The sequence below is a fragment of the Rhea pennata genome, chromosome Z (assembly GCF_028389875.1).
Source record: "Rhea pennata isolate bPtePen1 chromosome Z, bPtePen1.pri, whole genome shotgun sequence".
Taxonomy (NCBI): Eukaryota; Metazoa; Chordata; class Aves; order Rheiformes; family Rheidae; genus Rhea; species Rhea pennata.
In genome coordinates, this window is record NC_084702.1 from 15,768,041 (window position 1) to 15,912,219 (window position 144,179).

At 40.0% G+C, this 144,179-nt stretch overlaps 1 protein-coding gene and 1 non-coding gene across 2 annotated transcripts; both read right to left on the bottom strand.

The window, feature by feature from the left end:
• Positions 1-15,232: 15,232 nt before the first annotated feature.
• Positions 15,233-97,449, bottom strand: LPAR1 (lysophosphatidic acid receptor 1). The gene is made up of 5 exons (XM_062599983.1): positions 97,376-97,449; positions 70,554-70,723; positions 56,096-56,843; positions 16,823-17,120; positions 15,233-16,649 (listed from the first exon to the last, which is right to left on the bottom strand). Exons 2-5 carry the CDS (start codon positions 70,611-70,613, stop codon positions 16,616-16,618), a joined length of 1,140 nt encoding a protein of 379 aa, XP_062455967.1. The 5' UTR covers positions 70,614-70,723; positions 97,376-97,449; the 3' UTR covers positions 15,233-16,615.
• Positions 97,450-122,901: 25,452 nt separating this feature from the next.
• Positions 122,902-122,972, bottom strand: TRNAG-GCC (transfer RNA glycine (anticodon GCC)). Its single transcript has one exon. It is a non-coding gene; the product is annotated as a tRNA-Gly (tRNA).
• Positions 122,973-144,179: the final 21,207 nt, after the last annotated feature.

Consider the following 144,179-nt stretch of genomic DNA (forward strand, 5'->3'; position numbering starts at 1 on the left):
TCTATTTTAGTATGCTTTAAAGCCCTTTACCTGTAACAACTGATTTGTCCAGAGTGTGGCATCTGCAAGTCTATGCAAAAAAGCTGATGATTTTATTATAGTAGTTCCCAGCTCTGCTGAGCACTATGTGGAACGTTGAAGCTCATATAAGACATTATAAAACAGGAATACTCACTTAGATAATACTCACTTAGAAGTTTTTTTTCTTATGGAGTAGGTGAAATTTCCAGTCATAGTAAGACAGGAATCCAAGGACCAGCCAATATGCAATCCCAGTATAAGACTATATGAGATACAATGCTTTTTGATTATACTTCCCTTATACTTCCAATGTGATAATCAACAGAAATTGTTTCTCTCCAACGAATGGTCATTGGCCTTTCTGTAGAGCATTTATTTGCATCAGCCCAGGCTCTTACAGACCAGAGCTGGGATTCTTACATTTCAGTTAAACCACTGGTGAAGCCCCTTCTTTTATGCCTTCTCTGGGATGGCCCAGACTTGAGTGGGAAAAGGCATCCCGAGCATCCTGAACCATCTTGTGCTGGCTTCAGACCCTGGGAACATTGGTGATATATGCACTTTCCACCAGATTAGGGAAGTTCCCACCCAAACCTCTCTGAAGTCACCAAGAATCTTTTCACAAACTTTAGGAATCTGGAAGAAGGCAAAAGATCCCTAAACTCAATAGTCACGGAAAAAAAAAAAAAATATGAGGGCTTGCACATGCACTGGGACTATTCATATTCCTTACATGTAATATTTCTAGAAGAAAATCCCTTCCAATGGTATTTACCTTCTCAATCTCAGATGCTGTAGCAACTCTAGTTTTGTATAAAGTTACACATGTACTTGCTGGGCAAAATCCTTGCTGCCCTTCCTTCTTTCTCTACAAAGACATGTATGTGCTGTAGTGAGGTTGATTTCAAGCATCTGTATTACCTTCCTGGTCTGCAGTACTTAATTGTTTCAACAAAATTCAGCAAGATTGTTTTAGATTGATTATCTCAGTAAAATGTGACCGTGGCTGTGGCCTTGGTTCTGGTTAGAGAAACAAGGAACACATTTCCAGCTGTCACAAAGGGGAGGAAAGAAATAAACCCAACCAACCTCAACATAACAGGAAGTACAGCGGCTGGCAGCCGGATGGCTTGGGCTCTGTCCTGCGCAAAGTCCAATAAAAAGTCAAACCCAGCAGACTGGCAGCTGGCCCACAGGGGTTCAGTCTGACATGGTTACCAGAGCCTTTGTCCTACCCAGGTTAAACCTTTCATCTCAGTATTTACAAAAGAAAAGTCTCAGTTGCCCTAGCAGAATTGCCATGCGTGAAAGGATCACAGGTCTGTTGGAGAAAGCCAGGGAACATCTCCGGTGATGTTTTTTCACAGAGTGGTGTGGATTTATGCTTCCATGCAACAGCCATGTGACCAGCTAGTGAATCTGATGCAGTAGATAGCAGCCAAAATCCTCAATAATGCAACTCTTGTTGTCAGGTCAATTTGCTCTAACAGAAGTCCCTCTGTGCTGCAGCAGTATTTTGGAGCTCTGTAGCTCTGCTCTTTGTTTATCTGGCAGAGCCCCTCCCTCCCTGCTCCGCTGAAGCACCACAGGCTCACCTGAAAGCAGTCCACAGCTCCATCTTCCCTAGAAACTTTCCACCTCCTTCCCCAGTGGATGTAAGGGAGCTGGGTTTGCCAAAATGATAAAGTTGCTAACACAAGTCATATAGGCTTTTCAGGGAATGCAGCCATTTCCTCTGGGACTCTATTTTAGCATCTTGCTTTTCAGCAGATCTCATTGATTTTGGTGCCTTCTTTATGCCCAGTCCTTCAGAAAATAAAACTTTCACAGAATGGTAAGGCTTAAGCATGCAGGCCAATTAGCTTTTGGGCTGTGGTCCAGCAAAGTTTGACTGAAAAGAAACTTTCAACTTTTTCTGTGAAGTTGAATTCATTACATTTACTTTTTTTATTTTTTTAATATATTTTTCTTGTTGATTTACCAACAATGAACAGCACATATGTTATTTCTTCTTCCTTTGTCATTAGTTTTTGGTGTCCAACACATTCTGATGTAATTCCTTCTGTCTGCTTTCCTATCCAAACTCTTCTCCAAAGAATGAGGTAAGTACATTACTTACCAGCTCACGCCTGAGCTGACAATGAGTCAACTGAGTGACTGAATTGCTCTACTGAGAGACTGTTGAGTCCTGCACCAGAAGCGGCCTCATTTCCTGGTGGAAATGTTCTTGTGTGGAAATGTTCATTCACTGTTTTGGGCTCTGTGTAAATATATTATAAAAAGGCATTCCCCATATTGCAGAATTCACAACGGAAATGCAATAGTGGCAGAGAACAGAACTATTACCCTTTACTGAAATGCAAAAGTTAGATACTGAATGAGAATTGCCTAGTCATATGCAGCCTGTAGCAGGACAAGCAATCATATTGGTATCTCCAGAGTCTTGGTCCAGTATTTTATTCAGCTGTCTGCATTTCCTTTCTCTGCCTTTATTAACTATGTGCAAACATAGTTCATGTTTAATGTCATAGTCTAACCCAGGTCTCTGGGTTAGAAGCAGGAACAGAAGCAACCTGTCCCAACTCACCAATCTAGTAAAATATTTTCTAAACTAGGTGCCATATATACTGCCTTGTTCCTGGTGTAATGTGGCTGAACCAAGTGTTTACAAGGGTATCATCTGTTCTGTGTATCTGAACTGGTGTCCAGGAAGGGCAGGTTATGAATTGGGGGATGAGCCCCAGGAACTCTCCAGAAGCACCATCTGGATGGCAGACCCCATGAGGTGCACCTCGGTGGGGAGTGCAGACTGGGGAGGTGAGAAGCATCCCCACTGTGACCTGCCCTCGTAATGCCCTGACTGCCATGTGAACCCATGGACAGCTCATAAATCAGCAGGCATGGTCAGGGAGCAGCGAGGGCTGCTCTGCAAAGGAGAGTAGCGAAGGAGGATAGTAGGGCAGGCTGGGCAGAATGAGGTCATCAGGGCAAGTCAGGGCAGAGTGACCAGGGTCAGCTGAGGGCCCAGTGCAGCAGCCGAGTCTACAGCTATCATCAGGGCTGAGGAAGTCAAGTCTGCAGGTTGAGGTTCCCAGCCAGGTGTGGGCACAGCTGCAGCAGAATGCAGACAGGGATTGATTGCAGCTTCCAAACAAGGGGAGAGTCCTCACAGTGGCTTCATGCAGAGATTTCTACCTGATGGCTGGTGGCAAGGTCAGACACCTGCATGGTATCAGAGTGCTTGCCTTAAGTGTGGGCACTGACCTGGGGAGGGCTGCGCCAGCCCGAGCAGGCACAGCTCATCTCTCCAGCTCCACAACTGGCTGTGGTGCAAATTGGATCAGTGATGAGTCAGGGCCAGTTAGGAAGCAACAAGGAGGCAAAATCCCACCTAGTTTGGGATTGTCATTACAAAGGCTCATGTTGCTTTATTGATGAGCACTCCTTTGATGAATGAATGGACTTGCTTTATTTTTCACTGTATGATTGTCTTGCACATAGTGTTAACTAATGAAATCATGCTTTTCTTTATTAAAATCACACGTATGTCACTATTAGTTCATAGCAAAAAACATGGATTCATAGCAAATTTATATACAGTATGATTTTTTTCCGCTCTTAATGAAAAACACACTGTTCGGTTTGGGCCATGTCCAAGCTTTTCAGTTACAGAGAGTTTCTCTCTGAGGTGGAAGCTTGTGGGAGGTTACTTTGAGCAACATTACTAGCACAGCCACTCACTGTGAATATTGGCATCTCTTTTACTTTATTTGGATGAAGAATAGTATTTTCAAAAGTGTCTAAGCTACTTAGGTGTCTATGGCCTACACCAAAAAATTTTCACTGGTGCATGTTGGTCTAGATGTGACGTTTTTTTCCTTCAATGGTTGCTCCATCACACAGCGATATATGGCACGGGTACAAAGGCGCCTTTCATTAGTACTGTGTCTTGATTGCTGAACTAGAATAACCTAGACTGGCACGAGCACTGCTAGAGATACTTTTACACAACTACAGTCTCCTCCACCAAACTCAGCAGAATGAAGTCAGCCACACTTCCGAGTGATTTAGGAACTTGGAAGGTATGTTCTTTTGACTTTTACCTGACATATTTTACCCAAACTTCTCAGGCCATGTAAATATTTTGGAGAAATGCTAGCCTTGTAAGTAATAGGGTAGGCTATTAGCATTTTAGAAGAAAACATGAAGGGCTGTTCTGTGCTACAAAGGCTTTGTTGATACCACTATGTACTGGAAAATGGATGGAAAAAGTAGGATTTTGATTTTTGTGCAGATGACTGTTAGGTGCTTTTCTTACATCACCAGCTCTGTGCTGGCTCACTAACACAATGTCTAGTTTAGTTATAATGTTGATACAAGAAACTTCCAAAATGCTATTCAACTGCTGAGTTAAAAAAGACACAAAAAAAACACTGCAAGGAAAGGCATGCACACATCCTGCTGGAGATACCTGTGGTGGCATGGGTTCTGCGACAACAGCTATACCTCCTGGCCGAGCAATATAAGTGAGCATGGCAGAAATACTCACTTGCAGGGAACCCCTGGAAAGGCAGAGGGGTCACCAGACTGTCAGTTTTTCCACTTCCTGGCAAGACAGAATATTGACAAAGTCAAAAGTAATCTTTGACACATCGCAGCTGGCTGAGTTATAGCGTTCTAGTACAAGTTAAAAGCCAGTGCTGTAGAGACCATACCAAGTTCATTACAGAGCACAGTAATTGACATCTCTTAACAACAAACCTTAGAGCCTCAGCCAAGACAAAATTCATTCACTTGCACTCCGGGCCAGGACTGCCATCGTGATAATCCTCATTATTGGTTCATCATAATAAATTATTTGTACTATCCAAATTCAGTGGCTACTCTGCTGTATCCCAGCCAAGTCTGTACCTCTTTACAAAATCCTAAAGGCAGAGAAGAGGGTAGTCCAGTTCAGCTCCCTTTCATGTTGCTTCTTGCACAAGCTACTTGCCTCCCTTTTTGTCCTGTCCTGACAATATGACAATGTTTTTAACCCATGGGCTGCTGCTCTTGTGATAAAGCTCCCTGGCACAACCTCTTTTGGGGGGTTTGTGCAGGCTGACTTCTCCCAGAAGAGAAATGGGGGTTCTTCCCTTGTCCCCCCTCAGCCTCTGCCTCTCTTCATGCTATTGCAGCTGCAGCGAGGCAGAAAGTAAAATGTGGGAACAAAGCCTCTCAGATTGCATTTTGTTCTCTGAACTCACTGCAAGGACAGTTCCCAAGGACTCGAGTCCTAGAACATCTAGGTGGACATTGTTTGTTTAAAAATTTAGCTGTCATCTACAGATGGCTATAAAAAAAATCTTATTTTTTATCTTTATAATTGTACTTTTTCTCCCCAGAATTTTGAAGCATATACTTGGCTTCAGTGTGTGGGGGTTTTTTAGAAAAAAAACAGTGCTGCCCCATTTCAGACAGTTTTCCACATAGAAAATTAAGATAATAATAACAATAATACCCTTTTAAGTGAAAGTCTTCTAATCTTACAAGTTTTCATGGAGACTGTCTAACTAAAAGAGTTGCTTGTGAGCACTTGCACTTTACTTGTGAACTTAGCATAAGTCCTTGAGCATGTCTCATGTTCCTGGACCAAAGCAGACATCGCAATACAGACACTCAGCATGTGAGCTGCTGACAAGAGCAAAGGTCAACCAAGATTCCCAGGCCCTGTTTTACCTGCCTTGGTACAAATCTTTCCTTTGCCTTGCCTTAGATAAATCAGATGTGGCTCGTTTTTGCTTTTAGCCAAGTGGACTGGCTGGCAGGATTGCTGCTTTACAGAAAATTCGTTTTTCAGGAATGAGAAACTGCATGGGAGCCTGGAATTTCTGAAACATTGAGACCTGTCATTGCCAATGTACAAAAAGCTCACAGGACCCTTCAAGTGACTCAATTAAACTGATGCTACTTAGCTAACTAAGCTGTCACTTAGCTAAGTGATACTTGAAGGTTCCTGGGGGCTTTATTTATTTGGAAATGACAGTGAGTCCCAGAGCAGCACTGCTGATCAGTGGCTAGCTGCCCAGGAGCTGCAGGCACCACAATTTGAGTAAAGAAATCACTAGGGTTCAGGGATGCTTTCCTTTTCCTATATCACCTTACTCCTGTAGGAGGACTTCACTGTGGGCTAACGCAAGCCTGATAGAGCAGTGCCAAATGTCCCAGTTCAGTTGCCTCTGCCCTGAGGCTCTTCTTCCTTGCTGGCTGGGCTCAGGGAGCTCATTTTAGAAGCTTTTATTCAGCTCTGTAGGTGTAACCAGGCCAGCACCCAATTTTCTTTCAGGTCTTGGGAGGACCTTCCCTTCCCCAAAAAGTAGAAATCGTAAATCTTACCTGGGAGAGAAGGAAAATGAGAACATTCACCAGGAGAGCTTTAGCTGAGGAGGATCTTTTGAACTAAAGAACATTGAATTTTAATCTTCTAAATAATCAAACATCCACCAGCATTGTTATTTTTATTATAAGCTAGACTGCACCTTGGCCAAGACAGCCTCAACATTAACTGCTACCTTTTGCAATCTTTTACCTTAAGAATGAAGGACAAAGCTATGATTTGTGGAGTCTGTTCTTCAAGCTCACTCAGGAAACTGTAATTTTATTTGTTTGTTTAAACATAAGGTCTCCAAGTAACAGAGATGAATATCACTTAATTCATGTAAACAGATCTAGCCACTTGATATGAATCACAGCTCTGATCACAAAATAAAAACAAGGGAGCATAAAATGCAGAGAACATCCATGTCATGTTTATCAACCCTGATGACCCTATGGTTTCAGCAATATTGACACACTGTACCCCAGAAGTACTTTATCTTAGCTTTTTAGTTAGTAATCTCTGCTTCATAACATGGTGAAACTTTCATTTGGCAAAGATTTTGGTACACTGCTTTGTCCTTCGTCTCCCCACCACGCATAGAAAGTCATGTACATGACTGTGCACTGTCAGTGTTTCTGGAACTGGTGCCTTCACCTTCCCTGCTTGTGAACATACAAGGTACAAGAAATGCAACCATAATTTCACAGTTTCCTACCACTGAACTCAAGTGTGCAAGGTCTTTCAAGTCCCCAGAACTCATTATCTGAACAGCTGAGATAAAATATGCAAATTACGAAGGGAAAAAAAGTCACGAGTAAGAGTAATATGTCAAGACCCAGACTTCTGCAGACATCCACAGGAGCAAGATTTCATCCTATGCATCCTGAGACAAGATCTGGGAACCTTCCTCCTCTCCAGTGCTTGAGCCAGCGCTTCTGAAACGAGCACTCAGCGTTGTCTAACTCAAGGGCCAGGAGCCAGTGGTGTGTTGGTAATACCAATGTACCAGTGTAAGTCCATGTTTATCAGCAGTAGCATGTCACTGAGCTGTCTGACTGTCCCTTTCTCACTTCTTTCCCAACTCCTTGCATAAGCTGAGCACTCCTCACCCCATCAGTGTTTCCACTGACATCACTGTGGTGAGCGGGGCCATGAAGAGAAGTGGGCACGTCTCAAAATAGTAGAAGAAAAAACAGACATTCTAAAGACTAAACAACAATTTATCCCTAAGCTTTTTCATGCAAGGATGTAAAAAATTGAATTTGAAAAATAAAAGAAAAGTCAGTTATTTTTAAAAAATCCTTAAACCACCCCAACTCACGTGCCTCTTTTAGAAATGTCCTAGGGGTAGCAGGCTTGCAGGTGGGATAGTCTGTTAGCTGTAAGGACACATATATGATATTGGCATCTCCCCTGACACAGGAATTTCTAAACAAAATAATTGTCACTTGCTAACATCTAGTTTTGGCTCAAGCTCCATCCTTACTGTCAGAAAATACAAGAGGGGTCTGGAAGGCAATAGCAGCTGGACTAGCTCAAACCAGGCACATTTTTGAGTAACTCCCTTGAACTAAGGAGTGTTTACGCATTTTGAAAAAGCAGGATTGTAAAGAGACACTTGAGGACAAGAAAAATGCACAAGTTTCAAAATCCATGGCAGAGTAAGCATTAAAATATCCTGATATCATGATCCTGGAAAAAAACAGAGAAGAAAAAAAAAAGCCCTACCCAGACTTCGAAGCATCCTTCAGTCTTTCAGAGGTGAAACATTATTTATATAAAAACAGTTCAATTTTGTGTTGAGTGTGGGTGGGAAATGGGAAGGCTTATCCTTTTTTCAGTTGGCCTTTTGAGCTCTTAATAATGAAATACACCTAAAATAACAAAGTCTCCAAGCTTCCATCAGAAGAAAACTCAAGCTATGGAAAGGGCATTATTCTTTCCAAGAGCAAAAAAAATTCCCTTTCCTGAATTTGTCAGAAAGCCCTTGAAAGGATCATAAACAAAATCCAGCACAGAAGGTAGTGGGGTCTCTACTTTGTTGTCCCTCTCCCTCTGCAATTTTTCACTTCTCTGTTCTTTATTTTTCTTTCAACCCATCCCCCAGTGAATTTCAAGGAAACCATAGCAGTGGTGGAAAGCACCTGGCTTTCATCTCACAGCTTGTTTTACAGATGATTTAGGCAACCTGGAAGAAGCTTAGAGAAAAAGAAACATAGAGGAGGAACTGGAAAGGTTCTTTAGAGGGACCACATGAAAGAGAAAGCTCAGCAATAGATTGGATGTGCAATGACTAGAGATGGGAACAGCACATCAATAAGTATGTGAAAGGCATACTAAGAAGCAGAAGATTCAGATAATAGTAGGTGTCAGAGCCACAGTCTACACTACAGACACCATGTAATCACTGTTTGCAACAAGAAGGCAAACATCAACCAGTTGCAGGGCTGCTGCACAGCTCATCTGCAGCTGCTCCTGCTGGGACCAGTTCATCTGCAGCAGTCTAGTGCTGGAGTGAATGCAGGTAAGCCAAGGCACTTCTCTGAAGTGTGCAGTGTGAAAATTCCCGGGCACATTACATGAAGGCACCTGGGAAGCCCAAAGGAGGGGATTTCCAGCAAAGCTGAGTCGCTGGCCATGACTCACATCTTCCAAATGCTAAGAACAAAAACTGGGCACAGCCTCCCACATCAGCTTTTATATCCTCATTATTTTTTGATTTTTTTTTCTTAGAGACTCTGCAGGAAATAGAAAGAGAAGTGTTTTTACTTTGTCTGGAGGAAATATGCTACCTACAGCAATGAAACTGTAGGGAATTTCATCTAAAAACACAGTTACTTGTCCATCTCAGGCCACTTTTTTCCTTTGCTTGTTTCCTGGTAAATAGGACTAGTTCTTCAAATTGTTCCATGTGGCAGAAGCCTTGAGTGTATGGGCACTAACCTGGCTTAAAATGAACAAATTCTGAAATTCTTCTATTTCCAAGATCCCCAACCCTACATACCTACATATAGCCTTGTCATCCCAGCCACACATGCCCAGCCACTTGGCATGAAGGGGCAGATCTCAAGATGCATAAAACAGGAAAACCAGGAAAAGTGAACAAAAATAAGGCATGTAAAACCAAACAGACAAAGGCAGTGATGCCTGGATAGCATGAGACAGACAAGTGGTGCAGTGAGGGGAAAACCAGGAAAAGTGAACAAAAAATAAGGCATGTAAAACCAAACAGACAAAGGCAGTGATGCCTGGATAGCATGAGACAGACAAGTGGTGCAGTGAGGGTGGGTGATTATACTCTACAGCAGTGCATAGCGGTTGTGCACATCTTGGTTTTTGCCTGTCAAGTTCAGCTTTATAGTTTCAAAAAGTACTGACAGACTTAGCCCTCTCTGTGCTCCAGGCTTGGGCCTATTATACTACCCCTACATGGGTGGCTTGTGCCCCATGATCCCAGAGAACGTGCTGCAGACTCTGGGCCTCGTCATCCCAAATATACTCCAAGTCTCTGCTTGCTGCCCACTGCGTGCTAAGGCTGTGTCCTGCATCACTGCACATGTTGTATATTTAATGGTAACAGACTGCCATATAAATAGTCTAACTTTGCCAACAAATGGTGATCCAGGTCTTAAAATAAGAAATCCCAGAGGTACTGCACTGCATTTTCATGAGGTATGATTTACTTAGCAATTGTGTATTTTGGCTTTCTGCTTGTTATGTCCAGCAATCAAGCTCTATGAAACTGCTTTATATTACACATGCCATGTCATGAAGAGTCCATCATTAGGGCATTAGCTGTGAATCACCAGGGTCTAGGGAGAGGAAAAAATCTGACTTTTCCCTTTTTACATTCTTGTAGGGTACTTAATTATGCCCCAAATGACTAGTATTTTAATTTTATCTTAGGAGTGTCAACATCATTTTTCTTTATTTTGCTGAAGCAAAAAAGTAAAAACCCAGGGCACAAGATTTCTTTCTATATATAAATGCTTAGCTTCTTTAACAAAAGGCTGAGGGTTAATCGACCCCTTAACAAAGACTTTTTTTTCTTGAAATTGGGAGTGAAGTAGAAATTAGCATAAAAATAAACCAGACTTGTAAACCAGCTGTGCTGTATCAAAATTGAAATAACACTTTTCTTTTCAGTTCCTCCTACTTACTATTGCTCTGCCAATCAGTGCACTAGAGAGGCTCGTTTCCAATATATGTGATCCTCCCTAGTTAAATCAAAACTGCAGACCTATTTTGGGAGAAGCATGTTCATGCATAGGCACTGGGAAGTGGAAGAGGAAGGAAAAGGGGAAGGGTAGTGAAGGGAAAAGGGGAAGGGGGAAGATGAATAGAAGAGGGAAGGGGAAGAAAACAGGTTTGTTTTCTGTTAACTATTTAGTAACTAAAGAGTGCCTGAAGTTAAAAGATGCAAATATGGACTCATCCAGCTCAGAAGAAAGAAAGGTGGGTACCTAGGAGCTAGGAACAAAAGACTCAGAAGAAGGATCTCCATTCCCCTCTTTTATTATGTGATTTACTAGAAATAAGCTACCCCTTCCTTGTCCCTGTGATTTACCCCTATGGTAGCTCCTGGAGCTGACAACCTTGTGCCTACGCACGCACGCACACACACACACACACACACACACACTTTTTAAAGAATTCTCCTCCATACCCAAAATGCCAGCTTTCCTGATGAAGGATTTATCATGCACACTCTGTATTATACATACTAAATGCTTTATTGTGCTAGATACAAGTTGTAAACATTTAGAGTAACTGCACTTACTAGCAAAACTATTTTGCAAACCTCACTGGCTCTCTTCATGCTTAAGAGTTATAAACATATATATCTTTTTTCAAACAGGAAAACAAATGAACAGATTCCTGAGGCTCCCACATACACTTCTCATTATCAGAAGTTTATCACAGGCAAGAGGGAATATTTCAAGGAGGCCCTTGCTAAAATGCTAGCAACTTATCAGTAGGCTGAATTTCCCTGTGCTGTAGAAGACAACAGCTCAGTTTAATAACTTTGTATCTTTTCCTATCAGTCTCTTCTTTCCCCTCACCATATTTAGAAAAAATGAATTGAGGGAAGAAATGCTTGGAAAATCTTCTAAGAGAAGAAAATGGGAGGAAGGAATAGTGTATTTATTCTTGAGGAGACACGGCTGGACAGGCGTGAGAGTTACAAAGCTTTAAACTTGCTGTCTTTTGAAAATGATGTGTAAAAGGAGCTGTAAAACCTGGGTGATTTCACTGAAAAACTAAAATCACAGTTGTAATCACCCTCCATAAAGTTTAATATGTGTATGGCACAGGCTGATCACTAACTGGAAGAACTGATCAGAAGATACACTACAAATAAGCTTCTACTATGCTTGTAAAGGAGCAGCAAAGCTTGCCATGACCTTATCTGTTCTCCAAAGAAGAATTCAATATCTCTTCCACTTGGAGATTGAGGATTAAACCAATCCTCACTACACTAACCTCTTAGTACTGGTTATGTTTAACCCAAAGAAACACTCTTTTTTAGCACTTCTACTAAAAGTTGATGCATGTCTTTTGGGATGGCAAACCTTAAACACACAAATGTAGAATTCCAGATTCAGAGCTTTTCTATGCTAGCATCTTTCATCCTAGTTTAGCAATGTTAACTACAGCAACTGTAAATTTTAGTGCAGACAAGCCCCTAAGATCACAAAGGAAAAGCACATATTTAAGTTTTATGATGTTATTTCTGCAGCACATAGAAGAAGAACCAGTCCATTAAGCCTGATCTCTGCCAAATTCATCCTATTTCACAATTAGAATGACCCCAAGGAAATTATAGGTACAACAGGAAGAGAGTCAGGCCTCAGTGTGGGTTAGAGCAGATGTCCTAGAGAAATGTGTTTGTCAGCAATGTTTTGCATCAATATCTGATTCATTTTGATTTAAAGACAAGTTATATGTGCTTGTATCAAAGCCTCCCAGTCGGTGGCATCCTCTTTAATCTCACTTGGGAAAACGATCTGTTTGGTATGATTTTATTTCTTTAACAGGAAAAAACAGTATGGGTTTAAGCTATACTCATCTGTTGTAGTGAGAATGGCCAATGCTAATGGTAGCAGTGTCAAAGAGAGAAACTCCAGCTGGCTTTATACCAGTTAAACTTGGTATCCAGAAGTATACTTCTGGGGCAGCATCGAGCTCAGAACAAGCCACAGAACCTGCCTCAAAGCAGGGGCCAGCTGGAGCTTCCTGCTCCAGACTGCAACTGGGGACTAGGATACCCAGGCCATCCCTTCTCCAGGCCGTACCTACTTCAGACACCTGCACATCTAAGTGCAATGGCAACTCAAGAGAAATTTACATTGATATTCCTAAGTTGGAAGAGAAGCACAACTAAAACATTGGTCATAAAATATGCTCTTTCTTCTTCTATACACAAATTATCCAGGCTCAGTTTGCACTGTAAACATCACATGACTGCCCTTTCTTGAGCTATGCCAAGCCTTTGCTGACAGCTTTTTTAAAGCAATGCCATAGCAGTGACTAGATGGGAAGGATACAGTTAAAACAATGGTTGATCTTTGGGCAACTACTTTAAAATCCTAGTTACTGATACATTATGGGTAGGTGTGCTTTCATTTTAAGAAGCAATGAAAAAGCTTTTAGCTGGCCAGTTGTTTCTTCTTGTGCTACCTATATGCCCAGCTCTGAGCAGGCCGGTTAGCAGCCAGCTACCAGGAGATCTCAAAGACCATGGAGCAAGCAATAGGGTTGACAACAAATGCAACGAGTGCCAAATGGAATGTATTTTCAATTTTTCATGCAACTGCTGTGATTAACAGCTCTGTGGATCAACAGCTCATCCAGCTTCTCTAAAGTCAAATACGCTAGAAAAAAGGGAGTTAAAAGTTTAGTAACTAATACCTCATCCAAGGGCAATTTTTTCAATTTGTTTCCAGACTTGTGCAGCCACGAAATAAATGAAGTAGTAAAAAACCATTTTCTTTGACCTGCAAATGACTTAATCAACCATTTAGCTTTTACTACACAATACCCCACCACTACAGTTGCTGAAACAAACACCATTACATTTGAACTTCAAGAGGATTTACTTGGGCCAGCGGCAGCCAGCTACAGAAGAATTTTAATGGCTGTGGGAGGATCGTTGGTATTTTAAGAAGTCTTCTAAAACCTTTTGTAGGATTTGAGATAAGTAAAAATAAGTGGAGTAATTCTTTTTCCTAAGTACTTTGCCTACGTTTTCACACAGCAGAAGCAAGTTCTACAGCTGCATTGTGAAGCTGAAAAATCTGAATAGATAAGTAAAAGCTAAAAAAAACTACAATGAACAAGTGGCATGAGAACCACTCTAAAAGAAGAGCAAAAGAATCACTCTGAGCCCTTGTTTTAATTTCTTTTACTCACAGCCACTTTAATTTCATTAGCTTGCAAAAAAACAGTCAGTCCACAGATCATATTTCTAAGGATATAGGGAGATCATTTTGTTAAAACAAAGCACTAATTTCATTTTTAAACAGCAGCTACATGCTCAGTTAGTTCCTCTAGTGGAGTCTTACAGGCGGTTTTTGCATCCTGATGCCTTTGATCTAAAGCATTGTGCTTCACCTTTTAGAAGCAAAAACCCTGCTGTCAGAAGTGCTCCTAATCTGCCTGATGAATGAAATCCAGCTGCTGTTAAAAATGCCAAAGTTCCAGCTTCTTGTCTAGTGCCTCCCTGAAGAAGGATATGATCAGCGTACATGGGTAGCAACTGCTAACTATTGTAATTATAATGAGAGAGAGAAAAAAAAAAAAAAAAAAACACCTAACCGCTCTTGGGCATCGATCTTCACATGGGGTCTCTGGATCCAGCAGTGTGTCAAAGATGATCACGCTCCTGGTTAATTCCTTCACCCACTGCTTTTCCAAAACCACCACACAACTCCAGCATAGTAAAGTAAGGTGAATGATATGCTACTATATCTTAATGTCACCCTCCTACCATGTATATCCTGGATAGACTCTGTAAAGAACATGCTAACAGCAGTTAAAAGCATACCAGGAAAAGGGAAACTCCACAAAAAAATAAAGGTTCTATAAGGCCTTTCTATTGAGGAAAATGGGAACAGGAGAAAGTATCCTGGTTACTTTCCAGCATCTGCTTTTCTCCCCAAAGCAATCGAGAGGAAAGAAAGCAACTCTGGGCATTTCCAGGAAATGAACGCTTTTTCCTTTGGTCAGATGTCCCCCTTCTCTGGAGGCACTTCTACTTCCCAATCCCCTTTCTTCTGAATGCTCACCCGCATGGAGCCCAAATACCATGCAAGCACTAAAAGAAAATTACGAATGCTTTAGCAAGTAGATATGTAAAAAATATATACCATACAGACGGGTCTCTTTCTCAATGTAGTTACATGAATGAAAAACAAGTAACTCTTTGGATACACTTACTTTCAAACATAGTCAGAAAACTCTCCGAAACAAGCATAACACTCAATACCTTGGTCAACCGCCAAAAGATATTTGGATCATCTTTTACCCTTTTGCCTATTCCCCCTTATTAGAGTTGGCCCCAATAATTTGGCTGAACAGCACAGGTGAACATCCTAGCTTTACTGAAATTAGTGGCAGAACTCCCACTTCATTCATTCCAGACAGGTTTTGTTCACTTGTTCTTCCCTTCCTTAGCAAAAAGATTCTTTTTCAGAGCATGTTTTTCCCACAGTTTTAAAAGAGATCCTACAAAATCTGCCTTTTGCTAGAGTGACACTCTCCCCCCCCCCCCCCAGTTTCCTTCTTGCCCAAATGGGAGAGTATTGTCCCTTATGTTACACTGCAACACAATACAGAGACTGATACACCTCAAACACCTCAAAAATTTTTTATTAAAGAAGCATATAACAATATGGAAAACGGTCTTAGGATTTTACTGTTGATACATTTTACATTGTTAGGAAAACACTTTACATGCATGCAGTTTCCCAGAGAAAGGTCCCAAGTTCTTTATTTGCAAGATCCCATCTTTGCTCACATTTATTCCTATCAAGGAATTGTAATTAACATCACTGATTCTTGGGAGTTGAGATTCAAATGAGTGGCATTTCTCTTCAAAGTAGCTACATACGAAAAAACCCGTATGTTAGCACAGCTTGCCATAATGATGTGTATGTCTGTGCATTACATCTAGAATTGTTCAGTCATTGGCAATGGACTATTACATATTTGGTCTTGACTTTATAAAATAAAATTGTACCTTGGTTCCAAGTAGTCCACTGCTTTTGACGTGAAGGGTAAATAATTTAAAAGATACCCTACAAATATCTCTCAGTGCAAAAATCCATAGAAGTTGGGTTTTTTTAATTACAAAAAAGTTCCATAAAAAAGTAAACATTTTTCACCTAAAAAATCCCCTTGCACTCCATCATGAATAAAAATCCCCTTGCACTCCATTATGAAAAAGAATAGCATTCCAACACCATAAATACATTTTTTAACATACCAACATGACTGTAGCCCTTTAAGAGCCTTAGAGATGTATCTTACTTTAAGAACTTGTCCAAGAAAAACCTGGGACCCCTACACATTACATATTTCATACCACACTTCAAAGAAGAACGTTAAATATCTTGTGACTAGAGTATTGTTTATTTCATAATCTAAACAAACACTGGAATACAGTCTATGTTTTTCTACTTTCCTGCAGACTCTACAATGAGCTTTTTTTTATATATATATAATTAAAACATTCTGCATACACACAGAACATGCATGCTCTCTAACACCAGTAATGAAGTTAAGAAGTGTGTCAGAATTTCCATCATCTTCCTGTTGCTTGCATTACGAAAAATAATTTTTTTTTTACTGTAGTTACGGCAGTGTGGCTAAGAGTATGAAGACTAGAGCACAGTTTTACTCCCTGCACAGAAAATGTTCACCATGAGCATGCTGATGGTGATAAATATTACATATCTATTAAATGAAAAGCTTACTTTTATCCCCTTTTTCATTTTCCCTTTGTTTTTTTTTTAAAGACTAAGTGGCTACATGTAAATGCAGTGAAGCAGGTATAAGCTTAATTAATCAGAGCTGATTCCAACTGGCACCAGGATGCAGCATAATCTGGCAAAGTCTAGTTAGCGTAGTCTAAACAAGGCTTTCCAAGGGCTACCTATGAACTCCATTGCAAGGCATCTGCTTTCTACTTTTTGAAAGTAGAAATCAAAGAGCTTATAGCAAGGCCTGTTCTGCCTACAAGGCGGATCTTGTAGGAGGGGAGGGCTTCCTGGAAAAAAAAAAAAAAAGTAAAAGGCACTGTAGTCCATTAGTGTTTAAGAAAACCTTGTGAGTTTGTTACCTTCCCTTGGCCCCCGCACCCAGCCCTCTCCGTAGGCAGCGCTGCCGCCCGCCCGCCCGCCCGCAAGGTGGTCCGCGGTGACGGGCTCGCTGTGGTCTTACACCACGGAGTGATCGTTGCTGTGCACGCCAGCCAGGATGGTGTGGTTGAGGGAGGAGGCGGAGCGGTCAGAGCCTTCGGTGGGGCCGTTGGCGCTCTCGCTGCGCTGGCAGCACAGGATTTGCTTGAAGGTAGCACTCATCTCCTTGTCCCGGTAGGAGTAGATGATGGGATTCATGGCAGAGTTGAATTCAGCCAGGAGCAGGAAGAATTTTTCATAGGCAAGGACGTTACACTGGGGACAGCAAACATCAAGGAGCAGCAAGACTAATCCTGGGGTCCAGCAGATGATAAAAGCACCTAGAAAGAGACAGAGAAAACAAAACAAGACAAAGTCCACAAACATAGTAATACACTGTCACTCACAAAAACACACTAAAAACCATCCAACTGGAAGCAGCAAAGTTTTATGTTCTTTTACAAAGTATCTTTCCCACACTATTTCTTCACTGACCTGATGAGACGGTTGCCTTTTAAAAATCCATAAATGGTTATGGGCAGCACATCAAAAGAAAAAGACATTCTCCTCCCACATTCACTACTTGCAAAGTTCCCTGCTTGGCAAATGAATTTGCATTTGAAGTTGGTAATGAGGAACACTTTTTCCCTTCAGCTAGAGACCTCTGACAAATCAATTTCTTGATCAGGAGAAGCAATTCTGCAACTTACTTCTCAAACTAATAAAAACAAAGAAAATCTTTTTGTTAGTGCTGTGACAGAAACACCAGCAATAGAAAAAAAGTGATGCAGGCAGCAGTTCTCAAGAAAAAGAAAGCCTGGGTCCTGTTAATCCATTTCAGTCCCATTATGTAATGGAAAGTCCTAAACACACATCCTTCTTGCACTGAAATGTCGTCCTTCAACTGATCTATTTCTTTTCTGAGAGCTCTATTCAATAGAAACTCAGAGGCCCCTCAGACTTCAATAGCGTAAATGCCACAGAGTCTTAGTCTGATTAAAATGCTTTCCCCTCCTTCCTCTACTTTATAAAACTTTGAGGGGATAAAGCTGGAAAGAAAAACCTGTGTTTAATGTGGAGATGAAATCAGAGGTGCTTCATTTTATTAGGACTGCTGAGTTAAAAGAAGATGCTCACTTCTTGCAGGGTTAAAGAGGTTTTAAATACAAGCATTACACAGAAAACTCTTACACACGAATTATGGTAGAAGGAGCATGGTGCTCCTGAGATTTTCCAGACTGACATGCTCGGCTGATGTAAAAATCAAGGTCTTATCATTAGCTATGAGGCTTAGTGCAGGCAGCAGCACTAAGAGCCTCCCAGTACTATCCAGTTAAATCTCTTTCAAACAGGTTGTGGTATCACTGTGGCATGTGCTGAAATATTACCTCCCCTCCCCTTTTATTTTCTTGCAGCAAAGTGCTCTGCAAGTTTAATTTATGATATTCAATCAGTTCAATGTGCAACCTCTTAGTTGTGCCTGCCAATAGGCAGCCAGCAATTTCCAACTTGGGCATTAACAGCACTGTGGACTCCTTTCCATTAGAATACCCAAATCACATTGCATAGGCCGCCCCCAGAGTCACATCTGAATGGCTGAGCAAACACCAAGGGTGTGCTGTGCTACGAACTGGTTTGCCTACGGACACACCCTGCATACAAATGCTACAGGGAAAGCTGTGGTTCTCCCTCTCTTTTTTAATTGGGTGAGTAAACAAGAGGCTGGACACCGACAAAGAGTCCTTTGATCATCTGAAGGATCACTCTCCCAAGTTCACACATAGTCTCTCTCATCTGGCCTTTGCCAGTCCATAAAGACTGAGCACCCAAGTCTACGAAGGCAGAAGCTAACAAAACTGAAAGGGTGGCAGAACTGCAGAGCTCACAAACCACCCTTCCCAGAAGCATGCTGCAGCACCAAACCGCAGCATCCTTAGAGGGGAGATGTGGCCTGTAAGGAAGCCAGAGCTAGACCACATGCATTTGCCTCTTTATCCTTGCACTAGAGATGCCATGACAGGTTTTTCCAATGCAAAGTCCAGCAGCTTGCTCTCTTTGGCAGTAGTGGACCAGACTCTGCACAGGAGAGAGTCCAAAGAGGTATCAATAGGTGCTTCAAAACCTGCAAGACATCAAAGGTAACTGAGATAGACAATCAAAAATCAGTACAGCCATCCACACTTTTCATATCACCAACTAAGCAACCATACGTAGACTTCCCATACACCAAAAAATGTTGCTAGACTGAGCTTGTTTGCCACTAACTGTGTCACAGTGCCATTTGATGTATATCACTTTGCTGATGAACTAAGCTTATAAAGGGAAAGAAGCTGAGAGGCAAACTGCCAGTTGCTAGTACAAAGCATTTATCTGGCCAAATGACTTGTTTTAGAGGCTGGAAGTAAATTTACAAAATAGGGCTGAAATTCTCCCACACTGAGGTGCCATCAAATTGTGAATCCACTTCATAGTTTTTGTCTGCTGCTCTTTCATATTTCAATGGTCCTAGAAAGGAGTACCTGAAACCCAGGCCAAGAACTATAGTCTTTTGTCCCTTACTGTACCTGTTCCCACAGAAGTAGAAAATTGCATCTCTTCTTTGCAGAATTGCCTAAATTAATTCCAAAACTGTCCTCCACACTGAATGCATCTGCTGAACTGGTTTCTGCAGAAACCAAGAGAATGTTTTAAATTCAACCGCTCATCTGCAGAAACTGTGTACTGTGTTCAACCTCCTAACTACTGAGGCAAGGGAGGACTTTGTCCCAGTTTTTCTGTATATTTTCTTCATTAAAGGTGGCCTCTGGAAAATAACATCAGAGATGGGAACACTACAAGTCAGGGGATCCGCAGTTAAGCACAGAAGATGATGTCAGTATCCTCACCTGGCCTGTAGCAGAAGAGTCCAATGTGGGAACAGTGAAGCTGACAGTAAAGCTCTCCTAGGGTTAGTAAGAGTTGCAATTGGGAGCTTCCAAATTCCAAACATTTTCTTTGTTTTATTTCAAGTCTTTTGCTGAGAAACTAAGTAAGTCAAACAGAAAGTTCCACTGCTATCATTTTTCAATATGTTAGCAGCAGCAACAACACGAACTGATACAATGAGGGAGAAAGGTATTTTGCACTGAAAAATCCCTTGAGTTTCTGGTAAGAAGCAACATGCAGCCCACTGCACTGAACACCATTGTCATAAAGAGTTTCTGAGCCTCAGTAAGAACTTCAGTATTTCAGGTAGGTCCAATAAACTGTAAGATGAGCCTCGATGCACTGTGATCAAGAAAGACAGGACTGCAACAGTCCTGCAATCAACTACATGATCTGTGCAGCTGATTCCACACTGAAAAAAATGTTAAGGATCAGTTTCCCACCTGGCTCCAACAGCAGATGGAAGTCATCACTCTGCCACTTGTTACCCTGCTGCTGTGCCAGCCCCTGGAGCAGGGTGAACGATGCACCAGCGATAAGGATGTTGGGAGAAGAAGAAACATGTGCCACCCTGCTCCAGACCTGCGGAGACAACGGCGGCTTCCTACTATCAGGCTCTGGAGCCATGAGACCGCGGTGTCTTTCCCACATGCCTGTTTGTTCCATGCAGCAGCGGTGGCAGCATATGAATACACAACATCCAGCACTGACCCTTGTGCAAACAGGGCTAATTTCAAGCTTCTGAACAGGCAGCTCATTATCACTGGGAAGCAAAGCTATTGAAGACAGCCCCATTCAGTCCGGTGGGTTTTGTTTCTCTTTAGCCCCTAGGATTTTCCTAGCAAAACTTTTCACCATGCAAATGACTCCTGTGGCTTATTAGATCGAGAGCTTGTAAATGGTGACACAAACAATGCTTTAGGTTTTCTCATTTGTTATTTAACTTTCAATACCCTGAAAAATACTGGAAAACATCGCTCATGGTAAGGGCTTGTTTGAATTAGGAACAATGCAAGGAACTTAAAAATGTCAAACTGCTGTTACTTCAGATTTAGGAAATAAAATTTGTATAAACCTGGAGTTCTTTCTCTAGAACGAAAATAAGCCTGAGATTCATTTTTTCTACCTCTAGCTCGGAGTATTTGTCAAGGTAAAGTGATACTAAGCTAAATGCGAGGTTAAATTCTTCCCTTTTCTGGAATCTCTTGTGCATTGATTTTGCCAAGGATCAAGATCTAAAAATATCACATCTAATGAAACAATGAGATCCAAAAGTTTCTTGTTGCCATATACTGAAAAGCCTTAAGAATACATGAAATTCTTCATGTATTAGGATCTGCAGAAAGCAGCCCAAGGTACATCACGAGCAGCTTCCAGACACATCTGTTAACATTTTGTAAATTCACTGAAATCCATGTTGTAACGAATATATGGAACAAATCTATTGCATTTAAGGCATCAGATCTCATTTTCTATATGGATATATTATCATCATGCACTGGAAGAAGGATAGCCCAATTATGTGCGAGCAAAGTTACAGATAGTATATCCTTGGGAGGGTAAAAAGCACTGTTGCCTGTACAGACAGCACCCTGGAAGTAAGACCTCCAGTCCCAGCAGTCCTTAGAGTTGCTGGCACCAGGAGAGATACAAGGCTGGCATGACTGTTTATCTGCAGCATGAGGAGCATCACCAACATCTGTCCCATCTGGCCTGGGAAGAGGAGGCTTGGCAAGGATGAAATGCTTGTCAGGCCAAGGGGTGAACAGCTTGCTATGAAATGGGAAAGCTTGGGGGAACCATAGCAGATGTCACTGAATCTCTTAAAGTATTTAAGGATACAAGAGGGGAAGCATTCATGTAGAATGAGAAGCACATTTTACAGCAGGAAATCTGAGTAACAACGAAATAGTCATGACATTGATTTCTCATCTTCTGGACCCTGCCACGTGATACCTCTCATCCAGGGCTGAAATTCCAACTCCTTGTGCATACTCTGTCCTGTTACATGGTAAAAGCCCACTGAGGTCTTTCCAATAACCACAACATAATTACAGCTTGTCTGTCATGAACTCCCATCCGATTCATCAGTCTGGTCTGTATTTGCGTGCTTGGAAACTCCTGAGTGAGTGTGGCATGGCCTCACAGAAGGATCTGATTGCAAGAGAGTAAAAACTGTAATGGGCAATAGATGTATGAAACCAAGCATGATAAATCACAGAAAAATGAGTGACTTTAGAAACAGAAGAGAAAACATCTCCAAAAAAAAAACCAGCAACAGAAAAGAAACAATCTACAAAAGAATAAACACTGACAAACTAGTCACTCATTACTAGCTCTTTGGTTCTCTCAGGAATGTTTGTAAAATCAACAAGACAAACTACAGACAGCACGGAAAGATAAAGTAGGAGAAAAGCATATGGAGAAACAGTCTCCTAAAACACAGCAATGTTAATTTAAGACTTCACTTGAATGTCAGATCATCTCTGTGCTACTGCAGCCAACCAAGACTGCTGGTTTGGTTTATCATCAAGAACTAGCTGTTCAGAATGGCTTTTTTTTTTTTTTTTTTTTTTTTCTAGTGCAGATCGTCTTAAGTTGGCCTGCATTTATACAAACTTTGTAAGAGCCAAAGAAAGACTCTCTCTTCTAAGCAGCCGACATAACTGGAGGATCCAACATGTTTAGTAGAAAAAAGGTTGAAGAGTGGGGGAAAACATTTTCAGTTTTTGTTATGGAGCTTTGCTTTACTTTCTGAAAAGCCAAAAGGCAGATGCTGCACAGATCAAAAACCAAACTGGATAAGTGAATTTCAGGTTATTGTCATTCTATATGCACAGCAAGAGCATTTGGTCCATTTTTGTTCTAAGGCTGTGGATTAGATCTTTCTATTGTTGTTACAGATGAAAATAGAGCCTTGTTTTAGCTGGAAACCAATCAACTCTGATATATTTTTGTATTAGTGTTCATTCTGAGGAGGATGTTAGAAGTTCACAAACAACATACTTCCTGAAGGGCTGCTGGCACTCAGCCCTTCTCAGGGATCGCTGCAGGCCAGCCCTCGTGGTGGCCCTGCCCTTCCCAGCCGGGGTGGCACAGAGGAGCAGCATGAGGTGTGCTCAAGGACCCACATGTGGTCATTTCTTACTTACCAGACCGAATGACTACTCTTAAAAATTCACAGGTTAGCAGACAAAGCATTTCCAATATGCCACTTTTTTTTCCCCCTCCTTTTTGCTTTGGATAGCATAAGATTACATTTATTCCATGAACATTTATTTTCCTCTAACTCACAATGGCAAAATAAAAGAAGCACTACAGATCCTGCCAAGTCACACACCACTGTTATTCTACTACTTCTAGCTGTCCAACCTCCCATTCTTCCCTTACAGCCTGTCAAACCCCTGAACAAACTGGGAGGGGAGTATCAAGTGCTTCTCAGAAATAAAAAGTCCAACTGAACTGGAAAGCAATGAGACAAAGCTAGGAGTAGTAAAAGAGAAGACCAAAAACATGAGAAGCAGTGAGTGAGGGAGGTTATTCTAAGGCTCCGGTAAGATGTGATTCTTGTGAACACATCTCTGTTCTGCAGAACTCCTTTTTCTCTGGCTTTACCATATAGTGTCCCCTTGTGTGTTTTCTTCCACCTACCTTGAATGTTGATACTAACTTTTCCATTTTAGCAAGGCCTCAGACTCACCCTGCAGATTTCTTATACGGAGGAATCCGTAAGAAGGAAAAAAATATGGAGAGAGTCCATTTCAGGGAGCGAGAGGAGAGGTGAGGGGAAAAAAAGATCTAGTTTATGTTTGCAATTTTCTTAAAATTACAGAGACATTGCAAGGCACTACCACAACCCAGACAAAAAAAAACCCACTCCAGGTGAAATGCACAGACATTTATTCCCACTCCCCATATTAGGCAGAAAAAGAATGAGGAGGCCTACAGTATGCCAAGTATGCCAAGACAATAACAAAAGTGAGGGGTATCCATGCTAGATCCTTCAAACCATGGCAATTGTTCCTTTAGGCTCCAGTTTCTTCTCTCAGCTGTTATGCGTTTTTTCCCTACTGCTGTGCCCACCTTTCCCCCTCCATGGCACTTTCAGCATGGCACTTCAGATGGGCAGCTACATTGCCTCTTCTACTTGTCAAGGAAAATTGAGAATGAAAAGCTGTCACACCAGGGAAAGGTGTTTTGCAGCACCTTTTGTAGGCTAGAAACAGTGCCAGTGGGAGACAATCTTCAGATGAGCAGAGCAGAGCAGGCTCCATTTGGTGGTGGATGAGAGAGAAAGCTGAAAGACAGTGCGACTAAAATCCCCAAGGAAAGAAAGATGACAGAAAATAAAGACTGCTGCATGAAAACTAGCTGCAGGCAAGTGGTAACCTGCCCGCTACACAGCATCTGCCATCACGTGTAGGTGTGTCGGAAACTCTTCCTCTGACAAGCTACCTGACCTGCACTGCTGATTAAAAAAAGGGAAAAGAATTAAAAGATCCAAGAAACAAAGCTCCCTAGTTCTACTTAAAAAAAAAATGGCCGAAGAGGGGTTACAGAAATGCCTGTCTTTCTCCACATCCCAGTACAATCATATCCTCACCAGGGAAAGCCACTTGCTATGCTAGCTGAGGAATAAGCTCACCAGCTGCAAAACAACTGCACTTTTTCATGCCCTAGCCATCTGTAAGCTGCATCAATAAGCCTCCTTATAGCAGTGCATACTGTCTTGTTCATAGCACGAATGGAGATAAGTACCACATGAAATAGTGCTTATTTATAGCTAAGTATTGTTTTCTTCTGATATGGTATTAGAGAATGAAATTTAAAATGAATGCTAAATTTTCATATATGTAAAGTAACTGTGGACATAGTTTATTACTCTGTAAACGTACACAGCTTAGAAGTAATTCTTCTAATTCTTGTCTGACATAATTTTTCCCATTTTTCCCCAAATTGCTACAGTATAGCTCATAATTCTCAGTGGATGAAAACACAGTTGTTGCCATGCTATTACAGTCTCTCTCTACTGGAAACAGTCAATTTTTGAGTCAGGTTGCCTTCCACCCATGGGATTTTTTATGTGAAAATATCAAATGTGATTACCACAAACAGTCCAATTTAACTAAAATAAAATAAGCCCCTGTTAAATTACCCAAATTCTATAGAACTTGAGCGACCGGATGGAGAGATTTGACTCTCCATCTACTGACTCCAAAATGTCTGGGGAGGATGACACTGGAAGATAGTACTTGCAAAGTATCTCAGGCTGGAGAGAAAGCACTATGCAGATATGTCAGCAAGGAGAGCCGTTTTTAAGGGTGGGTTAAAGAAGCTTTGTTCAGCAGTCTCTGCTACCAAAAATCCTTTAATATTTGAAATTTTTTTAAGGGGACAATTCCCCCAGATGAATTTTGAATGTGAGAGAGATTTGCAGCATGTTCCTTTTGCAGTGCTTTGTGTTTCTGATTCAGAGCAAGACTGGCTGAGAAACTTAGCTGAAACTGCCCCTTTGTGTTTCAAGTGAAATATTTCCATGATGGGAATGTGTGCGAAGGGCAGGGGAATACCTCCAGCAGTGCAAAATGGTAACTGGAAAAAAAAGTAAAGTTAGTGAAAATCTACCCATATTCATGAAATGGTGCCCTATATCTACTTAACCATAAGATGATTTGAATAACAGAACCAAAGTAGAGAAGAGAAAATACACAACTGGAGAGCATATAAAAGAAAGGACTATTAAAGTGCAGTATATCCAGTACAAGGAGCCTGGTGGTATGAGCCTGTTGTTCACAACAGTATCCTCCCCCATCCATGTTCTACTCTTACAAGCAACTCCGAGTGTGTAATTATAGAAAAAATCCTGAGCTCTCCATGGACAGCAGCAGATCACCAACACCATTTCTAAGTATCTAAATTTCACCCAGAAGTTGCTAGGTTTGCCATATTCTTCAATCTGTTTTGCTGATGGCTTGCAAAGGGATTTTTCAATAAATTATCTATTCTCTCATTTCCTATCTCCTCCACAGTTATGCGCACACCTGCACTACAATCTCCTCCTGAACTCTCCTTCAGGACTCTGAGTTGCTGAATTTGGTCAGACTTGACACCAAATAATGACTGGATCATATATAAACACAAAAATAATTTCTTGCTCCACGGGCAGTCCCAGGAGAAATACAGTGCGTACCTGCTTCAAACATCTGTCTTCATCTTTGAACTGATGCACACAGAATTTATTCAGAGTTTAAAGTATGGCTATCTGCGTCAACAAATCATCCCATCTCTGAGGAACCTGGCTATTTCCCTCCTGAAACATCTGTGCAGTTTAAAACATGGTAATGACTTAACAAGAAAACTTCCTAGGGGTTCTGCTTTTGCTCTAGCTAGGCTGGGAGCAGCACCCCTTGCCTGTAAAGAGTGAAGTTTAAGCATGTATCAACTTCACTTCAGTCTGGATCTTAATGCTTAGTATTTCATCTGTGATTGTTCATCCCTTTTATCATCATCTTCTTCCTTTAAAAACAAAACAAAACAAAACCCAACTAATGAAACAAAATCTGTTCCTAAATCCACACACAGTGGATTGACCACAGTTTGACCACAATGTATACAGACTGTTTTGATACATGGTTGACCTTTGCTCTCCCTGTTCTCTTCCAATGATCACATCATCACAGTCTGGACAATTTATTATTAAAATACTTAAACTTATTTATTATTTTTTTTAATTCCTCAATGAAACCTTCAGGTGGAACCTCTAATTTTAAAGCAGGCACATGTTCTCACCTTAGAAACAACGTTCCCCACGTGTAGGAACCCCATGTGTACACCTGCCCTGCTCAGAAAGGGCTTTCTGCAGGGCAGCCTCCATAGGGCTTGGCACCCATTTCCCGCAGCCATCTTCACCATCAACATGCACTGCAGACACAGTCCTTGAGTTGAGTCCTTGAGGGCATAGCAAAAAGCTACCACAGTGCACTGCTACTTTACATGGGGATGGAAACACAGCTGAAAATGATGCACAGCAAAATTTCACAAGCTGCCCACAATAACTATTAGCCAACATGTGTATTAGTGTCTCTGTGTGCATGACAGTGGTCTCTGAGCATGCCACAGGAAACTCTGCATCTACCACCATCACCACGCTTCCCCATTTTTCACAGTGGATGACTTTTTAATCTTCTCTTCCTATTTTTGGAGCAAAGGTTCCCTTTACCTCCCACAGACTGCCAGGCTGGCTTGTATAGCACAGTGTTCATGGGAGGATCTCTTCAGTTTATAAGCCTAAACCAAAAGGTACGAGGTTTCTCTCTGTGGGACTAAAAAATGGTAGGCTGGATAGTCAGGGGAGCCCTTAAACAAGTCATTGCTGAGAAGGAAAGGGAAAGGAATGATAGCTCTCTCTTTGCACAGTTTATGGTACACCTTTCCCAAGGAATTGTTATCAAGCAATGCCGAAGACAGGATATTTTGATACTCAGCCTCCCGGCTTTCCTTCCAAAGGTCTAATTTGCTGAGAATCTTTCCACTGGGATCCCAGGGTAGCTTCTCCACAGGGTGTTTACACTGCCTGTGAATGTTTTAAATATCATGCAAGTCTCCAAGCTTTACAGCCTTTATAGTTTTCTTCAGCACTTGGACCCTCTGAAGCTTGAAACTTCAACAGTTACAAAAGCCTTGCAAATACTGAAAACAAAGCAAAACAAACTGAAAAAAAAACCCAAAATGTAGGTAGAAGCAAGTCATTAGAACTTCATGGGTATGGGTTAAAGTTTAGTCTAGGTTAATACTTGTTGGTGTCATGCTCTGCCTGCTTTTAGTAGTCCTGTGAAAAGAGTTTCTTGGTCTCTGGTCAGTTGATCCAGCCACCACCAAATATTTCTCTGAGTAACATCTCTAAAAGAGAAATCAAGTACTAATGCAAATGAAGACTTCAGGACAGCTTTTCAACTGAACTGTGCAAACCAACGTTGTTTGACTATCCCTCATTTCATATACATGTCTTTTTTTGTTTTAAAGAACAACCTGCAAGGATGGAATGTGAAATCTGCTGCTTTTGCTAAAATAAATGTTTGAGCCTAAGCCAGTTTATCCATATCCATTTAAAATTCTCAAATCAAAAAGTTGTTAAGGAAAAATGGAAATCATCACCAATGTAATGACTGGATGAGAAAGACAGTGTTTTGTTTTTGGTTTTGGTTTTGTTTTTTTTTTCCTCCCTTCACAAGAAGGAAGTAAGCCATTTATCTACGAAAAGCATTTTGGACAAAAACAGGAAGTCATTAAATGTCAATGGTCAGGATTCCAACTGATCTCTAAATTCATAAAGATATGTGAAGCTAATCTCTGAATAAAAATCTGGCAGTCGCCAAAGCAATTTGAACATTTACCACTGTATAAAGACAATCAACAGGCCCCATGACATTTCACTGCTGCCAAAAACCTCACACAGAGAAGATATTTTGGTGCCTTCAACTTCCAAGGGTTCTACAACCTTTACACTCCATTATGGAACCAAATGCTCACACTGTCTTGGATTAATAGTGATACCTTGGCTGGACTAGGAGCATAAAAATTCTGCTGGTAAGAGGCTCCTGCAGTGACTGAAGCTCCTGGCACTAGTGTCATTGGCTCATGGTGACCAAACACCTACTCGCATGTTATGCTGAATAAAGAAATGCAAGTAACAGAAGTCTAGGGAAAATTAGAAATGAGAAACTATCTTTCAGTCTCTACCTGGCACCCTAGCTAAGTCACCTGGTCCAAACTCAGACTGCTCTTTACGGGCACTCATTGCTTATGGAACAACTTAGTGTGCTGGGTGGGAAACAGACCTGTCCGAGGAAGGTGAAAAGACTCTGTCCCAAATGCCTGCTAAGCATCTTAGGTGACCAGCTGGCTGCCCAGGATGTTTTCCCATCCCTGAACGAGCACAGAAAGGGCTGCTTCTCAGGAAGTGGTGGCCCTTATGAAAATCTGGACTCTCAGGCTGGACATCCACAAATGGAGGCAACCAAAGAGCAGCAGGGAGGACTGAAGCTCTCATGCATCAGAAGTGAGAAACCCTTCATTTACATCGTAGGTCTTTTTACTGAGTTGTCAGGCTCCACACGGGACACTTCAAAAGTCATATCACTGTTGTGAAATTTTGCAGCATGACTGCCCGGTCCTGTAGGAGTGAGCTACCTGGACCTTTCAGGGTAGCCATGCAAACATGTTTATGCAAACGTGAAGGCTCACCACAAGAGGTCATCTCAGGCACCGAATGGGACAGCTGGCACGCTGCAGGCAGCAGCTCATAAACCAGACTCTGTTTCTGTCTGTGTCTGCAAGGTATATTTAACATTTAAATCTGTGTGTTTCAACTCTTCTGTAGTACCTGCAGTTTTTCATCACAGAAAAATCTTTCATGTTGAGGCTGAAACAAAATCTGTGTTCTCCGCTTTTCCTTTGGAAATCTCAAACCCTGCTGCATATTCTGGTACTTTCCCAGGGACAGTCACAATGCCATATTTAAACAATGCAGTTTGTTTAGCAAATTTCAAACACTTTGTACAAGAGAGCGTTTAATTGTATTTTCTTTTGTTGTTAAGATATTAAGCATTACTGGTATTATGTTTGGATGAGCTCCAGTTGCAACACAAGTTTCCAAATGAAGCATGAAGGGACGCTGTTTAATACGTAAGGGTCTGCCTTCATTCTTACATAAGATGAAACCAACAATATTAAAATAAATAACTATTAGACACTATCTACTTCCTTAATATGAATAAAATTTTTCTCCTATGTTAGTACCAGGCTGTGAATAGGAGAAAGTGTTAAGACAGGCAGAGATACTTGAAATGACTGCATTATAGTCCAACTCTAGCTCAACTACAAGAAACTCAACTGCAAAAAACCTATGTTTGTTTTCCTTTATACAGTTATAATAGAATTTTATATGATTACAGCTAGCTAGCTAAGGTGTAGTAGACATCTTCAGGGGCAATTGTATTAAGCCCATTTATACTAAACACAGTTTTTAGAAGCAGATTCCACTGTTACAGCTGTGTTCCTCTGGAAAAACACTGAGCACAAGCTTCAGGGCGAAACGGATAATAGGAACACAGCTTTCTTGGCTAAGGGGATTTCACTCCAGAATAAATCTTCCTAGAAGTCAGCTGGTCTTCTGGATGTGTTAGTGTAGCTTCCTTTTCAAAAAGATCTATTAGGCTCACTTTGAAAGCTAACAAGCAAACAAGAACCCTTAAAGCAAAAGCAGTCTTGAATACAATGTAACTGAGCAACTGCAGCATAATCAGTCGCCTGTAAATCCACCACCCAAGCCGTTCTTGCACTGGAGAGAGGGGAGTGTCAAGGCTGTAAGGACCTATCACCAGAGATGCCTACACAGAGCAATGATAAAACAGAGGGAGGATAAAGCTTTATGACAGTAGATAGACATGATATTGCATTTCACAAGAGACCCAGTAAGAGAAGAACTACGCATATTTTGCTTGTGATAAGTACCTATAGCTTATCAGAAAGGTAAATTCCAGACTTTAGCACACTTCATTCTAAGTGTGTTCATTCAAGATTGCCTAGATGAGGCTGATAACAAGGGCAGAAAATGTAACTTTTGGCCTGTACTTCTACACAGAAGATAAGGCATAATTTACCATGATGCAACTAGGTCTCAGTTCTCATAGATACCTCAGATTTCCCTTGGAACAACTGATTTTCACTGTCTGGACAAGATCCCATTGTACTGTAACTAATGTCTTAGGTGGCAGGGAGAATTAAAGATTAATCTTGTCCAAACTTCAATGAAGCCAGTCTCTGGATTCATTAAAAATATTACCACACAAAGAGTATTACAACAGTGTAGTGGTGGACTTCTAGAAACAAAATGCAACATTCTTTCATTGTACAGTAGGTATTTTTCCCCTTTCAGAGAGGTGTTCACTGTCCAATAGCATATAATTTTAGTGTGGCAGCAGCAGTATTTCCCATACTTAAATGGGAAATGCAATGAATAAGTTTGGAAACGTTTCATTGCTGGTGGTAAATATCTGAATTCCAGTGGCAGCTCCTCTGTAATTTCCTTTGTGTGTGGTATCACAGAATCTACATCAAATGAAAGTCTTGAGGCAAATACAGAATTGTTACATTGATAATATTTAGCCTTTTTTCTTCAAATCATAGCTTTAAAAATCACACTGCCAAACCATGTATTATACTGAAAACAAGCTGCATCTGCTAGTCCTTTCTCCCATTGGTACTTACCTGTTGAAAATCCTGGGAAGATAGCTACTTGCAAGGAGGGTTATGTTTTGCACAGCTTTGTTTTATGTCATTGGACCATCTCAAGCAGACAAAAATCAAAGCAAGGAAAAAATTCAGAATGTGTTAGTTACCACCTTTCACTACCAGTAAGGGAACCCCAATTCCATCCATTTACATGGCTAACTATTAAAACTGCTTCTGGGTTAAATGCAGAATGAGCCCACCGAATATAATCAAGTTTTTCCACATTTATGCATATATCAGAGATGTGAGTTTGACTCCCACGTTCTAGCTACTTTTTGTGAACAGCCTGCCCTACCTTTGTGGTATACTCTCCTATTCTAAATTTAACCCCAGGAAGCTAAGCACAGTACCTGAAAGTGCCCAGGAATAGTGCTCGTCTTTCAGCTCTGTGTTAGCACCACATTCTGCGTCACTGTGGTTTAAAGATTTTTAAATAAATAGCCTTTGAAACCACAAAAAAGAGCACTATCATACTATTTTGAAGGTTGCTCAATCTTCATGTTTCTAAGGATGTAACTTCTTCAACCTCTGGCTACTTTGCTCCAGTGTCTCCTCAAAAGACATTGGATTCTGATTATGATAAAGAAGAATTTAAAAAGTGCTAAATCTTCTTTTTCAGTATGTTCACTCCTACCAAAACTGTATAGCACTAGGATACTTAAGTACTACAAACAGTAAAACCAGGTTAATTTCCAGCCACCTTCATCTCCTTAAAGCACGTTCACGAGAAGTGGCAAATAAAGATCTTTTAAATCGAGTCCCTATCTACCAGGCAAGGAAGGAAGAAGTGTTAACATCACTGCTTTCTCAGTGGCCTGTCTTGACTATAACACAGCTTTGTTCTGGGTGTTCTGCTGCAGTTCCCACTGAACTCTTGGCCTCTTTAACGAGACTGACGAAGTTGACAGTAATTATTTTCCACTGTCACCTGTCTTCACACTAAGGATGAAGCCAACTCATTTCTCATAGCAGCTCAAGAATTCTGCGAAGGCAAGCTGCAATGACAGCCAAGTTCATGGCTGTATTCACACAAGCACCCTCTACACATACTAGCAGATCCGTTTGGGAGGGCATTGCTTCTGCATTGCAAAAACTTTAAAATTCTTCCTTTTTAACACACTCTGCTTGCCAGAGATTTTAATCCTTGAAGGATAAAACATTTAAATGAGTTTGAACATAGCATTTTTGGCAATTAAATACCAAACCATCTAGAAATTTTGAAAATACAAAAGACATTTTAACAATTCTTGGAGACGTGGACTGAGTTGATCAGGCCATAATTCACATCTCTATTAAGTATGGTAGGTAGTGCTTTACTTTGCAAATAACCACTAGTAATAGTATTCAATCAGATGTTGCAGATCTGCAAAGTACAGGCCACCAAAAGGTGCCAAAGATACAAGACACAAGTGAAAGCATTTGTTACACACGCTTGGAAAGCCTGAGACCGCATGTACAGAATAACAGAACAGTGGCATTCACAAACCTTTTATCCTCCTAATCCACCCCTATCGATGCTGCAAGCCATGCCTCCCAGACACATCTGCATGGCGCGTGGTTCCAACCACTTAGTGAGAACAAATTCTAGATATAGAATTCAGATATCGGCTCAAAGAAAGATGGGAGCACAGAAATAGAGAGACATCTGTCGAAGAAAGCGAATCCTCCCCGAGCTTCAGAAGCAGCTGCAGAAATGAACAGTCACAAAAGGTGTAACTGCATTGAAAACACTCTGCCATATGGAAAACAAAAGGCTCTTTCATACCCTATCCAAATCAAAACATAAGAAATTTCTGCAGGTTATCAGTCCTCAGAAGGTCTCAGGATGTTTAGGCCATCTAACATATCACACCTTTCCACAACACAGAATTGTAATCATGGATATAGGTTACAAATTGGAAAGCTTAACTAACATAGAAGACCAGTTAGTACCTGAAGGACCAAGATTGCTACCAAGCTATAAATGCATTTTCCAGCTGGATCACATTCGGCAGTTGCACATGTCGGCTGCTACAGAATTATTTTCTTGCAATTAGGTTGAGGATATAGAAAATACAAGGGGTAGAAAAAAGCATGAAACAGAGCCATGATGAGAGTAAAAGACACTTCTTTAAACTCCCAAAGGCAGATTCTGGATTGCTTTATGTTAAAAAAACCAACCATCAGGCAGAAAGGCTCTGCTCACCATCACTGCTAAAGAATAACAACATCTGTCCAGAAGATGGAACTCAGGGACACAAGAATTAAGTGTAATTGCAGTAACAGCTAATTAAAGCACCTACACAATGTACTCATCCTCTTCTACCTGCCCAGAACAGTGCCTGCAGGTTTGTTCAGAAGTTTTACTTAAGCTGTGCTCACAGGACAGTTATTTTAAGTCATGATTAATCTGAGATAGACTCACTGATGCACAAACTAACAAAATCTCTGCAGTTGTTTTCTAAAAGGTATATGTGGGATTCCACCTAAAGCAAGAGGGAAGAAGCATAAAGTAAATTGTCAGACATTTAATTCTACAGGAAATCCCCTCAGGAATTTTTGAAAAGAGCAATTAGTACTTTATAGGCAAATTATTTGCAAAATCCTCCTACTCTGTAACGTAATTGCTTCTAAGAAGTACTGATGCTGCTCTAAATGAGACACCTGGCCTTTTTTCTACTTCAGGTAGGAATCAAAACAGCTAACAATTACACAAGGCATTAAAACAAGCCATAAACCACTTATCTAATTTTATTTTAAAATGTTTTTATTAAAGAAATCTTGAGGAAATGCAAGCCTGTGTGCTACATTGTCTCCCATCAGTACATTCCAATACAGAAGGACAACAATAATGTGTAGGAGAGATGTATAAATAAAGGCAAATCCATGACAACCTTCACTGCACTTCATTTAAAGCTCCTGGTGATGCTTGCTGGCTTCTCATCATTTTTCTGCATGGCTTAGAGCAGCAGGCATAGCAGAGCCAGGGTAGCAAAATTTGGGATGAATGCAACAAGGAAAAGAAGCCATTTCAGAGCTGTAGCAAAAGTCCATGCTTCCAGCTGTTTGTCTTTAAAAGACAGGCTTTGTAGTCTGGAGATTGATCACAGCTGTATCTCTAAGTCCCAAATCAAACAGTACAACAAGCTTCAGAACTGCTGAATTCTCACTTGTTGCTCTGCAAACTATGTGGTGAAGAGAATAACAAGACTTTCTGTGTCCATTATCTTCTCAAAGATGCAAGCAAGGAGGTACACATCTGCTTGTCCCTCCTCCAATGTTAACTAGCATTCAGTTTCTCTAGTAACCTGGCTACATCACAAATATTTTTACTAACACAGTAGTGCTCATTCTGCAGTAATGATGTCTGAACCTCAATACTATATCTGTATATGCTACCGCTCAGTTTACTCGCATGTGAACGGGAGACTGGGAACAGAGTAATAACCAGACAAGATTTTAAGACCGACCTACTGCTCGTTTGAAGATGGACAATCCACAGTATTTGCAGCATGTACTTTTCCAAAAATGCTCATTGCTTGTATTCATTATCACTGGCTACGCTCGATCCTCAAACAGCATTTATCATGGAGGGTGCATGCAACTCTCACAAGTTCCATCTCCAGTGTTTCTAAAGACGCAGTATTGGCACATGAAATAAGGATGAACTTAGGCTAGGGGTGCAGAGCAGATAACATGATCTGAACAGAGTCTTCACTCCCCACTGATTTCATAGACATTTAACAGATCTCTACTATGAAGCCGGCTGAGAGCTTTGCAAAGCCCTCAGTATTGGGATCTTACTAGAGGAAGTTCGGTTGATGAATTCAGTGGCTCAGTGCATGCAATCCCTGTTCTGGTTGTGATTTTGTTGCCCCACAGAAAGGGGGTAGCCAGCCATCCCTGTATCTTACTAACGCAGCTTACATGCACAGCTTGTTCTTCTCCCTCCCAGTGCAAAGCTGGGCAAGCTTACATCAGTGCCTGTACCACAAGGGTTTTGAAAAAAATGCGTGCCTAGGAAAGGGAATGAGTGAGAAAGGAGAGGCGGCAGGATTGCCATTGGATGTCATTCTCCTCTAACCCACCCCATAAACTCTGAGTTTAGCCCAAGCAGTTACTATCCCCAGCAGCTCATAAACAATATCACAAGATTTATTTTTTTTTTCTTCAAATTGGCTGAGGAAGTTCCCTGGAGATTAAAGCCTGCTACTGTTGCCCATGGACTGTACACTGGTGGTCAATGCTTTGAACATTACAACAGTTACCTATAGGTCAAACTCACTGCAAACAAACAAAACAAATAAACAAACAAAGAAGGGGAAAAAAAGAAAAAGAAGAAAAAAGAAACAGTTTCCAATTGATTCATAGTCTGGATGTTCCTCAGTTGCAGCTAGGAGAGTGTTAGACTGAAGATCCGAAGGTCCCTGATTCAACCCTGGGTTTCAGCAAGGGGGTCCTTGTTACTCCTTCTCTGGAGATATTCAAAGCCCACCTGGATGCAACCCTGTCTAACATGCTCTAGGTGACCTTGCTTGAGCAAAGGGGTTGGACTAGATGATCTCCAGAGGTCCCTTCCAATCTTACCAATTCTGTGATTCTATGAGTCTGCATTACAGATAACACCTGTACTCATCAGGGTCGCTTTGTGTACGAGTTCAGGGTTAATGGAAGAGGATTTAGACAGAGATCTCCTAGAATTCAGCCACATCTGTCAGATTGCTCCTAGCAACTTGTCTGAGGTTGAATGTTGCTATGATCCAAGCATTTTGAGTGGAAAACTCAGTAGTTCACTGTAGATGGAGCAAGGTACAGGCAAAAAATGAAAACATCACAAAGCAAGAAAATGAGTTTACCTGAGGCATGCAGCATGGACTAATAGCATGCTTTGAGATAAGCAGTGAAATGATCACATATAGTACTCAATGTACTCAGTGATCACGCAGGTAAAGACAGAGGTGGCTATACTAACAACTGAAAGAGCTTTGTGCGTCATCATAACGGATGCATGTTAAGTATTCACAGATGCAATTTAAACTTAAATCTTTTTGCCAGAAAAGTTTTATGGAGAAATGTGTAAAATGCATTTAAGAAAGAAATAGAAAACTATATAGAAAAGGCACACTGGTGTCCTCTTACCTCTCTAACCTTCTCCCTAGCTGGGCTTTCTGAATTTTTTGATAAGTACTATTATGAAAAGTCATCTCATAAAGCCAGAATCACATGAGAATGAGCTATTTCCTTCCTGTGCTAAATAATCAGAAGGACAAACTTGCTGACAAAACCATTCCTTGCTACAATTTTTAGATAATTCTTCTAGGAACATTCAGATTTCAAGGATCAGCAGCATGCTAACTGTGGAGAAGGGAAGAAGCTTAAATTGAGGAATTTTATATTGATACTAATGTCTCTCTGTTGCTTATTTAGCACAGGGCTGCTTCACAAAAGCATGTTTTTATCGCAGAACTAGAAAATATTTAATGATACTGTTGCATTGCATTCGTGTTGCTTGGATTAAAGGACAACCATCTGTTTTCTCTTTTCATTCTGAGGAATGGTGAAAGCAAAAATATCCAAGTCCCTCCTAAGAGAAGTTCTGGCAATCTTTGGGTACCATAGTAAGAGTCTGTTACTGGAAGAAAATATGACCTGGAGGGAGTGGGAGTAAGAGAAGGAGCCAGAGCAGCAGAGGAAAACGACCACGTAGGGCACAGCAGTCCCACAGGCCTTGGGGACAGCTCACAGACACCTCTCTGTAATGTTTCCTGGCATCACAGAGCTCTTCTTCAGCCAAAAAACCTTTCCCATACCAGGCAGAGCCAAGCTGAAACTTGAACTCTCTAACCCAGCAATTTGTTTTGGTTCACAGGTAACTATTATAACCAGAACCTGAAGACTCATTTTCCTAATAAAGATCCCAGTCTCTACAGAGAAAGCACTACATATGACCAAATGAAAATGTATTAAAAGTGTTTTTTCAAACATTTGTAATAACTCCAGTACATGACAAAACTGGATGTAGTTCCTATTAATACACTACATGCAGACCAAGGACATAGTTATCATCAACTTTTGAGGATTCATGAACTCTAAGCAAGTCTTAGAGCCAGAGCTGATACTGCCTCAAATACGGTAACTGTGCAACATTGCTTATAATTATTAGGGATTTCCTGGAATAACCTCACACAAAGAATGCAAACTTCAATACACACACATACACACTTTAATCTCAAATGATGAAAACAATCTACTATAAATCTCCTATTCTAAATTTGAAAACAAATCATACATGAAGTGAGTTACCAAGTAACTAAATATTTTCGGATGTTTCTGTTATGGATATCTATCATATTTTTTCAGGAAGTTGCTGAAACTATTGCTAGCCTCGAAACTCTTCTCTAACAGCTCTTCAAAATGTTGGCAACATGCCTGTCTTTTCCAAGCATTTTGCATTTTTTTTTCCTGGAGCATTAGAGGTGTTTAAGCAATTGAAAAAAATTCTTCCAAGTATGCAGACTTTTCTTTTTTTCTTTCTTTCTTTTCTTTTCTTTTTTTTTTTTTTTTTTTTTTTTTTGGCAGAAGTAGTCAGCCTGTGTCACAGAAGTGGAGGAGATGGCTTCAAGATGTGGCAATATACATCTCTTATTACCACAGATCTACAAAGCACAGGAAGAACTCCACCGTATCATTCTGTTGCAAAGAGCTGCCTGAATAATTGCACACTGTCAGCTTTACAGACAAGCATTTGAGGATCCTAAACTCCAAATATTGCCTTGTGTGGGAACCTCTCCAGCCCTGCCTGGTGCTAAGGGAGTGAGTTCAACCCATGGCCATCTCCCCTGGACCCAGAGAGGAGGAAAATCTGGGCTATGAGCTTACCAAGACAAGGTGTCCCAAGAAAAGGACTAGTATCAGCAGTGGCTACACAACAGTCAGGGCTGACAAATGGTGGGTTCAGAAAGGCTAATTAGTTCAGTCTCACCCCACCAGTGCGGTCCGCACAGATGCCCTCAGGTTCTGCTCAAGCAGTGGTGCTTGGCCAGAGAAGCTACTCACATCTGCCATGCCAGCTTAGTGTCAACTGGCTAGGCCACCAGTGATGTTTGTAAACACTATTCATGACCACCAGCATTTTCAATTAGGTAGGATTATTTTTTTTTAGCCCCAAAGAAGCAGAGATTCAAGGAAGTTGGCACCCTGCACAACTTAAGAGAACTTGTTAAATATACTATAATGCAACAAATCACACAAATCAACAGTGAAAAAAACTATAATAGGTAAAACCAAGCCCATTAGAGTTGTGAGTATATTCACCAGTGAAAGAACTACGAGTGATGTGTAATAATTAGTTGTGACGGTCCACAAACACCAGTGGGCCACTATCAAAAATATCTGAATACACATGTTCAAAAGAAATGTTTACCTGCTCAGAGTTGCAGGCAAGATACTCAATATTCCTCCCATATACACACTTCTCTCCTACAGTTGGAGAGAAAAATCATCAAGGGGGCTTACAAGGAATATTTAAGGCTACCACTTTTAACCCTTCCAAGTGAAAAATTTTAAAGTCACATTTTCAAAAGTAATGGCAGAACTGAACTGTGTAACAACTCTGAAAGAGTCTTGGGTATTCAAAACTTCTTTGAAAGTGAAAAACTTGCAAACAGACTGTAGGTTACAAAGTCCGTGTTTTCAGTAAAAATGAAAAAAACAATTCAAAAATTTCAAGCATTAAAACAATTCAGCAAAAACCTATTCAATTATGAGTTTCCTTCTGATAAACAAATTTGCTTGTGAAAGCAGAATCCACATCTTTAAAAGTACAAGGGGCTAAATCCTGAATGTATATTGCTGATAACTTAACAATTCAATTAGACCTATTCCTATGTTCAAATAAATCTATTTCTAATGCACACTGAATAAAACACAGAATTGGATGCCATTGGCAACTAATGCTTCCTTATATTTCACAAACTAGCTCCAAAAACCAGTGAAACAAAATCTTGCTTTTCTTCCAGGATTAAAGCTCTATATAATGCACATTTTTGCCTATTACGAAGGTTTGCAACAAGACAGCTACATTTCATTTCAAGATAGGCGGACTGGAAACATTTTTCATTGCTATGTTACACACTCAGGTCCAGCTCAAAGCTGCCCCAGATTGGGCCTATCGGCATTGCAGAGTACCAGCCTTCACTGGAAGGTGCAACTCCAGCCCTTTTGCAACACCATCCAATAGTTAACGCATCTGGGCTGGCTCTGAGAAATGTAGCTCCTGCCCACTATCTGAATGGGAGCAAGGCCACAAAGGTACACTAAAAAAAATAAAGAAAGGGGAGAGATAGGGACAGAAGAAGGGGAGAGGGAGGATGGCTGAACAACTAAAAATGAAAATGAGAGAAAAGAAATGAATTGGCAGTTAATTCATTTACTCTATTTGTTTATTTAAATGGACCCCTCTCACCCTAGACTGAATCAAGTCCTGGATAGTAAGAACTTTTCTACTCTTGAAGACAAAAACCAGAACAACTCATTCTGTGCTGAACACTGGCTAAAACAGCCAAGGATTAAATGTTGGTTATCCTTAATGAAAGACCATTTTTCAATCCACGTGGCGGACAGAAGCCATGCAGCCCATCGAGGAGTGTGCATTCCTTGCTTTTTCAAACAAGTAAAAGCAATAGAAATGACTCTGTTACAAGATAATCTCAGATTAGTCTCTCTGCCTGTTACGGCACTGTAAATTCACAACGCAGCGGGGAAGCAGAGCCAGCCCACGAGGCTGAGCATCAAGCCAGCACACAAGGACCAAGGGATCCCTCAGTGCTCTGCACCTCACGGTCACTGCCAGAACATAGCTTCTGCTTGGGTCTTTCTGGGAAAGGTGTTCACAAGAACCAGCCCCGCACACAGCTACGGTATGTGCTGTCTGCCAGATTAATGTGTTTTTCAGGCTGTCTGTATCTTTTTAACTTAGGCTTTCAAGTTTTCTCAACAAAAGTTTTGTTAAGACCATAGCATGCCTAGAAAAGAAAAATGAACCCCCCACCCCTGCATCTGCCCATCTTCACAAAGGGTTAAACCCTGCAGGATGCCTTATATATGGCACTAGCACAAAAGCATAGCAAGTGAAAAGCTAATTTGCCTCACCTCCTTTTCCCCAACATTATGTAACCAGCACATTTATTAACATAAAGAAAAAGATCTCATTAAGGAACAAAGAATATACTCCACTTTTATATTCCACAAGAGATACTTCCAAAAGGCTTTTTTTGTTGACATAAAGGCATAATTCTTTACGGATAATCACACAAGTTCCAGAAATGACACCAAATATGATAAGAAATGCAGCTCTTTCATGTATTTCACAATGCATGCAATATACCAGTTTCAGTGACCAAGGAACTTCATTTCTTCCGTTCTCACTTAACTAATTATTTCCTTGTCAGCTTCAGAGTAAGAATTTTAGTCAGCGTATTTACTGGGAAATTATTTTTATGCTTTCTAAATGCAGCTTGGTATGTACTGGTATAGAAGAAAAAAGGTAAACACTTAGCAACATGTTTCAAATTGAACTTAATGGTAGTCAACTTCTTAAACACAATATTGCATGAATTAAGGATGAAGCAATTTACCTCTTTATCTTACTTGTATAAAGTCTTTTCTTCATGCTCTGGTCAGCCTTACAGAGTTTTTAGTCTTTAAGCCTTGAGCACTGACTCCCTCATCCAACCCGCGCATTAAGACTGGAAATCCTTTCAGCAGTCCACTGGCACCTGTGTGACCTTTCATTGCCTTCCAACAGCACAACTTACATTTTAGGAGATCAGTGTGAAGACCTTCTTTGAAAAGCATCTTCCATGAAAAGCATCTTGTCATGACATGTGCATCCCTCTCAATGCAAGCGTTTTCTTTTTTTGATTTCAATATATTTCACACCTGCAACTGAGGTAACTTAAAGGTTTGATGTGCTGATAATGTGGTTACCAGTCAGAGATTTTGGTTTATTTAGGGCACACACTCCAGAGTCTACAGCAGAAGCGTAGCTGACCAAGTAAGCCTTTCGCTATTCTGAAATGATGTACAAAACACAAAGTATAAATAGACCTAGCCTAGAAATCATACATTGAAGTATGAATAAGCATGAGAGCTAAGCTGTAGGTAAAAAACAGAGGCTTAATTCTGAACTAGCTAAAATGTCCTCACCATTACCTCTCTTTCTCTTTCATAGATAAAAAAGAAGAAAATTTCTCATTCTCACGTGGAGGAGGAAAGACTAAAATACCTGAGAACAGCAGCAGGATCACTTCATTACATTCGCTCCTCATCTCAAAGTAGAAGAAAAGCTTGCTCTCTCCTCAGATGCACTCCTCCACTCCTCCAAGGAGCAGGAATGGCAAATTTCTGAAGTTGCAAACAGTTAAGCAGTATTTGGAAAGCTCAAAAGAAGAAGTCCAAGAAATACAGGGCAGTTTCTTTCATGTGCAGCAAAATATAAACAAAAGAGCTGCTGGGGATGGGAGACTGGATTCAGGTTTTCACTGTAACCATTATTAGGAAATCCATACCATGTAGAAGTTTTTGATTAGCAAGTTAAAGGGTCAAATATCTCTCTGCATTAGCATTACTTCACAAATCAACTGCTGGAAACTAGTAGTATGCTAGGCTTTTTGTATAGGATGAGAGGGCAAAAGTGCAAGACTTAATATTCTTTGGCTTTCTTTCACGCAATCCTTTCATTTTTTTGCCTGAGCTTATATCTTCTTCTATGTAGATCAGGACTTACAATCTCTTTCCTATTTTTGATCTGCATGACAAAGGCATGGGAACTTCTTCTGAAAAATGAATCAGTTAGTGTTGAACTTGTGTGCCTGAGACAGTTTTACTTCTGTAATTGATTAACATGCTTATGTTCACAACACCAAAGCTTGCAGATGAGCAAGCCCGAAATATAGTTAAGAATGGGATGCAGGGATTTACTTCTGTGCTCCAATTGTCACAAAACAACCTATAGAAAGAAGAACTAAGGCAAACCCTACAAATTAAAGAGTACAGTAAACCCCACAAAAACTAACATCTGTAATCACATAAATACTTTAAAAAAATCAGTATGTCTTAAAAGTGCAAAGAAAAACCTTGCTTTACAGGTCTACCAGCTCAAGATAGTTTTTGTAACAGAAATTTTAAATTTCCATTCTGACCTAAACAAACACAAGCTAGAAACACCACAACAGTAATACTCATCCTGCCTTATACAGGGTGGTAGCAGCAGAAGCAAATTTCTATGCCTTTCTGTCACCAGAAATAACATGAAATAACTCCTTCAGCCCGTATACTGCTTCCCTACCAATGAGGCTTTCTTGAGACTAGAGTTAAGCTACGTCTTTGTATCCCTTTTGTAAATCAAATGCGAGCAAGGGTTTGAATCCCACATCACCTAAAGATAATGGTTTCTTACTATGTTTTGAAATAAATATATTTCTCCATGAAACTGCCATATCTTGAAGGTAGACATCTCATTATCTGAAGGACTTACCGCAATCTGTGGCTATGATAGTAAACTTTTAAATGTAATCTGTCTTATCACAAGTAGAACCTGCAGCATCAACTGCTGATTAGGAGGAACAACATGATTGACTTTGTAATACAGTTATCAGTCAGGTGACATTTTTCGCACTGCATGTCAGCTGAAGAAATAAATTAGAAAACAGCCTGTTCCTTCTCAGTTCACTTTAAATTTTGAAATGAAACTTTTATTTTGGTAAATATGTAGAAGTCTTTCCTCAAAATCCTTCAGGGCTAACTGAAACAGATGTGGAAAAGTATCAACACTGGCACTGTGCAGGCTCTGCTGTACAGCCTGTCACTTAGAGGACTGGCAGACGACACGGGGTTCCCAGCTCTGTACCCTGGCATGTTTTGGAGTCTTAATGCAACTGCTCAAGTTCAGATGAGTGAGCAAAGTTTGCACTGTGCTCTTTCCTTCTTGTTATGTAAGTAGGTTATATTTATGGTAGATAATTTCTCATTAAATGTCATTGAATATCCGTCATTTTTGTAATTGACAAAGGTAACCAACTTAAAAAACAAACAAACAAAACATGTTAGCCAACTAATCTAGTTATGTATCTGGAGCCACATAATATTTTGTTAAAATTTCTTTCAGTTTTCCTTTTACTAAGTTAAGTTTTAAATTCTAGTTTATTTAATGGAAGAAAATAGCTTTTGTTTATACTAATATGCAATAGATTATACAGTTTCTCTCTCTAAATAGCGTTTCTCCTGAGGAAATTCCTCTGTACATTATTCATTGTACTTTTAGACAAATAGAAAGGCAGCACTTGAGAACAACTTCAAATGATGGGAGAAGAGTTCGTATCAATATCATATCATATCAATGCCATATACAAGAACAAGTTCTTGCTGAGGTTACATCAATATCAGAAGATGAAAACCAGCTCCCAAAGCTGCTTTTAGGAGAACAAGGAAGGTACTGAGTCCAGGAAAGGATTTTCATCAAGAGGAGGTAAATGCAGGAGCTGGACAGCTTTTCCTGCCTGTAATAGCTAGATTACCTCTCTCTTCATTAGGAGATGACTTCTGCCTTGAAGAAGGAAGATCCCTCTGAAATCTTAACAGTCTTTGCATATCTATGATTATATTAGCAAATTCATACTAAGGTAACAAGTCCTTTATTAAAGTCTAAAGAACTAAGAACTGTCTAAAGACAGTTCTAACTGAAACACAAGAAAACAAGAGTTCTTTTTTTCCACTTTCTTCGTTTATTTGCAGTCTTTTCTTCATATAACCTCACACACTTTTAGCACTAATTCCAAGGAATTATTGTTTCAACCTACTGCAAGACACACTGTTCTCGTAACAACAGCCTGCAACAACAGCCAGCCATTTGGCAGGTTTGTGGGGGACAGCTTTACAGACTTCTCCAGCTGCAGAATTTAAGGTCATTGTGTTCACGTATTTCAAAGCACTTACCCCTGGTTGTCTATCTCCTGTTCACTGGTAGGCTTACATAGCAGAACCTGAGATTTTAACTTATCATAGCTCACCTAGTGTAAGTGCTTCATTAACAAGCAGAAATTCCCATGATTGAGAATGCCCGAGCAGGGAAAAGAAATGCTTCAAACTTAACAAAGGATGTCACAGTGCTTGAAGTCTTGTGATCTTCTATACGAACTCAGATTCCTTTTATTTGCTTTCCAGGTTTTTCTTTGAGCTCTTTTGGATCATGTTTTTTGATCTTTCTCACTAGACAGGATAATAAAATAACATATTTTTAAAAAGCTGAGTTACTGATGAGTCCAGGCCTTTAGAAACAATAGTTGTGGGAACCAGGAAGGAAAGAGAGAGACATAAATGCATATGCACAAGCAACCACCATAAGCCTTGCAAACGGCCAAGCTACGATGCAGCAGTCCTTATGTAATGGTAGCAAAAACAGGCAGGATTTGTTTTTCTGCAAAGATCTAATTTTTGCAGCAGCATATCCCTGTAGACGTGTAGTTATATACCCTCTTCAAAAACACTAAGATGTTTATTAGTTTCTTTAGCACAAAATTTTAGGAGCTGGCAGTGTCCACTGTAGCTGAGATGAAAAGAGAGCTTAATTCTAGTCATGCTCATTAATGTCACAGTCTTGAAAGCAACCTTGGATGACTACATGGAGATCTTTGGATGAAGAATTCCTTACAGTGTTATGACAGAGTGAGTATGAAGGAACATGATGGAAGTAAACCTTGTAATGATCTGTCATATATATGAAACACAACACCTGAACATAATCTCAGTGTCTCCTTGTTTGGCTACAAGGAAAATGAACTTTAGAGACTGGAAGGCTAACAAACACCTTAAGCAAAGCCACATCTAAGCTCAGAAACTCATGCTTCAAGCCTGGCAAAAAGATTTCTATCAATGAAAAATAAAGATCACTCTGAGTTTAACAATATTGTTCTTTCTTACTGCATTTTTTGGACTTTCTCACCTGCACTGTAGTTTCCCATTCCTCCTAAAGGAAAACAGAGCCATCCTTCAACCAGGAGTAACCCTCTTGCTTCCTTGCCTTGTTGTTTTGTGGTGAAAGAGAAGCTATTAAAAATCTAACAGTTGCTCTCAAGCTCGAAGGACAAGCATTATGGAAAGCATACTTGGCGCTCTTGTTCACCAGCAAATAAAATCAGAGGAAGTGTTCCTGAGATCACAGGGTAGCACAGTGCCAACTCTTCCTCTGACTGTTTTCTTCATCAGCTCATACATCATTCTGGGAATTGCTCCTCTTGGCACCATATCCTAGCGTGGGGCGCAGCCCCACAAACCTGAGCCAGCAGTCCTGTGTTTTGGGAGTTCCCTTTTCTTTTCTAGGACTGAGCAAAGAGGAATGGGTATGAGGCCTCAAACTGCACAAAAGGTGAGGATTTTTGCTGTTGCTCTCCCCTTAAGCATCTAAGTAGTACATCAAATCTGTAAGTGTGTGATGGAAACTTACTTGTGGTAGGGCTGAAAAAAAAAAAGACATTTGGAAGAAGACAGTCTGTGAGTTCGACAACAGCATGCCCGGCTGCATGAAACAGGAAGCTGTTCTAATAAAACTAGAGCCAGAAATGCTCATTTTTTGTTTATATTCAGGGTCAAAAAGAGACGCTAAGTAAAAGAAAATAAGCTGTTTCTTAACAGTTTTTCATATTAAGACTAAAATGATGGAGACGCAAAGGCTACTGTTTGAAGACTAATAGTCATTGCTAGCTATTTCCTAGTGTACTAACCAGCAGAAAGCCAGACACTGTATTTCAGATATCTCAGAAAGCATTTCTAAGAATTTTTGTATTTTGATGCCAAGAGCCATAATTTCACTGAAACTACAATGAGAGAGAGAATTTTGGATTTAATGTTTTATTTTCCTATATTCATGGAATACCCTAGATAAATAGATAACCCAGAATACTTACCCATACTGTTCATGTGAAATGAAACAACACATGAGAAGTAACACCACTTCTCCTCTCCCACAAAGTAGTCTCTTGTTCTAGATGTTTTTCGCTGTTGGGAACAAATGATTGTTCAATGCCTCACTGAATACAGTTGTGCAATGTGACAAGTTAACAGTTGACATTTTTGTTCACATTGCTACTCAAGCTGAGATCTAGCTGTAAATTTGGCCTTGCTGTACTAGCTCAGTATTTGAAAGGAGCTGCCCGATATACAAGAAGGAAAAATGGTATCTCAAGGATCAGAAAATGGGCCAGTGCCGGGATAAGGACGTTACCCCAGATTGCAACCTTTTGCTTTAAATTACTACTGCCTTAAAACTACATGCCTACTACATGCTCTACTCCTGTAGAATAAAAATGTTATCTTGCAAGAAGCCATTTTGTGAAAGCATTATTGGTGCCCCTTCTGAAGTATGGATTCCCATTGTCTGTTCAAAAAAAATCAGTTTAAGAGTCTAAGAACACTGGATTTTAGCCATGTATGGAGACTTCACAGACAGATCTTCTTGTACACACTGAATTTCGAATTTTTTATTGGCAACAATTCCTATCCTGTGTCATCAGCTTTTCTTAATATATATATAGTGATTCTAGGTTATGGAAAATCTCCCACAAACAGGTCTCTATCTCAGCTAATTCAGAGAAGTCCAGGCTCACAAATAAAACCCTGGCTGTGGCACCTTTAGATTGCAGGAACTGAGATACAGTACAAATTCACTTTGGTTTAGCGCAGATTTTCACTAAGTGAATTTCACTCCTTAGCAAGCAGTTTGTTATTTCACCTGGATCCAAGAGAGAAGGCTGTCTTCTATTGCTTGGGGGCAAGGATGTGTTTTCCACATCCTATTATTCATAAAGAAAGGTAAAAATTAATTCCTTTGACTGAGAAGAAGCTTCAGTTCTGCTATTTAAAGAAATTCATTTTTTAGAAGTTTTTGGAAACAGACAACCTATGCAAGCAATTCCAAGAATCTTTATCAAAAGCTGGACACAAAGTACAAAGCAAGAATTACTCAAGGTTTATCCCTAACGTGTTATTCCTGGAAGAATCCAGAGAGCTTTCATTTGCCCTTTGAATTTATTCCCTCCCTGAAAAGGTAATATATTATACTGAAGTTGGGAGAAAGAATTTTATTAAACAAAGCATCATTTCCATCACATGTGAAGGAATGGACTTACTAGAGGGATTTTCCACCTTCCAAAAAAAAAAAAAAAAAAAAAAAAAAAAAAAAACCAAAACCACATTTCTGCCTTGGAAAATGATGGACATCCCTCAAAGTACAGTTTCAAAGGATCCTAAATGAAAATAAATAACACTTATTCTCAACCGAAGGGGGAAAAGAGGGGCAAACTTCCAAATGGTTTCCCCAGGGAGGAGTAATGAATTACACAGGGATGCTTGGCATACTTTAAAGAGAAGATCTTACCAAGGACATAGCAGTTTTTTCTGAAGATGCTATCGATTTCATTGGTGGGGCAGTGAAGAAATTAAGCAAAACACTTAGCATCAAACTCTCAGCACTCCCAACCAGATGTAGAGTACAGAGGAAGAACTATCTGAATCCAAAGCACCATGAGAGCTTGCATGGAGTTTTTTTCGAAAAACAAAGCTGCTTATGAAGCTCATGGCACAAACTGACCACTGCATAATTTCTAGATGCCCTGCTTTCCTATTCTTTTCCCTTTCAATAGTGTTGTCAGCAAAGAATTACTGAGAAGAGATTTGGTTTGGGGCTACTATTTAAAAATTCAAAAGATAAATTGGATTTATTTAGAGGAGTATAAATGTCAGAAAAAAATGACTAGTGAGAATTACACAGACTAGTTAAATGGCACACAGTACATACAGAATTGTTTTTAATAGCAGCATAAAACAAGAAAAATACCACACCCCACCCAAGTCTTAAATTTAGGACACACTTTCAATCATCTCATAATTAAGTACAGACTCCAGCTTAAATCTTTAGCAAGTTTTCAAACCTCTACTCTTTCAACTGAAAGTATAAACCTCATTTTGCAGATAAGAGTGTGTTGCTTTTCAGTATTTCTTTACAAAAATTACCATCTTCCTTTCATAAAACAACAGTCCATCTAGTTAATATAGTAAACAAAATATATTTATCAGAAAAATAAAAATAGGCATTTATATGTGTGAATATAAAATGTTCTAGTCCATTCTTGTTATGAGTGATAGACATGAAAACTCATTCTCGTTATTTAATCAAAATGATTTCATATTAAAATCTGCTAACAAATACAAGCAATAGTCTGAAGACCTCCATTTCCCTTGACCTACTTGCAAGCTGAATATGCACTGACTTTTTATTTTTTAAAAATCAATACCAAAACGTCATACAACACATGGAAATAAAAGAAAAAGGTGTACTTTGTAAGTAGTAACAGTGTAACCTGGAACTCCATCCCTCCTCCAAACTGTAGGTGTTCTCTATTTTTCTCAATGGGAGCTTTAGATAATTTCTTATCTAGAGGTTCTTTAAAGACCTCCAAGAAGAAAAGATAAAGAAACCTAAGTCATTGTTTTTCAAGCACAGAAGAAATCTTACAAGATTATAAATGAGGACTTCCCTCCTTCATTCAAATATCTGATGACAGATCTTTAAAGTTTTGCAGATATACTACAGCCTTTAAAGCACTTACTATGAACCATTTCTTCCACACACTGTGGTAATAAGAATTAATCTTACAAACTATATGACATGTGTTCCATTTAATTACCGTCATCAGCTGCAATTTCCCAGTTTACCTGACTGTGAGTTAAATTCACAATTTATGCACTTTTAAAATACATTTATCTAAAAACACTGCGACTGCACATACTACACCCTGTGTTGTAGAACAGAAAGTCATTGATGGTCAGACTTCTATTGCCAGTGCCAGTTCCAGAGTTTATTGCTGTTTTTCCGTTACGACTAAGTCAATACACAAGCAACATTACTGTGACGCAGGGCTCAGGCAGGGTTGGTGGCTCTGAACAAGCCCCTCATGCTGGCCACAAGGTAACTCTATTTTTACGGCTTCTCATGCCCCCACTGCTAGAGGAGAAGCTGTAAAACACGCCTCATCTAGTACCAGCCTGTTCTCACCCCTCACCTAAAATCTCTAGGAGAATACAATAACTGTAGGGAAAAAACAAGCTTCTGCTTTCCTGTCTGGGCCACCACTACTGCATGGAACAACATCTTCAAGGTAAGGTGACATGCTCATTGTCAGTGATATCAGGAAAAATGCTGCTGAGGACCTAAGAGGTCACTGTACCAGCCAGATTCTTCAGGGATAGGATGAATAGGTAAAGTGGTCACTTTCCTGTTGGAGGGCAGAGTTAAACCCTTGCCTCTCTGAAATACCCTGCTATTGACACACTGTGCGACCAACACCGATGTTTGCTTTGGACTATCAGAATAACTTTCTACGGACAGGGAAGATCTGCCAAAGTTTAAGTACAGCCATAACCAAACTGTCTAGACAATATCATCTTCACCTCAGTTCAGGACCACTTATTTGGTAACTGGCAAAACACAATTACTAAAGCTTATGTATCTCAATGCGTCTAAGATGCGGGGCCCAACGAAAACAGCTCATGTTGGGTAACCATCTGATGCTGTTTGAGTGGTATGTGAACATGCCCCATCTGAAGCTATATTCAGATTATAGCAGTAATTCATATTCTTTTTACTTACTAAAGAAAATCTAATATTCTTGATATATAAGGGGAGGAAGACGGGAAAAGATGCAGACTGCATGTCATTTACAAAAGAGACAGTGTAAATATTGAAAACACCTTTTAAAAAATGTGCCCCCAAAACTCTTCCTGATTTTCACCCTTGAAACAAATGCTATATGTCAGCCAATCACCCAGAAAGGTCACAAGTTATTGATAATGTATTTATTTGCTTTAACTATCTTGCTAAAACATATATTGAAACTCAGTGCACTACTTCAGTTCTTTTTTGCTTCTTTCTATCCCTCTTTGCTACCTAGTTGTAAAATAAAAGCTACAAAGGTACAAAAACACATCTCTCCTGCAATTCATAACTGTGTCAAAAAGAGAGGGGGAAGAAAAAAGCTGTTACTGAGCACTTCCACCCTTCCAGATGTTTATAATGAACTTCCAGATGTTTTCCTTACATTTATTGCTTCATTATAATGAGCAAGAGGCTGTCTTCAAACAAAGGAGACTTCTTTAAACCAAAACAGTTTATACAAAAAGAACCTTCCCTTTCTTTTAATCTGTGCCCATATTTGTTTCCAAATCTTACAGATTAAACCACACTCCTACAAACAAAGCAGATTACAGGTAGGAAAGGCCTAAGGATCTAACCCTTTGAAAAGGTAAAGGACCTGGAAAAGTAGTAAAGAATTCTCTGTTTGCTCTCCCTACATCCTGCAATCGTGCTCAACTCAATAGGCATGCCTCATTTTGGCCAAATACTATTGAGAATTTACCCTACACAGAAGGCAGATAAAAGGGATTAAGAAAAGAAGAAAAGTTCATCTTGAATTAGACATTATTTTAGTATCATCACTGTACTATATGTATGAAGACTTCTGGGCATTATTATTTCAAATTTAGATATAAAACCTCAATATCATAATCTCAGGGTAGTATTTTTCTGCTCTGCCACAAGAAAAGCTATTGACTAATTCTTATGAAAGATGACAAGCAATACCATTTCAAACTTCTATATATTCTGAAGGCAGACCACACACCATATGAAGTTTTCTTTTTTTATGATTTCCTTTGTAGCATATGAACAACAAAAGACAGGATTTCAGACCAAATCTAAATGCCAAATGACACACATACAAAAATGGGAAAGAGTTCTCCTCATTTTAAAAATGAGAGCTGACGAATTACAGACCAGTGCTTAATTGCCATTTAGGCAGGAGAATATATAGGCCAACTTTCCAAAACCTGTAATCCAATCAGATACTTACCCACATATGCATGCATAGTAGAACCCCTAAAAATCTAGCCCTTCATGACTTATATCAGGTCTTGGAAGCTTAGAGCACAGCTAGTATTTCAGCCTAGAGCTCTGAAAATCCTTTTCAGAGCTTTGACCATGATTTCCTCAAATAGTAGTTAGATACTGCCAGGCCAGTTTTTGGACCAAATCTACATTTGTCCCAGTCAAATGCATTCAGAGTTTAACTGTAGCCTCCACTAGGAACAACAGCTTAGCTTTACCCTTAAATATAAGTAACAAAGATTACAAAAAAAGGAGAGGATGAGAGGGAAGACACCAACTTTAAGCCTGCTGTATCTGCTAGGTTTCTGCCTGCTTCCCTCACTGCTCATTTAAATGTAACAAATAGTAGTGGTGAAATGCAAAGTGTCATTGAATTTCAAGCCAACCTAGGCAAATTTTATGGCCACTTGTGGTATACAGATCAATTCTGCTTAAGTCTCAGTGCAAAAAAAAAAAAAAAAAAAAAAAAAAACATGTTCTAGAGAAAGAGCTTTATGTTCTTTGTTACATTCAAAAGATTTCAAAAGGAGCCTTGTTATAGGAAAAAGAGCTCAACCATGAAATCACTTCCTTCTGTTTAAAATATTTTACTCAAGAAGAAAAAAACAAAAGGGCATGAAAAGAAAAGAAAAAAAAATCCGTTCTCTGCTTTTCACTTGGTCGCAGGATTCAATATCCTACTAGCTCTGTGGGATGACGCAGTGTGCCAGATCCCGACTGCCCCAGCCGGAGTGTCAAGCCGCCTTAGTCATTAGCCAAACAATGAGCCCTCTTATGAGACACGATTGGCGTCCACCTCACACATGCTGACAGCATCGCCATCAGGACGGGGCTTTTCCTCCCCCTTCTGGGGTGGCTCTTGTGCTCTCGGAACAAGGCAGCAAGGCACAGGGAAGGCAGGCAGTGTTAGGCAGCTAACAAACAAGAAGCTCTTGTGTTACTCTCTTCCCCCTGCATGCAAAGTATAGCATGGATAAAGATAGGGGAAAAGATGATGATCTACACGCACAAGTGAAGATCTGCTTCTGAGTACAATCAATAAGGTGACAATTTCACAAAGACCAGTTAACGTACGTTTAAAAGTTAAACGAATGGTTCATGGCTGTCCAAACTGGAGTTGTTGTTACTCATGGGTGAGAAGCATTTTAATACAGATGCTAAAAAGAGGACTACTTTGCCCTTCTCTATGCGTGATATAGGTTTACTCAGCCTCCAGTTTAGAGCTGTCTTCAGTTCCCAGGGTACTCTCCTCTTTTAAATCAAAATGCCTCCTTCTGGCTAAGGGGGCTGACACACATCAGCCCCATTCCTGATTCAGTTGCTGGCCATCACAGACAGGAGAAGAGGTCTTAAGAATAAACTGAAACATTTCTTTTCCCTTCTCCTTTCAGCAAAAAGTTGAGTTCTGCCTCAAATAGTTATGTATTATCCTGCTTTGGATCACTAAATAAGGCAGGGTTCTTTTACTCTGTGTCACCGAAGTTTACTGATGCAAAAAAGAAAATAAGCCAGATAGTATCCGATAAACATTCACCAGGCTCCTCCATGCAGCTTAAGAGAACCACCTTTTCTGCCTTTCCCCACTACCTTTGCAAAAAGGCATTCAGGAAGTACTATGCTTGAAATGAAATCTTTCTCTCACGAAAATTTTAAAACAGACTTGCAAGTAGACTTTGAGCAGTCTAAGAGCACCATGTTACACATCGATCAACAGGCTGACTGTACTGCACTGTCTACTTCATCCAGTGATATCTCCTAAACAGAGCATCTAAGTGACTTTTGTTTGTTTTTTAAACCAGAAAATAATCCCCCAAATTCAGCCATTCAGAAGAGTACTTATCTTGCTGATGGCAACCACTGAGATCATCCCATGGATCAGCTAGGAGTCAGCATAATACCCTGACATATGAAACTTTGCATCACAAGATACTGCAGATGCCCCCGCTTCTGCTTCCTGGCTCCACGTTATTTTTTTAAAGCTGTTTGTCTGTCCTCTTTATCTTGCAGTTGAGTCTCAGAGGTGGCATGGAGATGAAAGTATTACTACTTCTTTACTGTGCAATACCAAATGAAACAGTGTGTGTTCTGAAATGCCTTACAGCAGAAAAAGGCCTTGCAAAATTGCTAAATGAAAATAATTTAAAAAAAAATCATTTCTCTCTATGGCTCTGTAACTTAACTGTTCCAACCCAAAAAACTCCTTGAAAAAACTCCTTTCCAAAATAATACTGAAGTAGAGGGCTAGCTGACTTGAAAAGAACTAGATCTGTTCAGATAAAAAAAAAAAAAAAAGAAAAAAGAAAAAGACTCCCACCAATCTCAAAGGCCTCATGCCCAATAAGCTCAGAGGTTTATTCATTGCCATTTTGCAGATCTAGATCCAAATAAAGAATGAAGAAAGTGGCTGCCTGGCAGATCCTCTGTTTTCTTCCAACTATAGTCAACAGATTTAATAAAATAACACATTCCCTCTCCCTATAAATCACCTTATGTAGATCAGAAGAGATGCTAAGGCAGAATGTGTGCAAAACCCATGAATAAATTTAACTGCATCAATAACAAAAAGATGAGAAAGTCTTGTTGATTTTCTTGAATTTTGCAGAAAATTTTAACATGTGCTACTTGCAATCCTGACAAATCTTAAATCAATCTAAATGAAGAATCCGAGCTGTTACTGAACTACATCGCAATTAAATTTGAATCTCCATCAGTCTGACTAATGCTATCTAACCTCCAGAGTTGTTCTGTTGTTTCCAGACCAATATCAGGGAAAAAGAAAGTAACATACTTCATATTCTACATATACCTCAAGTGTTGAGGCCACACTGGGTCCAACACATCTTCAGAGTGACCTCTGTTCATACCAACAGGAGAAAGGAGTGCAGTGACTAGACACACACAGCTCTAGTCCCATGCATGCTTGGTAATGACTACCAAGTGCAATTTATTAATTGACTTTTATTTATGTACTCTTACAACTCCGCATAGCAGTAGTAAAAATGCCTACTATTTCTTGTTATTTTTTTTTGTCTTTAAAGTCCAAATCAGTCTTACTCTTCATAATATATATTACACTGCTGTATGAACAGCAAGTCATATAGAAGGGAAAGCTGTAACTTCAATTTACTAGAAGTCTGCAAAATTTGAGTTTTCTTTGTTTTCAGACCCCTTCATCTTGACTTTGCTCAAAGAATCATGGAGGTAGGAAAGGGCAGATTACCAAAAAAACAGGCAGTGAGAAGAAGCTTTGCCCACCACTCCACACTCCCTCACAAAACTCAAAGAGGTATTCTTTCCCTGAAGAGACATATAAGAACACAAGTAATCAATGATTGAACAGGTTAGTCTATACAGTTCATATTCTGGTTAAAAGTCAAGTTACTATGTCAGATAGTAAAAAATTCCTTCTCGAACTAAGGTAAGAGTTGTTTTACTACATCAGAGCTTTGTAACTATCCTGCTTTGTTTGTGCAGACAGTAACTGCTAGAAGGCACAAGTCACAGTGCCAAGCCATGAAAATCGGGACAGTGATGCAAGAAAGAAGGCAAAGTTTTGCTCTTGGCAGACTGGATATAGTTGCATCTATAGAAAATAATACAAAGGCAACATCACCATGCAGCCAGGGCTGGGATCCCAAGAGACTTGGGTACCGCCCTGCCGTATCCCACAGCTGGGAACACTGCTTCGGACAAAGGGATGATCAGCATCATCCCTGGATTCCTGCTGCTCACTGTTTGCAATGACAAAGAGCAGATCAAACTGTATGGAAAATCACAAAGGCATAGTGCCCAAAATCCAGTCTGTGCTTTTGCACAAGAAAACTGAGAGTTCCAGACCAAAAGCAAGTGCAGTGAGCCACAAGAGAGGAAGCCTCCGACTTCAAAATGTGTCATGACATTTGCCTCATGTTTCCCTATCTTCCATACATCCTCTGAAGCTTAGGGACCTCCTCGGCATTATGCTAAAGCACACTGATTCCTCCCATGTTATCTTTTGGGATTAACAAATTAACAGATATTCAGATTTGCAACTTATTATTGCAGAGACCAGTGCTAAATTCACAGGCAGTTCTATTTAACATATGAAATCTTTTTATCAATTGTCTGTAGCCCTTAATTACTTTCCATACATGCGAGTATTGTCTGAATATGCACACCATGTTTTGCCTGGCAAAAGGAGGACAATATGGACTTAAATGATAGATGGAGCCCCCCCCCACTAAGGTTGCAGCCATTTGGCTTCTTTAAAGGCAAAAGGCTGAGTACCACACAGCATAGGCTGCTGCAATGGAGTTTAAGCCTGCACTGCAGCAGAAGACTCTTACATCTTGAGTGTCTTGTTCTTCACTGCTTTCTGAAGTACTTATCATGGAATCACAGAATGACAGAACGGTTGAGGTTGGAAGGGACCTCTGGAGATCATCCAGTAACCTCCGTGCTCAAGCAGAGTCACCTAGAGCACATTAAACAGGATAACATCCAGGTGGGTTTTGAATATCTCCAGAGAAGGAGACTCTACTGCCTCTCTGGGCAACCTGTTCCAGTGCTCCGTCACTCTCACAGGGAAGAAATTCCTCCTCATATTCAGGCAGCTGTGGTTCAGTTTGTGCCCACTGCCTCTTTCCCATCACTGGGCACCACTGAAAAGAGTTTGTCCCCATCCCTTTGGCACCCTCCCTTCAGGTACTTACACAAACTGATCATATCCCCCCTCAGGCTTCTCTTCCCCAGGCTGAACAGGCCCAGCTCTCGCAGCCGTTCCTCATAGGGCAGGTGCTCCAGCCCTATGATCATCTCCGTAGCCCTACGCTGGACTCTCTCCAGTAGCTCCATGTCTCTCTTGTCCTGGGGAGCCCAGAACTGGACTCAGTACTCAAGATGAGGCCTCATCAGGGCTGAGTAGAGCAACCTTGTATGTTACAGGGCTCAGTGACCAAATTTCTTAATAGTCAATTCCATAAACTAACTTAACTGCAGGACTGTAATGAACACTGGCAGTTCTTATAGTTCCTTTCCCCTGCTAATATCTTGAAGTGTTGCTGATCTGTCCGAAATTGATGTACATTACTGAGATCATCTGATAAGAAACAGAACGGGAAAAACATGGAGGATGAAATAAACACTTACCAAGTACAATGACCACAGTCTTCAGGAGACTCATCATGGTGTCCCGGTTCCTGCGGGGTCCAGAACTGTGCCTGGACATTCTCATAGTCCTTTGGCGGACATACCCAAAGATATGAGCATACAGGACTACCATGACCACGAAAGTGACCAGGTTGAAAATAGCCCAGAAGACCAGGTAGGAGTCACTATAGAGCGGTGCCATGTTGGAGCAGTGAGTGATATCACAAATACAGTTCCAGCCGACACTTGGTATGGCACCCATTACAATGGCCATCGTCCAGATAACAACAATTACGACCACCACTCGCCGGTTGCTCATCCGAGTATGTAGCTGCATACGGAAGACTGTAATGTGCCGCTCGATAGCAATGGCCAACAAGTTGGCTACAGAGGCTGTCAGGCTAGTGTCAATGAGACCCTGACGGAGAAGCCAGGTGCTTACAGTCAATCTTCTAGTGTTGGGTCCTGTGTTAAACATTAAGTAAAAGTAGGCCAGACCTGCAAAAAAGTCTGCAGCAGCTAAGTTGGCCATTAAGTAATAAATAGGAAAGTGGAATCGGCGGTTGACATAAATAGCCACCATAACTAAGAGGTTGGCCAGCATTATGAAGATGCAGACGGTAATCCCCAGGCCCATTACAAGCTTGCTGACAGTGTTCCATTCAGTGGCTAGATATTTTCCACTCCGGTTATAAAAGAAGGCAATGGTTTCATTGTAGTAGCACTGTGGTTCACTCATGGCTGTGGACTGAAAGAAGAGGGAAAAAAAAAAGACATCAGAACTGAAAACATTCCACTGACCATACAATTGCCTCCATGGATAAAGCATGCCCAGAAAGCAAGGAGAGGCACTGAAGGCAGGAAGACAACACACTTCAGAATAAATTTATTTTTTCAGAACAAATAGCATTCCACAACTTGCAAACAATTGTTCTTATGAAGCTAGTAACAGCAACCAGATCAGAAACTACTAGAAATGCCTCCATCTGCTCTGGGATATAGAATGATTTCTGATGTAGTTGTGAACTATACAGTAAATGTAAGAACTTCTGGCCAAGCAGACAAACTGAAAAATTCACTTAGATAATAAGGCATGCGATTCATAATAAAAAAAAAATAACTGTTACACAGCATCTTATTTATGTTACTAGTGCGTAATACTATTGTTTGGCTGTAACTGTGTGAGAAAAGAGCTCCTCAAAGAAGAGGAAGTTGATTATTTTCCCAGTAAGTTTTTGACACGTTCAGGTCCAACCACAGACACTTCTTGTTCTCCTGCTGTGTTAGAAACAGGGAAGAGCACCCTAAATTAAGATTATCCATATAGTCTAAAACTGTAAATTAGCAGGGTCAGTGGTTGTGCCTGCTCCAAAGTCTACACAGCATCAAGTTCTCTGATGACCAATAAAAAGAGCATGCTACTGTCTCTTTAGGAGTGTTCTTCATTTTCCCTCAGGCACATTTCTAAAACAAGGTTACTTTCCTTTAGCCCTGTGCCTTTAAGTGTAACTTATCTGACCTGACTTATTCCAATTTGGAGTAGGAGGAATGAGGCAAGGAAAGAGGAATGCAATTTGTGCCTTAACAGTATTAAAAGCATCAAACTTTATTTTTTGTATTAAGTATTGTTATTGCTATATCAGGAAATACAAGAATAATTTTCCTTTCAGAGTAGTCTGCTTAGTACTGTTATGGGTGTAACAAACCAGTTTTATATTCCATTAGAATATTCCATTAGAAGTTTTAGTTTTTTCCTTAAAACCCTTGGCTGACAAGAAAATGCTTAACAAGTTTCCTTCCTAATTTATAATCAATTATTAAAGGTACAATTCCCAAAAGGCAAACCTTGTGGCAGATAGGAAAAAGAAACCCCCACAAACCTCCGAAAAATATGCTGGTTGCTTAACAAAGCTTAATATGGCTTAACAAAGAAGACTTGAAATAAAACTCCCCAAAATTATGTCAGAAAAATCTCTGGCTAAAGAGACTCTGGAGACCTGGCTTTCAAGGCCAACACACCAGTTTTATAGCTGTGGAACACTGCTGACTGAACTCAAATTCTTATAAAAAGAAGACTAGTTTTAGAACCCAAGCTGGTAATAAGCCTAACAAAAGAATGGATCAACAACATTAAAAGATAAGAATCTCTTCCCGTTAAAGCAAGCAACCTCCTCCACCCTCTCACTCCCATCTTTTGGACAGCTCCAGCCACTCCATAGAAAACCATATGGCTAACCTAACTCAGATGTTGAAGCTAAAAGGTATGCAACAGGGAGACAGAATTTGCCATTGGACCCAAGAGAAAATGGTATCCGATAAAGAACTCCTTGAAATTACCAAAATCTACTTCTGTTTGTATTGATTTGCATCTCTTTGGCAACACAATTAAGCCAATTCGAAAAGAGCAACATACAAAACTTTCCACATCTATCCTAAATGTGTTACATGGCAGGTAGATCTGTGTTAAAGAAGAAAAGGTCTTTTTGGAATGATTTAAACTCCAACTTAAACATGGATCAGAAACATTTGCAGAGCCAGGATAATAAAAAGCTAGAGCAAATACTGTTTCTCAGCACACTGACTATAAATTTTTTATTGTTCCTCCAGGATACCTTAACCCTTAAGTCAGAAACCTTTCAGTCTTAATTATTTATGAATTTTAAAAGTTCTCTTGTGAAGTCTCCGCTCCATAGAAAAACTGATTTACAAGGGATACTAAACAAAAGGAGACCTAGCTATAAGACATCTGGCTTTAATTTGTTGCTTAAAGACTGTGTGGTAATAACAGGTCAAGTAAAAGAACCCTTAAGGGAGAGAGGAAGTCATAAGAATGAATTAGTGGCCCTTACAGGGTCTGCCAATATTTGTATTAATAATGTGACTGCACTGATTTTTTTGCTCTCTATAAGAATATCTGGATACAGTCTGATAGTCTGCATTATACAGCAGGTTGGGATTCCAAAATCTAGTGGACTTCCATGATCCTGAATAAATTCTATCTTTGTCTCTGTATTTGCTGATATAAATTTTCCTTTCAGATGGCTGCTGCTCGTATTTAACAATTCCTCCTCCACTGTTGCCTCTGCTAGGAGGCTAGTTACACATGGAAAAATACATCTTAAGTTATTTCAGAAATTTAAAATATGGTACAGATTTTTTCTGTTTTTGGCTTTGTTTTGCACATAGGCTTAGAGTGTGAAATATCCTCTTGACTTCATAATATCCTCACCACCTTTTTCATATGAGCTCTGAAACAAGATATGATAAAACAAACCTTTCTCTAATATGAAATGATAAGTGCAGTGCATTTGTCTTATTCACAAAATGCCATGACAGTGCTGAGCACGTGATGTACAGAATAAAACACAGAGTTAGATTGGTAATTTCAAAACACAACCACAGCTGTGTAATGCAAGAGGTATAGCTCACGGGCTACTTCTGTAGTTTTTGGAGACACTAGAACACATCACTCTGCTTGTGGAAGGGGTTTTGAAAGAAGTTTTGTTTCTAAGCATCCTATTCTGAGACCTGGACTCTCCATTAAGAGCAATCTCATAAATCCCAAGGGAAAGATGAGCATTTCAGTGCCTTGGCTACACAGGTGTTTGCTCTTGAGAATTAAATTGGAAATTGATTCATGTTTACTACTGCAATTGCAAGACTGCAGTATGCTTATGTCTTGATAATGGCAAGCATGATAAACAAGCCTAGCTGTGACTATAATAAAGGTATAGTTTGCTGACAAAGTTCAAACAGCAGACTTCCAGATTATCAGCTATCTCCAGTTTTAGCAGATGTCATAATGATTTTAACCTCTGAGCATGCAGATTCCAAGGCATCACATTTATCCATAATAATGCTATCTGACTGCAAAGGCCCAAGCAAGATGGAAACAGAACATATCTGTGAATATTGAAAGTGTTAACATATCATAATGGCATATGCAAGCAGGCAGACCCTTCTTCTCCCCTGCCCCTGAAGGAAAAGGGGTAGGGAAGTTTATGTTGTAATTTCCTGAAGCCTTGCTCAGTCTGTTTCATTGCTTGCATAAGCCAGATGTTCAGTGCCCCAAGATTTACCTCATCCATTTAGTTTATCTTAACAGAAGTTTAAAGCAAACTGAGCTGTGAATGCCCATGTTAACTAAACCTCTAGGACACATTTGTGTAGAAAAAGAAAATATCTGAATTATAAACTAAATGAGACAGATGAAATAGACTGGAATAATAGCAGGCTAAAACTAAAGTTTCTTTAATCATACAAAGATGATTTAATTCACAAGACAGGATTCTCCCAACCTGAGTTCAGGGAGTTAAACCTCTGTAAAATCTGAGAGCTAGTTACAACCACAATATGGTGCAAGAAGGTCAGGAAATTCAACATCAGGACTTAATAAATAAAACTCACTATGCTTCTGTAGTCAACATCCAGTCATCACTTGGCAAGAACGCCAGCTTGGCACAGGCCTTTCCAATCACTTTCTCTTATACTTGTCCTTTTGGCTCCTTTCCACGCACGACAAGAACGGCCATCTGGCCATGGTACGAGACACCTCTAGGGTGGAAGTGGGGAGACTGGGAAGAAGAGCCTGCATAAACTATGTTCCTTCTAGTGTTTCATGCTCGGGAAATCTTGTTCTTGCCCCCAAACCTCCAGCATAGCTTAAAGAGCGGAGTGAGGCATTAGCAAACCGTAGAATCAAGGCAAGGTGGCAAGCAGTCCATTATCACTTTTTCCTTTCGGGGCAAGAGATATGAATGAAAAAGGGGCTGGCTGTCTGGAGTACAAACTTGAGAGAGGAACTCTCAAGCTTGGGTGAATGACAGTCCATTGGTGAGGACTGCGAACAAAAAGATGCTTAGGATGAAAAACAAACATTGAGGAGTTTTCAAACACTATTGAATGATGTTTTCTAAAGGAAACATTATCTAACTAAATGATCAATCTATAAACCCCACCTGGGACCTGGGAGGTTGCAGAGTTCTACAGTGCACAAATCAAAAATGAACCACTCAGTCCACCCAAGAGAGAGCAAAGAAAAGAAAGCCCCCAACATATGTGGGCACATTTACTTCTCACTCCAAGAAAGAGAGCTGAACATTCTTAGAATACTGAAGTCTGACTTTAACAGAGCTTTTAAAACTTGGAAGCCACAAAAATGTTTTCATTTTTCAAGAAAACTAAATATTTTAACCCAAAGCTCTCCAAACACTGTCAGCTTTTCTCTGTCCTTTTACTGAATTAACCTTGACATGCTGTCATTTTCTTTTCCCAGAATACAGAGAAGAGATAGAAAGTCACATGCAAGCCAAAGAGCTCAACTGTGTGAATGTTATCCAACTTGAAGTTTGTAAGACTCAGGGTAGACTCATCCCGTTGAGGACGAACTCTCAAGTTAGAGGCAGTTACTCTTGGATCCTGAAAAAAAAATTATCATTCTCAGTGTTCTCCAGAAATCCAAAAATTGTTTCAAAGGAAATGTAGAACTGGAAATCGTAGCATAGGATTCCAGAACAGCAATAGATGGTTTACAGCTCTGCATTTAGCACAGTGGAAAATGGAAAAGCAGTAGCACTGCTTTGAGTTTAGCTAAATACTCTGAAATTCACCGGCATTCCAGGAAAGCTAAGCTTAAAAAATTGAGGGGAACAGCCAATTTTAAAATCCCCAAATAAGGACATCAATTAAGAATATGTTTAAAATAAATGCAAGTGAATAAGTATAGGAGTAAGTGAATCAACATGTGAATAATTTCTCAACCCACAACTGCAAAACCATGTGTTTTGTAAAAGTAAAGTTGTAACAGATGAGAAAAAAATTGATATTCCAACAAAAAAAATCTCCATTATCTAATGAAAAGCATAAACCATTGTCTAACAGCAAAATGCAAAGGAAACAAGATCAAAAATCCAGGGGAAAAATGTTCTTTTCTTTAAAGATAAAAGTAGAAGTTAAGAGGAAACATTTACTCAAATAATTAATTCAAATGTCCAAAAACAAGAAAGTCTTGAGAGAAGGGTCCTGCTTTGTCACAGGCTTATATCTATTATGCCTTTTATAACTATTTACACCCAAACAAAGAAAGCATAAAATAATATAAAATATCTACCAAAATAAAAGTCTTTTACTCATCCTTTGCCTAACTGCATCTCTCAAAGAACCTGTTTGATGGGTATTAATAAAAACTTTTTGTACAATAGATTTGGCAGTTTATTCACAATAGGCCATGTCTTTTATTTTACTAGAATCATTTTTCACTTCTCGCAACTGAAAAAACTGAAAAAACACTTTTCGCAAACTGAAAAACATACCCAATAATCTTAAGATGTTTTTGTGACAGGTGGTGTTGTTACTGCATTTTATGTATAGCAAATGTTCCAAATACCCCCCAAAAAAGGAATCGAGAAGTCCTTTGTACCCAAGAGTTTACACCTGAAAAGGGCAATCTAACATATCTAGATAGTCAGTGTTCAGAAAGACTCAGTCACTAACAACTGTGGAAAAAGAAATAATTTTACTACTGGAAGGTATAATTCACAAATGACACAGATCCTGTTTTAAGCTATGATTACGACCTCCACAGATTGACAATAAAACCGGTGAGGGTGTTGACCTTCCTTAGTGCTTATTCACAGTCAATTATTATAAAAACATGCTCAAAATAGCTTCTCTGGGTTAAAAAAGAATGGGTGAGAGCAGGAAGTCCAGCTAACTCTAAAAACGCTTTTCTTCTGGAAGATGCTAGAGCACACAGCTATTAGGCTTGAAATGCCTAGACTCAACTCTACAGCTTTTCAAGATAGATAAATCAGGAAGTATGTAATTCACTATTCAAACAAAAGAGCATTAGTGAAAAACAGTGAAGATCAGGAGCAAACACAGCTGGTCTAACAGACCTCAAATTTGTTAACTCCATAGTTTCAAATAATTGCACTTTCTACTGCTGCAGAAATGAGGCACACACATGCAAACAAAATCTCTTTCACTGCAGAAACTTAAAAAATATATATATAGAGAAAGAGATTTTGGAAATGAAAATTCCAAAAGAGTTAGAAAAAAAAATCAACAAGACACACAGGGAGACAGCAAGACAGAGAGACAGAAAGATGAAGAGGGACGGAGTAGGGGGCAGAGACAGAGAGAGACAGGGCGACACAGAGAAAGGACGGGAAATCCTTTTAGACAGTAGCCAGGAGAGGACTATACAAGAGCCTGGCCTGGAGTGCAGCTCCCTGAACACAGTCAACAGAGGCAGCACTTTGCTTAGAAGAGGTAAAGAAAGGGTCCTTATCTCTGTTCAGAACAGTGCACCCTCAGCGATGGTGGTGACAAACTACAGGGCACATATCCCGGCTGCAGCTGGACTTGCCCACCAGAGGGAATGAGCAAGAGAGGCAGAATCTTCTGAGAGATCCCGCAGCACCAAGAGTCCCAAGCCCCCAAAGCAGTGGAGATGCAGGTCAGGTCTGTGCCATCTGGGACTGTAAGTGGTAACTCTGAGGAAGGCAAGGGTAGGAAGCTGGTAACTTCTCACCAAAAGGAAGGCTCCTGCTTCTCCTGAAGACTTGCAGTTGATGTTGATGAACAGCTTCACTGCCCTCAAAACTGACAAGGATTAGGTGTGCTTTCAAGTGAAGCATCTGGGCCAACAGATTCTGTGCCATGCAGAAGCAGGCGGAGGAAGTAACAAGTGCTAACAGTGGGTGACTCCCTGCTGTAGAGGACAAAGGCATCCATGCGCTGACCAGACCTCGTTTCTAGAGAGGCTTGCTGCCTGCTGGGGACTCGGATCTGGGATGTTGTGGAGAGACTGCCAAATCCTGTCTACTCTTCTGACTCCATGTGGGCAGCAATGATACAGCTAAGGGCAATTTGGAAAGTACCAAACATCACCATAGAGCTCTGGGGGCAGTGGTCAGGGGTACGGAGGCACAGATATTATTATTTTTTTTGATCTTGCCAATGAGGGGGAAGGATCTGAGGAAGAGCAGACAGATACTGTGAGTTAACAACTGGCTGCACAGCTGATGTTGACAACAGGATTTTGGTTTCTATGACCATGCGAGCTTGTTTGAAGATCAACAACTGATGGGGAGAGATGGGATCCACCTCACTAAGTGGTCCACATGCGCCTTTGCCAATAGGCTGTCCATCCAGGCAGGGAGAACTTTAAACTAGGAAAGACTGAGGAGAGCTATAGAGACTACACAATCAACAAAACAGGTGGTGGAGGCACCTCAAGTATTTACAGGCAAGTAAGGAAGCGCGTACAAGACGGGTCCTTCTGAGATATCAGCATGCTCAGATGCATGTCTGAAATGCTTGCGCAGGGCATGAGGAATTAACAGGAGGAACTAGAGATCTGTGTGCAGTTGCAGGGCTATGATTTCATTGCGATTACAGAAATCACAGAATCACAGAATTGGTAAGGTTGGAAGAGACCTCTGGAGATCATCCAGTCCAACCTCCCTGCTCAAGCAGAGTCACCTAGAGCACATTAAACAGGATAACATCCAGGTGGGTTTTGAGTATCTTCAGAGAAGGAGACTCCACAGCCTCTCTGCGCAACCTGTTCCAGTGCTCTGTCACTCTCACAGGAAAGTAATTCCTCCTCAGAGGAAACGAGGAAATTTTCTCTCCTCAAAGAAATGTGGTGGGATAGCTCACATGACTGGAATACTGCAACGGATGGCTATAGACTCTAAATTTAGGAAGGGCAGGACAGGAGGGCGAGGAGGTGAAGTTGCCCTTTATGTGAGAGAGCAGCAGAAATGCACAGAGCTCTGCTTGGAGGTGGAGGATATGCTGATCGAAACCTTATGGATAAGTATTAAGGGGCAAATTAACAGGAGTGACACTGTTATGGGTGCTTGCTGTAGGCCACCTGATCAGGAAGAAGTAGTAGATGATGACAGACAGATGAAGTAGCTGTCCACAGACAGCTGGGAGGAGCCTCATATTAAGAGGTCTTAATCCTCATGGGGGACTTGAATCACCCTGATATCTGCTCGAGGGACAACACAGCAAGGCACAGGCAATTCAGGAGGTTCCTAGAAAGCATCAATGACAACTTCCTCACACCGATGACAGAGGAACCAATGAGCAGAGGTGATATGTTGGACCTACTTGTACTGCTTTAGAAGCTTTCAGAGTACGTGTGTGTGGGGGAAACACACACTGAAAACCCAGAAGTACACTTCCAGCATCCCAGGTGAGTTTCCATGCATAATGAATTGAAACATGCCTCCTTTGGGCCTAACTCTGTGCTCAGTGAGCCAAGCCATGAGTTATTTGTTGGTTCCAGTAGCTGAAAGACTGGTCTTTTCTGATGAAAGCATGCTGTAGGCTACTGAGGTTACTTCCATCCCTAAGGCACTCCTACCAGCCCTATTCATAGAGCAAACTAGCAAAGTGAGCATTCGGGAGATTTAGCCTCTAGGCAAAATGCTGATTCAGAATTATGTTAGCGGGCATAGAATATTTAATTTGAGGCTGTAAAACAAGATTTCAAAATGAAAATAAGAAGACTATCCTTGGTTTAGCACTGCAAATGCACAATGGCAATATAAATTTCATAGTTTAATTTTATTTTGCTTTGATGGACCTTTTTGTGAAATAGAACACACAAAAGTCTCTCTCTTTCAGTCAGGGCTCTATACTAATGGGTCCCCTATCAGTATTCATATTGTACCAAGCAGCAGTCTGTAAGGCAATGTCAGTCTTCTTTGAACGAAATAGAGATTTATTAAGAGTACCTGGTGAGTTCATCTAACGTCATAAAAATTGCATATTGATACTTAAATTTCTCCTACGGCATTGAATAGATTTAGATTTAATCACAGTTTGTTTCTGCTTGTTTGACCATTTCCCTCTTTCTCTCATTTAACTTACTATTACCATCAGAGGTCTGTTGTGGTACACAGGTTAATGTTTGCTTGTCTGGAAGGCAAGAAAAATGCAGTGCACTCTGCTGGGTCCACAGATTTGGGCACCAAATCCAGAATGTGAATCATACTGCGTTTTGTTGGGGAAAGGGGAACAACATCAGTTCCACTCCATAGCACACTGTTCTCTAGCATCCCCATAAAAAGGGAAAAGCTACTGAGAATAACCGTTCTGCAGACTACCTGAAATAAGACCCGCAAGGCAGAAAAGCCCTGAAAAGAGAAGCAGTTTACCTAATTTAAGTCACAACCATATTTAGCTATAAGAACTAGAACACTGGAGAGACTATTTTCCCATTTTGACACTGGCTACTAAATTCCCTGTCCATATGTCCATATTCAACTTCCTGACAGAATGTTTCATGCAATTTACAGCATACCCTAGACAGCATTTTCAAAACTGCTGTTGTCACTGCTACTTCCCACAAGCAATCAGTAGTACTTTTGATCCTCCAGTAGATAGAGCTTTCCCGAAAGGCAAAATCTAAGAGTTTATCATGCTCCTTTATTTAGAGAGGCAACTCTGATTCCTGCTGCCCCAGGAAATAGCGATGTAAGGTGGAAGCTGGCATGGAACACTTCTCTCCTTTCTTCGGCTTCTCAAGGTTAGTCAATGAATCAATGGAAAGATCAAAGGCTGCTCTATAGTGTGTTTGATGAAAGAAAAGAGAGACGAGGTGAAGCAGAACTTGCAATGGCAATGCACTGGCACACGGAAATAAAATTTGCATTTTCTTCTCCGTGCCTTTCTCTGTCTCATCACCGCAGTCTCCATAAACATAAGGACAGCAAAGATAGTTTAGCCTTTTCCAATCTGATTTGAACAAAAGGAAGAGAAAACAGAGATGCATTCAGTTTCAAACAGTGAAAAAAAGTGATTTTGCTAACCACACAGGCACGAAAGGCCACTATAATAATAAAAACTGCTTTGGATTTTTCTTTGGAACAGCTGCAAGGCAGTTATTTAAATATATTCATTTACTTCTAGTATTTGGCTGGTAAAATCTACTGCTGGCAAAAGCAAAGAGGGAGAGAATGATGGATTTTTCTTGTTTTCTTTTTTTAAAAAAATATTTTTGGACAGTCTTGGAAGCCCTAGTTCATTAAGCAAGTAGGGCTCAAAACATTTCTTCTTCAAAGCTTTTACAGCAGAATTCATCTTCTGCTATTCACAAAGCCAGAGAGAAGATAATAATCACTCCACAGAGTAAATTACTTTTAAACATCACTTGTTCTATTTCCTCTTTGCAAGCAATAAGGTCCTCAGAGAATGCTAAATGCTTCCTACAGAATTCTCTAACTTTCCATTCACTGAATTATCAGACTAATCAGGTTTCTATGATAAATTTTTGTACATACAGAGGGGAGGTAGGAAGCCATTACATCTACCAACTTAAAAACTTAAGAAGTTTTATTACTTTGCTGTTTCTCTCTCTTTAGGATCAGAATGGCTTATCAACTTGAAATTACTATATTCAGCCTCAAAATAGTGCTCCATTGTCCAAAAATCAAAGCATATTCTGGAAATTTTTCTTTTAATTGACTTTGATGTGTTGGGAACACAGTGTCAGAACCACTTTCTATACCTTGTTTTCAGCCATGGATGGCCACTATCCTAGAACTTTATTTATCCTTCACATTTAAAAGTGGCCAAGATTCCTTAAATCATCATTCCTTATCTCTGGTAGCAAGATACTGAAGGGGGAAAGAAGGCTGGAGCAGAAAGTTGCAGAGAGGTCAGCAAGTAGAGAGGATATGAAGAGACTCTGCTATGGAAAATGTGTTACTTTTGGAGGCCATACAAAAGTACTAAAACGTGTTTCTGTGTTAACCTAGCAACAATAATTTTTTAAAAAATGATAATAATAATTTCATACCTGGTATCAAGAAGCAATTTCCAAAAACTTAGCTAAATTTCCAAAATGTGAGTCTTTTTTCACCTGTCTCAGAAAACAAATCTGAGACAGACACCACTTACAATTAAATTAGTATGAATTTTTCTCACTGTGGTGCCACCACAAACATTTATAGGATTCAAAGCTAAGTATAAACCTATTAAAGTGGGCTTCTGATTGCAAAAAATCCTGTTGAAGTCTCCAAGATTATCCCCAGCAATAAATAAGAGTCTGTGCTTGTTTGTGTAGTTAAAGGACTGATGACAGAGAAATAGTTATTACTGTGATGTACACACACACATGCACATATATACATACATATATAAATATATATACATATGCACATAAGTATATATTTATACATATTTTTAAAAAGCTATTTTTTTTCTAAGACTAAATTCACTGAATGTGAAGGAAACAAACTATCCTGGCAAAGTATTGCTTAAAGGAAAGCAGCAAAGTACTTTTTTGTAAATGAGATGCCATCTAGCTCATCCAGAAGGTATGCAAGGCTACTTCCAAGTTAAAAAAAAAAAAAAAAATCCTTCTTAAACATTAGTCTCTAAATGTCTTCTGCAGAACACAGTGGTATCTGTTCAGTTTTAAAGAGCAAGATAATGTGCTCCAGAGAAAGGTGTATTTTAATCAATATAATCTTCAAAACTATATTCAAAAGTCATTTTAATATGAACACAAACGTTAAAGGGAATCCCATGCACTCTCTGTCTGAAAACTACTTTACTTCAGTAAGCTTTCATTTAATGGTTCAGCTCTATGTGGTTTCTTCATTACATCTTTGCCTGCTAAAAAGCCATTCCTTACTCCCAAACAATATATACATGGCACTAAGCCAACAGTGTGGAGCCATGAACTGTTTTACAGAAGATTAAACCTTATATCAGCCTTCAGATCCATGATGGCTTACTGAAATTGACCGCAATTCATTCACGAACATTAGGCTGCCTGCGCGGAAATCATCTGTCAAACCAGAGCCTATTTTTACAACATGAGGTACAGAGAACAATATTTTGCAATCTTAATCTCACACTGGGAGATTAAAAAACTCTTGCATTTTTTTCCTGTTGCCATTTCTCTTCTCCTCCGAAGTCAAATCTCATTCAAGTACTAACAAGCCTTGTTTTATGTCAGTGACTGGCATCTTTTATTTGTTTCTAATCTTTGGTCTAGTTATGCAAGTCCACTGCAGTATTTAATTCAGCAGAAACTTTCTGCAAACACAGGAAGCATGCATTTATTTACTTATAAGTACAACAAAATTTGAAGACCATTTTATCCTTTTCAAGTCACAGTTTTTTTCCTACTCATATTTGCATCACAATTTAATTTATTTTCCCTTCAAGAGAGTGCTCACTCTGCACAGCAATGCTGAAATAGATACGCAAATTTCTTACACATAAAGAAGGCTTTGAACAGATAACTCAGAGAGACAGTGGTGCAAGTGTGATTTTGGAGCAGACAGGAGGTGCCTTAGAGGAGCCTTACTCCAGGAAGGAGTTCAGCAACAGCCACACACGTCAGGGGACACATGCATGTAAGGTTAGCTTCCTATCTGTAATTCTGTTTTGTTACAAAAACAGAAAATACTTCTCTGACCCTCATAAAGATTGATACTTGAAAAGCAAAAATAATAGATTTAAAATATACTGGTTATTCATTTGAAACACAGCAGGAAAAGAAGCACAAAGAAGTTGTGAACTGACTTCCCATTTAACTCATTTCACATTTTACACTGCTTCCACCCACTCTGGGTGAGGCCTTAGGGTCTGGGGATCGTGCCGTTTTCTGTGAAATGATGCACTTTTCAGTTCTTGTTAGTAAAAGCTCTAGCCTTCCTGAGCCAAAGGAGCTTCACCAAACAAAAATGCAAAATAAACATTAGATCTCCATTTTTTCTATTAGTACTATCTTTAATTAACTGCAATGCCCTCTTCAGGAAAACACATATCCTTAAAATTAACTTGGGTCATAATGAATTCAAAGATACTTTGAAAATGCTTTTTTGAGATGAAAAAAATGATTGCTATTAACATCTTTTTTTTGTTTGTGATATTTACTGCATCAGAAAACACAAGTACATGGAGGTGAAAAAATCACCTAGGTATTTATATATACTAAGTCTGAAATGGACGATTTGATTCATGAAACAAGATTAGTGTGTTAGTAATTGTAAGCATATTATTAACTTTATTGCCATGTTTGGCTTAAATCCTTAGCTTTTTTGGTCGGAACACTAAACCTGAAATTCCTTGTGACAGTATTCCAACTGAACATGACCTTCTTCTATTTTGCATACATTGTTCCCAGTAAACTCAAACCATACTTCAGGGATTACCTACATGGAAACAACGAAGATGGTAATTTGCCATATATTTCCTTTCGTTCAAATACAAACGGCTGTTTAACTCAGCAATGTCATATCTCAAAGCATTACAACATTCTTGCTGAACGCTAAACATCTTTGATACAAGGTTTTAGGAAAAATCCCCTTGATGATTCAAAAGTGAGAAAGGAGAAAAGCTAAGAATCAACTGGAACAGGGAAAAAAAAGAGGGGGTTCAGTCAGTTGACTATCACAGAGTTTCATGTTGATCTACTCACCTCAATCACCTCTGGTTGCGACATCATGGAGGATAGCACCAAATCAGTGGGGACATCCATGGTATCTCAAAATGCCCCAGCTGTCTGTGGCACCCCTCCTCTGCAGCTGCAAAGCCGTGGTAGGAGTAAGGAGATGCTTGCTCAGATCCTAGTCATGCTGGCATTTGTTCCTAGTACGAAAGGAAAAAAGCTGTTGAGAATAACAAGAGAACTGTGTATGCAGCCAACACCCAAGCCCCTCTGCTGTCGCAGAACCAGCCTCTGCGTTTGCACAACCAATTTGCTTGCATGGCCATCCACAGCAGACTCCCAGGAGAAGTTTCAAAGGGTGCCTCTGAGCTTGGTGCAGAGCTACCAAAAAAGAATACCACCCAGCCACATGGGCTAGAATTCACAGAGGCAGAATACAGTAAAACAGCTAATACACAAATTCACAAGGAAAGACAATCACTTGTAGAGAGCTAGAACTGTGTTAATACTTTTTTCCACAAAAATATTTTTTCCACTCTGCAGAGGAGCACTCATGAAACTACTTGTTGGAAGTTAGAATACATTTATTTCTTCACTAGCTATTGTTTTACATTTCATTTATCATATTATCTTTCTTCTGTGTTAATAAAAATAATTTAAATATTATGACAGATTTTTCTCATCCTGAGAGTATTTTACTCATACTTATTATTTTGCCAGAAATACACTGTAGGTGACTATACTGAATTGCTCAGTAAAGTCAGTTCAGAAGATCCACAGCAATGACGCCTTTTCCATTTCCATTATGCTTGTTAAGGTCAGATCAGCTTCAGCAGCTATTTCTGCTCTCGTGCAAAGAAAACTAAACAAAACAGACAAAAAACAATAAATGACTGAAAATTAAGCCTGCTTCAAAATTCCAAACTAGTTACTGCAGTTATTAATTTCTTTAACCAGCCAGTAGGACAGACATATACAATATAACCCACATATTAGCCACTACAGAAAAGATTTTGAAGAGACATCTACTGCTCACTGTATCTACCACTTCCTATTCTGTAAGTCACAGCGGAAAATCACTGTTAAAGTGTATCTGACAGATACACCAAAAATGACCCCAAACCTAACCGGTATTTTTCAGACCGAGGCCACGGTATAATCACACAGACAGTACTAGTAACTTTCCTTTAACTAAATTAATTTTTTAGTTAATTTTTCAAAGCCAACATTTACTTAGCAAGCCAAGAAAGAACAGATAAGTAATGCAGAAAAGTTGCACTCCACATGCTTTCTGAGTCAGTTATGTATTTTTGTTGTTAAACTCGGTCTTTGCATGCCACTGAGGAAATTATTCCCCTTCTTAAAAAGCATCATAAAATGCCTGCTTCACATTTCAGCACATCCCAGCATGCCTTACGTCACATGTAGCTGACTGTCTCATCTTCCAAGCTCTAGGATCACTTTTTCCATCTTTATACAGCTTTCCAGTGACCCTTATTCTTTCCTACTCATCTCTTGCTAGTAGCCTTTCATTTTTTCCATTTCTTGCTCCAAATTTATACTACTATACTCAAGGAGAGGAAAGAAAATGGAGATTTAGCCCTCCTCCAAAAATAACCTTCATTGGAAACCAAATATCCAAGCCACAGATCCTTCGAGCTTCCTTTTTCCTTTTCAAAACAGAATTTTGTCTGTTTTCTAAAATTCATGAACTTTTCTACTGTGCATGACAGATGTAGAAAACAGATTCACACACTGTCAGCATGAAACTTATTTATGTGCTTCTGTTCTTCTCAAAACACACTTAAGAGCGATGTCGCTGCACCTCCCTTACAGTATCTCACTATTAGTTTCAAAATTATCCTCCTCTCTTTACTTCCAAAATGCCACTGCTCTTGAATAAAGAAGGAAGGGAAATGTTTATAAATGAAATACACACTTCAGGGAGAACAGAGATTCTCTCAGAATCCTATTTACCAGATAAAAATGATTATTTTCCATCCTTTTTATATTTCAGAGCACCACACAGCAGAAAAGAGAAAATGCAAAAAAATCCTGAATCTGTTCAGCCTTTAGCCTAGTTCTGTTTCTCCAGTTAGTTCTGAGAAGGACAAAAGGCTGAACCCACAAAATGCAAGCAGCAGTCTAACACAGAGGAGAGAACAAATATCTCCGTAGTCACTTTTTGCCATCTCTCCAAGAATCTGAAAACATACGATTAATAATAAAAAAAAAAAAATCTAGGCATATAATCATTACATATTTCCCATTATGCATCTACCTGAATTTTCATTGCTTGTAATATTACACTGATCACTCATTTTGGCGAGGAAAAGAAAGACTCTTTGGAATTTACCTTGCAAGGCAAAGGATGCCTCCAGTTAGCCTCCCCCCCCCCCCCGCAACACACACACCCCAGTCTGCAGCAGTCAAAAACTGCTCTCACCTTTGATATTTTCAATGTCATATACGTTATTAGACTCCACTAATCAGTAAAGGAGGCAAATTTTGTACAAGATGGAGAACTTCACAGGAGGGGGTGGGCCTATGCAAAGTCATGAAGTAAACTCTGAGCAAAAATGGAAGTTCAGTACAAGGAGGGTCAGCTTGCGCCCCACCAGCGGGCTGGCGTTGTCCGAAGGCATTTCCTCTAACGCTGAGATACCCGGAGCCAGGATGGAAGAGGAACCAAAGTCTCCTGCCTCACCACCCCTAGGGTCAGCGCCACGGCTTGCAGCTCTGCAGTGTCAGGAGCAAGAGGGCACGGATGCCCAGCCTGAGGGCACAGGAACACAAACATCTAAACAGAAACCGCAAAATTGCTGGTCCCCAGTAGCTCATAACAGTGTCCTTCTTGCTCAATGTGCTTCATCCCAGTGCTCTGCTTTTTTCAGTCAGCTTACTGACTACAGTTTTTGGGAGTCATCTGAAAAGTCTACTGTGAGAGCTCCCCCTGCTTACGTGAAGGACTAGTCTGGTGACCAAAGCCTCCCATGAGAGAGGGACAATGTCACTGTAATCTAAGGAGAAAAAAAGGACTTTGCCGTCAGGACTTCTCTTGCTGTCAGGACTTCTCTTGTTGAAGACAACAAAACAAGGAAAACCTCAGGATATTTCAGGCTGAATTTGCAAACTCAAAAACCATTTGGTAGTTTCAAGCATCCAAACAGCACATATAGATGTGCACACATAGACATTCAGGATTCAGCACAACTTACTGGCATGTAATGGAGTGTATAAGTTTACATGAAAATCCCCAATGAAACTGAAGTACAATCCCAAGAACTCCCTGTAAAACTGCAGGGAATTGGATATGAAACATAATGCCAGATCAGATTTTAATGAAAGTTGCTCCACAGAATACTTTTGTCATCTCCCAGACTTGCCTCTCTGGTTCAGTAAAGGAGAAGCGATCTAGCCAGCGCTGGCGCAGTTTTGTCACACAGCTGTGCTGAAGTAACAGCCTGGCTCCCCAAAGGCAGAGCTGTCACTTCTCCCATCTCATCCCCACACTCCCCATGTTCTTTCTGCTTACTAGGACAGACCCTGGGACTACATTTACTGATTTGACTGATAGATTGATGTTCTGCCATTTTAGTGGCAGACTGTGCCTGTTTTATGATCAAGTTCCCGTCTGAGCCAGAATATGCTGAGGAAGGAAGGAAGGAAGGAAGGAAGGAGACCCTCCTTCCCTTTAGGCATGTTCATCTGGTAATTCAGCTCAGATGTATCCTTCCTAAAGGATCTTGCTGGCTAAATTGTCAAAATTAATAAGTAAAGCTTTAATAAATAAAGCTTTATCAAAGCAGCATGCATGCAGAAGTCCCCAATGAAGCACAGAGATCACATGTAAGTTGGTCAAAGCTACTATTGTGTGCATCCACAACATAAATTATACACCAAATAGCATCTTCCCTTTTTTTCTCATAATTTTTACCCTAAGAAGAAACCAGGTAATTTCCCACATCCCAGAAGCCGGCTTCAGTAGTGTACCTGGGCTTCCAGTGAAGCTGCCCTCTGGGACCTCAGTGCTGTAAGCCTCCTCTTCCATCCCCTGTTAACACTTCTAGGCTACCAAGCCAAATCCACGTTATTTTGAATCACCTCTTGATGTGACGGTAGCTAAAATTTCAGGATTAAGACTCTGTGCACATGAGAAACTAGTGCAGCTGAAGCCCATGCATGCACAGGAGTGCTCAAAAAGGGACTAGTCGTGGGGGAAGTGAAGGCGGGTGCTGCTGTTGCTTTTATACGATGTCAGACCTACTTGACCTCCTGAGAAAAAACGAGGTTATGAAAACGTTCTGCCAACAAGTTAGGCTCCTAAAAGCATTCCAGCTAAAAATTAGTTGAACTGAACAAAAGAGGCTCCTCCTTTCCACCCCTGACAACAGCAAAACACATACTGGATTGAGCTTTCCCAACAGTGCAAAAAGAGGCTAACTCCATTCAAGCAAACAAAGGTAGCCTCTAACTTTATACTCGTGTGAATTCAGGGTACAGGCCCATGTTTTTCAAGAACAACAAATAAAGGGAACAGGATCTTCAAATAGACTTCACTAAAGGGCATTAAGACCGCAAATGTAATCTCTATTAAAAAGGAAGTCTGAAATACGAAAGTATAGGAGTGGCTTCTTAGTAATAAGATTCTGTCGGCTTGCTGCAGTATGAAGTATTGAAAAAAATGCCCAAACAGTGGAAATAGATTCTTGTACACCATTCATGAAAATCAAAAGTGCAAGCACTGCCCATGAATATCACTCTACTTACTCTTCTCTTGATAGATGTTGCTGCCTGCACTGTAAGCATATCTAGAGAACTTTAAGTTGGGAAAAGAAGTCAGATCTGTATTTAAAATTAGTAAAGCGAAGATTACAGAATTTCTTCTTCTTTATGAAGGTGACTCATCTTTAACAAATGATGTCTCGCCGTAAAACAAAACATTCAGAAAGTCATTATTGTAATACAGTTGTTCTTTAATTGAGAAAAATCAGCTGACACTTGACACAGCATGCATACCTAACAAACAGAACACACATGCGTTTCTACCAAACAAAACACACAGCTCATCAAACATTTTATGATTAACCATCATAATTTCTGGATCAGCTGTCTCAGACCACAGAAAAGAGGAACAGTGTTGTTTTGTCATTTCTTCAAGTAGTTAGAAGAAATGCAAACATGCCTTCCAGAAATATCATCTTGAAAGAACTATTCTAAAACTTCCATTATGATGACAAAACTACACTTCCACTCTTTTTCCTGTATAGAATGCAGATATATGTGATTTAGGAGTGATAGAGTGATATAAACCAATTCTGCATCACTGTGTATCTCATCCAAGCCCACAAATGTAGGTGCCACATTCTCCACTAGAATGACGTGCTGGGACTGAAAGATCAACCGGGTTTCCAAAACTCTTGGCTGTTTCCTGCAACAAAAAATATCCATATTCCTGCATGGTTGCCATCCTTCAGCTTTGTTTTCCTGTACTCCCCTCAGACTATCTTTTGGTACTACACCTTGACTTCCTATAATTCAATCTCTGGATCAGGTAACTCAGAAGGTGTAGATTTGATATGCTCTTGAGGTTGTTATACCTGGTTCAGCTAAATGAGATTACCTTCCTTCCCCACCAGCAATGAATAAAAATCTAACTTATAAGAACAAAGAGGACATAGCTTTAATTGATGCCAGATGAATAAAACCCTTAAGCCTGCCAGGAAAAAAAAAAGCAAACAAATCAGAAAACCCTGCAAAACCCCCAGCTTGAACAATACACAAAAAGGCAAGAAAAATAATAATAAGAAAAAGATCTATAGAGAAGTTTTACTTCCAGATCTTACTTCATAGTTATCCTGGATTTTTTGTAGCATCTTGAGTCTTACTGACCAAAAATAATCATTTGGCTATGTGCCTCTGGCTGCCTCCTTCACCAAACAATCACTGCTTATAAGCACTGCTTTGCTCAACACAAATAAAGCATGGCCCTGCCTACAGGATAAAATACTAAGCAGATTCCAGGTAAGAGCAATATTAAAGCTCAGCCCCAACCTGGCTGTTTCCTTTTTTCCTCTTTATATATCAGTGATGTACGAGACAGTGTTATAGCCCAGCAAAGGCAGTATATATCCCAGTATTTATCCTTCGACAGATGTCCATGCGAGTGTGGAATTTTACAGCCGTCACAAGGGAAATGCCAAAAGAGCAGGTGATTTGTCTAGGACTACAAAAGCTAAGCTCCACTGTTAGGTTCCACTGACATGCTGTAAAATTCAAGTTATCAGTTCTTCCACTGACCTTTCTGCAGTGTCGTCGATCACTTGACCTATGTAACACTTGATTTCTTCATCTGTAAAGTTATCATGATACTATTGCCCACTCCACAAGCAACATCTGGTGGTTTCCACTGAGATGCTTCATATACTGTCTCATCTAAGACTGATTGGTCTGGCATAAGAGGCACATGCACAGGATATAGGTAATGCTACTCTTCGCATTCTGCAGCATTTTCTTATCTGAAATTATGTTCCACAACTTTATTCTATGTTCTTCAGCCAAAGAGTTATGGTTTTATGTAGCTACATGAAAAATATTTTCATTGCTCTCTTTAACCTACAAAAGGCTCACTATTTCTATAACTTCTATAGATGGGATCCCTTAGCGGTAACACAAGATGAATGGCAGCTAAGGCCACAATTTAAAAAATAGATAAATGGATAAAAGGATAAATGGATAAAAGGGATAAAAGGATTCTACACTATAAGCAGTTACCTGCCACAGATTCCTGGTAGTTGTTTCTCTTCTCCTTAATAACCTCTCTTGGTTTATACAAGAACACTTATGAGTACACTTTCTAGCACATAAGGAAATAAATGTGAAAGGTGGAAAAATGGTTTAAATTCATGCTGCTAAAAAAAACCAATAATAATATGTTAATATTTCCTTTATTATAGTGGCTACTAGGAACTATTGCAGAAATTTTGATCTTCTTGTAAGTTACAGAACACTAGAGCTTCTTCCTAGCAGAAACATACTACCTCCTTTGATTCTTTCTATTATTTTAGATAAAGCCTTCACCATCTCTAATATATGCCACTTTGGCAGCTGTACAGATTTACTTAAGCAAATGAAATTTTTTGGCTTAAGACTACTCTGAGCAATTTGTCAGCAATCTTTTAAAAGAGGAACACTGAAACTTCCTTTGAAACATATTTAAAGTGATAAAAAAAAATCTAGATATCCCAGGATATGCCAATATGATTTCATAAGTGCGCACAGGTACCACTAACTGTGAAATGATAGTCTCAGCAGACTGGCACACAGCAGCAAATCATACCATGGAAATGCAGATAAGAAGTTCCCAGTCTCCACAAAACTCTTGTAATTTGATCCAAAGGCTAATGTTAGTATTACTTTTCGGTAACAGCTTCAAATAGATCTCTGCACAAGCATAGCACTTCATTTCTTCACATTCTTTTTCATTCACCACTGCTTAAAAGGGAGAAGCCATGTTGCAAGTCACTGTCCTTTCACCTCAGGACTCTCCTCTTCCTTTCTCATACAGTGTATCTTGATTAGCGTTTTAGGAAATACCTCGTTTTATATCAGAGACCAGCTTGCTGAACCTTGAAGGAATTCAGTACAGGCCACAATACAACAAATACACTTGCAGATAGAGCTTCATAAGACACGTGAAACTTTACCAAATGACTCACCAAAGCATATTGACTTAAGCTAAATTGATTTAAGTGATCATCCTGTCTACAGTGTATATTTACCTCCAACTTCTGCCCTCTTTTTCTGTTCCAGGATGTGTTTTGTCTGCAAACGTAGATAACCTCCTGCACCCTCTGTCTACTTGCTCAGGATTACAATGAGTTAATAGCTGTGTTTCTGTATCAGGCAAAAGGTGCAGGGAGAAAAAGAAATAAAGAAAAGAAAAGAAAAAAAAAGAGGATATTTCCACAAAAAATGATATGGTCCATTGTTGTACTACTGCTTTACAGGTTTTCTGAACAACAGCAACCAGTTTCCTGCTCTTTTTTTCCACACAAAGAGATTCTTTTCCTACTGTTTCCTCTTCAAGTTTCTATATCTCAGAGAAGGGACCTTCTCTTCCCTCAGCAGGTGTGTCAATGTAGTTTGAGAAGTATCATAAAATTAATTATTCCTTTCAGACTTTGTTGGCTGTGCACACTTGAATGCTTGCATTTTACTCTACAACACTCTACAACTCTGCAGCTTTGTTTGACTCTGCCATCTGCCATACTTCTAAAGAAAGCAGGATAAAGGTGTCTTTGCATCCACCGTCTATTACTACAGCAATGAATATAGAAATAAATTTAGTAAGAGTACTAAATAATCAATTGAATAGCACGAATCTGAAATTACATTGACAGAGTAAGAAAAAAATGCCATTAAGAGCATGGGAGAGAACAATCTATATCTGATGCCACAGAAAATAATATGAGCGTTGACTGTGTATAGACATCCTTGCAAAAGAAAGGGAACGTAACTATTCAGTGTTGCTTTACCAACAAATAGCACAAGTTACACCCTTCATTACAGCCTATGCAACACTAGTCTCTGTTGTCTTAAGGAAGAAGTTGTATAAAACGTGCCTCCACCTAAACCCTTCCTATCTTTCACTGCTAGTCACTGGACAGATTGCTTCGAAAGCAACAGAGCTTTAATGCTCTTGGCTGTGCCCATGAAGTGTTTCCAAATGAATAAATCACTACAAAAATGGATTTGCGAAGTTTTATGGGATTGCTGGAAGGCAGGCGTAGTGCAAGCTGACAGAGGAGCGCCCAGTGCTCCACTGCTCTGTGCTGATAACTGGGACACAAACAGAAGACTCCAGGATACCCAGAGGATTCAAAGCACAGAACAGCACATTCACTGTATTCACACCATTCCTTCTTTCCTGTAGTGACTAGACAATCATACACTTGGAAATAGCTTCTGCTGGTAAACTCATACATTTTAAGTCCAATTTCACTGTCCAGAAAAACAGATTTTCTTGAAATTCCATAACATACTGAACAGACATGATGATGGGAAATCTCTCTCTTGCAAATATTGCAGAAAATACTCAATTAAACATGCTTGATTGCCTCGGCCCTTTCCCAGTGGCAAAGAGTTTGTATTACAAAAAATACAACCAGCTCTCAGGAACTGCCCAATAATCTCTTTCAGTCTCAGAAGAAAGATCAATGACAAACAGAAGCAGTAAAGAGACTGATTTACTCTCTCACTTCTGCAGAAGTAATCAAGATCCTTAAGGGAAATGAGATGAAGCTTTCCATGCTATCACGCTATCACATCAAGCAAGAGGAAAAAATTATTTTTCAGATGAAAGATAGGCAGTAACTACACAGACTAAAAGATGCTAATGTAAATAATACTCCACCCCCAAAACACAGAACACACATTTGCCCAAACTGCAGCTGGAAATCAGTCCACATTCAGAGACATTTTTCCACCAAATCCCTGTCCCTGTGGATGAATGAACTAGTCGTTTCTTAGCAGTAATCAATGGTTAATTCATTTTGTCATTAAAATCTAGTTCTTTGAAGATATTAATTAAAAGATCAGATTTTGCTTATGAAAATGCAAGTTGACTGAGTTAATCTAACAATGTCAATTTCTAATGAGATGATTTCTGCTTGCAGAATTTCCATGTTGGTGAAATAATGCATTTTTTGAGCAAAAACATTTCCATAGTTATTATTTTAAAAAGGATATGTTTTCCACCTGACACAGCAGACATTAACAAAAACGGCTAAACAAAATCGCTGTAAGACTTAGAAGGGAGGGAGGGAAAAATGCAACAAGAAGAATTCATATTTTAAATGCCTCGCTATCATCAACAAATGACTTGTTCGTAATAAATAAACTGACAACTACAATGGAGCACTAAACTGGATGGCCCCCCCCCAAAAAAAAATAGAAGAAGAATCTGTTGGTTTTAATTGCTCTTTCCTGTCCTCACTGTTTGGATACACAGGAAGTGGATGAGATTTTTCTAATACTCCACCCAAAAAGTTTGGTGCAATTTCCCAAAGCAAGAAGCTGCAACAGCACTACCACAGTTGCATTCACATACTGTCCAGTGCAATGCTGAAGATTTCCAAGCATGTGCAAAAGGGATCACAGCAACTTAGGCTAACACAGCTGAGGAACTGAGAGACACCAGGACAACAGTCTCATGAAAGATCCATGGGCAACAGTTTCTGGTATTCACCATTCAGTTCCTGGGGCTACTGATGTGTTCCACAAAAACTCTTGGAAAACCAGACTAGGAGACCGCGAATATGCTCTGGATTAGATCACAACAGTGGAGATCATTTCTTCTGGCGGTTTAAAGACATTCCTTCTTTTATCCCACCAAATCATCTGTTTTCTGGCTTTTTCAGTCTTTTACAGTATAAGTGCTTGTGACATCAACAACCAAAAAAAGCAGAAGGACAAACACTTCTGCAAGCATAGATCTAACCCAACCACTGAGCATGTCAAAGCAGATACTGTCTTCACTGTTGGTGCTCCAAGTTCAGACTGAAAAAGTTCTGTACAATCTTCTTGGTAGTGATTCAATGTAACCAAGAGACACTATAGAATCAGGGATTTTATTGTTGCTTTCTGTTGTCTCATCTAAATAATACATCTGATTCTGTGTTTGTATGATGACTGCTTTGATTGCATTTTGTCAGCCAAACCATGCATTCTGCATAATAATATACATGATCAGATCTTAGCATCACAAGAACAGCCAACAGCATGTTTAGCTGTGCATCACCTTAAGGACTGTTTTTTGGGGAACTGCAACTCTGGCCACAGTATTTAGCTTTTACTTAAACCAAACCAAATAAAATATAAAGAACACCATGAGAACGTTAACTTCAACTTGTGTAGCCATCTGAAAAGCATCTGCAAAAGAATTCCGCTAATATTGTGTTTTACTGCTTACAAAGAGGTTTACTCTTTACAAAATTTAGTATGTTAATAAGAATGACCTTCCCTTTTAAAGTCAAAGTTTAACAGTAGAAAGGCCTCCGATTTAGATTCTAAGATGAAATTCAAGAATAAAAGAGCTAATGTAATGAGATAAAAAAAAAAAAGTCCAAGAGAATATCATAAAGCGAAAAAAATTGAAATCATCTCTCCTACAATGTTCTTTGCCTCCACCCAGTCACACTTGTGCACCTCAAAATTTTAAAAAGGTGCTCCAGAGAATTTTGCAACTTCCTTCAGCTAGACAAGATTAACAGTTTCCACTGCCTCAGTCTTTCACTTTTAAAGGCCTAGTACAGATGTTAACTTTGCTTACACAGGGGGGAAAAAGAGGAGTAAGTTTTCTGTACTAATCTGAGTCTGAAAAAAAAAATATTTCAACACTAACATTTTTAGATTGGAAAGGATCATTAACATACTAGCAAAAATGCAAAGGTATATCAGACCCAAAAAGCAAAAATATTCAGATGAAATTAAAACAAATAATTTGACAAAGCAGAAATGCATTTCAGGAAAAGATGAGAACACTCTTCTCTCTGCTGTCCCATACGCAGATGCTATTTGTGCAGAATTTACTTTTTGCACCATTATTTTTTTCTTTTTTCTGTGTCTCATAACTGTCTTTTTCTCACTGCAAAAGAAGCGCTCTCTAGTAGTCCTCTTTTTGCAGATTTTAAAAATTATCCTCACATTCTATTTATCACAACTCAGTAATCAACAAATGGTGTCTAATCCATTTCGTTTGCATTCACAGCTCAGCCTGTGCTTAAAAAAAAAATGACATCAGTCAAACCTTTTTGAATAGGAGCTCTGTGGTTAATCAGGGAAAGATCATTGTTCTTGCCTCAGTGATTAATACTGAGAGTACTGCAAGACTGCTTCTAAATCTTCTCATTCAGAGAAGAGTTCAATAGTGAATGTAAAGAAATTTATCAAGTGGAGCCCCCTTACTCAAGCTAAATAGCCCAAGAACTGTGCAGAGACAATATGATCTGAAACTGTCCTTTTCTTACCGCTGTAAGAAGACTTAATATGACTATCTGTCACCTTATTCATTGACTCCACATTCACTCATTTACAACAAGGAAAGAACCATGCAGTGCCACTCCCTCGAAGAAATCACCTACTCACACAGAGTACTCACACGTGGTCAGGAGAGACCCTCTCACAAGGGTAAGAATATAACATCTGCCCAACCAAAAAAAGTGGAAGATCAATCCAGATATGTTAAAAAAAAATCCACTATCCAGAGTTTTGTAAAGCAAGGATTTCAATAGAAACCACACTATCCTGAAGCATTTACAGGAAACTGTTTTCCAAGTGCCACTGGTTTACCTGTCACTACGTCTCATACCCTTTTTGAAGATGGCAGAGGCAGGCTGACCGCAGTTAAGCACTGGGTTCCACCAAAAGGAAGACAGTTCATTTACTTTCAAATAAGCTATGCATTTCTAACTTTCTCCTTTACCTACTCTGAAGTTATTTTACCAGTTTGGCATACCAAAAAGGATCTCCAAGTGTCTTTCTGTGACCACTGTGAAAGGCTCTTTGGTGAGTTGATTATTCCTAAAGTTGCAAGCTATTCTTTCTTTCTGGAACTGTTTTTGTTTGGGTTTTTCTGTCTGATTTGGCAAAACGAGAGTCTGATTCTGTGCCTATGAAGTTCAAAGGCATTTGCTGATGACCTCAATGGCAGGCCAGGAAGGCAACAGGCCTCCCACTTCCCTAAGCATTTGCTCCAGATTCAACCTTGCTCCCTGCTGAAACCAAGGAGGAGCCCTGACTCCTCCTTGCAATATGTCTCCATACAGTCTGCTGTGACTGGCTATTTATGGCAAAAGCTATTCAAAGAGATGGCAGGTGGAGAAGTCATTACAGTGCTAATGGAAGCAAAATGGATTTTCATTTGGCCCATTATGACACTTCTTTACAGATCAATGGAAATGACCAAGAACATCTTGAAGGGAAAAACACAAACATGTGCCCTCCTCTGTGTTAGTGCCAGCAAAAAAGTTAACTTAAAAGATCTTTTCTATGATATAAACATAAACATCCCATTATGAAGACAGGAAACTAAACAATGCTACATCTGATCAAAGAAAAGATTTTTCTTAGTCTTTCTAGTTTTTTGTGTCTAAAACAATTAATGCTTTTCCCTCAGGGCATTCAAGAAGATTTGTATCCTCACTACTCTGACTTCTGCCATTATAAGCAAACACCACATTTTTACTCATATACAGACATTTTTACATTTTGAAAGTACAAACCTTCAGTATTTGGCTTAATAACATGGATATCATAAATGCACTTTCCCTAAATCATAACAATTACTGCACAAACCTCTCATCTTCTGCATGTGAATCCACAAGGCAGGCAGTAGCAAAGTTGCTCTGCATACAGTTTAGACTAACTCCAAAAATCAAAACAGATACATTATTTTCTATTCAAACTTGGTCATTTTTGCTAAGAGTGCTACCACCCTGTTTGTCCACAAGTGTATGAGGCTCCTTTCCACCAGCTAATGCTGAATATAGAACACATTTTTTCTCTCTTCTATACTTCGATGAAAGTGATAGAAAGTGTTACTACCACTAGATGAAACTTTCATTTAGTTTGTTTATGTGTCCCCTTCAAGAACTCTTTTTGTAATTTCTCTGATCTGAGGCAGTTTGCACCATCCACAAATTCAGTTCTCTCACTTGCTGAACTTCCTTTCTTGATTATTTCTGTTCTAAAATGCAGGTGATCAAACCCAAAATATTGGCACAGGTATCTGCTCTCCTATCTGCCATGAGGAAACAATGGACTGGTTTACCTACTTCTTGGACAGCATATTCGTGCTTTTTTATTTTTTAATCCAAAGTGACACTTCATCTTTTTTCAAAACTTTCTTCTTCTCTGAAAAGCTTCTTCTGAGCATTATCATAGGAACCGCCAGAAGTTCAAAAAATTCTGCACAGCTTCCTCATTTTTCTCATTTTCTTCTCATTAAGCTGCCTAAAAGCCCAAAAGGTTGCCTTCCCATTATCATCCAGAACCTCTAGTCTTATTTCTATTGTTATCTATCAGTAAGTAGCTTCTCCTAATGACTTCCATTAATGCTTGCAAGTTAAAGACTGCTTGGAGAATAATCTCTGCTCTGCCACTCTGCCAGGCAGTAGTATCTCTGCCCAATAGTCACTAATCCCTAAAGTGGATCTGCCTTAATGAAAGAGATGGTGGCTGGTACCTACATGTTTCTTCAGCTATGTTAGGAGCTTCTTCTCTAGAAATGGTCCATTTGCCATAAGATAAAAAACAATAAACAAAACCCAACTGCTTTAAAGCACATGTACTAGCCATAGAAATTCTCAAGACAGCATCAACTGCAAGGAGCATTTGAAGCTGCAGCAGGTTAGAGCTCCATTGAGTTGTTTGAGTTAGTGAGTGCTGGAACAACTAGACATTTCTGAAAGTGATTTTTCAAACTCTTTCATGTACAAGCAACTTGAACTAGAAAAACTTGTATTTTTTTTAAATTCATACCATCATCTAATTTCACATGATCTCACAACTCTAAAATAAACTTAAAGAAGGAACCACCAGAAAATAAGAGCAAAATACAAGTAGACCAGGAAAACTAATGACAACCTGCCCTGGTTTGTGTAAACAAGTAACTATGTGGATGGTCCCTCACAGCATAACCACAAGGAAGCTGTGGTCATATGACAATGTTTTTCATAATCTGCCCTTCCATAGTAATGACTCCTAAAGTACCAAATGCCTCCAAAATAAGTGATTTCAAAACAACCTCTGAAAATGTTTTAAAATGGCTTATTTTACTGATAAACTTTAAATCTGAAGAATTTAACTAATAGGGGAAAAAAATTCAAAGTCACCATGGATAGCTCATTGCTTAAGAAGCATGACTAACTGTCAGCGGCATGACTGTTTTGTGTGTGCGTGTGTGTGTGTTTGTGTGTGCATGTTCATAAAGCTTCCCATTGCCAGCTTGATCTCAGTGAACACCTATGAAGTATTGCACATAAACACAGGCAACACCACAGCCACAAAAGAAAGCAAATAAGGTGAATGCTTCTGTCTTCTTCCGTAATAAAGAACAACAACAAAAAAAAACAAGGAGCTGCTCCTTGAAACTTTTCTGAACGTTCAGATCACAAGCTGAAATAGCTCTTTCACAACACAGATCCCACATCTGGGGCATGGCCTCACACAGATATTTGGAAGAATCTAACTCCTAAAGAGTTCTCACTACTAATTCACTTAACAGTCAATGTCATTAGAGCAAACAATAGTAGGCAAAGTCACTTTTATCAAGGTGTTAAATCACAATGCCGGATATCAGGATGTTTTTCTCCAGCTCTCTATCACTCCTCAGCAGGAAAAGCAGCATGAAGTGCTCATCACAACAACTTACAAACAGACTTTTAATATAAATTTCCAAAAAAAGAAAAAAGACACCCTCCTCCACCCCCGACAGTGACACAAATCAACATTTTCATGGATCAACAATAGAAGATCCACTTGTTAACTCAACCTGACACTACCCAAATTTTGCTAAGAACACAAAAAACCAGTATGCTGGCATTCTTCTGAAACAAGCTTGTACTTAAACATTCAAGATATATCCTTTCCACTAGACAAAAAACATCTGGATGATAACAGAATGTCACAATTCTCTAAACAGCTTTGAGGAGTGTCAGAGTCAAAGTAAATACTTCTCCCTGCCTCAGTCTTGAAAACAGCTGTTCAGCCTTCAGATAGAATGAACCACCACAACATACAATAATCTGGAAATGCTGAAGCCAAGGAAGTCCACAATTAAACACGCCAAACCCCAAACGGCAAATGTATCATCTTAATATAGATTTACATAGACCCTGACCAATGGTGTGCAAACAGGAATTTATCTGAAATAGAAACTTGCCAACCACTCTCCACCAAAAAAGTACATTAAAGGCTGTAAAGAACCAGCTTAGCATGGTTCAGGCCAGCACCAATACAGACACAGTAACTGTTTATCAACTTCTCAAAACAAACTAGAAATAACAGTCATGCTGCTTCAGAAATATTTTTGTAACATCTGTATCAATCCAGTTAACTGTTCATTGGGCAACTTCTAGAGTACTATATTTTGAGTAGTGAACCTGAATGAAGTCTGGCAAGAATTAAGAATTGACAATGAAGAAGAATTATCTTAATGACTGGGTTTAAATTCCCTATTCTCACATCACTGCTTTTTCCAAAGGCCCCAAACAAACTTATCTGATGGACAGCAGTGACCCAGAAATAAGATCTTACCTTTGATCTTGCCACAACAGAAGGACATCAAGCCCAGTAGCTCAAAACAACAAAAGTCCTGATGTTGACAAACGAAACACAATTACTTCTTGCCCACCATGTAAGTTGCTGGTGTACTCATGAAAGTACACCCAGACGAAAAAACGATCAGGGCTGGCTACTAAAATTAATTTCTTACTAGAGATCAAAAGGATTCATTGTTAAGAACTGGGAAAGAGAAGAGGATGAAGAAGTGACAATGATTTATCCCTCTCATTCACACTACTTCCCTCAGCGTCTACCGTACCCCAACCTGCAATCAGTTGCAGTTTTAAACAAACAACTTTAGAGATGATTGGGAAGTAATACACTTCCACGATACCCTGGGAGCAAAAATTGTCAGAAATATTTAGTGGAGAACTGGAGCAAGAGTATTCAGTTTTGGCCTCAGGTAGTTCATGATGATCATTCCATGAATTCAAGATTTATAAATGCTAATCTGTTCTGAACCATTCCCTGAACAGAGATCGGTGAAGGAAAAACCAAAATCTCATCAGCTTTCCCTCTGACTGCTTCCCCTCTCAGTTATCAAGTGAAGTTTAATACAACTTAAGACTACTGCATCTCTGGATAAAGGGGCAGACACAGAGGATTAGCATGCTATTTAACTAATTCGCTTTACGAATTGACTTGGATTAAGTCCAGGTTCCATTTAGTAGACAAGTTCTCAAGTGCACACAAGAGGTCACATGGATTAAGTAGGTTGTTGTAAATTCAGACCATACTTTAGTGATTACTTAACTTCTCTTACCAGGTTCTCACCATACAGACCATCCAATAGAAACAAGAAATACTTTAGTTAGAATAACTGGGAGATACTAAGAATTCAAAAGAAAAATCAAAAGCCTACAGGTAGAACTCCATTAGTGTAAAAACAAAACAAAAAATCTTTTAACATTTGTATATTGATAGAAATTATTCTGCATTTAATGCATCTTCCTGTGTAAGCATTGCCAGTTCTCTGTGTTTTACAGAGATAAACTCCTTTCACATGCCTTTTACAGAGCAAGAGAGAAGAAAAAACAATTTAAACACAGAAAAACACAACTGAATAGCAATTTTGATTATTATGATAAAAAAAAAACAGAATTATTTAGCAGTTAGCTTCAAACTCTCCCCTCAGAACTTGATGCATATTGGCACGGGTACAAACACTTAAACGCATACACACTTCAAAGCCTTGCTAAGACAGTTCTCAACAAAAGCATAAACCATAGAGCATTACTAGGGAACCACTAATACTCTTTTTTGTGTGTGTGTGATTATACAAACAAATGAGGAAGTCCATGGCATTCAGGCCACAAAAGGAGAGTGCACTGAAATCCACCCACAAACTGAAGTTTTTAGGCGTCCTACAATCACAACCCACCAACTGTTTCTATGATACCAAAGCTAAGGGCCCATGCAGAGATCCTCTGACCCCTGACAAAGCTCCACGGAGGAGAGTTGAGTCTAATTTACAGTCCCAGTCATTGCCGAGCGGCCTTTCCTTGGTTAGCCAAACATGCATCACAGTACGCTGGCTTAACTGACACCGTTTTGGAGAAAACCCGCACTGGCGAGCCAGTCGGGCTCTGCGCAAAGCGACTGCTGCAGAGCGCTGCAGCAGCCTGGCTTCCAGAAATGCTCCCAATGGGCTGAACAGGCAACACCGTCAGCCTGGAGATGGGAGGAAGTCTTTGAAGTTTCCCAGTACGGCCACTCTGACATCTCCCTCTGGTGGAGACGCAGCTTATTCCCGCAAGTCCCTTCTGCAGAGTCACAGGCGGGGGGAGAATTTAATCAAACCATAACCTGAACTGGCAGGAGGAGGCACCGGGCACAGGCAGACCTCTGGCATAAATTTGTGAGTTGGACGCAAGGCAGTTTCACATTTGAGCCTGCTACTGACTAGGAACTGTCACCTCATCCCAGCAGCTCAAAGAAAACATGGTATTTTATCCCACCGCCTTTCCATGTGTCTGCTGATGCTGAAGCAAGAGGGAGCAGGGTGTGTTTCAACACCAAAGCCTCTCCCATATTTTCGTGCCATTCTTCTGAAGTACAAAGCAATGACCTTTCCAGAACAATCATACTGGGAGTCCCTCTATATAATCTTCATGGAGTATTAAGAAGAATTTAGGCAAGAATAGAGGTGAAAAAGAGGTAACTAAGTCTCAGTGAGAACTTTGTGGATAAGAGCTGGAGAATTGGTTTCCATTCACAAGAAACTTCATGGAAGAGATACCGAGGACACAAGCATGCAGGACTGTGGCAGAAGCGGTTTACACACTAGTTTTATGGCACTTCTGTATTCTACACAATCATGCAAGTCCTTCTTGTCATCAGGTTGTCGTCAACCTGCACTTCTCTACCTGAATATTTTTCTTTAAACTAAATCTCTTATGCTTCTTTTGCTTTTGAAGGTTAAGAAATGCAAACAGGGAACAGAAACATATGGCACTTCTAGGAGAATCAGAAAACACTTCTATGTTTTTTCTATCAATTGTTTGCAAAAAAGCAACAGTTTATACAGACCAATTTTAAGCCTATTCACTAATTACTAGATTTGCTTTGATCACAGTAATATCCTGAAGTCTCAGTGAGCTTCCAGTCTCAGTTGCATGGGGCATTTGAAATAGGATGCCACAGTTGTTGTAACAAGAAGCTGAAAAACTAAGGTAGCAAAGAGTTTAGTTTGGAAAAGTTTTATGAAGATTTTTTTTTTTTTTTAATAAGGGGAAATGCACTGTTCTGAGATGAAAATTTTAGCAATTCCATCCAAATTTTAAGAAAGAACAAAATGAAACCAACACACTGCCTTTCACTTCATGGCAGCTCTCAAAGCCCTGCACAGAAACCATGCTCAGGGTAGGTCGGAGGCACCCTGGATAATGTCCGCAGTGCTGCTTCCTGTGCCTGCAAGTGGAAGCAGAGACCATTGATCTGAGTAAACATTTATAAAGATACATTTCAAGTGCAACAGTTGCATTTAAGATGTTATTCCTCAAACACTGGATATCTATCCAGAGATCAATTTTTGTGAAGTTAGTTACTCTGTCCTAGTCCATTACAACATCTGAGGAAAATGACTTGTGAACCCTAGTTTTATTGATAGAGCACAGACAGTGTTAGTGCATAGGTCTTGTGTCTTCAGAGTATAGCAATAAGCAGAGGATTTTTTCAAATGTTATTTTATCAGCATTCTGGACTTGATACATGATAAAAAGAGATGAACACCCCCCAAAAAATCCATCAGTCAAAATGAAGCCTCCATTCTTTTACAGAATTTAACAATGACTTTGGTGGCAAATGCCTACTTAAATTTGACTCCCATCCACAATTGGTCCTAGGTTTTATCATAGCACAAAAGACACTGTGCTCTTAGTACCTTAGTCCAATTCTTCTTAACAGGACAGGAATGCCCGAGGACATTCTTGGCATGGACCCAGAGAACTTGCAAGCTGTTCCACTGTATCAATAATTTACTGAAAACATGTGAATCAAGCTTTCCAGTAGATCTATATACACATTTGAAAAGATATCTTAGCAGTGCAAAAGTCACATTCAGAATGGTACTAATATGATATCTACTATGCAACATTCTCCATTGGGATTTACAGGCTATCAGTCTGATTTATTCTGGCCTATTGTATATTCCCCTAAGAATTTCCCCAAATCTTTAGTACTTCAATAGTTAGTGTTGTGTTTAAACCTGTCATGTTACTATAGTAATGCACTACAAAGTTTAATCCCATAAACCTAACCTTAGGCGTAGTAGCCAAAGTGTCCCTTCACATCCTATGTCACAGCTTCATTACCACATCAAAGCAACACCTTTCCATTCACTGCGGCTCATCTCAGGACTGTATATGACTTGTAAAACTACTGCCCGAAACTCTCTAGCAGACTACTGATAACATACCTGTCACAATATGCACAGAAATAGCAACCACTGTGCACAATTTACTTCCGCGAGCCATATTGTCAATAAAAGTGCACACAAAAGTCTGGATAGAAAAGCAAACACAAAAGCCAACCTTTGCTTCTACTTCACATTTGGATATAAGTAACTGTGGAAATAATTTGTGAAATAACACAGAAACTTTGAAGGTGTAAGGACCTGAGAAGGACCTTACATTAGGGATGCTCATTAATGGATTGGAAAAAACACAGCTGTGGCAATGAACAGACCCCATTAAGTAAGTCAGCAACAACCTGATGCAGATATGGGAGCTGGAAGAATGGTCGGTCTTAACCATGTGAAACACTGCCAGGGTCCCAGGACAAGGAAACTTTTCCTAGGGGAAAGATCACTTCTTCCTGGCACAGCTGTTCATTTGAGTGCTTTTAACCTGCACCCCTCTGTCTTGAGGTCTTCTGTCTTGAGCAAGTCAATCAGAGCATTAGCAGGCTTGGCTGACACAGAGGCTTGCAATATTACTTCTTTCCCACAAAGTTCAAGATATCCATGTGCTCAATATTTACAATGGGCCACATGTTGAAGTCTACCATAAAGACTGCACGTGTAATGACTCGGCTGCCAAGACCAGCCCTTTGGCCTTGCCCGCTACAACTTCCAATGGGAGGTCATTTCAGAAACAAGCAGCAAACAAACTTCAAATCTCTTCTATATTAGCACCCCACGTGACACCTGTAGGCTAGCTAGGGAATGGAGAGAAAAGGAGAAGGTACTTACAACACTTCAAACACTACATCTCCCAAATGTTGCGCCAGGTACCCTTGTTAAATAAAGGACAACATCTCAAGAGCTTCAGGACACAATGCAGCAGATTCAACATTCATTACAGCTCAGAATCAGATTCCACTACCAGCTATTACACATACAGCAAAATTTAGTGGCTACATCTAGACCTTTTACCGACTTTTCATTTTAACAAATGAAACCAACAGTGACTGAGATGGTAAGGTAGGAAACTGTTTCTCCCTGGAAGGTCAGTGGTCTTTCTCCTCTCGTATAAATGTTGATCAGAAGTATAAACACATAATAAATGGATGGGACCTGTAAAGTATTTTTTTGACTTTTCAGCTAACAGTATATACTTGCTGGGGTTCATGTTAAGCTCATTGCTATTAAATAATCATCCACCTATAAGAGGAAGACACAAACTTTACAATGTAGTAAACATTTAATACCTATCTTGCATTTTGTTATGGGATTGTAGCCTACTTTTTCATGGAAAGAAGGATACTGCTTTAAATGTATATATTTTTTCCATCCAGACTTAAAAAAAAATCATCCTCAAATGGCCAAATAACTTAGGAAAGTCTCTGCAAACTGCTCTCATAAATAATGTGCTGGCACCATTTTGTTCTTGACATACACTCCCTAAGAAGAGGGGGAGGAAGGAGGGAGAGGGGCTTACAATGAAAAACAGTATGCATTTCTTTTGCCAGACTTTTACCACTCTTAAAATCTCTAGCATTTTGTACAAAAAGATTTTGCCTTTGATGTCAATCCAGTTCTTTTTTTCTTGCTCCTGCTAGCACTACAATGTGCAATATATTTTCTAGCAGGCAAAGAGATTGGAATGCTATCTAGAGAGTGCCTGCGAAATACATCCTAGTCAGAGGGGCACTGCAACACTTAAATTCCTTAAGAAAACAGTTAATGGTTTGTAGGCCTCATATGGGTCTAGTAGAGAAAGTTAAACTTCATCATAAGTGATTATTGAACTCATCAGCACCTTTTCACTATTGAACACATCAGCAGCAGTTTCAAAAATTCACTTGAGGAGCATTTTGCCTGTTATTTGCAGTCAGAAGTAAAAGCAGAAAGAAAATATTACACTTGCATACTTGGCACCTTTGGATTTTTAAAGAGAAGGTGAAAGCACCCAAGAATTTTATCTAGAGGATGCCACACAGAAGCTAGAAAAAATAAGAAGGTCCAATACTTGTCATGGTAAAGTAATCTGAAATAAAAATAAAAGGTTGCCACAAAACCATAATGCAGTTCTCGCTTATACAGTCCCTCTGACCGAAAAAAACAGTTCCTCCAAACACAGATGCAGTCTTCCCGTTTTTGCATGCAACTGGAAATACTTCTCAGGCCACTGACTTATGCTATTTACAGTTACCTCTGCAACAGATAGGGCTAGAACCCGCAGCTGAGAAACAGCAAGGCACAATGCTTAGCACATATTCCTCCACTAGAAATTGCAGCCAGGTAACTTGCCAACTCCTTTGACTATGATTTTCAGCAGTTTTAAAAACAAAAAACCTTCCACATCCCAGTCCAGGACACAGACCAGGGCATTCACCCCAGGAGTGGCCTGAGCAGACTTGGGATCAGCAGGGACACAGTATCCCCACCAGATGCCTGTAGGCATGGTGGTGCTGCTGGGGAACAGGCACACACGTCATCCATTCAAGCCCTTACCAAGAATTGTTTAAGCACAGCAGCCACGCAAATCTACAGCTAATGTTTTCACATGTCAGAAGCAGAGAAAGAACACTTGTTTTCTTCTTAGTAAGAAATTTTTCTTTACTCTGGGGTACACATTAGCACTCTCCCATTTATGTACAGCAACATAACTGCCTATATTATATAGGTCAAGAAGAAGCTGAATCCACTAAGTAGAAAAAGCAAGACAGAATATGTTTAACAAACCACTCCAGGCTCCATCTGTCAGGAAATTCTGAAGACTCTGCACTAGTTCGAGCAAACTATTGTTCCCCCATGCAGAAACGCAATGCCTTAGCTATCTCGAAAGGCCTTTCTCAAGAGCTTGTTAGAGAAAAGCATTGATCATAGTGTAGTCACGTGGGAAAGGGTCGCACATACCCTGAGAAAACTGGCATCAAATAGATTCTTTTCTTTACCAGTCTTAAATGTTGTAAAAATGGAAACCGCATTTTTAAGACGTGCCAGTTATTTATAGAAAAATATTAATTCTGGAGTACAGTCTTCAGCCAAACACTGATCAAAAGTTTGCAAGTCAAGGATATTTGTTAATCAGCATGAGTGTGTGGGAAGAATGACAGGCAGTCAAGAACGAGCACTGGGTGACAGAAGAAGTAATATGAGGAAAGACATTTCTCAGAATTCTCCTCTAGCTTCATTAAAAAAAAAATCAAAATGCCAGACCTACTTCACATTTTTATTGTCATTTGCTTTAGTACAGCAATAAAGGAGCAAGAATGTACAGGCAATGCTTCTACCTTTTTTAAAGCAATTAAACTATAAAGATAAACAAAGAAAAAAAAATCAAGGCCCATGAAATGTAAACAGAACAGCTGCTCTTATTCCCTGAATAGACCTTTCCTCTTTCCTGGTAATAATTTTGGTTCTGCCAAAGCAACACACCAATTTTGGGCCTGACACAAAGTCATTCAAAGTTGAGACAGATTTTACCATTGACATCAATGGGCCATTGATGAAATCATAAGCTTATAAGATCACTATGAAGCAAACTCAGAGGAAATATGAAAAGCTTAATTTCAGCCCTAATGCTGCACCACTGTGGAACGTCACATTCGCAGAGAATTCCCTCACAATGCATGGAAAAGTGATGTTTCACACAGTGGAAGCTATGTAGTCACTACCATTTCAAGTCACCACCAGCTCAAGTCTTGAGCAGATATTTCTGGAAAGCAACGGGGAATTTTCTCCCTCCAAATTAGCATTAAAACCTTAGAGTTCAGATGGGCACCTTACCCAAAGTGGAAAGCAACTTAAAAGCAAAGGACAAAGGAAAAAAAAAGGGGGGAGGAGGAGAAAGAAAAAGTGCATATAGTTGTTTCAGCTACTGCAGATGCCTTTTTTTCTCTTAGTAATTCCTGTGGTTTTTTACAAATAGATTGCTTACTTTTTGAAGTTTGTCTTTTCATTTCCCTCAAAATATTTCTCAAAATCTTCTAAATATCCTTGGCACCTAGACTGAGAGTAGCAATGACAAAAGCTCCTCATCCAGTCTTGTTAGAGACAAAGCTACCTACATACAGCATGTTGGCAGCTGCTGTTCTTACCTGTGGCCATAAGAAAAACAGAACTTATACAGCATATGACACTGTAACAGGCAAATGTCTTAAAGTGCTGATAGGTCACCACCTACAGATGCTCAGAGCCAGCTCTTGAGATTCCTGATGGAGGCAGCTCACCTCCAACGCTAATGAACAAAACAGCTGGATATTCAAAGGTAAGATGGTGGTGGTCTCCAAAGACAAAAGCTACTTCAAAGAAAAGACTAGTCTTGTGGTTTAAACCTTTCAGTATTGGACAGAACAATCTCAATATGGACAATTAACTTTTCATTGAAATACTAAATATCACTAATAAAGCACTGGCTTGTTACGGCAAATATTAACTACGACCCCATTTAAGTTCAATGTAGGTTTTTCTCTGAAACTGGAACTTTTCTTCAACATCCTGTTTCTGGACTCCCCACATGGGTGCACTATGACATCCACTAGAAAACCAAGTTAAAAATTAATTTTATTTTCCCATTTACGTTTCTTAAGAGAGAAGCAATTTATTCTTTTACCAAAAACTCAAAGTTTTGGGGAGTTATTGGTGAAAACTATATGGTCATAACCACCTTTTTGCATAGTGGTAAGATAAATTGTTACTCAAACACTAAGATTACGTATTAAAGCTCAGTACACAGCCTAATGTTACTTTAAATCTCCATTTTATGTGTTTTTCATGGTTTTTTTTGTTTGTTTTTTCAAAAGCTGTTTAGCTTTTCTGTTCTCAATATTTGTTTTGAAGAGAAGAGGGAAAGACAGCATCATTACTGATAAGGGCCCAGAACAAAAGTAGCAGCCAAAGGTCTACTAGTACAATCTGTTTTGGGGAATAGGATGAACGTAACCTTTCTAGAATGAAAGAGTGCTCTCCCATTTTCCTAAATAATATTTTCTTAGTTATTTGCAGCTGAAGAATGAGGAAAAAAAAGAGAAAAAACACAACACACATGAGATGGTGTTAATCTTTTAAAGAGAGAGCATCTAATTTTGAATAGTTAATATTTAATAAAAACAACCGTAAAACACAGGCCTATCGAATTGCCCTGCAAGTCTGGCACACACTAGTTAAGGAGAAATGCATAGTTTTTCTGCAGCAGTGATTTGCAAGTTTCAGTGCAGAACTTCGCATACACTTAGGCAAACAGAGTGTTACTTGAGTTCACTGCTGAAATTGTCAGAACATATTATTTTAATGCTATAGTATACCCATGCTAGTACAAGAGTAACAGGCTGCACGGCACGCAGTTCTGGCTGCCAAATTGAAACATGACTCTCAGACCTGAGAGTGACTCATTTTAGACCAAATGGTACAACACACCAGACCTGACTTAGCATGTAGAGACTCTTTCTTTCAGAAGATACAGTTGCAGATTGTAGTAGCAGCCATCCCGCTCTCCTAAAACTTAGAACACAGATTGCCTACAGAGGCTCACACAAGATATTTTGTCCCCAATCCTCAAAAAAAAAATGTAGTAACACCCCCCCAAAAAAAAGAAAAAAAAATGAAGAAGAAGAAAGAAAGAAAAAGAAAGAAGGGAGAGGGGAAGAAAGAAAGAGGGGAAGAAGGTGGGAACTAGAGGAGTTTCTATTTCTAATGTGTTATGGGACAATTGCCGAAGAAATCACAAAGGTGTGAGCGCAGAGAGTTCTGATTGTCCAGTATTTTTCTAAAAGTTTATACAGAAGATTCTTCATACAGTTCATCAGACAGAACGTTTCAGATTCACCATGTATCTGTTTAAAAGGAACATGCAAAAAGAAGCGAAGGGAAAAAAGTTGGTCCCTCCAGTTCCACCTCTCTTCACACCTCACTTCATTCTCTGCTTTTGTCTTAAAGCTGTCCTCCTGCTCCCCAGCCTACTTCTCTTTCTCTAATATTCTGCACCCTTGTGCTTGTCATTCATCCTCTCCTTCTCCTTCACCTTTGCAAACACAACCAGTAGGTTAATGCCGTTCCTGTACGAGTTTAGCAAACTCTCTGTCTTAGGGACTGAGGAAGTCAGGAGAAAGAGGTGGCAACCATTTTTAGCAAGGACTTTTTTCCACTGTCTTAATTTGCTGTAAAGAAATCCAGAGAAACTTCATGGAAAAAAAAAAAAAAGAAAGAAAGAAAGAAATTGGGACAGGCCTGAAGTAATCGAACAATGGTAGCACTGTTAGGGTCCCTTAATCAGACAAGTGCCCCTAACTTATTCCAGGCGAACTGGGAAGACGCAGGTTCAGCCGGCGCGGCAGAGCTGCCCCTCCGAGCCGACGGCTGCGCAGACTCCCGCCGGACCCCGCGGTGCGGGGCGGCGCGGGCAGCCCCGACTTCCCCGCAACCGCGGGGGCGAGACGGAGCAGCGGCTGCGTGGGGCGCCCCGCGGGGAGGGGGAGCGGCCGGCGGGGCGACCCCGGCGGCGGCGCCGCTCCCCTGCGCGGCCGCGCGGGGCGGCGCAACGCGGGGCTCCGCGCAGCGCGCGCTGCGCGGGCGGGCGTGGGGGCGGCGGTGCAGGGGCGGCCGCGGGGCTGCGCGGGGCGCTTACCTGCGGGGCTGCGCGGGGCTCCGCGGGCGCGCAGCGCGGCTGGAGGGAGCGCGGCGCCGCCGCCGCCGCCGGCGCGCAGGGAGCAGGCAGGCGGGCGGGCGGGCGGGCGGGAGGCAGGGCCGGGGGCCGGGCCGGCTCCCCGCCTCCGCCCGCCTCCGCCGGGCGGGGGACCAGGTGCGCCCCCCTCCGCCGCGCTGCGCGCCCCGCGGCCGCCGGCGGCCCCGCGGCGCTGGGCAGCGGTGCGGAGCGGTGCGCGGGAGAGGCGGCGGCGGGCGGCCGGGTGCAAGCCCGCCCGCGGCGGCGAGGCGCGGGTCGGCCTTCCCGCTCTCAAACGCTCGCTCCGGGGCAAGGCAGGTGCCGGGGAAAAAGCCGCGGCGAAGCGGGAGAGCAGGGCGGTGCTGAAGGGTCTGATTTCCAAACCTTCCTCTTAGCTTCTGGGTTCGCCGCTACCTGCGCTTGCGAGCACGGTGTGTCAGTCCCCAAAAGTGCCTGGAATAAGGGCTTTCAGATTTTGGTGCAAAGGCTACTTTAAAGCGAGATGCAAGTGTTTCTGCACCGACGACATTTCTCCACCTGCAAAAGTGTTTGGACCTGCCGTCAGTGTCCATCAGTTTGGGAATCCCTGAAATAAAAAGAATCAGTCTGTATAGGGTCACCAAGCCAAGATAATTGAAAAGGGGCAGGATTGCACCGCGGGTACTTTTCCAGAGTTAGAGGAGTTGTTAACTACGCATTAACAGGTTGAAATGATGATGCCTTATTTGCTTTTTTCTTTCTTTCTTTCTTTCTTTTTTTAACCTGTAAGCTTTTATTGTCAAATAAGGTCTGATTTAGTTGGATTGGAGTAACATCTAGAGGCCACAGCTGCATGTGCATCTAATGAAAAGAGTGTGTGCTACAAAGCACACAGCATTTAGTGGCTGAAATGGTAACTTTTCTACACTTCAGTAGGTAGATTCCAGAGAGATTACAACTGTATATGACAGTATCACAGAATGGTTGAGTTTGGAAGGGAGCTCTGGAGATCATCTAGTCCAACACCCCTGCTCAAGCAGGGTCACCTAGAGCACGTTAGACAGGGTTGCATCCAGAAGTAGAAAAACCTATAATGAAAAACCAATTCTATTACTGACTTTTCTTTTGTTTCCTTAAGAATTAAAAATTGGCAGAGTAGTTCTCCTGAAGTCAGCTCTATGTCGGGGCACCATCAACATAGTCATGACACGGGCTTCAGTAGCTACTGACATTATTTGCAATAGCAAATAGCAAATAGCACATGTGAGATCTGTGAGCTGTGAGATCTTTTACTGTCACAGCTGATTATTAGCTCTTTCCTTTAAGTAGTCAAATATTGCTTGTGTATGAACAATATGTGTGTGAAGGTTTGTAGATATGTTAAAAAGATGGGTGTGTAGGCCACATGTAACTTTGGACCTTTTTACTGTTTTCAGTTCTGGGCTTCAGCACAGAGCTTGGGATTCAATATGCTGAAAAGTCTTGCTTTGTATTCAACAGGCCAATTAGTAAAACAGTAGCTCCCCATCTACACACAGGCTGCATCAGATCTGGACAATTACTGTGCACTTATAACCGTGTATTTAAATTGCATATGCATCTTCCCTTTGAGTAGACTAGAGTCATTTGTATGAATCATTTGTATGACCCACCACTCCAAAATGTTTAATCTAAAAATGATCAATTCAATGCTTTGGCAATATTTTTTTTCCATAAATAGCTTCATTATAAAGATGATTTTACTTTGCTTTTGGGGAGAGGAACCACCGACACACATGCACAATTCCTATCCTGTGCTCAGCCAGTCACCCAGATACCAGTGTAAAAAACAAACATAAAAAATAGTCAAAACTTCAAACAAATATAAGCTTACAGAACTCACCTCAGCCATGGAGAGACCTACCATCCTGACCATGCAGGAGAGTGTTTTTAGTGGGACTGTGAAGATATGAACATGCATGTGGGACCAGCTACTGTATCTGCAAATGGGGAATTGCCACAGCTTAGCCTCCATTAAAAAAATGTCTTGCAAAGGGTAGTTACTCAGATTTGTTGGTCAGGACCTCTGGGGAGTGAATTTGACTACTGACCCTCGAGGGAAAACAGCAGTGCTAGATGTGCTTACACGGAAAGGATGTTCTATGCCTGAGATGGAGGTATGTGAAAGCAAGACTATAGCATATATTGGAAAAAAGTCTTTCTGATCCTGGCCTTGTTGAAATAATGTGATTAAAGCAGCAGTGATTTTTTCAGTTGCTTTGACTTCTCATAGTAACTTCAAACATAATTGATCAATCCTGAAACAGTGACTTGTTATTTATTCAAGGCTAATATATAATCAAAACCTCCATCCTTCATGCTTGCTCTAACTACAAAATACAGGGAATCTTCCATAAGTCTTAGGCAGATATTTAAGGCTCAGGGGAGATCATGTGGTCGAATGAATTTTGACGAATATAACTTCTATTAGACTTGGTCACACTGCCTTCAAATCTGAAATATGTTCATATAATCACATACAGATCTGTTGAATCGGATTAAACAGGGAAGTAGTTTTCACATCTTGCAATCTGGAAAAATACCTGTTTCAAGAATAAACTGTGCAAGTTCCATATGCACAGGTGAATAGATTCAAATAATAAATATGCTTAACTTGTACACACATTAGTGTATTTACATTTAATTCTCAGAATTGCTCATACAGTTTCAACTCAGTGTCTGGAAAATTAGCCATACAGGCCCAGAAAAGTTAGACATCTAATTCCTCTTCACTGTGAGCCTGGAAAATACCTCTAGTGCTTTCAATTAAAAAAAAAAAAAAAAAAAAGTCGAGGAATTTAGAATTAAGATGTCTCTTCGCTCAGTCTTATGCAAAATACAATGGAGTTCTTTTAGCAATGAATGATTTCATTTGAGATTGGAAATGTGCTATATCTTTCAATGAAGTGGATTCTATGAATAAAGTTTCAGATAAGACCATAATTAACATTGTCTTCTGAATAAAAGAATGGTTAGCTTAAGCACTATCTGAGATAGGAATTACTAGACAGTTTGAAAAGTATTTGCAATTTTTGCTTTTTATTGACCAGATGAAATGGGCTTCTAAGTAAACAGCTTTAAAGAATGTTCTAGTTTCCTAAAATATTGCCGTCTGTAATGCGTTCCTAAAGCATGTGTTACATTATGAAGAGAGTTACAACAATCCATGCAGAATAAATTGCTCTCTGGAGTCAGACATTTTATTCATTTGATATATATTTAATATCAGAATCCCAGTGCTCACGTGTAAGCGAGCTGTTTGGAACAGGATGCTCAGGAATTTGAGCAAATAACATTAGCTCACATTCGGAAAACACACTATTCCCCTGAGCAACTTCAGACACATCAGAAGTCCCACGTAAAGAAAGCAGCATTATCCCTAAAGCCACTATATCTTTGTTTCATTGCAGTGTTTCTGCCCTGCTTCAGTCTGGTCTGGCCTCCTGTTACACAGTTAAAGCAGCAGCATACAATGTCTTACCATCCACAAACTCCTCTGAAGCCCGGAAAGCTCTCAAGACAAAAAGCAACTTTTTCCCTTGCAAAGTCTCTCTCTCCACTGCTCTGTCTCACGCTGCTCAGATCCAAGCTGGTCCTAATCCTGCTGCTGTGTAGCTGGTAGCTAGAAAGTTAGCATTCCTGTGCTGTTCCTGGAAGATAGTCTTCGCCTTTTCTCAGCTTCCTCCCTGCACCCCACCTGGTACAGCAGGACTGCAAAGCCATGCTTGAAAGAGGTGTGGGTGCCTGCATTCTTATTCAAGGTAAGGGAGGTGCCCGCAAGAGCAAGGGAGATGGTAGCACCCCATCATCTCTGTGAGTAGAACCAGCTCATGCCAAACTGCTTGGAGCAGCCCAAAGCTAGACATGAGAGCAGCATCTTTCCACAGGGCTAGAGCATTGACTCGTTGTGAGGGGGCGTTCAGTTTATTCTGTATCTTGCACTGTCTGGGGTACTCTGAGATCATGGTACCAGGGCTTTTTGAGATATTTCAGCAAGTTATTGCCAGACATGCAAAGGAGTTCAATGCATTACCGGCAAATCCAGAAGTAATGCATATCAGTCCAAAAGCTTCAGCTTTATGACTAATAACCTCATGACCCACATAACAGCTGGTGCTGGAGCATACAGGATTTGGTGGCTGTGTGAAATGTAAGGTGCTCGTGTTTTGTGGGGGGTATGGAGGCGAGAGGCTGCCTCCTTGCTTTTTATGTGAGCAAAAGGACTTGTTATTAATGCCTAAGTATTGTTATTTTTACTGAGATATAATTTGTCTCTTATTTCTCTTCTGGGGCTTTGGCATCAAGAGCTAATAAGACTTTTCCAAGAGGTGCTGTGGCCATAATGGGGTGGAGAATACATATATCCCTGCAGGAGAATTGTCTTGGGACTAAAGCTTTAACCAAGTAAGATCGAAAAAAGCCCCCCAAAACACACAGGATAGGACTTGTAATACTAGCTGAACTGTAAAGAATTTGGATATGTTTAGTTAATGAAAGGTCTCACTTGAAGGTAAGATTGGGTCATTTATGTCTGCACAGTAATAGCCCCAACACAGAACATATGAATGCCAGATGGCTGGAACTGTTCCATTAATGAACTGATGTTTTCATTGTTCTGAATTTGATTTTTGTAGCACCACTAAAAACCTTCAATAATTTCATGATAAATTGTTCAGTGCTTAGAATGCAAAAAAGGAGATGCCTCTGAGCCTCCATTTCTCACTGGCATGAAATGGGACCTACCTGTCTGCCACACCTGGCAGCCAGGCTGCTGAATATGTTTTGTGCTGCTTTCTTAGTAGTACAATTTAAATAATGTATGCAGGATCCATGCACAATAGATTCTTCTAAAGTACAGGCTAAATTAATTCCAGGTGAAACTCTATTAGAGTCAATGGTGTTACCAGTGATGAATGTATAGGACAAAAAAAATCCTAAGAGTATGTATTTAGGGAGAAATATACCTTCTAGATATGTGAAAATGCATGAATGTTGTCAGGCACTAGAGATACACTCCCTTCCAAAGCACACACATGCTTCATTAAACATCTTCCCTATCATGATAATTTTCCTGGTCCCCAGATTAAATTAATTTGCACTCAGGTACATACTACCACTGGCATATTCATTTTTCTAGCTTATACACCTCCACTGTAAACTTGCTCTCAGCTCTGACATTTAACTCTATAGTAAATGCACTGGAGTCTGATGCCACCGTCTGTCACAGACAAATTTTGCATAGTTAAGTTACAAATTTATCTATTGTCTGAGGCTCATCTGTGATCTCTGTGTCTGAACAAAGGTGATAGACAGGGAACCTGGAAAAAGAAGAATAAAAATACCCTAAATATTATATTAGCTGTGAACAACAAGGCTTCCTACCAATGCTAGGTTTCTGCTGTGCACCTACCTTTGAACTACTGGAGTGGCTCCAAGTCCCTGCCAAGAAAGAGTCACAGAATCACAGAATGATGACAGAGCACCCTTCACATAAAGAAGTTTTTCCCTATATTCAGAAGGAACTGCCTGTGTTTCAGTTTGTGACTGTTGCCTCTTGTTATATTGCTGGGCATCACTGGGAAGAGTCTGCTCCCACCACCTTTGCACCCTCCCCTACTTATACACACTGATTGAAGAAACCTAAGGTGGTGATGACATCTCAAAGCTTTGCCCTGCATGGGAGGGATCCCGCCTCAGATGGGAGAAAAGCTCATGTACTCCAGAAACCCTGCAGTTGCACCATTACAACTACGCGGCTGGCTGTTGCTGGAAAATGGTGACAGCACTGCTTTCCAATCAGACTGATGCTGCACACTCAATGAATTTCTACCCTTCCTACCTCATTCAAGCATAGAGGAAAGTCTTGGGGTCAGCTCAGCCCTGTTAGTTAATAGTTCAAGGCCCGGTTGCCTGCTATCATTTCAGGATGAATCACTGCTTGTGTTTACAAACTCACACGTATTATTTGCAGCATTTGTTTGCAAAAGCTCTTGGAGTTCCTTTGTACTGCCTTTACAAGTCAGGCAGAGTAAGAGCTGTGATGAAAAACAAGTAGAAAACTATTTGTTAATATCAGTGGATGATGAAACAGAATCCTTGACTTTAACAATGAAAGACTAATGCTATATTTTTAACTGATGAACACACCTTCCATTATGCTACATTCGATTTTCTGAGCAGCTGCCAGAAGTTTGGTGGTTTGGACTGTAGTTTTCAAAGCTATCTGGATGTCCAGTTTCCATTTCTTTTAGTAAGAAGATGGTGCCTAAGGTAGAGAGGAAGTTTCAGTAATCTCAGTGTTAACTCTTTGGAAATGTACTCACCCTGATTAAGGCCTCATCAACACTCAGAGAAACCAGAAACAGCTCCAGTTCTTGCTTTTAAGTTGTGTCATAAAACAAATGTGGGGCCACATCAGATTTTGATTTTTAATTTTTACTTTCTTCCAAATCTGTCAGATAAGAAAAGGAGAGGGACAAACCTGCCTTTGCTGTCTAATAAAGCAGAATAATAATTGCTAATGGTCCCTATAACTTTGTTGATGAACGTAATGGATGCCAAGTTGTACAGGACTGGAAGTACCAGAATTCAAATCCTTACTCTATCATGGCTTAAGATCTTCAAGACAAGACTGAGTGGATGCTTTTATGGAAGACGTGCCTTCATTAGTCTCCAGATTGGCACTTGAATGACAAACAATCAAGAGAATTTCCATGACAAATATCACATTGGAGGTCAGACTAAATGAATTCTCCTTGAGACTTAAAATATATATGCTAAATGAAAAGGGTTGATCTGATTCTGCACCCACCTGGGCAAGAAAAATCCTGTCTTACAGAAAGAAAAGACTGTTAAACAGAAGGGAAAAAGTGTGCTACATTGCAGGAGCAAGGCACTGACCTTTCCAGGGGTTAACAGGCAATGTACAGAATGGAGATTTCTGTTCATTAAGAGGAAATATGAGAGTTTAATTAGAAACAGGCTGTGCTGTATGGTTTTGCCTACTAGTATTTGAGGTTGCTCATTCAACATAGTACAGTACAGAAAGGTATCTCTCACTAGTTTGGGAAGTGAATTAACACTGGAAATTTTACAGAGAATAATTAAAGTAGGCATTAGATTTTTTTTTGATGTTTTCCCAATAGAACTTAGAGACCTGCTTGCATTTGAATGTTTGGGCTTAAAGTCAGCTGAATAAATGTAATTTCAAAAAGTGTATCAGTCGGTGGCATAGGATAATAGAGAGAACACACGTCATTCAGACATTCACATGAGAACTGCGGAACCATTTAACACTGTGAAAACAAGTGGCAAACACATTATTAAAAAGCTTAACTAGAAATTTGATCTTTAGCACATACAACCAGATAGATACATTGAACCTATTTGTTTTTTTCCCCTTGTCAACAAAAATTCTCCTGGAAGTCATAAAATGTTCCAACTAAGTAGGAAGAAGGTCAAGGTGCAGGGCTGTTCAACTTTACATACTGGGAGTCTTATCTCTAAACTGCACATTCTCACTGACATGTATTAAAACTACTTAATGGCTTTAAAAATCTGACCTGTGCTGACAGTGATTTCCTCCCCTAAAGCCTGTGTTCTGCTGAAGGCCACTGAGTTCTTGCAAATCAGAGACAACTTTTTAAGCCGTGGGTTTGACATAACCTTTTGATAATATAAATGAATCCTAACTCAGGTAGGGTAATGCTTGAATCACTAGAAATAGAAATGTCACCATACCTCTTTCAATGTAATTGGCATCAACACAACACTATTCATAGCCTGAAAAATAAAAAGCAAACCTACCTCCCTTTCACATAAAATCTTCGTGATACCATTCTGAAGCACTAATTTCATGACCACGGATGTGTCATCCCTGCAGTGTATCTTACTTTCTATCACTCAGCAAAAAATATTATGCCTAGTTTTGGCGGAAATATAAATACTGTTTCAGTGGATGCCATGGAATGTTATTTGAACACCAAAATCTCCATTTTAAAAATTGAGTTCCAGAGGCAATAGGCAGGCCAAATGTAGCCATAGCATGAATAGTCCCATGCCTCAGAATAACTAGCAAAGTACTAAGACTGTTCTGTCACAAAGAGAAAGACATCAGCCAAATATTAAATTCCAGATACACAATAATGCATTTGGCTGCTTTAGGAAAATACCAGATTGTGAGCACAGAGGAAAGAAGAATTTTCTTTTCCTGTATTTCAAGAATCAATCATTTCTTTTTCAAAGCACATTTATGAGCAGCTGAAGGAGCCAAATGAAATCTTCTTCTGACTCTGCATTCTTCCTACTTGTGGATAAACATAGGCAAATGACATCAAATATTCTTGCAGTTCAGACAGTGTGAGTTCAGCTGGTCCTACAAGCATTGAATAAGTGAAGTTAGTGAAGTTAGTTATGTAAGTCCTTCACTGCACAAACAGTGCTTCCCATGTTTTGTGAGTGAGTGAAGTGAGTTGCTGCTCCTGTATTTAACTATCGGGAATTTTGTGTCCTACTCATTTCCAAGCTTAAACCAACAGAAAGGAGGGAAGCCCTTTCTCGTTTAGGGAGAAGAAAGAGGTTGCAAGTTTAGAGGAAGCCACTTTGCAGAAGATCCACTATGCATGTTCTTTAGCTGGCTCACAGAAGAGGCAGACATGCCGCACTTAGTGCTGAGGGGCAAAGTGTGAGAAATCTTTGAATAACTCCTGAGACAAAATGCTTAAAATTTGTATTTATGAAAGGACTGGTATCATGTATAGCCTCTACATTTTAAATAATGGTCTGTATAATGGTGTAAATAAATCTTTTAAATACCATGATTTCTTTTGCTGCGAGGATACTACTGCTGGGATAACTCTAAATTTGTCAGCCACACGCTCCTAGATCCTACTTCTTCTCTTTTGCCTTTTGAACGGTGACCTGTTCTTCATCCCTGGTGTGGGTCATTCAAACTTTTATTTACTGCAATAAGTGAAAGATTACATTTTGTGGCGACCTAATACCTAACAGGGAGAGCTCTGTAAAGTCATTCACACAATAACACGCATATCTTCTGTGAACTTCAGAAATCAGTTACTGCCCCAAAATACACAAGTAATGTAGGCAATGATGAGTTAATGATTGAGGTCAAAATCAAGTTCCCAGTGTCAGGAAAGGACTAATGTATTTTAAGTTTACTTGAAGTAGTCCACAGTATTGTCTGCATGCCTAAGTAGCTCAGCATGTGACTCCCATTAGCACTTGAAAGGAGTGTGATATAACAAATCCTTCATCATCAAAATGGGAATATACCCTTGTATTTTAGCATATTCCAAGGAAAGCTAGAGCAATGCAGTCACTGTGACTCAAGGCGGGTGGTTTCCAGATGGTCTTTTGGTCGGTCAGTTAGCTGGGGATTGTGCATAGTGTTGTTCCTCAAATTGCAACCTTCCTTATGCTGCTCATTCTGCAAAACAAATACCAGTGCTCCCCAGGATGAAACTTAAGAATAAAAGACAGCAGGGTTTCCCTGTTCTGATTCCTTGTGACTCAGAAGTTTGGGCTTGGTTATGCCAAAGAGTATAGGCTTTCATTACGGGAATTATGAGAAGATTCTGATTATAAGAAAAAGCAAAATTTCTCTCAGGGTACAGAGGTTCCCTGTCCAGACCAGGAAGAGCTCAATTCAGCATTGTCAGCACGACGAGAGTATTTCTCCTTTTCTCTCATCCTGTTCTAGTTTGACAGTTGCTATTCTACTTTCCAGAAACCAACTGGAACAATGAATTTACTCCCACATGCAGATTTTGTGTAGAGGACTCTCTTCATACAAATAATGAGATGATGGTCATAAAACCCATCCATGCTCTAAAAAGTTATCATCCTTACAAACCCCGGTTAGCCACGAGTGATAGAGATAGAGCTGCAGGGGGGAGAAGCAGATGAGGGTGACATGCAGTTCTGCAATCCACCAGTGAGCTGAGCACCTGCTGCAGTCTTGACTAGTTCCTAGGACTCCAGGAAGGGCTTAAGGTCAGAAGGTTTTAAGAAGACTGAAGGTCTCTGTGGGGCCCTGGGAAGGAATAGAGAATACAGTCTCTTGGCAGGGTGGGAGCGGGAGCTTTGAAAAAACACTGAGATTAATTTATACAGTCAGAACAAAGATATAATGCCCCCCCTCTCCTTTTCCTTTTTCCATTTAAAAGCATTAATATAAAACCTGGTGAAAGCAACAGCACTGACTGTAAACTCTTTGGGGCATAGGCTGTGTTTTGACAGTTCCTACTACAGTGAAATATAAGTTTTAAGTGAAACCTGGGAGTGTTACAGTAATAAAGAAGTTATAACAGACTTCTGGCTTTAGGTTTCAAATGGCATATGAAATACATTGGCATCGAATATCATCACCGCTAACTGCATGCCTTGTTACATGCTTTTATTGATATAAACATTGTCCTGGCTTCACTTAATTTTTGAAAAAGCTTATATTTCACTACCATAATGTTACAATAATGAATTAGAGCCCCCTGATGACATCACAGCTATCAGAATTGACTGCCTCTACTAACAGGCGGTGAAAATGTCACGTATGACTTTCAGCTATGCAGAAGATAAAACATGCTGTACAGGAACAAGAACATGAAATATAGGCTTCTGTGATAAAAGGAGGCCAGACTCCAACAACAATACAAAGACTGCGCTGGGATTTTAAAGCAATCATATCACAGCTTGGAGCAGTTCTGTAAAAACTCCACCCTCTGCTGTGTAATGGCAGACTTGAAGGCTCAGGCATGGCAGAACTGCAAAAAGCCAGGAAACCATCAAATAAGCACAGCTGTAACTCATAAAATCCCCCTGCTATACTGAAACAAATCTGAAAACAGCCTAACTCTAAATGTCCCCTCTTTTCCACAGAGCATGTGAGTTACAGATAACTTGGGACTGGGGGCAGGGAGCACCAGAGATACAAACTGGGTTATCAAACTTCCTTCTAATTCCATCAATGTTAGCTTGGGTGCCTCATTCAGGAAAAAAAAAAAGTGCTAAGCAGATGGATTTGATTGGATTATGCAGATTGAAAACACAGGGCATACAACAGAAATCGGGAAGACTGTATAATGTTCTGGTGTGTGTACAAACTGGTGATTTAGAAGGAGACAGAAAATTGAATTTTGTGTAAACAATTATCTAGCACAATATTAATTAGGAAAAAGCCTGTTGTCTGCAATATCATCTTGTGAGCATCATTGTTTCCTCTTGCAAACAATGCTATCTGGAAAACAGGCAAAAATTCCATTTAGTCTAAGGACTGTACAAGTATTTGGATGTCTTCATCTTACAGTCTTCTATAAGCTATAGGAAGAGAGGAGCAACACACAAAGATTGTTCTCTTTTAAAAAAATTTTTTTTCCTCGACCTGAAGATCTCCCCCAAGACGGATGTTTTAAAAGAGAGCATATATCTCTTTCACTTTTTTCAAAGACTGGTAAGATGCTTCAGTGTTTTCTTAAATTTGGATAAGAACACCCTATCTCTCCTGCCAGCAGGAAAGGACATGTTCTGTCCTATATTAATGATTTATTTTAGATTTCAAGTTAAGATCTGACCATCACATGATTAATGTATCTGGGTAGTTCAGTGAAAAAAAGGCAAGCTGGCAGTCAAATGTTAGGACAGTTTCTTGAAGCAAAACCCTTCATACACAAGTACACACATTCTTCCTCCTTATTTCAGAATATAGAGTCACCTCTATGTTCTCCTTTGTCTCTTCATCTTTGTCTATATCTAAAAATGTTGGTCTATTTGGGCATGCAGAAAGAGAGGGAGACTATATAAAAGAACTTCTAAGCTAAGTGTGGTAAACATATCTGTCATACTGAACATTGCCTGTGAGAAGTTCCTCAGAGTGATTTACATAAGACCACCTTCTTCTGGCTTTGAGGGGTGATCACCAGATAAATGCAACTAGTACTGAGGTTACCAGATGGAAACATCATCAGCACAGATGGAAAACCGATTATTCCCTCAAAAACGAATAAATGCATAAATAAAAACAAACCATAGCAATTTTTAAGTCTTTATATCTATGTTGCATGAAACATCAGGAAGTAATTACATATCTCTGCTCTATTGTTAAATCTTTAAACACATAATACTTGTTCTCTGCTGAAGCTGAGCAATAGGTTGGCCCAAATCTGCTGTGGCTCATGGCTGCTTCAGTGCGTGTTTCTATCACTAGGCAGCTTTGCCTAGCTGCTTGCTTACTTTTCATTGCATTCTAGTCCCTTAACTGATGAATTGGGAAATTATTTCTATTGCAGCAGTACCTATTTTCTCTCCTTCTGCCTCCCAGGCCCACAGTGACAGAGATTAGGACTGTGTTGTGCTAGACATGTTATAAGCTAGAATGGAAACTCACAGTCTCTATTGCTTACAATCTAAATAAGCAAAACACAAGCAGTAGAGAAGGAATAGTTATTTTCTCCATTAAGAAATGAATAATTGAGTGACTTACTCAAAGTTTTGCATGAGATTTGTGTCAGAGTTAAGAATTGAAAACAGGATTCTGGAGTGCCCAAGTGCCAGAAACTAGGTTTCTGCAAAATTTGTTAAACTCTGATCAAAGGAAATGCAAATATACCTTAAAAGAGAAATCCAAAGATTTTATGTTCAACATAAATCAAAACATGCACAAGTAAAAACCCTTCCTTCTCAGCCCAGATTCAGTATGCATGTACAGACACAGACAAAGATGAATTCAAAGTTTAAGTGGGTGCAGTTTGGTTTATTCCCCTGGAGCTGTACCTGTTTACATAAGGCTGAACTAGAGGTATTATGTCTTTGACAACATACTCCATTAATATCTTTGCACATATGCATCTGAACCACAATCTCCAACTGTTGTCTATTACTCTGTTTTTTAGTTGTGTAAACTTTCCACCTTCCGGCTGAGTTCCTAATGGAACAGATTCTTAATAATCTGTTTTCTGTTTTCAGGAGTGAGGAGAGGGGGATCTTCTTTTTTCGCACAGATTGCTCAGCACTTTGAGCACAAGCTTTTGGAATAAGTATATAACAGTGGGGCGAATCCTTTTACCCTTCCTCAAACTGAGATTCCTCTTTTGGTTTCAGGAGCACAACCCGCCAGGCAAGACACTACTCAGCATACACGAAGTTGGCAGAAGGCGCCGTTAAGCAGAAACAGAACTCGCGTCCTGCGGCCAGAAGGCATTAGAATTTCTGTGACAAAGGAGATCATATTGCAGTGTTGTTCCTATAGTCCCAGTAAGAAGAACAGTCTGTTTTCAGAAATACACAATTTTATTTTAAGCAGTTTTGCATTATACACAGAGGTAGCATAGCAGCAAGGCTCTTGCAAGAAAATCAGAGAAAAACTTGAGAGAGATTCTCATGCCCTCCTTGGTCTTTAGAAAACAGCTGAGGAGGAGAGTAGGAGCAGCACACCAGCCAGCTGTGACCATGTGAGGATTACACAGAGATTCAGCAGGAATTAGCCTCAAAAAACATCTCCACAGAACACAGCAGTGGAAAATACTTGGTCAGATACTTCTACTGTGAACCTTCAGATATTTTCTAAGTTATAGCTCTTGTTCCTACCATAGAAAGGACACTAACTTAATCTGTCTGGCATAGTGGGAAAGGAGATGCCAGTAGATCTGTGCCATGCTAATCAACTCCTCAGCATGAAATTATGGATATGTATTGATACATTTTTTTCTTCTAAAACAGGACCTAAACCTTTAGAGACTAGGGAAAATAGAGTATATGCACAAACAGAAGGCAGAACATGTTCTAGAAAGGAAAGGCAGTGCTGTGATAAACTCCCATTTAACTGCGATTTGACAGGATTTGATAGAAAGAAGAAAAGCCACATGAAGAAAAACCGACATTTCTCAGAAACAATGCAATTCAAGCTGTATATGGAATAACTGGTTATCCACAGAATGAGCAAGAGTTGGCGAAGCTGAGAGATGTGGAAAATTTCTGGAGATAGAAAAGCATTGAAACGAGGACTCCTGCAAAGCTCAGAGTAATACTAAGGCGGGGGGGGGGGGGGGGAGAGAAACTGCCCAAGGAAGCGATCAAAGCAGGGAAAAACAATGTGAAAAAGGTAAGTAAGGAAATACTGAAGACCTAATGATTGAAGCAGAAACTGCAGCAAAATGGAAAATACCAGACTTGTTTGCTAAGTGACAATCTGCAAAACAAGAAATAGGGCAATCAAAAGTAAAGATGGAAAGCATATGCAGATTGGAGTAGAAGAAAACAAAAAAACAGAACAAACTAACTGCACAGAATGTACAAGGAGACCTCCACATATTTGGTTCCACACTGATACAACAGGCAATAAAATATGGAAACTTAACCAAGTTACCATTAGTAGATTTCCAACAGAGATTTCATAAATGCAATCAGCAACTGAGAAGACAAAAACCAATAGAGCAGTAGTCAAAAAAAGTCCCAACACTAATGCTAACAATATGCGACATTGACTACTTAAAAGAAACTGTGGCAGAGCTAATCGGCAATGTCTGAATAAAAGGAGATCCCTGCAGCACATTGGAAACATGAAATAGTAGTCAAAATGCCTCCAAAATGTGATCACAGCAACAATGATGTCTGAAAAGGAGTTACGAGCTGTCTGTGATATGAAAAGCTTTCTGCAAGTGCTGCATCCCATGGGGTGAAGGAGCAGTGGATGGAAAGTTTTGGAATAGTCTAGATACAGGCTCAGCCCTGTGTAGACCAGATACGTCCATTTAACCCTCACAGAAGTATGCAAAACCCTGACTTTCAAAATTTCCAAAATACCTTGAAAAAATCTTTGCTGTGGAGTGTCTTTTGGCCCTAGAGAAGCTCAGTTGCTATTATTAACAATTGTAAGAATGAGAGCAGTGAAGTACTCTGTAAAAGAAAAAGTAAACAGTGATTTGGCACTAACACTCCTGTAACACATGGCTTCATTTCCCTTCCACTAAGTTTAAGTCTTGCCATGGGTGGATAGTGAACATGTGCATCGACATTACCAGTTCTAGCAGAATGTGAATTGACAGCATTTGCTGAGATGACCTAGACTGCACTGCTGACATGCTACTGAACAACACCTCTAAGAAGTGGTGAACAGACAGAACGCCTGGTAAAGAAAAAGCAAAGCTCAAAAATGGTTATGCCTAAGAGATTTATCCTTAAGAGGTGTCTAATCAGCAGACAACATCAAGAAGGTAAAAATTTCACCTGAGTGGAACAGTGATAACCAAAATAAGCCTAAGAAGGATATGAAATCAAGAGCAGGAAAGATACCTGCAGCAGTCACTCACTTTATCAAAATAGGAAAATCAAAAATGCACTTTGGTAGACCAGCACTGAAAAGTGTGAAATGAAATTCAGTATGCCTATCAGAGAGCCAGGGAAGGTGAAATATTACCAAACTTTTGCTTGGAAAGCAAATGACTAAAAATTAACCTGTGTTTCTGGAAGTTCCTGAGAATTGAAAAGACTTCATCACGAAACATAAGATTATTTCACCAACTAGAGGGGAGTTCTGGACATATTTATTCTAAATAACACTTTCTTATTTCTACAACATAATGAGGCATGAGTGCTGAATGCCAACATGCATTTTTAAATGAGCCTCAAAGCATCTAATGAAAATCCAGAGGTGCTAGGAAAGGAGGTGATATAAGAGAAGCCTTTAACAAGAATTCTTTCCCAGGGAGGATGTATCAGTGAACCTTAACATCAGAGCAGACAGAATCAGCAGTTAAGGAGAGAGCAAAGAGGAGGGGACAAGTTCCCACCCTGAACACTAACAGCAATTAGGAGGAGACACGGCCTGTTGACTCTTGATAATACAGATGTCACTAGGGTACAGCTCATTGCCACAATGTGTCACAGCATCCTAAATCTTAGGAATTCTCAGAAGAAGAAAGTCTAGATGTTAGCATCAAGCACCAAGGGCTTATACATACTTGCATATAGATATAGATACAGATTGTTCTGTGGAAAATAAAAATATAATCATGATTTAGAGGAGTGATTTCCAGATTTTCAGGCCAGGCAATGGGAAACAGTTGTTATGCCATGGCTCTGATCCACGATCGTGCTAATTTTCTGTTCTCACCAGGTCCAGTACTTCTCTGAAGGGTGCAATCAACCATACAAACTCAAGTTGACTGCTCCGCACATGGGTAGAGGTAAGTTCCTGTAAGCTCTGAAAGGCCTCTATAGAAATTCAGGAGAAGACTGTGCCTGGAACAAGAAGTGCAAGTTACTTCTTGCTTTCCTCTTTCCCTGAGTATTCGAGAGCATACTGGATAAATGTGTCTGGTAGCAGCAATATGATCCATGTTGCTATTTTACCTGTGAGCCATAATTCCTCCTCATTTGCATGACAGACTCATTTTCTGATAATAAAATAATATCAGATCCAAATGAGACTTAAATTACAACAATTATTAGTTGACTGTGTTGTCTGATTTATTTACCTGGAAAAACTAGAGTCTATTGCTTCTTCTGGGGGACACTGTAATATATTTTCCTGATTTCTTCACTAAAACAACTGACAGGAGAGCTTCCACATGGTCACAGTGATTCTTCAGTGCAGCATACTTCACTGCCTCCCAGCCTCCTAGCTAGACAACACAGTGTTATTGGGAGGGATGCACCCCTTCTGCATGCAAGGTGGTGTTTCTCAGTGATTTTTCAGTAATTTCTCAGACTATGTTTGGGATGTGGGGCCTGATGCTGAACTTTTCATATTTGTTTTGCAGTCAGTTCAGTCCACAAGTGTAATTAACTCTTGATCAACACACTGGCTTTTATAATAAGGTTCACAGTTTTGGGGAAGAATTACCTCAAAACTCCTGTTCATGCTGTTTATCATTGGAGGGCTAAGTCAGTGGTGGGGGGAGAGTCTTACAGAGTTTACGGCTGGTTGATTCGAGGTTTTGAAACTCCACTGCCTCCTACAATATGGAAAGGAAATATTTACAGATGGTCCCACTAGAGTTTTCAATGGGTGAGGCAGGAAAATACGTGGGTGAACATGTGGGGTTTTTTTTTCTTTTTTTTCCTGCTATGATTAATATTTTTCCTCTGTCAGCTTGTTGTGTTATGCCTAAGGGCATACTGAGAAAGTGGCTAAAAACACAACTTCAACTTGCACTGAAGGAGCAGGTAAAGTTCCATAGCTGGACAAGCATACTATCACAAGGAACAGAGAGAAAGTTTTTTAATGATTGGTTTCTTGGCCTTGTGTGTTGTCACTTTGTGGAAGCTCATGCAGCAGAGGGCAGCTCTTGCTTTGCTCCATTGCTTTTTGCCAAGGAGTGATCCTCGCTTATGCATTGCAGTTGTATAACTAATTGCTACAAAGCAGGTCAAATCCTAGCAATCATTAAAACCCAAAGCCACTAGATTGCCGTTTTTCACTATTGTCTTAATGAGGGAATTCTCATTTAGAAGAAAATATGCTTTGAATCTCTTAGCTGTTTCTTAACGGGAAACTACTGAATACTCAGTTTCTTAACGGGAAAACTACTTCTAGTTTGTAGGTTGAAGTCATGCAAAGTTCACTTCTGCTTGTCTGAAATGCAAGCAGTACTGTGGGAGTTCACATGCTATGTTGCTCACGACTCTGCATTGAATGTAATGTGTACGTACATGTATTTTATGTGTCTGGCCCACCAACTCATCAACTGCTTGAAGAAGCAAGCTGTTTCTTTCTTACTTGCAAAATTTTTAGCTCAAAAAACAAAGCTGCACTAAGAAGCGTGTTGCATGCACGTAGTGCTATTGCTTAGTTACTCATATGACCTCAGCAGCTTTGGCAGAACAGAGCTTAACAAGAACACTCTTTGTCATAACTAAATTGAAACTGGATTCCAAGACACCAGAAAATGTGAAATCTACCTTAGTGCAGCAATATTCTGTATACTCAACCCAAACTGTGAAGATTAGAAAGAGGCTGCCAGTCGTTAGCATGAAGAACTGCAGTACACATCAGAAGCTACATGTGTTTCTTTATGACATGTGTTATTTCCCTCTGGCAAAAAAGCTATCACTTTTTATTTCATCAGCTTTTTTATTTCATCAACTAAGAATAGTATTTTAAAGAACAGTATACCCAGAAATGAGAAAAACAATTTTTTTCATATAGAAAAACGTTAGAGGGCTGTTTCTCTGAATATTGTTTGTCTCAGTGATGCAGTCACTTTTGTATGAATCTGACTGACTTCATGAGCAAAGTAACAAAACAGTGGTTAATGTACACTACTTCTATAGTGCAGCAAAGCAGAGAAAATAATTGACAATGGTTCCTTCTCACTTATCCAGGGATCCAGGGTGGGTCTTGAGAGCTGGCTAGAATGAAAACCAACAAAAAAAAGAAGAAAAAAAAAAAGCTTTTGCCACAAATGCATCTATATGTGTCTCCAAGTTCACAAAAGGAAGAGATCAGTGAGAAATGAAGGTGACACATTTCTCATTTGCAAAGTAAAGACACGTGCTGGGCAAAGAAAGAATGAAATAATCTTCAAACCTTGGTTTCTTAGTAGAGGACAAGAGGTCTTGTAGGAACTGTCATATTCTAGTATTTTGCATCTAGCTGACATTTTTCCAAGTACCCAGATACATGAGATTAAAACACAGTCCTGAGTAGGCTTATGGCACCAGCAGGTCATGAGTAGAGTGAAACATATGCCTTCAGCACTGGATTAGGAAGAGGTCAGAGGTAACAAGCATAACAAATCACAGCTCCACAAGTACTTTTCATGCTATTTAACATTTCACTGCTGCATATTTCAATGAGGACATGAAGTGATTGCACAACACGTGAAAGCAGCAGGTTTCTCTCTGACTTAAGTACAAATTTACATATAGCCTGGAATAATCTGCAACCTCAACAAATTTGAGTTTGGTTTGAAAAAGCAGTAAAGCAATTAGATGCTTTAAGATCTTTTAAACTTGTAGAATTGGGTTGGAGATGATACATGACAGTCCTTCCTTTTCGGGAATTCTAATAATAATTGGCTGGAAGGACAAATTGCTCATATCTAATGGAAACAACTCCCTTTCTCATTTCCATGTCCGTATCTTGAAATTACACCAAATATTTAACAGTCCCTGGGAGAATTCTAGATTTCCAGCATGTGAAGTCTCTCCTTTGTGTACGTTTCGTTTACTCTTCCGTATTAGAAGACTGATTCCCTCTTTACTTCCCCTGATCCTCCTCCTCCAAATTTCATTTTGAAATCTTGGAGAGTCTGAGGTACCCTGGGTATATATAATTGCAGCTTGTATCTAGAAAATACAACAAAAAGTGAGTGCTGGGAAAACTGTTAGTATGAAAATAACAATCCCACCAATATACCCACTCAGAAACCAAAATTGAGCTGCTTCATGACTAGTATTTTCTAGAAACTATCTTTGCTATCCATTTAGCCCTAAAAGTTTATAACCAGACTTCCAGTCACCTCAGGTGCTCCTACAGGATGCAATTATTTTCATCTATATTAAAAATCTTTCCACAGCTGAATTTTAGATCAAAACTCAGCTAGCCTTTTATGCTCTACTTCATTTCATCCATTTTCTGAGCAGAAAGACGCTATTTGCTATCCGGAAAACGTTTCATCAATAGCTGGACAAGAGGCAATGGAAAGAAGCTGAAAAACAGGAAGTTCCACCTCAATATAAGGAAAGACTTCTTTCCTGTGAGAGTGACAGAGTACTGGACCAGGTTGCCCAGAGAGGTTGTGGAGTCTCCTTCTCTGGAGATATTCAAGGCCTGCCTGGATGCAACCCCATCTAACACGCTCTAGGTGACCCTGCTTGATCAAGGGGATTGGACCAGGTGGTCTCCAGAGGCCCCTTCCAGCCTCAACCATTCTGTGATAGCTGGCTTCCATTTAGCATCCACCAGGTTTAAAGTGACATAATCTGGTTCTTACTTCTAGTTTGTAAAAGAGGAAAAAATAGATCTACAATAAAATTCTGCCCTGAACAAACAGGCATAAGAGCACTCGCACCTATTCTTTATGGTTAGTACTTAGCAAGTCAAAGGGATACTCACAGCAATCCATGTATCTCATACGTGTTTTTAGGAACAGAATTTTGCGTTAGGGCCTATCAGAAATGCTGAGTTTTCACTTTCCCAGACTCCACAAGGCAAACAGCAGTTTCATGTTAACAGTACCATGGTGGCCTGTACTGGTATCAGCTTTCAGCTTATTTCTATGGAGAGTCATAGAGGTTCCAGAGGCCCTTGATCTGTTCTTTTATACTCCATTATCAGTTTCTCTAGTCACACAGAACAGTCCTAACACTAGTTTTAGCCTAACAGCGCTTAGTGCCACCTTATCTAAATGTAATCAAGTATTCTTTATTCGCAGAAATTTAAAAGTCAGCACAGATCCCTCTTAACCAAGATCTTGATCCTTCTTAATCGGCTTCATGTCTCTTAACCTGAGCCCTATCTCAAACTCATTTGCTTTGGCCATCCCCAGTCTAACAGTAGTCATTCTCTTGTTGCTCAAGCCAACTGGTGTCCTGAAAGTCAATACTTTATCTGTGATTTTGGACTTGAGCTTATTGACACTTAATCTCATATATAAATACACTATCCTGGAAGCTCAGGCTTCAGGCTTTCTCAGACTGTTTTCATTAATTTCTCATAACCCAAACTCAAATTCAAATCGAAACTAGTGATCCCAAGAAAGGATATATCCATAGCCTGAGGACTATCCATGAGTGTTAGTTAGGTGGAGTGCATTCCTCTTTACAAATCATTTTCATCTCTCACTCCAAGCAATAACCCTAATAACTCATTGTACCTTTCCTGTTGCTCTCTTGCTTCTGCTTTAAGGACCTAGTTTAATTCTGGACTTAGACCTCCCTCAGTGACAACCAGTAGAATATGTAATTCTGTCTCTAGGAGCTTAAAATACTGCCCTGGATTGACTGATTGCCCCTCATCACTGCCACAGTTCTTTAGATCCTTCTTTATTGAGTCATAAAATTAATCTCAAACTCAGCATGAACACAGGCTCAGGTATACGCTACAGAATGAAGTTTCTAGGTGTCCAGCTTGGTGGACAGTTAGGCTAGAGGTCAGCATTTACTGTGGCCTCTACTTGCAAATACCACTCATAATTTACTTCTAGAGTTTAGACTTTTATGTTACTGTACACTCACTCTAACCCTATCCTTTGGCCAAGACTAAGTATACAGATAGTCTAAAGAAAGCCTTTCCCAGTTTTGTCACCAGGAAGTCCTGTGGCTACTGTCCCCATCCAAAATGAATCTGGAGTCTGCTTTTACATGGAAAACAATTTCCAAACACAAACTCTAATCCCAACACTTCGGCCCAGACTTGTCTCAGTAATACTCATATAATGACATTCCTAGTTTTATCACCAACAAAGCAGCCAGCTATTGACTTAAGTTATGTTTACCCAGGGCAGCTCAAAATGGCATGAGTATACTCTCTTGCTTCAACTTTATTGAAAATAATCCTAATCTTAATCCTTGTCCTATATTCAAGGATAGGGTAAGTTTCTCAGTGTAGCACTAGGAAAGATATTTACTTTCCTAAATTTTATTGATAGTTGTCTCAAAATGCCACTGTTACTATTTGTCTTTAACTTTTGCATTAAAGACCTGGGGCTCTCACTCCAACCTCTCTTGTTACCAGGATGAGACTCAGCATTATCCCTAAGAGTGCACTATCACTGCTGAAAAACCTATTTGCTGACTTTTTTCCCTGTTACATTCAATAGCTTTTAACACAGCTAAAACCTAATCCTAAACCTGGGTAAATATACCTTAAGATATATACTGTCACCTCAGGACAATGATTCATCCATCCCAGTGCTTGATTTGAACAGCAACACAGGGAGATGTTATTTGGGGAAAGTACTCAAGGCTGGCCACACTCTGCAGCCTGTCTTCCTTGCTTGGCTTCCCCAGCATGTGCAGCTGTTGTGTCAGGGGTGTTAGAGGGTGCTTTCCTATGCCTTTTAGAGCCCACTTATGGACCTGTCATCCATGAATTTACCCTAATCCTTTTCTAAAACTCCTAATCCTCTCTGTTTCTGTCATCTCCTGTCACAACTTTGTTTCTTTAATAAACTTTGGTGTGTGCCCTCTCAGAGGCTTTTTGAAAGCTTAGGTAATATTATGCTTCTTGGATCCCTTCACCCATTTGTGTATGGACACCCTCACTGAGATCCAGCATCTTTTCCTTCACAAAAGGCCTGCTCCCTTGCTCCCAACAGATGATGTTCACAGTTTACTCCATGATCTTACTCTTTATTAAAGAACCTGACAGGCTGCCTAGGACTCACTGGGCTGCAGTTCCCCAGAGCCCTTTGTGGAGTCAGGAACTGGATATACAGGCCTACCATGGGGTTTATGCACATCCTGGCTGGCTGCTCTGCAGTTTCATGTCTGAGTTCCTCCAGAGCTCTTGAGTGATGCCACCTGCTCCTGCTGACGTATTTACAGATAACCAGTTTATTTGGGTCAAGTACTTCTTTTATGTACTTCAAATTGATCTACTTCTTCTGCTAAAAAGTGTGGTGTGGAGATTTCCCCAGTATCATTAACCGTAAAAAACAAAGCATTCATTGGCTTTAGTCTGCTATGACCCTTTTATCCCAGGGTACCCCTTTTAAACTTTGGTCATCAAGAGATAATACTAATTCTTTAGGTTTTAGCACATTTAAGATGCTTATTTTAGCAGCTTTGGTGTTTTTGGCAAAGGGATCTTCAAAAACTCTTTAAATTTTAATTTCCCATTTATTTGACGTGCCTCATTATATATCCTTTCTTGTTCCTCTTTTGGGCAACCTTTCTGTTTTTTAAAGGCTAATGTTTTCCTTTTGATAGCTCCTTAACTTCCCATCAAACTATGAAGGTTTGTTTTGGGACTGCTTGAACTGCGTTGTTTTTTCTCTGAGTTTTGCCACAAAATTTACTTGGACTTCTAATACAGTATTTTTTGAAAGCACTCAGGCTACTTGTAGGCTTCTCATTTTTTTCTCCTCTTAGATACTTCTGTTTGTTTTAGAGTTTGCTTCATTTTATGTGTTTCTGTCTTGAAATCAAACATCTGCATGCTACATTTATTTGGCACACTTACTCTTTCTATAACGTTAAACTTAACCTTTCAAATAGAATTCTAATCATAGTTCCTAATTTTGTCATTCAAAGACCTAAGGGTTACCATCTTAAACTCATCCTGTGGTGTCTTCTGAATGGCATGATTATTGTTGCTGCATAGCTTATAATTTCCTGAGCTCTGTTCTTAGATCTAAATTTATTCTTATACTAGAGTCAGAGATACAATCTGGAATGTCATTTGTAATTTTTTTACTGCAAAATCTAGTGGCTGCCATCATAAACTTAGTTTGGATCTTCTTTGCAGTGGTACATTTACATTTACTCTATAGCCTCTACTTTCTTAAATCTTAACCTTCTTAAATCTTAACCTGCAAATCAACCTTAACTTTAGGCATAGACTACATTGTGTGATACCCTAAATGACATGTTGATTATTTCACTGAGAAATTATTTCACTGAGGCTATTGTCCCCCAAATACTTTTGATTTTACTAATTTTGAGAGACCTTTACTGAAAAGCAAAATGAACACAGTTGATAATACTAACATTTATTGAAAGAAATGGGTAAGAAATATATATTTATATGCAATAGGAAAAGAATCTTAGTAGCAAAATTCATAGAAGCTTTTAGATATTAAGAAAGATCATTAGCATTTTTCCAGTTATGTCTTTCCTTTTTGCTGAAAGCAAACAGCGGTCTTGGTGCACCTCCTGGTGAGAAACTCATCATAACATGAGCTTGAGGACAGAGGAACATTTTTCCTGATTAGAAGTATTCTTTCATTGTCTAATCACTGTAGTTAATTTGTGTTATCACAACTGGCTGTACCTAATTTGTCACTCTTTCTAGGAAGGATAGATCTAAGTTTAGCCTCATTTGTGTATCTTTTGCTTATTCATACTAGCCTTATTTTGTTTTGCCATCAGTTCTACCCGAGGAGTTCTTTCAATTCTTCTGTCTCTAAGCCTCAGCCTCCTAGGTGCTATCTATATATCCTATGCAACAATATTCTTCATTCACTTTCTCCCTAAAGAACCTCATGGATACAGTCCTCGATAAACTTCAGGTCCATTACCCAGCTGCTGTCTGATTCTCACTGGATAGCTTCTACTTTTCTAAGCCTTAAACATACTGCTTTTCTGTAAACACAGTTCTTGCTGTTTGAAAGCACACCTTTGCTGTGCTTTCAGTAGGTTTCTCAGGAAGAGAATTTGGCGTCAGCTGCTGAATCCTTGCCTGTATCCTTTTCCACCTCTGTGATGAGCAACCCCACAAGGGTTGCAGCAAGTGGTCTTACTTCTCCTAGCAGGACAGAGGCATGTTCAGCTGCAGTTGGGGCCTCCTGCCCTGTTCAGAAAAGGAGGCAAGGGTCCAGCCCCCTGCACAGTGAGGTGGGATGGGGAGTGCAGCTGAGCCAGGTTGGCTCCAGCCTGTACTTTGAACTCCTGCTATCACTGAAAGAGTGTTTTGCACATGTCCAGGACATAAAAAGTATGAAGACAAGCAACTAGTGATTTTAAAGGAACAATCACAAATGCTAGTGGGGCCTTATGTTCTTCTGTATCTGTATGGGTCCCTATTTGCAGTTTCATCCACTGCCGTGAGTGAGGTGAGATCATAGAATCACAGAATCAGTAAGGTCGGAAGGGACCTCTGGAGGTCATCTAGTCCAACCCCCCTGCTTAGCAGGGTCACCTACAACACGTTAGACAGGGTTGCATCCAGGCAGACCTTGAATATCTCCAGAGAAGGACACTCCACAACCTCTCTGGGCAGCCTGGTCCAGTGCTCTGTCACTCTCACAGGGAAGAAATTCCCCCTCACGGTCAGGCAGAACTTCCTGTGGTTCAATTTCTGCCCATTGCCTCTTATCCTGTCACACGGGACAACTGAAAAGAGTTTGGCCCTGTCCCCTTGACATCCTCCCTTCAGATACTTATACACAGTGATAAGATCCCCTCCTCAGTCTTCTCTTCCCCAGGCTAAAGAAGCCCAGCTCTCACAGCTCATAGGAGAGCTAGGTGCTCTAGCCCTCTGATCATCTTTGTAGCCCTACGCTGGACTCTCTCCAGTAGCTCCATGTCTCTCTCATACTGGGGAGCCCACAACTGGACACAGAACTCGAGATGAGACCTTACCAGGGCTGAGGTGAGGGGCAGGATCACCTCCCTTGACCTGTTGGCAACACTCTTCCTAATGCACCCCAGGAGACCATTGGTTTTCTTGGCCACATGGGCACATTGCTGGCTCATGGTCAACTTGTCATCCACCAGCACTCCTAGGTCCTTCTCTGCAGAGCTGCTCTCCAGCAGGTCAGCCCCCACCTTGTACTGGTGCCAGAAAACAGAAACATCGCATTGGCCAGGAATCGAACCCAGGCCTCCCACATGGCAGGCAAAAGTCCTACCACTGAACCACCAATGCCCCCAGTGAGAACATGCTTCCATCAAACCTGTCCTTTATTCCTCCACAATTCTGAAATACAGCACAGGTCTTCCCACTGAATCAGTGAGACTTGGGAAATGGCTGGGCTGTATTTTGATGACGTTCTCATGGGCAACGGCCATTCCTGCTGTGACCTTCACCTGTTCACATTCCTACTGTCTCAGCAACTGAGACTGTAGTGGATGTTTTTGCCCACACTGAGATCCTGCAATGTTACTTTGAGAATTGAATCCCTGCAATGTTACTTTGAGAATTGAATCCCTTTCCCATGGTAACAAAGGGAGTTTGTGGCAGTGCAAATAGTTTCTTCCTGCCTAACAGATCTAGGCGACCCCTGTCACTGGACAAAAGAATTCCTTTTGAGTGAGTTTCAGGGCTAAGTAGTGGAGAGGACCATAGCACTACAGTCCCTTTCGGCTTTTTTACCAGGCACTAAGGAAGTGTCCTAAAGGAGAAAACTCTTTGAATAATTTTGTTGTTTATACAGTGCTCTCACTTGGCAAACCGCGTATCAGCTACTGCAAGAGCCTGCTCTGCGGAGAGTATTTTGCAATCAGTGCCCTGTACCCATGAACTAATATCACGAGCAATGCAAAGATATCTCTGGAGCTGCTGTTGATTTTACTTTCCTTTTGATTATCTCACCCAGCACTCAATGGCTATGGCTAAAATCTACATTCTTGTGTGATAAAAGGTTAAAGAGAATTTGCCTACGTTTTTGTACCATGGTTGATGTTCTGATTAAATAGTGATTTAATTGCTGAGATAGAGGATTATCTTAACTGAAGCATTACAATATGGCTAGCAGAAATTTGTAAGTAGTCAATCACAACTGTTTTTTCCTTTTCTATGTTTAGTACTCTATGACTTGGGAAGGCAACTATCTGGTCTGTGCAGTGTTATGCCAAATAATTCATTGGAAGAGCTTAAGGTAACATAACCCCAACAGCTCTGTTGACTTTTCCAGAAGCACTTCAGCGAGCTAAATTGTCTTAAATGTGAAGTGAAAGTAACTCAGAAAGTAACTGCCAGGAAGCAAAGCCTCCAGCATCACTGACATGCTGACACGCAACCTACAAAACTAAGTTCCAGGAACGGGCTGGGACACCTCAGCTCTGCTGAACAAACCAAGGTGTTCCTGGGAAAATGAATATATTCTTGATTGCACACAGGTATATCTACATACACAAACCATGACAAGCACAATCTTGAATTAAAACAAAAACATAACAAACTCTCACATGGTGAGCCTCCTGAAGGGTTACAACTCTCAGACAAGAAGTTATGTCAGACTTCAAGGAGTATTTTGTTCCTTGATTATTTGGTAGTGGTACAACTTCAAGTACTCCCCATATCTAAGAATCTTGCAGCTGCTAATGTATTTAATATTATCAGTCTCTATGATCTAAATAAGGCTGCAAAAGAGAGGTTTTCCCTTAAGATTTTCAGCTCCATTGAATTGTCCAAAACTCTACAATCTCTCTCATTACAAGGACTCAGCAGTTCTCTGTACTATAATTCACTTCACAGTCCCTTAGTCACTAATGCAGTACCACTGCTCCATGCACAGGTAGGAGAAGGATTTTAAGGGGGTCCAGCACTAGCCTGATGTCATGCATGGTCCTTGTCAAATAACAGCCCTGGCAGAGGGATCTATGATCCAGCAAAGTGCCTTACACACATACCATACAAGTGTTACCTTCTCTAGGTACAGGACAGAGACCCAGGATTGCAACAAGAGCATGCAGCAGTCTGGTAGATTGGTCAGGTTTTGCTGCAATGACCAGACTTAATCAGAGACTAGATGGTACTTTGTTGCAAAACATTAGGAAAATGGTCTGACTATTCAAGGGATTGATGGATACTTCTCTTCATCTTTCCGAATATAAGCATGAGGTGAGAAAGGACTACGTGCTGCCAAGGCCAGCTCTGAGGACAGAATACAGAGTTCTTTGCAATTTAGGACTGAAAAAATCCACCCTGACCCCCTCTTTTTTCTTTTCTTTCTTTTTTTTTTTTTTTTTTTTTTTTCCTTAATAAAACACTGCGCTACTGAAAGGATACTTGAAGAAAGATTCCTGCTGCCATATTCTTTCTTCCAATCACATTTCAAGGTATTTTTCACAATAAAACTACTGGAACTAAGTAAATGAAACAGACTTTCCAAACAAGAAGATAGCCACCTGAGGCAAATCCCAGATCATCCACCTCTCCTGTCGGAGTTTTCAGTCTGAGACTCCTCTTCCCCCTGGAGCTCTGTTTCTTCCAGTGTCAGGTCTGGAGCATCTAGAGTTTATTTAGAAAACAAGAGAGTTTGGCCCCTAACAAACAAGCCATACTGTATTTACACAGTCAGACGCAACAGCCATGGAAACACTGGAAACTCCTACAGAGAGGGACCTTACCAGTGCTTTCAACACATTATTTATAAGCAATCATTGCTGTTTTTGTAGCTTTTGGTTATATAGACAGAACACAGCTTGTTAAAAAAATAAAATGAAATATGATCTGAAAAACGTCTGACAGTGTTTAAGCTATTTTCCTTCCAGCCTTACTCCTGGTTAACACAAGTGACTCAGAAAACATGTCCTATGCTTTGTGCTCTGAAGGTATAGAAATATTTGTATGCAAAACCTTTTCCTAAGAATTTCTGAAGGTTTGTGTGACATTTCATCATAACTGTTCTGCTAACACAATGGGTCTAATTTGTTACAAAGTGAGCTCCTCCTCTTCTTCCCACCAGATTTACCTTCCTCCTCTCTTGTTATCATTAATATGTTCAGAAACCTTAAGGATCACTACATTAGGGCCACTTTCCCCAACATATCCTGCTACAGTAAGTGAGAATATTATTCCATCTGTCTCCTATGAACAAATGGTGCCCAAAGTGTATGACAATCCTACAAGAACACCTATTAAAGCAGGAAAATAGAAAGAAAGGGATAGACAATAAAGAGGAATATATATTAAAGGATTCAACAAAATGGTCAGCAGAAAAGTAACTTTTGTGGCTTTTTAAATGATGAAGACTTGAAGACAGCTGATTCAGTGGTGACCTTCTACTGACTCTTTGGTTGAGACATAAATCTACTCATATAACAAGAAAAAAATAGATCTCCATAAGAACAAAGGTACTCTCTTGTGGCTTTCATCTACTACATCAGGCGTTCTTTGGTAAATGCCATCTTGTGGCTTTTTTTTCTTTATGCTGTGTTGTACTTTTAAGAACTGCTGTTCTGCAGGGTTGTTTTCTTGACAATTTATACTTTTGTAAATCTCTCTCTCAAATGGTGGAGAGCTAGCTAAAATTAAAATCATATATCTATCTAGTTGTAGCCAGTAAATGAGAATAAAGGCATTCCTGAATCCCATTAGAGGATCCCTGTGATATTTCAGGCATCTTGGAAGTTGCTGTTATCAAGTCCGCTCTTACTAGAGATCACTCCAACTTTCTGATTACAACAAGCTCATCCTTATAGCAAGGATTATCTTCATTACAGTACTAATTATGCTAGCAGTTGGGCAGTCACAATAACAGTGAGTGCACTCTTTTGCTCCTTCCACTCTGAAATGATGGGCAGATATGCAGTAAATAACCTGTGCTGGCAGATACCTACAGCCATATATGCAGCCCACTGGCATGGCAGTCAACCCATGTCAACTCCTCATTCAGGCCTGTGTTTAAAAGAAAGCCCAGGGGATCGGTGAAATAAAACAGCAGGGAGAGAAAAGCAAGGGAGCAGAAAGTATACAGGGTATTAAGCTAATATACCCCAATGTTTTAGTATTCATCCCAAGAAGAAGAAAGCAAGGGTTTGGGTCCGACAGATACAGTGACACAGTATGTCATGCAACTCTCTTTTTAAACCAGAGTTCATGAATTATGGGCATCCTCTCAGAATCTCTAAGCTTTTCCCCCTTTCCAAATGTGTTAATCACATCTTATAAATCACCTGCCATCATTTGTTCACTAACACCAGGGAACAAAACTTGCTTTAATTTGCAGAATGAGGTATGACCAAGCAATTGCATGTGGTTATTCTAAGGCCCCTACGGGCTTCCCACATAAAACATACTGTGTATTGAAACCACACAGAAGGCAGCTTTGTGCATCAGAGTCCAGAGGGTCTTGGGTCACATTAGTTATTGATTCCTGCTTCAATGTTGCCTCTGTGTGCCATCCTCTCTAAGGCAGACGTGCTTGCAGTTGCAACCATGAATCATTCTTCTCCACTACGAAGACCAGTAGAATAAAAAAGGTAAGTTAATACTGGCATATTGTTCTCTCTCATCCAGTTCTGGCTGCTTGACCTGGTGGGAGGCGAAGCAGTTTTCCTGGTCAAGCAGACACTGCATTCACAGGGCACTATAATCTGTGGTTACACATGGAGGGCGTGTGTTGCGAGGAAGCAGTGCCTTCCCCCACACTGCAAACTTTTTCAGAGACAGCACTCCCCAGTTTGCACTCCTTTGCATTTAGAAATAAGCTTTTGGCTGTAGAAACACAACAGAAAAACAGACTCTGATTCAAGCTTCCTTTGGAGGCGTCTGGATTGAACCATGATTCACCTCACTATACCTGAAGGTAATGGCAGAGAAGTTTTTTTAAGTACTGTGATGCTTCTCTTTTATTTTCTTGAAGGAATCCAGTATACTATCCAGAACAGAAAAGTGAACCTTTTCTGCATATTTTTTCCTAGGCATTCTTAGGGCTTGTTCTTCCCTACTGAAAGCATTTTTCTTGCCTCAGCTACTAAAAGTACTCAGCTAACAATTTTTTGATTAACCATGATTACCACAGCTAAATGGATCCAGTAAGACTTTCTCCAAATTAAAGTAGCAAAACAAATGCATCAGTTAGGTTTTCATTGTGTATTTTGCAAATACCCCAAAAGAGAAAGGCTCTTGTGAAAAGAAGCCTGCAACACAGAGCAGCAGAGTCACTAGACCAACCACACGATCAAGAACAATGACCTAAATCATACAAAATGATGATACGTTTTAAGAATACAAATTGCCTCTGCTCAGGTTTATTGAGCTACCTATTCCTCTTTGCACATATTTTTTTCTACCAGATTACAGGTCAAATGTTCTTAACAGAATAGTGTAAAAGAACTAGCTACTTTCTGAGGATCTTGGGATTCTCTAAACCATTCAGCTAGTCCTGGAGAGGTCCGAATAGTATTTCCTGTGGGGGCTTTTCCGTCTCTCTGATGCAAGTTTGGCAAGGTCACCAAGGCCTTGTAAGAGATAATGGAAAAGATGCATGAGAAAAAGATCCTACCAGGAAAGGAAAAGAGAAAGAGAGGTTTCAAAGTACAGCTCATTCTCAAACTAGAGCCATATTTATTTTAACTTCCGTTTCTGGGAGGTATTGTTTGCATGAAAATTCTTCTTCCCTTGTATTACCTGCTTTGTGCAGACATGATTTACCAAAACATCCTTTATCATTTCCTGAGTCTTGCCCTGATTTAGATGCTATCAGATCTATTGTCCTCACAGGTTGCATTGCAGTGTGCTATGGATCATACTAACAACATTGAGTGTAAGAAATTAGAAGTATGTGAAGCATAATGAGAAGCATGCTTTTCACATCTCTGGAAGCAATTAACCACAGATCTGAGAGAGCCTTGAATGGCAGAAGTCAAGGTCAAACTGAGACATCAGTATTCCCACAGGCAGCAGGTATTTGAATGCAGACTCTTCCAAAGGAGAATTGCAACCACACTGAACTCTGAGATTTGTTTCCGATTCAGCACTGAACTCCCTCAAATCTTCTTTGGATGTATAATCTTGGTTTGGGCTCATCTCTGCAAAACAGAAACAAATCAAATTTGTGCTCCATGAAGCTTGTATATATTTCTGTCCTCTACTGAAAGCAAAGCCACCTGCATTCACAGAGATAAAAGAAACTGGGAACACAGCTAGTGCCAGAAAAATATCTCCTTGCACACATTGGTGACTGTGGTGGTACTCTCTTTCTTTCTTTTCTTTTCTTTTTTTTTTTTCTTTCTGTTCCATCTTTGCAACTGCTGAACAGTTCTGGCTGTAAAATCACTATTTAGGATTACAACTAGAACAGAAATAGTGGCTGGCTGTAAACTTAAAGGTCTACAGCATTCTTGTGCAAATAGTAAGGAATTTTAGACGGTGAATTGTGAGGTAAAAATACACATTGTTATTTTTGCCTTCTGGGGTGCAACGTATATATGCTTCATCTGGTTCTGAATAAGAGGTTGGGCAGCACATGTTAGAATATAATACTGGTCACTAAAACAAATACTTAAGCTTTTCCAGTAGGGTGACTTTCAAGAGCCTGTTATGGCTGGTTTGGTCAATGACTGTCAGATTTCCTCTCAGTTATGGTTATCATTACACTAGTATACTGACTTGTGGGTATGTCAGTCTGCCTGTGAATGGGAGACAGAATTTCTGAGAGCTCCAGGAAAGAGCTCTCAGAGGGAAGTGAATCCATTAGAGGAAAAATAAATGACTATGTGAGAATGTGGATGGAATTATAAATGATTCAATTAAGTCAGACCGCACAAACGAATGAGTCTGTCACAAAAAGGATGGACTTTTAGCAAAGCCCTTCTGGGTAACCACAGTCTGAAGATAACATCTGAAGGTGTAGTGTTCCTGAAGGTAGGGGAGCCCTCTCTGGTCATCTCCCCTGCCTTGTCCCATTCATGAGGGTTTTCCTACTAACACTCACATTAAGATGCACAACCAGAACTAGGGTTAGGAATATTGAAACAGATAAGGCAAGCTTCTAAAATGCTACAACAGTGGTAAATAGATCATTGGGGATTATGAAGGAGCACAGCTGGACAGAGCTAATAATGCACAGTAATATGGCTTTGTGTCTGAAAGTCTGAATTGATGTTTGATTTTTTTATTAATTATTGTATTCTACTATGTACAAACTGCACGTTTTCTCCATCCTGCTATTTAACAAGAGACTTCACTCTGCCTGACCTTCCTTCTTTGCGGCATACTCCTTATGTTGCTTTCTATCCACCCCTCCAAAGATGATTTCCCTTATGGGGACAATGAAGACATTCAAAACGATTAGGAGCTGGGTGGTTAATCTTCACAGAGCTCTGCAAATCATGTCACTTAGAATCATGTTAAACAACTTCAGCATAATTAGGCCAGTGCTTCTGGCTTTATCCTCTGGTCTCAGCTACTTGGTTCTTACAGCTGCTCCTAGCTTTAAAATCTTTGCAGGAAGGCTTTCCTGCAAATAGTAGAATACATGGAAGCAGGCAGCAGGCAGGCTGTTAAAATGACCTTTAGAAAAACTTCAAGCCTGATGAAAATGCACTGTGTACTTTCCAAAAGTAAAACCCCAGCTAAACCTCACTGGCCTTGTGGTCTGACCTTTTTTGCTTTGCAAGCATCATGAAATGCAGTGGAGATGGTGAATCTGTCTGACCATTGCCTGCAGAGCTGTCCTGCAACCCTGATTGCTGCTGAGGTGGTGACAGGGGGGAGACATTGGGCTGAGTCAGTCTCTGAATTGCTTGCCATATCAAGCTGTGGTTCAGTGGGAGCCATGGTGCGTCACAGCTTCAGTTCAAGTGGTGTCCTCTCGTCATTTTCAGTTATGGCAAGTGGTTTGCAAAGGCTGTAGCTTTTTCCCCTTTCCCAGGAAGGGAGGAGAGTGGCTGCACTACTACATTCAATCACAGCCTCTAGTGAATGCAAACCAGAGGTCAGCTGTAGTTTGTATGAAACACCAGAGTGCTTTCTCTCTGTGCCCCCTTCTCCACACACAGACAGCACATGTGTTTCACAGATCTGTGCCCAACTCATCTGTCAGCAGTCACACCCCTTCCTCCAAACTGCTGAACAAATCTAACTTATGCTGTCCTCACTTTAAATATTACTCCATCAGTCCACTGTTGATGCAGATGTCAGCTGTCCCTAAAGTAGTGACACTGCCTTGTTTAACTTCAACTTACTTCACTTTATCTCGAATAAGCATTTTCCCTGCCAGCTTTTTTACTTTTTTCCTCCACTTTTCACCCTATCCCAAAAAGGACTGGAGGATTCATTTCCCAGCTGTACAGGAAAGGGAAGAGAGCAAAACAATTCATAGTGCAGCCAAATTTCAACTGAAAGATGACATCGCATTTACTGAGTGGTAAAATGCAGATGAAATGCTGCTGTTATTATGGGATGGGGGAAGGGAAAGCTTACTCTATCTATACCAGTATATTCAACTGCAATATCATGAATTTAATAGCATTTTGCATGACAGTATGGAGTACATTTTGTTCAAAATCCCGAAGATAAAAGGGCTGAAACAGGAGGAAATGGCTCTCACTTCTGGAAAGATCACTTTGTCCTTTATAGACTCCTAGACAAGAGCTTCTTCTTTGTGTTGGAGCTGGAAGAAATTCAGTCTTACGCTGATGGGATTCACACAACAAAGAAACAGAAAACAGTAGGGTCACAACAGAAGGAAGCTAGTGGAAAGGTAGTGTGTGCTATGTCACCAATATGTGAAGTAGCAAGCAGGCAGAACTGGGGAAATTTGATCTGCACTTACAGTTGTAATTTTTCCTTGAACAAATTCAAGGCCTATTTAATTCTGATTTATACAGAACTCTACTTGACTTGCGACTAGTTCCTTTTTCCCTTGTTCCAAGTTTTACAGTAGGATAACATCTGGGAAATCAGAGTACGACTAGCCTTCATTTCAGTCAATTCTTTCTCCCTACTCCTAGGGTAAGATCTAACTTGACAGAGAGGATGCTTGGCGCAGGGTTTAAGTGCTGAGCCAGGATCTGACCACTTGTCTGAGGTCAGTTCACCATCTGTGCTTCAAGCCAAATATCAGGATTTGGGCTGATATTACTTCAGTCAGAGCCTTCCCTCCCTTTCCCTAAAATGGGACAGTCATTTCTCAGTTTCTCCCTTTTGTCAGCCTCATCATACTTCTCCAGGTACTTTGCAGGGACTGTCTTGGTCAGGTGTGTGAGACATCTCCATAACCATGATGCAAAAACTAATCAACATTCAGTTGTCAGTACAGGGCAGGCAGGTTCAAATGAACGCAGCTCGGAAGATGTTCCTGATGTATTATTCTACTTCAAAAATGACTTGCTTGTCTTTAAAACAGCACCAATTCCCAGAAAACTGCACATGGCTGTGGCCAAAATACCAAGAGTGTGATTCTGTCTCAGGGATTTGCTGCCTTCACGCTGTGCTCCAGCTGTGCTTTCATGGTAGATGACATCAGCAGCACTCCTCAAGCCTAACATATAATATTCTCAAAGCAATACAGAAACTAATTAATTCCAAGTGTGCCCCTTATTTCCTGACACAGCTTGTATTTGACTTTACTTGTGCACATTCAGGAACCTAGCCGCCTTCTTTCTCCTCATCCTAAGTGGTCTGAAAGCAAGCAACATTACATAAACATGCAAGGTTGTATATATTCCTTGCTCACTGCATGGGATTTTTGCAGTGTGGATTTCATTAAGGTCCAAGTGGCTGTGGCAACAGCAAAACTGGCACTGAGTGATAAAATTAACATATTTTGCCTTGGTAGTCCTTAAGTAAACCAAAGCTTTTAGAGGAATTTACCACCAAATTCAACATTCCAAAAGGGTCCTTTAATTTTGTGTGCGTAAGTAGCACTTTGGAAATTTTGTAGCCTGACTCCGCATACAGTTTTCTTATAAACTAATGGAGAAACAAAAATCAAGAGACATAAATCTCACAGCAGTCCTGAAGGCCTTTGATCAAAACCCAATAGGATCAGTAAAAAGCCTTTACAGAAAGTCCATTAATGCCTAGACTGCATTCCAAAAACCAAACCCAACCAACACTACATCCTGTTTAGGGTTTATCTTAGGTCACATCAGTATGAACCATGCTTAAGAAAAGCTAAATATTTCACAAAAGAATTATACCTGTTTTAATGTAATGAAAAATGGATTTGGTTAAATTGATATAATTTCACCAACTAAATAGTGTGGCACCAGGACCCTGAGTTGATTGTCAGTCATCAAAAATGGTAAGTTTCCTACCCCTCCTGGTGCACAGCTCTCATCTATGCACCCACCTCTGCCTGGGCAATTCTCCAAATAGCTGTAGCACTAGCCCACATATTGTCTTCATACGGCCACACGGCAAACAGCAAAGGTAGTTAATAAATACGTTGCAAAATTGGAGTTGGAAATGGAAGGAGAAACATTGATTTGACATGAATTCTCTCTTTTTTGAAGTTTCTATTGTTCAAAGGGGTGGAAGAAACCCCTTTGAACAATGAATGAAGTGCTTATTACAGAGTTTACAACTGTGTAATAGACAGAAAAGACCCAAAACACATTACTAAAAGATTTTATTTGTTCTGTTTTCTTGTAAGCTGAATGCAACCCCTTTGAAGGCTCTAACTCAAGAGTGAAGGGTGTTTTGGAACAAGACTACTACAGTGTATCAGATGAGGCTAACTTCAACAGCTGAAAAACTTAAGGTTATCAAAGTAATACATCAGCTGATTTTTTGGGGAGATTATCATCCTGTACATTGTTTAACCTTCCTTTTAGAAGCATTACCTATAGTTACTCACAATTAGAAGGGTCCATTATAAATGGAGGCTACAGCACTTCATGAAACCTGCTGGTATAACCATTTTTGTGGAGTCAGTCTGCACAGAAACTTTAATGTAGATCACCAAGAATGGAGCCTGGAGTTTTCTTGAATTTTTTAGGTGTTCGTAATGTCATATTCTGGGATCATTCTGCACCATACACTATTGATGCATCCTTCTATATAAAACGTGCCACTTAAAATTACTTCATAACTTTTGAGTTCAAACACTGATCTTCCACCCCCCACAACTGCTGTGCTCCAAGTCAGCTGTAAATTTAGTGAATTACCTCAAGCTATTGGCTGAAGCATGTCTCCTTCCAAATAATTAATGAAAAGGAGGGAAGAGATGATTTCCAGAATCCTGCTGTGAGGTAAGAGTTGGCTTTCTGCAACAGATACAGCCTTAGAGGTTCCCGGCCTCATGAGGCAAAGTTACTTAAGTGAAGACTCTCAGCCAAAGGAATAGTCTGTTGCACAATAAACTCTATGCCATTCAAGCATGAATGAAGGAAAAGTGTGAAGTTTGAAGCTGATAATTACACCACCGCCAGAAAAGATAGCATACATATTGCTCTCAGCAGCTTTTGCAGGACAAAAAAGGTGAATGCTAAATCTATCAGTTGGCACTGGATTTGGATAATGAATCAGAGGCATTTAAGAAATTGTAACTCTCAATTGCAATTTTTAAATCTATTCTCAGTGTTGGTTGTTTTTTTTTTTTTTTTTTTGTTTTGTTTTTTTTCACAGCTGACAACATAAATGCCAACCATTTGTTCCATCCACCTCATGTTGCAGAGATTCCTTGGCTAGGATTTTCCTTAGATTGCAATGCTAGGAGCTCCCTCCATTCACTGGGAATATGATCATATAGTATAGCAAGGTCTCATCCCCTGACTAGGACTCTAACTCAGTACAAACATAAATAGTAATACTAGGAATGTTGCAGGATTTTCTGCAAGGTGAAGAAAGGAATCTGAAAGAAACTTCTTCTCTCTCTCTATTCTATTTATCAATAGCCTTGTAAAATACACTAGTAATTTCTTTAAGTACAGAGAAACAGGCCAAAATCATGTCTTTCATACCCAGTTAGGAGTGCAACAACTACTGACTTCATAGAGAGCATGGATCAGCCCCAATGGAGGATTGCTTTCTTGGTATACAGTCACAAATCAGGCCTCTAAGGGAGCCATTTGCAGAAAAAAATTGAAGCTGCCATCTATGTATTTAGAAGTGTGACCTCAAGGCTTGCCACATGGAAGTGTCTAAACATTTAAGGGAGCCAAAAATATACACTAAAGGTAAAGATTAAAGTGATAGTTACTGAGGCAAAAACAGCAAATACTTCTCTGGACTTGAAGTACTGGGGAGCACAAAGCTAAAGAATATGGTGCATTCAGCAATTTAAGCAAGCACACACATGATCTCTAAGGTTTTATTGCACTTTTGCATCTACGTTATTTCTTTATTCCAAAGCTATTATTGTATGAAACCCTTACCCAGCTAGTACATACTTACATTGTTTTATGTTCAGTCTTCCATGAATGTAATCAAGCCCTAGGCTATGTGGTATATTAAAATCCTTTCAGGGTTTCTCTCTTCTCCCTTTATTCTTCATTTTTTACTATAAGCTTTTTCCCCTGGAATCCTGTTATTTTTAACTAATATGCATAGTTTCAATGTATCCCTTCTCAAATAATGCAGACTATCTAAAGAATGTTAGAAGAGCTATTTTAACTCACTTCCTTTATCCCTATCATAGTTGGAGCGTTCTTTGAGTCACTTCTGAAATTCCTAGCTAGCGCTTTCCCACTTTAATGTTTTGCTGTATTTCCTTCAATGGTTCCTTCCTCAGAGCTATCAGGCAGACTTTTCAAGTACAAGGTTATGATGGAAAAGGTTTCTTGGTGTGCCTCTGGAAAGGACTTTCACATTATCAAGACCCCTCTGCCCTTGTGCTGGAGGACATCAGTGATTTCTACAGGCATCTAAGGAATATCCTATGGCAGAATGTGTCATAGAGATGAGAGCAGGCTGAAGACTTCTTACTAAAGTTTACATTCACCACCAAAATGCCACAGGCACAGACATTTGCAGTAAACAAGAATAGACTCCATGTTTCCTTCAAAAGAAGAGATGTACTACTAGGCACCGCAGATAATACAATAATATATATTACTATGCACTCAGCTTAGCAGATACTTTCAATGATTTCAACAAGTATTACCCATTTTTTGCCAAAATAGTCAGTCGTAACATGTCAGCCACTGCTAGATCAAAGATCACTGCTCCTGATAACCTACTTCAGGCTGCAGGCAAATGACAAACATCTACACGCCAGTTTGATATCATTGAGTATACTGTCATGGTCTGTTGCAGGCAAACTATGTAAACACACCCTAATGATGTTGAAAAGATTTGTGGAACATCTAGTAACAATAATAATTATCATTATTCACTTCTTGCGTAGATTCCAAATGATGTTAGCAGGCTTCTGTCCTTCAATATTTAAATCATCTTTTGCCTTTTTAAGAAATATGAAAGAAGTAAGAAGTATGAAATTATTATATCAAATACGTGCACAGCTTTCATCTGTAATAACTAGCTCCACTGTATGCGTGAAATACACAAATACAACAGGGTATTTCCAAAATGTTGTGTAATTCATTTACAGAGTGATATAAAGCTGTGTAATTAAATATTTAAGGCAAAATCCGAGCCATAAAAAAAAGCTCTTGATTTTGGGCTGCCATGCAAACTGAAATCGCTGAGCACTTTAGCTGAAGTTCAGAAACAGAGCCTAACTTTGGTCAAACATGGATCTGTTGTCTGAGACATAGTTCATCTCTTCAAAGCACAAGCTACTATTTGCAATGTTGAGATAACAAAGAATAGCTTCATATTGTTGCTTACTAACTTTTTGCATGGGAGCTTGAGCTGGTCTAGATCTGAATTCTGGGCAAAGCTCTTAGGAACTCTGGCCACGTAGGTGTCATATGGCTGAAGTAATGGCAATTACAAAGTGCTGAAAATTCCAAGGACGGAAGTTTTTTGAAGCTATTAGCAGACTTTGATTCAGTTACAATTTCATCTTACTGAAAATTTTGTCTGGAATTTCCTAGGCTTTCCGAACAGATGTTGTCACTATAGTTATTGAGAAACAGACACACTGGTGATGCTACTTCATTAAAACCTTGATTACTTGCCAGGACCCAAGGTAAGAGGTTAAAAAAAGAATCCACCATAGTGACTTAACCGATAGAGGTTACCAAATACATTCACAGAGTGCCTGATAAGATGCAGCTCAGTTATAGCCTGGCTTTGGAAAACCTCATGATTTATATTGTAGTTATAGTCATTATAAAAAGATCGTAACTATAGATTTATAGAGTTTATTTTATGCAGATGAGCATTCACTTTCCCTTCCTGAGGTAGTCTACAGATCCCTGGTCACAGATAGGGACCTCCCCTGGTTTTAAAGACCTCCTTGTAAGCCACTATGCTTTCTTCTACACTGACAGCTCATTCAGTCACTCTGAACAGGGCAGTCAAAGCCCTGCCCTTCTGCACCACCCTCTGCAAAACTCAGGAAGTCACTGAGGCAAAATACCATAGCAGCACCTCGGAAAGCTTCCTTTCTCGAGAAGCAGAGAAACCACTGTTTCCTTCCTCCCTGCAGCAGCTAACTGTCCAGCTTTATTAAGTTTCTCTGGTGCAGGACAGGTTTTCTTACCCACCTCTTGTCGTATGCAGGTTCCTCCCCTTACACAGGATTCAGTAAGCTGTTTCCACCCCATGTCTCAGCATCCCCCTTCTTCCTCCCAAGTACTTGATCTCCTTACAGAGAGATAAAACCTCCCCTTAACATATATCCCCTTTTATCATACAGAGATTTTTTTGGATGAATATGAAACTCATTTCCTCCCATTTCTTGCAATATTAAATGTGAAAAACAATTGATCATTAGATTGTTTTTATCATATTTGAAGGTTTATATGTCTTCTCTTGTCTAAACTAAACATCCTTAATTGCTTAAAAGTGTAGTCTAGATAACATTCTTCTAAATCTTTTATCAGTCTTTTTAGTGTCCTCTGCACACTGTTGAACTCAGCTTCATCTTTCGTAAAGTGAAGAGGCCAATGCACATTCCTGCCAAGGCCTCATTAGCTCAGCTAGGTAGGCTGATGGAATTTTCCCCAAACTGTATCTATTTAATTTTAAATATGGTCTCTCTCACCATTAACACCTCCTTCAAAATCTCCTAAAAATGCTGGCATAAAACCAGGCTTCTGACAGTGCAGTTCAACTGCAATGGTTTTGGGCAGGAAAAAGCCATTGCAGGTGGCTCAAACCAACTTTAAATGCTTGTTAACCCATTCTTAGCAGTAGGACAACTAGAATTTATGGCTGCTCAGGAAGTAAATTAATGTAGTAGTTTTAATGACAAATGGAAGATAAATACTGTGGGCAAAATCATTTATATCTCTGAAGAAATATCCTCTCCAGCTGCAAAAAATTCATTTTCATGACCTTTTCCTTCTATCCCTTTTTGTAGGCACACAGCTGGTATTGATTAGCCTGGAGGAATGCTGTTTTTCTGCCTTGTGCATGGACCATATGAAATCTGAAGTCTGTATGAAGAAAGGAATGGAGTATTCTGCAAATATCATTGAATAATGATGACTTATGATCCAGTTCCTATCTATATGATCTATCCAGAGACATTATCCTATTGACTTACTTCTTTTAGCTTCCCTTTTCAAATAAGTGTGTTACAGAGCACAAAAGATCCAAAGAGAAGGTGTATGTTTTTTTTTTTCTTCCTAAAATTGTATTAAAAGTATCAACAAATTACAGTTTTCACTACCCCAGCAATGGCTGTCTAGAGGTGAAAGTTACTTTTCTCCTTCTATGTCCCTTCACAAGGATTAAGAATGTTACAGCCTTATTGACATCCTTCTGTGCTGCAAACACAAAGTTCCTTTAAGTGTGTAAATCAGACAATTTGATACATTTCATCACTCATTTGACTTCCATTGTTCTGTTCTCATTTCAGCTTTAAAGAAGAGCTTGTGTTCCCATAATCTGATCTTGTTTCTGGCCAATAATAAGTCTGTTTTTCTAACAAAGATATTACCTTTCCCTATAAACCTTGCACTACTAATCATCAGCGAAGTCATACCAGTACTTATCAGTAGATTCAAAAACACCTAACTTTGAAAAGAGAGCCAGCTAGGGAGACACTCCACATTTATCTTTAATACCTATGGAAATGTGTTAATCAACCTGAAGTAAACCATTCAGTTATGAACATTAATTTTCCTTTGCCTCACATATGACAACAAAGATCTTTCAGATATAAAGTATATAGTTTATGGATGGGTAATCTGAATTTGTCTTTGAAAAGTGGGAGTCAGCAGATGACGGGAGAATCCTTTTTTGAGACTGAATATATTATTAAAAAATATTCCCTTAAAAAGGAAACATTGTTTTCAAAATGGGAAAACTATAACATCTACTTTACATCTGCACATTCATTTTTCATGTATTCCCACGTTCAAAACTGGAATCTTTCAGAATAAAAGTATACATACTATTTTTAATTGCCTCTAAGTGTAAAAAGTGCCAAGTCTAAGAGTGAAAGAGTAGCAAAGGAGAACTTGGGAGATTAGAAAAACAAGAGAAAAGGCAGTTTTCTACCTACTAAATTAGAAGATGGGAGATAAACTGAAGAATAGTGGAGAAATAACAATCCTCTCTTCTGTTTTTATGAAACTTTGTCTTTTTTGCCATGGAAGCTCCGGGTGACTTGGAAGCCTCCCAAGAGCCTCCCCAGGGCGAGGAGTGGTCAGCTCCGAGTGTCTGAGCTCTACAAACACATCCCCATCCAGATCTGCTTTACAAATGACCTGAGTGAGAGATTAGAGCTCACATGCGAGCTTAATAAATGACAGGTATATTTTATGAATCATTATTACTCTCCATTTCAGGAAACATGGCTTGGAAAGTCATGCTGAATCTCCCCAAAGATACTTCTTTTCCGTTTTTGGAAGTAAACCACCCTGCTAACAGACTGGTAATCTAGACACGGGCCAGAGCCCCAGATTTAAACTGACTCCAGGAGCAGCACGCAGTCCAAGAAATTAGTTTCTTAGTGTCTTGACTACGCTGTCCCCAGTCAGTGTTTGAACACTAAGAGGATGCCTTTGGTTTCCAGCTTCCCTTCCCTGTATGTTGTTCAGTTTCACAGCACTGAGGAAGACTCATTTTCTTTCAAGTGCTGGACAACGTAAATCATAAAATGCTAAGATACCAATGTCTGATCCTGGTCTTGCTATTAATAGGAGAAGTTTCACTACTGTTCTTTGTGACAGCCAAGTCTGACCCTGAAGTGTGCACACTTAAAATACATCTAGGGGTACCCGGACATACAGTATTTGTCTGTAAATTGAAGAGCGAGAGACATTTTTACAAGGGCACAGATCTCATTACATCAGATACCACATTCATGAGTAACCAAAATGAGAAGTGAAACAAACAAGAAGTACCTTTTAACTATATTTCATACTTATTTTCTGAAAACCAGAAAAGTTTCAAGGGCTAATCTCACTATTTACAAAACAGCATTATCTATGAGAAAAAATTCTCTACTTGCAGTTGTTTCTTCCTCCTAGCAACAAGTTTGACCATGTTCCCATTGACATCAATGACATATCTGCCATTATTTCAAGCTGAAATAATAATAAACTTTTGTATGTATGTACGATTGTGCATGCATGTACACAGGTTTTTGCTCTGAACAAAAAAAGATGGAATCATCAAGCACTTTTAGAAATGAACACTGGCAACATCCAAAGCTCTCTCCTAGGTCCAGTTTTACAAAATAGTAATTAAGTAACAAAGGCAAAGAGTGTATGATTCTTCCATGGTTACACAAATCTGGGGCAGAGCCAGAGGAGCAGTTTGCCTGAAAAAACAGACTGATTACAGTGATATTCCAGACATGCAGTGATATTAATTGGCTGCTTGTTCCTCCCTCCAAAATCTCTCAGGGAAGAAGGAAGGGAGTTAAATCAGCCTGGCTGAAGGCTTTTTTCCCCCCAGGTTTCCTTCTAGCAAATAAAGACCACGAAGTAAGTGATCCATGACAAACCGAAGCATCTAACATTATCTTCTAGCCCCAGCTCTCTAAATTATTCAAGAATGTTAGCGATATTACTAAAAATGCTGTCTCAGGTTCATTCCTGGTGTAACTTTACCACAACCAAAGGAGACAGAACTGTGGTAGCTTAAACTAGCTTATTATGTCCAGCTGACAGAGCTGATAAGGTGGTCACAGATTGTTAGAAGACAGGAGCTTCGCAGTTAGGGCTAATGTCTTTACCATGTATAAGAATAAGTGAATCTTCCTGATAGAGTGAAGGTCAAAAACAGTAATTAGAGTTGTGTTCAAAACAGACCACTATTCCACTGTTTAGGACGAAATGCCTGCTTAATAACAGCTTCATTTCACTGAAAAGAGCACCTTCCCATGCTCCTCCAAGAAAAGTGAAACAAAGCCGACCATACTGAGCTTCATCCGCTTATTGGTCAACCTTGATGAGGATTTTCACATAGAAAATACGGATCCAAGTTGGTACTTCAGTTTTGCTGCAGACGAGTCTCTGACCAAAATTATGCAGATTTCCTCCCAAATTTTGAATGATTTCTCTTTGTGATTGATTGTGCTCTGGCCCAGGCATATATGAAAAAGTCAGCTCTGACTCTCCAGAATGTGCTCACAAGCAAGATCTTCTCAGCACTCAGTAGTCCCATGAACGAGGAAGTTTAGTGTGCCGCTAAAAGGAAGAATAAATCACTTGATGACCTCGCAAGCTTTCAAGCTAGTATTTCTTTTCAGAATAAACAACTGTCAAACTGCAAACTAAAAGAGGTTTCACTGCAATGCAACTGAAACACATCTTACTTCACAAAGGCACTGTGCTGCCTTTCTTAAAAGTGATTTTGTGGCATTTTATTCACAGTTAACACAGCAACTGAACATAACAGTTCAAAGCAAAGGAGACTAAGAGTTTACTGTTTGCCTCCACCTTTGATTAGGTGGGGAAAACTCTGCCAGTCCAACTGCCTAGATCCATCGCTACCTTCCTCCATACTTCCAGTGCACAATGCTAGTGACACAAAATGGAAAGCAAAATCTTTTATATTTGACTATATGTGACTATCCTGCCCCGAACACTTTCCAATAGTACACAGCAAAACGTGGATCAAAACACAAGGATGGCTGGGCTGCTACTGTTTTGAAGCTGTTCCCACACATCACACCATAACGTCTCACATGTCACTCAGGGATGGCCTCAGGCCTTCTCCACACCTTGCCTTCCAGGCACTACGTACCACGTCCCAGCTTTTGCAGCAGTGCTCGCAGACAACGCGGCAGCTTAGAGCCATAAGGGACCTCTGCCCAGTTACTATTGAACCAGACCCTGTTATCAGGCGATAGTAATGATGTAAATAAGCTTTTGCTTTGTGACAGAAATATTCCAAATACATCTGTGCCAGATCATATTTCCTTGGTTTTGCTTTAAGATTAACCCAATTTATGAAATAACTCACTCAATACCCTCTTTCACCCTGCTGAACCTCAAATACTTTTCCCAAAAGACTGCCACAGTCCTGAGCCAGTCCGGAAGAACATGCAATTTGCGCAGAGGCAGAGGTGCATCTGAAGCCCTGGGGTATACTTTAACAGCAAGCCAGCTTGGCATCTGTTTTGAGTCAGTGCCTATCTGCTCTCTGATCCTAGGGTAAAGCACATGTTCAGTCCAGAAGATGAAAGGGAGAGATGCCTCTGGACAAAACTAATATTCTGTTTAAGATGGAGCTGCCTTTTTAGATGCAGCTTAGATGGAAGACAAGGGAGTTAAGTGTGGCAAGAAACATCTGCTTATGCTAAAAATTAAATACTGGGAAAAAAAGACGGTGTTGAAGGAGGATACCTAGTACTTGACAAAACAACTGTCATAGGTTTATACGTACTAATTTCATCCTAATTACTTGGCACTACTATGTTTGGCATGGGGCGAATGGTTGTTTCCCCACCCCCCTCCTTTTGCCATGTATGGAGCTTTAAAAACTCCACTGTAGTGGCAGGAAAATCCTGGTTTTGGCCAGTCAGTGGTTTAACAGGGCAACGCACATGACTTGATTTTACAGACTGCTTTGTGTCTCTTGTTTAAGGCCTTGCAAATGAGTGCACATGAATCAGTGGAGTACGAGTAATCCAGTCAAGAATGAGGTTTGTTAAAGGGATGCCAAGAGTGTCTAGTTGTAGCATGTATCAACTGCAAAGGCAGCCCACAGAATGGGACTCCACTGCCAAATGCCACATGCTGGTCACAGCACTGGCCTTGGAGGTGGGGGCACTGGATTTGTTAGGCTGCTATGGGAAGCGAGCAAGAAGCACAGTGACTGAATGACTCCTGCTGGCAGGGCCTGTCTCTTTCCCTCATCTCCTGTGTGGGATGCACTTTGTGAGCCTGTTCTCTGACGGAACAAACAACCCCAAACTAAAGAACAGATACGGTGGACACAGGAATGCAGTGCTGCAGGAGGAGAATAACTAAAGGATACGTCAGAACTACTCTGCAGTATCTTGACAGACATTGCTCTTTAGTATGATCTTCCTGGAGTCTTTCTGGTTGTCGAACAGCTTTGTGACTACTGTCACAGAAATAGTCCATAATCAGGCATGGCCAGAGAAATCCGGCTTCCATTTTCCTATCTTCAGCCTGTGTCAGTGTTAAGAGTTAAGGTGACATTTAACATCTGCTCCTGCTGGTAGGGGAGATGGCTGTTTGACTACAGTAAGGGCATGTTGTCTCCTGATTCTTGGTAGTTAATATTGTACCAGGTGGCCTACTGTGTTGGCTGGTGCTTGTAGGATGCAGTAGCCTGAACCTATTTGAGACTAGTGGAAGTAAGGACCCCACTTTTTTTTTGGGGGGGGGGGAGGGGAGAGTAGATTCTTGGTATTATTAGGGGCTAACATTCCTATTAGAGTCTATGAAGAATCATATCTCTGAAAAGGCTTGCATACAAAAAGGTTAATTGGGCCAACGCCCTTGCACATGCCTGGGCTTTGGTACAATTTTTAGGTTCTTCAAGTTCATTGATTTCATGCCACAAAACTTAGGATCAGGAGTGATCCTCCAGGAATGAGTCCCCATATTAGAAATTCCCGAATTATTTACTAGCATAGCACAACACCTGTTGTAGAAAGAAATTGAGGGTTGTTTGTAACAAGAGTTTCTTTATTAATTTCAAAGCTTCAGGTTTCAAAGCTTCTAGATATCATTAGATTGTGGAAGGAATACTAAGAGGGTTAGGTTAGGGTTATGTTTATTAGGAATTATTGCATTGTAAAGAAATACTAATACCTTCTGTTGGTATTCCCTACAAGAGTGCCTGCAATACTTTAAAGTTTCACTATTTTTAATATTATGAGATCAAGATAGGAGCTAATGCTTCCTTAAGGCTTGTAGAAGTTAAAGAGAAAAATTTGTGACTGAACTCAACACG

What these genes read in the sequence shown, in the direction of transcription:
- LPAR1 (XM_062599983.1), bottom strand. Translation starts at nt 70,613, where the DNA reads ATGGATGTCCCCACTGATTTGGTGCTATCCTCCATGATGTCGCAACCA. An exon ending in CGCAACCAGAGGTGATTGAG is followed by an intron (nt 56,844 to 70,553) that starts GTGAGTAGATCA and finishes CTCTTCTTTCAG; the next exon opens with TCCACAGCCATGAGTGAACC. An exon ending in GACTGTGGTCATTGTACTTG is followed by an intron (nt 17,121 to 56,095) that starts GTAAGTGTTTAT and finishes GTCTCTTTCTAG; the next exon opens with GTGCTTTTATCATCTGCTGG.